The sequence below is a fragment of the Oncorhynchus gorbuscha genome, linkage group LG07, assembly GCF_021184085.1.
Source record: "Oncorhynchus gorbuscha isolate QuinsamMale2020 ecotype Even-year linkage group LG07, OgorEven_v1.0, whole genome shotgun sequence".
Taxonomy (NCBI): domain Eukaryota; kingdom Metazoa; phylum Chordata; class Actinopteri; order Salmoniformes; family Salmonidae; genus Oncorhynchus; species Oncorhynchus gorbuscha.
The window spans coordinates 50530241-50674419 of NC_060179.1; the positions used below are offsets into that span (position 1 = coordinate 50530241).

The window sequence follows — 144179 nt, forward strand, 5'->3', positions numbered from 1 at the left end:
CTAGAGCAGTGATGTTTTGGGGCTGTTGCTGGGCAACACGGACTTTCAACTCCCTCCAAAGATTTTCTATGGGGTTGAGATCTGGAGACTGGCTAGGCCACTCCAGGACCTTGAAATGCTTCTTACGAAGCCACTCTTTCGTTGCCCGGGCTGTGTGTTTGGGATCATTGTAGTGCTGAAAGACCCAGCCATGTTTCATCTTCAATGCCCTTGCTGATTGAAGGAGGTTTTCACTCAAAATCTCACGATACATGGCCCCATTCATTCTTTCCTTTACACGGTCGCCCTGGTCCCTTTGCAGAAAAACAACCCCAAAGCATGATGTTTCCATCCCCATTCTTCACAGTAGGTATGCTGGTCTGGATGCCACTCAGTTGAGTTTTTACCAAAAAGTTATATTTTGGTTTTATCTGACCATGTGACATTCTCCTAGTCTTCTTCTGGATCATCCAAATGCTCTCTAGCAAACTTCAGACGGGCCTGGACATGTCCTGGCGTAAGCAGGGGGACACGTCTGGCACTGCAGGATTTGAGTCCCTGGTGGCATAGTGTGTTACTGATGCTAGGCTTTGTTACTTTGGTCCCAGCTCTCTGCAGGTCATTCACTAGATCCCCCCATGTGGTTCTGGGATTTTTCACCGTTCTTGTGATTATTTTGACCCCCCAGGGTGAGATCTTGCGTGGAGCCCCAGATCGAGGGAGATTATCAGTGGTCGTGTGTGTCTTCCATTTCCTAATAATTGCTCCCACAGTTGATTTCTTCAAACCAAGCTGCTTACCTATTGCAGATTCAGTCTTCCCAGCCTGGTGCAGGTCTACAATTTTGTTTCTGGTGTCCTTTGACAGCTCTTTGGTCTTGGCCATAGTGGAGTTTGGAGTGTGACTGTTTGAGGTTGTGGACAGGTGTTTTTTATACTGATAACAAGTTCAAACAGGTGCCATTAATACAGGTAACGAGTGGAGGACAGAGGAGCCTCTTAAAGAAGAAGTTACAGGTCTGTGAGAGCCAGAAATCTTGCTTGTTTGTTATTGACCAAATACTTATTTTCCACCATAATTTGCAAATAAATTCATTAAAAATCCTACAATGTGATTTTCTGGATGTTTTTTCTCGTTTTGTCTGTCATAGTTGAAGTGTACCTATGATGAAAATTACGTGGGAGAACTTGCACAATTGGTGGCTGACTAAATACTTTTTTGCCCCACTGTATGTACATATAGGTAACGTGACTAGGCAACAGGGTAGATAATAGAGAGTAGCAGAAGCATATGTGGTGAGTGTGGAGGTGTTTAAGTGTGTGTGTGTGTGTGTGTGTGTGTGTGTGTGTGTGTGTGTGTGTGTGTGTGTGTGTGTGTGTGTGTGTGTGTGTGTGTGCGTGCGTGCGTGCGTGCGTGCGTGCGTGCGTGCGTGCGTGTGTGCGTGTGTGTGTGTGTGCATAGAGTCAAAATAATTAGTGCACATGGACTCACGAGTCACATACAAATGAATAGGACAGGTGAATAGTCTATATGAAAACGAACAGTGTTGTGACCATAAAATCACATAATGTTTCACAGGCATTATGCTATTCATATGATGTTGACATAAACCATAGTAGCCTTTGTTGTTATGGTAGATTGTGTCCCATCGTACCCAAACCCACAGGACAAGCAATGCCTTTCAACCGGTATTATTGGAATAGAACCTTAAGCTATAGCAGGTTTAAATTAAAAGATGACTGTGGAATACATTCTTATCTGTCAGTCTATGTGAATCACTCAGGAAGTGGATAGGCCACTTGTGGTTATATAAAGTACTTGATATTCATCACCAGGAATAAACGGTAAGGACAGAACATTACACTCTAAATATAATGTCCACTTGAAATAAAGGGAGCCTAATGAATCATGTTTGACTTTACTGTAAGTGGCGTGGGTTGTGTGTGATTGAACTACTTCATTTCAACTCGCCTGACACAGTAAGGTGTGAGTTCAAGTAGGCAACTGGCTGGGAAGTGCAACCATCCAGTTTTTCTTCACCTTTACATAACTGTCTATAGAAGACGTAGATATACACTTAGTATACAAAACATCAAGAACACCTGCACTTGCCATGACATAGACTGATTAAGTGAATCCAGGTGAAAGCCATGATCCCTTATTGATGTCACTTGTTAAATCCACTTCAATCAGTGTAGATGAACGGGAGGAGACTGGTTGAAGAAGGATTTTTAAGCCTTGAGACAATTGATTGTGTATGTGTGCCACTGAGAGGGTGAATGGACAAAACAAAATATTCAGGTGAACAGGGTAGGTGCCAGGCGCCCTAGTTTGTGTCATGAACTGCAACACTGCTGAGGGTTTTCCACGCTCAACAGTTTCCCAATGTGTGGTCGAGAATGGTCCAACACCCAAAGGACATCCAGCCAACGTGACACAACTGTGGAAAGCATTGGAGTCAACATGGGCCAGCATCCCTGTGGAACGCTTTGAACATCTTGTAGTTGGAGATGCCATATACCCCGATGAATTGAGGCTGTTCTGAGGGCAAAATGGTGGGGTGCAACTCAATATTTGGAAGGTATTCCAAATGTTTGATAGACTCAGTGTATTGTGATCACCAAACATGTGCATTTTTGCACATGTGAATACTTTTTGCATCACTGACTACTGTACACCACAAAAACAACCCACTGTACTTTAAACGCACAAACGCTCCCACCAGTAGTAGCGATGCTTCCCTGCTCCGCAAGATGCGCGAACTAAACACCATATTGTGCTTACCTTCCGTTATTGGTGTGAACCGTGCGCCATATAGGGTAAGGTAGAGCGAGCCAGCGAGCGAGAGAGAGCTGTCAAGTCTGTTTAGATTTCTGCATAAGCACTGTTTGAACTGGCAGGATATTCATTCACCAATGGTAATTGCGCTCAACGGACAAGGAAAGCTATACACTCGCATGTGCACTTATCATTTAAAACGACGCGGATATGTCTACAGTCATGATTTTTACGCACCGGTGAAGCGTATTTTTTTTCATATCATAGATTATTCAAAAGAACAAAGGATATTGTCAGATCAGTGAACACCATATTTATAGCCTAGTTATTGCACAAGTAATTATATACAACAGGCGGGAATTCCGTTAAAAGTCAAATATGTCCAGGAAAAAGGCAGTGAAAGGCAAGGGAAGCTCCAAAAGCCCGACTGCATCTCCGAACAAGAGCAAAGACAGCGGGAAAAGTGGTAAAGGGGTCGGAGCCGGGGCTCCATCCAACGGATTGGTATATCCGAGCCGCCCCTCACTCAGCAACAGTAGGGAGTTTTATGATATCACTTTTAAGGTAAGACTTTTTACGCACACATATTGTCAATATTCTCCCATCTCCAGTTGGCCACATCAGTCACTCAAATAGGCTACTTCAACGTTGATGTGCCACTCAGGGTACAGTGACAGACAGTGTGACTCGAGCCTTTTGGCGCCCCTAAGCGATATTTGGTTCTTAATATTTGGTTTGGTTTTAACATCCTACAAACCAGCTTGTAAAACATAAAATGAAAGAAAATTAAACACATCAACACGGTCAAAAAGTGGCATGATGTAATTGGGAGTTCCACTCTGATGCACGCTCCAAAACATATATAAAAGCGCGGCATCGCCAATTCATAGTGTTGAATTCGGAAGTTTACATACACTTAGGTTGGAGTCATTTATTAAAACTTGTTTTTCAACCACTCCACAAATTTCTTGACAACAAGCTATAGTTTTGGCAAGTTGGGTAGGCTGTCATTGTAAATAGGAATTTGTTCTTAACTGACTTGGCTAGTTAAATACATGTTAAATAAAATATAAAAAAATGTAACTTCCAACTTCAACTGTAAATCCATCAGACATGGACAACTGCATCAACTTGTTTGATAAACTGCTACAGAAGGCCGGACAGGCCATTGATAAGGAGGCCGGCCGACCCCTAGAGAGCCTTGCTGATACCATGGGCTCGTGGGGCCGTCCTGGAGAAGAAGAAGAGAAAGAGGAAGAAGAGCTCAGGACCTGTGGATTTTAGCTCAGAGTCCACTGCCGCCTGCACTGGACCCAGCGCGTCTCCAGAGACCTCTGGGATAGGCCTGATTCCAGAGATCTGGCAGATGATTAAGGACCTGCTGAAGCTCACTCCAGAGACCCTCCTAAATATTGAGACCTCTACGGGCAAATTACCTGCCAGTGAAAAAACAGATCTCTTAACACCCTTCTTCAAGACATAAGTTTTATTCAATTACATTCATTTATTTTGATTACACCAGTGTCTCTCAATTATTATATATATATATATATATATATATATATATATATATATATATATATACATACAATGCATTTGGAAAGTATTCAGACATCAGTGTCAAATTTAATAAAAAACATTAATCAGCAATCTACACACAATACCCCATTATGACAAAGTGAAGACAGGTGTTAAGAAATTTGTGTTTGCAAATTTATGAAAAATTTGAAACAGAAAGTATTCAGACCGTTTGCTATGAGACTCAAAATTCAGGTCAGGTGCATCCTGTTTCCATTGATCATCCGTGAGATGTTTCTACAACTTGATTGGAGTCCACCTGTGGTAATTTCAATTGATTGGACATGATTTGGAAAGGCACACCTGTCTATATAAGGTCCCACTGTTTACGTTGCATTTCAGAGCAAAAACCAAGCCATGAGGTCAAAGGAATTGTCCGTAGAGCTTCGAGACAGGATTGTGTCGAGGCACAGATCTGAGGAAGGGTATCAAAACATTTCTACAGCATTGAAGGTCCCCAAGAACACAGTGGCCTTCATCATTCTTAAATGTAAGAAATTTGGAACCACAAAGTCTCTTCCTAGAGCTGGCTGCCCAGCCAAACGGAGCAAACGGGGGAGAAGGTCCTTGGTCCGATGGTCACTCTGACAGAGCTCTAGAGGTCCTCTGTGGAGATGGGAGAACCTTCCAGAAGGACACACATCTCTGCAGCACTCCACCAATCAGGCCTTTATGGTAGAGTGGCCAGACGGAAGCCACTCCTCAGTAAAAAGCACATGACAGCCTGCTTGGAGTTTGTAAAAAGGCACCTAAAGACTCTCAGACCATGAGAAACAAGGCTTGATGAAACCAAGATTAAACTCGTTGGCCTGAATGCCAAGCTTCACGTCTGGAGGAAACGTGGCACAGGACTTGAACTCAATCAAACATCTCTGGAGAGACCTGAAAATTGCTGTGCAGCAACTCTCCCCATCCAACCTGATAGAGCTTGAGAGGATCTGTGTGTGAAGAATGGGAGAAACTCCCCAAATACAGGTGTGCCAAGCTTGTCATGTCATTCCCCAAAAGACTCAAGGCTGTAGTCGCTGCCAAAGATGCTTCAACAAACTACTGAGTAAAGGGCCTGAATACTTATGTAAATGTGATATTTCAGATTGTTAAAAAAAAAATTTGCAAACTTTTCTTAAAACCTTTTTTTTCATATATTCAGTATATACAGTATATATATAAATACACTGCTCAAAAAAATAAAGGGAACACTTAAACAACACAATGTAACTCCAAGTCAATCACACTTCTGTGAAATCAAACTGTCCACTTAGGAAGCAACACTGACTGACAATAAATTTCACATGCTGTTGTGCAAATGGAATAGACAACAGGTGGAAATTATAGGCAATTAGCAAGACACCCCCAATAAAGGAGTGGTTCTGCAGGTGGGGACCACAGACCACTTCTCAGTTCCTATGCTTCCTGGCTGATGTTTTGGTCACTTTTGAATGCTGGCGGTGCTTTCACTCTAGTGGTAGCATGAGACGGAGTCTACAACCCACACAAGTGGCTCAGGTAGTGCAGCTCATCCAGGATGGCACATCAATGCGATCTGTGGCAAGAAGGTTTGCTGTGTCTGTCAGCGTAGTGTCCAGAGCATGGAGGCGCTACCAGAAGACAGTACATCAGGAGACGTGGAGGAGGCCGTAGGAGGGCAACAACCCAGCAACAGGACCGCTACCTCTGCCTTTGTGCAAGGAGAAGCAGGAGGAGCACTGCCAGAGCCCTGCAAAATGACCTCCAGCAGGCCACAAATGTGCATGTGTCTGCTCAAACGGTCAGAAACAGACTCCATGAGGGTGGTATGAGGGCCCGACGTCCACAGGTGGGGGTTGTGCTTACAGCCCAACACCGTGCAGGACGTTTTTCATTTGCCAGAGAACACCAAGATTGGCAAATTCGCCACTGGCGCCCTGTGCTCTTCACAGATGAAAGCAGGTTCACACTGAGCACATGTGACAGACGTGACAGTCTGGAGACGCCTTGGAGAACGTACTTCTGCCTTCAACATCCTCCAGCATGACCGGTTTGGCGGTGGGTTAGTCATGGTGTGGGGTGGCATTTCTTTGGGGGGCTGCACAGCCCTCCATGTGCTCGCCTGACTGCTATTAGGTACCGAGATGAGATCCTCAGACCCCTTGTGAGACTATATGCTGGTGCAGTTGGCCCTGGTTTCCTCCTAATGCAAGACAATGCTAGACCTCATGTGGCTGGAGTGTGTCAGCAGTTCCTGCAAGAGGAAGGCATTGATGCTATGGACTGGCTGTCATGTTTTGTCTTAGATTGTCTTGTCATTATGCTTTCCCTTCTGTTCGTTTCCCCCTGCTGGTCTTATTAGGTTCGTTCCCTTTTTCTATCCCTCTCTCTCCCCCTCCCTCTCTCTCCTCTCTCTATCGTTCCGTTCCTGCTCCCAGCTGTTCCTATTCCCCTAATCAATCATTTAGTCTTCCCACACCTGTTCCCTATTCTTTTCCCTGATTAGAGTCCCTATTTCTCTCCTTGTTTTCCGTTCCTGCCCTGTCGGATCCTTGTCTATTGTTCACCGTGCTGTGTCTATGTATTGCCCTGTCGTGTCGTGTTTCCCTCAGATGCTGCGTGGTGAGCAGGTGTCTGAGTCTGCTACGTTCAAGTGCCTTCCCGAGGCAACCTGCAGTTCTTGATCAAGTCTCCAGTCTGTTCTCGTCATTACGAGTAGTATTATGCCTTTTGTTTGTAAAGTAACTTTACTGGATTAAAAACTCTGTTTTCGCCAAGTCGCTTTTGGGTCCTCATTCACCTGCATAACAGAAGGATCCGACCAAGGAATGGACCCAGCGACTACAGATGCTCGTAACACTGCCGTCGAGATCCAAGGAGCCATGCTCGGCAGACACGAGCAGGAATTGTCTGCTGCTCGCCATGCCGTGGAGAACCTGGCCGCTCAGGTTTCCGACCTCTCTGGACAGTTCCAGAGTCTTCGTCTCGTGCCACCTGTTACTTCCTGGCCTGCCGAGCCTCCGGAACCTAGGGTTAATAACCCACCTTGCTACTCCGGGCAGCCCACGGAGTGCCGCTCCTTTCTCACCCAGTGTGATATTGTGTTCTCTCTCCAACCCAACACATACTCTAGCGAGAGAGCTCGGGTTGCTTACGTCATTTCACTCCTTACTGGCCGGGCTCGAGAGTGGGGCACAGCTATCTGGGAGGCAAGGGCTGATTGTTCTAACAATTACCAGAACTTTAAAGAGGAGATGATTCGGGTTTTTGACCGTTCAGTTTTTGGTAGGGAGGCTTCTAGGGCCCTGGCTTCCCTATGCCAAGGTGATCGATCCATAACGGATTACTCTATAGAGTTTCGCACTCTTGCTGCCTCTAGTGACTGGAACGAGCCGGCGCTGCTCGCTCGTTTTCTGGAGGGACTCCACGCAGTGGTCAAAGATGAGATTCTCTCTCGGGAGGTTCCTTCCAGTGTGGACTCTTTGATTGCTCTCGCCATCCGCATAGAACGACGGGTAGATCTTCGTCACCAAGCTCGTGGAAGAGAGCTCGCGTCAACGGTGTTTCCCTGCTCCGCATCGCAACCATCTCCCTCCTCTGGCTCAGAGACTGAGCCCATGCAGCTGGGAGGTATTCGCATCTCGACCAAGGAGAGGGAACGGAGGATCACCAACCGCCTGTGCCTCTATTGCGGATTTGATGGACATTTTGTCAATTCATGTCCAGTAAAGGCCAGAGCTCATCAGTAAGCGGAGGGCTACTGGTGAGCGCTACTACTCAGGTCTCTTCATCTAGATCCTGTACTACTATGTCGGTCCATCTACGCTGGACCGGTTCGGGTGCTACATGCAGTGCCTTGATTGACTCTGGGGCTGAGGGTTGTTTCATGGACGAAGCATGGGCTCGGAAACATGACATTCCTTTCAGACAGTTAGACAAGCCTACGCCCATGTTTGCCTTAGATGGTAGTCATCTTCCCAGTATCAGATTTGAGACACTACCTTTAACTCTCACAGTATCTGGTAACCACAGTGAGACTATTTCTTTTTTGATTTTTCGTTCACCTTTTACACCTGTTGTTTTGGGTCATCCCTGGCTAGTATGTCATAATCCTTCTATTAATTGGTCTAGTAATTCTATCCTATCCTGGAACGTTTCTTGTCATGTGAAGTGTTTAATGTCTGCCATCCCTCCCATTTCTTCTGTCCCCACTTCTCAGGAGGAACCTGGCAATTTGACAGGAGTGCCGGAGGAATATCATGATCTGCGCACGGTCTTCAGTCGGTCCCGAGCCAACTCCCTTCCTCCTCACCGGTCGTATGATTGTAGTATTGATCTCCTTCCGGGGACCACTCCTCCTCGGGGTAGACTATACTCTCTGTCGGCTCCCGAACGTAAGGCTCTCGAGGATTATTTATCTGTGTCTCTTGACGCCGGTACCATAGTGCCTTCTTCCTCTCCGGCCGGGGCGGGGTTCTTTTTGTTAAGAAGAAGGACGGTACTCTGCGCCCCTGCGTGGATTATCGAGGGCTGAATGACATAACGGTTAAGAATCGTTATCCGCTTCCCCTTATGTCATCAGCCTTCGAGATTCTGCAGGGAGCCAGGTGCTTTACTAAGTTGGACCTTCGTAACGCTTACCATCTCGTGCGCATCAGAGAGGGGGACGAGTGGAAAACGGCGTTTAACACTCCGTTAGGGCATTTTGAGTACCGGGTTCTGCCGTTTGGTCTCGCCAATGCGCCAGCTGTTTTTCAGGCATTAGTTAATGATGTTCTGAGAGACATGCTGAACATCTTTGTTTTTGTCTATCTTGACGATATCCTGATTTTTTCACCGTCACTCGAGATTCATGTTCAGCACGTTCGACGTGTTCTACAGCGCCTTTTAGAGAATTGTCTCTACGTAAAGGCTGAGAAGTGCTCTTTTCATGTCTCCTCCGTTACTTTTCTCGGTTCCGTTATTTCCGCTGAAGGAATTCAGATGGATTCCGCTAAGGTCCAAGCTGTCAGTGATTGGCCCGTTCCAAGGTCACGTGTCGAGTTGCAGCGCTTTTTAGGTTTCGCTAATTTCTATCGGCGTTTCATTCGTAATTTCGGTCAAGTTGCTGCCCCTCTCACAGCTCTTACTTCTGTCAAGACGTGTTTTAAGTGGTCCGGTTCCGCCCAGGGAGCTTTTGATCTTCTAAAAGAACGTTTTACGTCCGCTCCTATCCTCGTTACTCCTGACGTCACTAGACAATTCATTGTCGAGGTTGACGCTTCAGAGGTAGGCGTGGGAGCCATTCTATCCCAGCGCTTCCAGTCTGACGATAAGGTTCATCCTTGCGCTTATTTTTCTCATCGCCTGTCGCCATCTGAGCGCAACTATGATGTGGGTAACCGTGAACTGCTCGCCATCCGCTTAGCCCTAGGCGAATGGCGACAGTGGTTGGAGGGGGCGACCGTTCCTTTTGTCGTTTGGACAGACCATAAGAACCTTGAGTACATCCGTTCTGCCAAACGACTTAATGCCCGTCAAGCTCGTTGGGCGTTGTTTTTCGCTCGTTTCGAGTTTGTGATTTCTTACCGTCCGGGTAGCAAAAACACCAAGCCTGATGCCTTATCCCGTCTGTTTAGTTCTTCTGTGGCTTCTACTGATCCCGAGGGGATTCTTCCTTATGGGCGTGTTGTCGGGTTGACAGTCTGGGGAATTGAAAGACAGGTTAAGCAAGCACTCACGCACACTGCGTCGCCGCGCGCTTGTCCTAGTAACCTCCTTTTCGTTCCTGTTTCCACTCGTCTGGCTGTTCTTCAGTGGGCTCACTCTGCCAAGTTAGCTGGTCATCCCGGTGTTCGAGGCACTCTTGCGTCTATTCGCCAGCGCTTTTGGTGGCCGACTCAGGAGCGTGACACGCGCCGTTTCGTGGCTGCTTGTTCGGACTGCGCGCAGACTAAGTCGGGTAACTCTCCTCCTGCCGGTCGTCTCAGACCGCTCCCCATTCCTTCTCGACCATGGTCTCACATCGCCCTAGACTTCATTACCGGTCTGCCTTTGTCTGCGGGGAAGACTGTGATTCTTACGGTTGTCGATAGGTTCTCTAAGGCGGCACATTTCATTCCCCTCGCTAAACTTCCTTCCGCTAAGGAGACGGCACAAATCATTATCGAGAATGTGTTCAGAATTCATGGCCTCCCGTTAGACGCCATTTCAGACAGAGGCCCGCAATTCACGTCACAGTTTTGGAGGGAGTTCTGTCGTTTGATTGGTGCGTCCGTCAGTCTCTCTTCCGGGTTTCATCCCCAGTCTAACGGTCAAGCAGAGAGGGCCAATCAGACGATTGGTCGCATACTACGCAGCCTTTCTTTCAGAAACCCTGCGTCTTGGGCAGAACAGCTCCCCTGGGCAGAATACGCTCACAACTCGCTTCCTTCGTCTGCTACCGGGTTATCTCCGTTTCAGAGTAGTCTGGGTTACCAGCCTCCTCTGTTCTCATCCCAGCTTGCCGAGTCCAGCGTTCCCTCCGCTCAAGCGTTTGTCCAACGTTGTGAGCGCACCTGGAGGAGGGTGAGGTCTGCACTTTGCCGTTACAGGGCACAGACTGTGAGAGCCGCCAATAAACGCAGGATTAAGAGTCCAAGGTATTGTTGCGGCCAGAGAGTGTGGCTTTCCACTCGCAACCTTCCTCTTACGACAGCTTCTCGTAAGTTGACTCCGCGGTTCATTGGTCCGTTCCGTGTCTCCCAGGTCGTCAATCCTGTCGCTGTGCGACTGCTTCTTCCGCGACATCTTCGTCGCGTCCATCCTGTCTTCCATGTCTCCTGTGTCAAGCCCTTTCTTCGCACCCCGTTCGTCTTCCCTCCCCCCTCCCGTCCTTGTCGAGAGCGCACCTATTTACAAGGTACGTAAGATCATGGACATGCGTTCTCGGGGACGGGGTCACCAATACTTAGTGGATTGGGAGGGTTACGGTCCTGAGGAGAGGAGTTGGGTTCCGTCTCGGGACGTGCTGGACCGTTCACTTATTGATGATTTCCTCCGTTGCCGCCAGGATTCCTCTCGAGTGCGCCAGGAGGCGCTCGGTGAGTGGGGGGGTACTGTCATGTTTTGTCTTAGATTGTCTTGTCATTATGCTTTCCCTTCTGTTCGTTTCCCCCTGCTGGTCTTATTAGGTTCGTTCCCTTTTTCTATCCCTCTCTCTCCCCCTCCCTCTCTCTCCTCTCTCTATCGTTCCGTTCCTGCTCCCAGCTGTTCCTATTCCCCTAATCAATCATTTAGTCTTCCCACACCTGTTCCCTATTCTTTTCCCTGATTAGAGTCCCTATTTCTCTCCTTGTTTTCCGTTCCTGCCCTGTCGGATCCTTGTCTATTGTTCACCGTGCTGTGTCTATGTATTGCCCTGTCGTGTCGTGTTTCCCTCAGATGCTGCGTGGTGAGCAGGTGTCTGAGTCTGCTACGTTCAAGTGCCTTCCCGAGGCAACCTGCAGTTCTTGATCAAGTCTCCAGTCTGTTCTCGTCATTACGAGTAGTATTATGCCTTTTGTTTGTAAAGTAACTTTACTGGATTAAAAACTCTGTTTTCGCCAAGTCGCTTTTGGGTCCTCATTCACCTGCATAACACTGGCCCGCCCGTTCCCCAGACCTGAATCCAATTGAGCACATCTGGGACATCATGTCTTGCTCCATCCACCAACGCCACGTTGCACCACAGACTGTCCAGGAGTTGGCGGATGCTTTAGTCCAGGTCTGGGAGGAGATCCCTCAGGAGACCATCTGCCACCTCATCAGGAGCATGCCCAGGCGTTGTAGGGAGGTCATACAGGCACGTGGAGGCAACACACACTACCGAGCCTCATTTTGACTTGTTTTAAGGACATTACATCAAAGTTGGATCAGCCTGTAGTGTGGTTCTCCACTTTAATTTTGAGTGTGACTCCAAATCCAGACCTTCATGGGTTGATACATTTGATTTCCATGGATACTTTTTGTGTGATTTTGTTGTCAGCACATTCAACTATGTAAAGAAAAAAGTATTTAATAAGAATATTTCATTTATTCAAATCTAGGATGTGTTATTTTAGTGTTCCCTTTATTTTTTTAGCAGTGTATATATATATATATATATATATATATGGTTGTTATGGTATTATTTGAATATAAAAGCAAACATTCTGACCAGCATCAATATCATCAAAAGGTTCAAGTAAAGACCTCCCGGGTTAGCTGTGCTAGCTGTGCCACCAGAGACTCTGGGTTCGCGCCCAGGCTCTGTCAGAGCCGGCCTCGACCGGGAGGTCCGTGGGGCGACGCACAATTGGCCTAGCGTCATCCGGATTAGGGAGGTTTTGGTTGGTAGGGATATCCTTCTTTTTATTTTTAAGGTTAAAATAAATCAAGACATTTTAGAACCAAGGCACATGACATTTGCCTAATGATTGTTATGGATGTTTTGTTACATTACACTGCATAATGAACTGGCATTAACAACTGTATTGTCAACTCCTGGGCCACAGCTGTGTCAACAAGGATATGGGAGACAAGCGTGTGCCACTGCCAAAGCAGCACTCAAACATGCACAATGGGACAAGAACAAACACTGACATGCTACGCAGGGCACCACACCATCCCACCCCACACCACATAAGGGATTATGAGCCTGGCATCGGAAAGTACGTCTCATCAATCATTTATACACTCAGATTACTGTAGTAGCTGAACGTGAGTGTTGCCTCTGTATCATGCCTGCGTTGTGCTCATGCCATCTGGTTGTGTGTGTGTGTGGGGGGTGAGGGGTGGAGGGGGGGGGGTGGTGTATGTGGAAAAGTGTCATTTCCAAGGATGCATAGGATCTGGTGTGCATATCTAGGCCAAACCTTTATTTCTCATTATAAACTGGGTGGTTCGAGCAATGAATGCCAATTGGCTGACAAGCATGATATATTAGTATGCCATGGGTATATGGTCTGATATATTATTTTTACTGCTCTAATTATGTTGGTAAACAGTTTTTAATTGCAATAAGGTACCTCTGGGATTTGTGGTATATGACCAATGGCTAAGGGGGGCAGTGTAGCCTAGTGGTTAGAGTGTTGGACTAGTAACCGAAAGGTTGCAAGTTCAAATCCCCAAGCTGACAAGGTACAAATCTGTCATTCTGCCCCTGAACAGGCAGTTAACCCACTGTTCCTAGGCCATCATTGAAAATAAGAATTTGTTCTTAACTGACTTAGACCTAGTTAAATAAAGGTATAAGCCGTGTTGAGTTGTGCATAAAAATAGCCCTTAACAGTGGGATATTGGCCATATACCACACCTCCTTGGGCCTTATTGCTTAAACCTAAACTTACTCTAAAATCAATTCTCAAGTTCTATAGCCTCCACAGCTAAACTGCACTGTGATACTATAATAACCAACTTGAGAACACTGGAAAATTAGCCTAGTATTGCCCCATGCCCCCTCTTCAGTTCCGGTGCCCCCTGTTCTTCCCAGATCGCTCCCATAGGATGCAGACTTCAGTCTTTCTTTTGATGTGAGAGTGAGTGCTTCTCTCAGATGCCAGCTTGTTTACTCTGTAGCTGTGTATTTTTATGTGAACTGAACTCCTGAATTCATTTGTCCCTCTGAGCTGTTTGAGCACAGTCTGAGCTACACTTCCCACGCATATGCAAACAGGCACGCACACGCACACGCACACGCACACGCACACACACACACACACACACACACACACACACACACACACACACACACACACACACACACACACACACACACACACACACACACACACACACACACACACACCCTTCCGAGTCTCCCCTTTATCGTTGATCCTCCTATTCTGGTCTCCCATGGCCTTGACTTACAGTGTTTAATAGAGTGAGTTTGCCACACTAAGAGGGAAAGAAGTCTGAGGTAGACAGTGATTCGTGTCAGATATGGAGGTCTGAAGGCAGGTTAGGTGATTTCTCAGACAGACACAGACTCATTACCCAGACTTAGACAAATCACCTCACTGTGTGTCGTAAAGCTACATGGTGTGGTGATCATTGACCTTCACTACTGAGCACAATGCCATTGGGATTCAGAGGAGATGGAGGTGCTCAGCAGATGGAGATGTATCCGCCGTTTTCTCGGGTCTGTCTTTCGCTTTGTCTCTTTGTCTCCATCCGTCGGTTTCTGTCTCTCTCTCTCTCTCTCTCTCTCTCGTTGTCTCTGTCTCTGTCCGTCTCTCTGTCTCTGTCTGTCTCCATCTCTCTCTTGCTCAAGCGCTCTCTCGCTCTCACTCTGGGTGTACAGGCTGTGTACAAGCCCGACAATGTGGATAATCTTTCAAGGGACCATGAGAACATAAAATGAAGTCATTTGTGTCTCTCTACAGGTGATGCTGGTGGGAGACTCAGGTGTAGGGAAGACTTGCCTGCTGGTTCGCTTCAAGGACGGAGCTTTCTTGGCCGGCAGCTTTATTTCTACTGTGGGCATTGACTTCAGGGTGAGTAGACACCACACTCACACTCTCACTTGCACACACACACCACACCACACATACACGGGATTGATTATTTGAAGAATGCGGAATATGTCCATTGAGAAATCCTGCAGGAACCAAGTAAAGTGCAAAGACTTCAAATGTATAAAAGGATATTCTGGAATTGAAAAGTGGGTTTTTCCTTTTTTAAGATTTCACGAGATCCAATAGCATTTCAGATATTGATTCAAGGCTTCAATATTCTTTAGGTTCAGGACTCCATTGTCATACGTGTTATAGATATATTTCCTTTTGACATTTCCTTTTCTGGTTTACTATTCCATTTACACTAAAATATCTTGGCTCGAAACTGCTGAAAGATCGGAGTGATCGATCAACTGAGAGACAATTAAGGTGTTTATCACTGTCCCTCTGCCATATGAAGACACAGTTTTACCTTTCCACGGCAATAGTATTTAGTCAATTTTGGCTAGATTCAAATCAAAGTTGTCCTTCACATGATCCTTCATTATTTCTAGGATGTGGATGCCAAGCATGTCCACCGGGAAGAAGATGCTAGTCAAGTTCTGTTAACGGGGTTAGTGTAACGGATGTGAAACGTCTAGCTTAGTTAGCGGTGTGCGCTAAATAGCGTTTCAATCGGTTACGTCACTTGCTCTGAGACCTTGAAGTAGTAGTTCCCCTTGCTCTGCAAGGGCCGCGACTTTTGTGGAGCGATGGGTAACGATGCTTCGTGGGTGACTGTTGTCGATGTGTGCAGAAGGTCCCTGGTTCGCGCCCAGGTATGGGCGAGGGGACGGTTTAAAATGATACTGTTACATTAGCGGTTCCTCAAACGGAAAAAAATGATACTCAAATATTGTACTTGCTCCTGTAATGTCTGGTTGGGTGATAATAAATTAAGCCTTTCAAAGGAATGCGGTTTGATGACACTTTTCTTACGATGATTCCCTTGGTTCAACCTAAGAAAAAAAATATTGTACACTTTTCCCATTTTCCCATCCAAGCTGTCCTTGATCTGTGAAAAAAAACATGAATCCTTTCTGCATAAAGGCTCTCAAGCTCATGTTGTCTACTCGGAGGTTCTACTAATGCATTTACATTTGTTTATTCAATTAATTTATCTTTAATTAATACATTTTCCCTCCTAAGATGTTTATTTTTTTCCATGATGACCACTTGGGGCTGTAACTACGTTATGAGGACACCAAGATGGTAATGTTTTCATAAAAAAATAAAACGTATATAGATTTTGTACACAATAAAGAAACAAAATTATGGGTCAACATCTAAATATTGCTCCCAGCGTTGATCAAAGATCAGAATGCTTATATTCTTGATCGGACAGAGCTCCAATCGCACCTGCCTCTTTGCGAATGAGTGGAATTATGAACAGTGATTTGTTCGTTATGTTCACCTGCGTCCTCAGGATTTTTAGCAGCACATTCACCACTCTCTCAAACAGCTAACTCCGCCCTCTCACGGCACGTGAAACAAACTACCCCAGTTCGGAGTCGACTCAAAGTAGGCGTCGACTCAAAGTGTTTGTAGATTTGACTGAGATGAAGGAACCTACAGCAGCCAAGGTGATAATGGCTGGAGTCATTTTTGCTTGTCTTTGCTGTTCTCCAAATTGCATTTTAAATGTTTGTAATTGTATAGAAATTCAGTAAATGAGCTTCAACTTTCAAAAAATGTCCTGAGGGACACTTACCCCTTACGGACCTCACCAAAATTCAAAACCTGGTTACAGCCCTGGTGACCATTGCTTATGGACACTAATACCCTTTTCCATCCAAACTGTACCGCCAGTTCCACCCCTGGGGTTTGTATGTTTTCCCATTTGCTGAAACTACACTGAACAAAAATATAAACACAAAATGCAACAATTTCAAAGATTTGACTAAATTGCACTTACTACAAGGAAATCAGTCAATTGAAATACATTCATGAAGTCCTAATCAATGGATTTCACATAACTGGGAATATAGATATATATCTGTTGGTCACAGAAAACTTTTAAAAAGTAGCGGTGTGGCTCAGAAAACCAGTCAGTCTGGTGTGACCACCATTTGCCTCAAGCAGCGTGACACATCTCCTTCGCATAGGGTTGATCAGGCTGTTGATTGTGGCCTGTGGAATGTTGTCCCACTCTTCTTCAATGGCTATGCGAAGTTGCTGGATATTGGTGGGAACTGGAACACGCTGCCATACGTCGATCCAGAGCATCCCAAACATGCTCAATGGGTGACATGTCTGGTGAGTATGCAGGCCATGGCAGAACTGGGACACTTTCTGGGACACTTTCAGCTTTCAGGAATTGTGTAAAGATCCTTGCGACATGGGGCTATGTATTATCATGCTGAAACATGGCACAACAATGGGCCTCAGGATCTCGTCACAACTGCCCAGTACAGTTGAAACCTGTGATGGTTTCATGGGACCAACACTTTATATGTTGCGTTTATATTTTTGATCAGTATAGTTAAGACATCCTACCTTACTAAAGCCAACTTGTACAGAAGCAGCAACTGAACCTGTTTAAAGCCCGGACAGTTCAGTTCGGTACTTATTACAAGTGGAAAGAGGTCAGTGAGACAGAAGCACAAAGGATCAGTGGTGGAAAAAGTACTCAAATATCATACTTGAGTAAAAGTAAAGAATAGTAGAAAATTACTCAAAGTGAAAGTCACCCAGTAAAATACTACTCGAGTAAAAGTCTAAAAGTATTTGGTTTTAAATATACTTATAGTATCAAAAGTAAATGTAATTGCAAAAATATACTTCAGTATACAAAAGTAAAAGAGAAAGTATAAATCCATTTTATTTACACATAGCCAGGGGCACACTCCAACACAGACACTAATTTATAAACAAAGCGTTTGTGTTTACTGGGTCCGCCAGATCAGAGTCAGTAGGGATGACCAGGGATGTTCTCTTGACAAGCGCGTGAACTGGACCATTTTCCTGTCAAAATGTAATGAGTATTTTTGGGTGTCAGGGAAAATGTATGGAGTAAAAAGTACATTATTTTCTTTAGGAATGTGGTGAAGTAAAAGTAAAAGTAGTCAAAAAAGATAAATAGTAAAGTACAGATACCCCAAAAAACTACTAAGTCTTTTTACTTAAGTACTTTACACCACTGCAAATGATACACACACAGTGACGGAGAGAACAAAAACACTTCTCCTCAATATATCTGTTTATTAACTTTCTCTCCTCCTGTTCCTCCTTCATTTGTTTGGCTTCTTGATGAAACATAATGAGTAAAGTGAATGACTCACAGACAGTTTCAAGTGTGGATGCCCTTGATAACACTCATACACTATATTTATTCTGTGTTTGCACAGCGAGCACACCGATGCCATTAGGATATGAGGAAGGTGGCATGGGCGGCTGGTTGAATTGATTTATCTCTCCCTTCATTGGCAGAGGGAGTCCTGGGTTTATTTTTAATATCAGTCGTTGTCGGTATGTCTCAGGAGTGTGCTTGCTCATGTGTGGGAGCTATTAAACTGGAGTTTACCATTCAGTTTCCTTCCTTCTCCTCTGAGGGAAGGAGAGGGAGAGGGAGAGGGAGAGATCGATGTGTGTTTGTGTTGGGGGCTGAAATGTGTTTCAAACAGTATGTTAGAGAGTGAAGAGAAAGAGTGAATGGGAGAAAGAGGGTGGGATAATGATTGGCAGTAAAACGATTAGACAAAGTGCTAAAAGGCAAAACAATGCACTATATTAGGAGATCGAGAGAGAGAGAGAGAGAGAGAGAGAGAGAGAGAGAGAGAGAGAGAGAGAGAGAGAGAGAGAGAGAGAGAGAGAGAGAGAGAGAGAGAGAGAGAGAGAGAGAGAGAGAGAGAGAGAGAGGCCAATGTTGCTCAGATGTGGGGTTTGGAGTGGCCCTCTTTCAGCTGCCCGTTCTGAGCAGATGTCTTTTCGCTCTATCTCTCTCTATCTCCTCTCTACCTCCCCTCTCTCCCAGCCCCCTAGCCTCTAGTGCTGTATCGCCCAGCAGCAGCAGTACATCAGCTAATCATTAAAGGAGCGGTGCAGTCAGCGAGGAGGCCAGCAGAGCCACAACACCTCTTCCGTGTGTTGTGTAGTGTGACAGGACTCACTGACCAGTGACCACACAGGGACATGGTTAATTGCAATGTGGCAATCTGAGGTGATGTGTGCACAATTAGACCACGCTCTTAACTTGCTCTGCTGGGAGGAGAGGTGGAGATGGAGATGGGAAAAGGATTGAAAATAAATCGCTCATTTTCAAGTGTGTTCTTTTCTCTGAAGAATAGGGTGCTGTTGAATCATTGCCGTCTCAATAAATACGAAAGCACACTCCTAATGATACTGTAGAACTGAAATATTTATTCAAAGATGCATTTAATGATTTATTCATGGTTTTATCATTAAACCCTCCTAGCCTGGAGGTTGGAAAACATGGAGAAGTTTTTTTAAGGAAAAATTTGACTTTTATTGAGGCCATAACAGTTCCTCAAACATATGTCCTTTCAGCAAAGACTTCAACATATAGGCTGTTATCTACAGAAAAGGATGGTGGTTATTGGTAGTTCAAGGCTGTCGTTTATTTTGTGTTTGCTATTTTCTAACGAAGCCTGTGCTATAATTAAGCAATAAGGCATGAGGAGGTGTGGTATATGGTCAATATACCACATCTAAGGGCTTCTCTTAGCACGACGCAACGCGGAGTGCCTGGACACAGTCCTTAGCCGTGGTATATTGGTCCTATATCACAAACTCCCAAGGTGCCTTATTTTTTCATTATAAACTGGTTACCAATGTAATTAGAGCTATAAAAAAAATAATGTTTTGTCATACCCGTGGTATACGGTCTGATATGCCACGGCTTTCAGTCAATCAGCATTCAGAGCTCGAACAACCTAGTTTATAAATGGGTTTAATACATATTGTAAAAGTGCAGCACATTCATACAAGTCTCAGGACATAAAAATGTCAGCCAAGAAAATACATGGCTGTAGTAAACAGGATATAATACTAATAAGCTAGTTGATGCTGTGTTTGCATGTTGGAATATTCATGCTCGCCTTTCACACACATGCACGTCCAAGAAGGTGGAAATTGTACACACACTATACATGACAAAGTATGTGGACATCCCTTCAAATTAGGGGGTTCTGCTATTTCAGCCACACCCGCTACTGACAGGTGTATGAAACCGAGCATAGAGCCATGCAATCTCCATAGACAAACATTGGCAGTAGAATGGCCTTACTGAAGAGCTCAGTGACTTTCAACAACAGCTCAGCCGCGTAGTGGTTGGCCACACAAGCACACAGAACGGGACCGCCGAGTGCTGAAGCGCTTAAGCGCGAAAAAAACGTCTGTGCTCGTTTGCAACACCCACTACCGAGTTCCAAACTGCCTCTGAAAGCAACATTAGCATAATAACTGTTCGTCGGGAGCTTCATGAAATGGGTTTCAAGGGACGAGCAGCCGCACACAAAGATCACCATACGCATTGCCAAGCTTTGGCTGGAGTGGTGTAAAGCTCACTGCCATTGGTCTCCTGAGTGGCGCAGCAGTCTAAGGTACTGCATCTCAGTGCTAGAGGCGACACTACAGACCCTGGTTCGATCCCAGGCTGTATCACAACCGGCTGTGATTGGGAGTCCCATAGGGCTCAATTGACCCAGCGTCGTCCAGGTTAGGGTTTTGCTGGCGTAGGCTGTCATTGTAAATAAGAATTTGCTCTTAACTGACTTGCCTAGTTAAATAAATAAAGATAAAATAAAAATGTAAAATTAGACTCTGGAGCAGTGCGTTCTCTGGTGTGATGAATCACGCTTCACAATCTGGCAGTCCGACAGATGAATCTGGGTTTGGCGGATGCAAGGAAAACGCTACCTGTCCGAATGTATAGTGGCAACTGTAGAGTTTGGTGGAGGAGGAATAATGGTCTGGGGCTGTTTTTCATGGTTCGGGCTAGGCCCCTTATATCCAGGAAAGGGAATTCTTAATGCTACAGTATACAATTACATTCTAGATGATTCTGTGCTTCCAATTGTCGTTCTGCGCCTGAACAAGGCAGTTAACCCACTGTTCCTAGGCCTCCATTGAAAATAAGAATTTGTTCTTAACTGACTAGTTAAATAAAGGTTTTTTAAAAATATGTAGTGAATGTTTATGTCTGGTCGTCACAAAAACAAATGCAAATGATCTGTAACCAATTCTATAAAACGTGCCCAAAGGTGGGGATTTAATCTCACTCCTTTAGAAAATGTTGATTTCTGTAATCAATTCAGGTTTGATTTACATGAATTTATCCTCCTCAACAAAGAGTCTGTGAATTATAATAGATTCCTGTGGGATGCCATGAAAGGGTTCATTAGAAACAATCAGTGGCAACCCGTCATTCAGGGAAGGTAGGGCAGAGCCCCATATTTTTCCTGTTTTGCATGTTATTATGGCATTAATACGTGTCACATATCAATTTGCAAACAATGTAAAACTATATTTTTTAAATCATTGAGTTAATAAAGCCGCATAATACGAATATGGTCTTTTTTTTTATTTATTGAGTAAGGCAGCTCCAAAATGCAAGTGTTTCAGCCTCGCTCAGTGCTTTCTGTGGTGGTGGGGCAGCCAGCAGAAAATACAGAGTCTAAGGGTTGGTAATGATCTATAGTTGCGCTGTGATTGGGTAATGTTCTCTAGTTGCGCCGGGATTGGCTAGGTATTCTGTCACACATGGGGACACTACGTCATCGCTAAATCTAAGGGTAGAGCTCAAAAATTCAAGCCCCTTGGGAGCTGCCATATGGTTACATTAGAAGTGCCAATCCAAGAAGGCTCAAGGTCATTGGCCACAGATAAAATGACATCAAATAACATTATATCTATAGTAGCTTTGATTTGACTGATCATGTCAACATTATACTTTCAAAATCTTAGCTAGCAAGCTAGCAGTCATCATCATGAATCAAGCCGACAATCTATTGGCAAATGATTTTTAGTCCTTGTCATAAGAATGGAAACAATGAATAGAAATTTTAAATAAAATGTATCGGTTCTCATGGTCCATTGGACATAAACATTACACAAAACATTGGAAATCGCAAATTCAACAATGAGTGGTTTGAAATAAATGAGTGGCTAACTGCACGCATGGCAAAGCAATCACTAGCCAGCTATTCAGTGGAGTGGCTGTGTGGTCCCAAGTCTGGCTTTAAGGGTCTCTTTTCCAAGCTTAAAATGATAAACCTTCAACATTGGCCATGCTGTCAAATAACTGTTAACAGAAACTGGGAAATCTGACTTCAGTGAGTTCAGGACAACTGGGAACTTGGGGAAAAACAAACTACGAATGGGAAAATACGTTTTGTAAGTCAGAATTGTAAGTTGGGAACTCAGGCTTCTTTTTAGAGCTACGACCTGACGATCACTGACGTCATCATGATTTTACCTCGTTTTTTCCCGGTGTTCCCAGTTGTCTTGAAAGCACCATAAATCCAGATAATGCCAGACTTTGGTGATAAAGTTTGATGACAAAATTTGCCCACGAAGGACAGCCGCACCACCTTCCTGTTCAAGTGAGCATAGCACAACAAGGTGAGTCCAGAAATGTCTTTTTTAAATTATTTTATTTCACTTTTATTTAACCAGGTAGGCTAGTTGCGAACAAGTTCTCATTTGCAACTGCGACCTGGCCAAAATAAAGCATAGCAGTGTGAACAGACAACACAGAGTTACACATGGAGTAAACAATTAACAAGTCAATAACACAGTAGAAAAAAATGGGCAGTCTATATACAATGTGTGCAAAAGGCATGAGGAGGTAGGTGAATAATACAATTTTGCAGATTAACACTGGAGTGATAAATGATCAGATGGTCATGTACAGGTAGAGATATTGGTGTGCAAAAGAGCAGAAAAGTAAATAAATAAAAAACAGTATAAAAACAGTATGGGAATGAGGTAGGTGAAAATGGGTGGGCTATTTACCAATAGACTATGTACAGCTGCAGCGATCGGTTAGCTGCTCGGATAGCTGATGTTTGAAGTTGGTGAGGGAGATAAAAGTCTCCAACTTCAGCGATTTTTGCAGTTCGTTCCAGTCACAGGCAGCAGAGTACTGGAACGAAAGGCGGCCAAATAAGGTGTTGGCTTTAGGGATGATCAGTGAGATACACCTGCTGGAGCGCGTGCTACGGATGGGTGTTGCCATCGTGACCAGTGAACTGAGATAAGGCGGAGCTTTACCTAGCATGGACTTGTAGATGACCTGGAGCCAGTGGGCCTTGGTCGACGAATATGTAGTGAGGGCCAGCCGACTAGAGCATACAAGTCGCAGTGGTGGGTGGTATAAGGTGCTTTAGTGACAAAACGGATGGCACTGTGATAGACTGCATCCAGTTTGCTGAGTAGAGTGTTGGAAGCCATTTTGTAGATGACATCGCCGAAGTCGAGGATCGGTAGGATAGTCAGTTTTACTAGGGTAAGCTTGGCGGCGTGAGTGAAGGAGGCTTTGTTGCGGAATAGAAAGCCGACTCTTGATTTGATTTTTGATTGGAGATGTTTGATGTGAGTCTGGAAGGAGAGTTTGCAGTCTAGCCAGACACCTAGGTACTTATAGATGTCCACATATTCAAGGTCGGAACCATCCGGGGTGGTGATGCTAGTCGGGCATGCGGGTGCAGGCAGCGATCGGTTGAAAAGCATGCATTTGGTTTTACTCGCGTTTAAGAGCAGTTGGAGGCCACGGAAGGAGTGCTGTATGGCATTGAAGCTCGTTTGGAGGTCAGATAGCACAGTGTCCAATGACGGGCCAAAAGTATATAGAATGGTGTCGTCTGCGTAGAGGTGGATCAGGGAATCGCCCGCAGCAAGAGCAACATCATTGATATATACAGAGAAACGAGTCGGCCCGAGAATTGAACCCTGTGGCACCCCCATAGACTGCCAGAGGACCGGACAGCATGCCCTCCGATTTGACACACTGAACTCTGTCTGCAAAGTAATTGTATTCTGCTGCCTAAATGATGTAATATGCCAGGGGGATATGTATACTGTATACTGTAGCTAAGGAAGTAATACTTAGTGAATGTTGTGTAGTTAGCTGTTAGTAGCCCATGTGCCTCACCCTAATAATTTGGTCTATTTTCCCCTCTTAATTTTGCCTACTGTTCTGACTTGGTGGTACACATGTAGCCTGTTTTAGAGACATGTAATCATGGAATATTGTAAGCGCTTTCATTGTCTGCTTATATGCCCCCTTTATTTATCCTGCAGTTCTGACTTGGTGTAGAGTACATTTCAAAAGTGCTGAACAAATAGTTATATTGACTACGTCCTAGGTCGCTCATGAATGTCTTAATCGAAATTACGGATTGCATCTTATCTGCTTGTCGTCCCCTTATTCCATAGTTTGTACATCCCAATTGTCAGTAGAAACCACATTTGTTTAAGCAAGTCAACCATATCAGCTACACTACCGGTCAAAAGTTTTAGAACACCTACTCATTCAACGGTTTTTATTTCAACTATTTTCTACATTGTAGAATAATAGTGAAGACAGATTCTTCAGTCTTGATGACAGCTTTGCACACACTTGGCATTCTCTCAACCAGCTTCATGAGGTAGTCACCTGGAATGCATTTTAATTAACAGGTGTGCCTTCTTAATAGTTAATTTGTGGAATATCTTCCCTCCTCACAAAACCATCAAGCGCTATGATGAAATTAAATAAAGAAAAATCATTGAATGAGTAGGTTTTGTAGAACTTTTGACCGGTAGTGTATGTTTTTTTAAAGGCAGTAAATGGGGTAGAATGAACTGTTTCGCTGCCAGACAAGTGTCCGTTGATAGCCAGGTGTAGTAGTGGTAAGGTGTTGGGACTGCTGTTGGGACTCTGCTGTTGGGACAGCTTTATGTAGGCCCGAACCGTTTTTGGGCACCGTTTGTCACCGTTATAGTGCAGTTAATGTTTTATTTAGTGTTGTGTTGTGGCTTTGCTGGCATGCATCCCCCCCAAATTCTGGGGGGGTTTGCCCCACCAAGATTTACATGCTAAAATCACCACTGGAAGCAATACAATAGCAATAGCATCAACAACAACAAAAATGACCCTAACTTGAGTTAATTTCTCAATAACTCGTCAACAGCAAAACAGTTTCTCTGCCGAGAAGGAGAGAGAATTATTGATAATCAAATCTGAGTTCAATTCCTTACTCTGATTAAAAGCGGAATTTTGAATTCATAGAGTCCGACAAACTGATTATCTGGACGGTCATAGGCCTAGCTTCCTCTTAGCTAGTAAATTACGCAATAATGCAATATTACGCAATAATGATAGTCTTGCTGACATTGTTTCTATTCGTTCTGACGATGGTGCTCTTTTGCGTGATTCAACATCAATCAATTTACAATTTAAACATTACAATGAAAGGTTATACAGTTCTGAAGTACAATGAAAGGTTATACAGTTCTGAAGTACAATGAAAGGTTATACAGTTCTGAAGTACAAAATACCTCAGGCAGCATGAGACCCTTTTTTGAGGGCTTGAATCTACAGCAACTCTCCTCCTATGATGCACAGATGACCTATAACCTATAATGCTCAATGAACTGCATGATGATGCATTGGAAGATATGAACCAAGGTAAATCCCCAGGATGGGATGGCATCCCACGGGAGTTTGAATTCTCTGTTACATAAAAAAGGTAAAGACCCAACTCTCTGCTCAAGTCATTGGCCTCTCTACCTCATTATAACAGTGACATGAAATTGCCAAGATTCTAGGAAAACGTCTTGAAAACATTTTTACCCAAACTAGTTCATCCTGATCAAACAGGTTTTGTCGAACATAGATTGGCGACAGACAATCGGAGACGTCTCCTACATATCGTACACATTACACCCATGTTGACACCAATGCTTCCCACAGTTGTGTCAAGTTGGCTGGATGACCTTTGGGTGGTGGACCATTCTTTATACACACAGGAAACTGTTGAGCGTGAAAAACCCAACAGCGTTGACGTTCTTGACACACTCAAACTGGTGCGCCTGGCACCTACTACCGGACCCTGTTCAAAGGCACATACATCTTTTGTCTTGCCCATTCATCCTCTGAATAAAACCAAATGCACAATCCGTGTCTCAATTTTCTCAAGGCTTAAAAAGTATTCTTTAACCAGTCTCCTCTCATTCACCTACACTGATTGAAATGGATTTAACAAGTGACATGAATAACTTTCACCTGGATTCACTTGGTCAGTCTTTGTCATGGAAAGAGCAGAAGTTCCTAATGTTTTGTACACTCAGTGCAGTTGTCCTTGTCACTTTGGTTTTTGCTTGGTCAACATGGTCTTTGCTTGAATCTAACATGAGACCGAATGTCCCTAGTTCACGTTGCATGTGCCCTTTTCTCTTGACACAGTATTGAATTGTTCCGTCCCTGGTGGTGCAGCATGTGTCAGCTTAGCCTTGTGTTAATGCTAACGCCAAACCAGTGTGGCCTTTTCTCTTATCGGCCAGACAAGCAGAGAGGACACAATTAAAGGTCCAGGAACAGAGGAGCGACCGCCCGAGCAACATGGCTTATAGTCAGCCTTATCTTTATTAGGCTTCTGCTACGGCAGTAACTGTCTGTCTGTCTGTCTGTCTGTCTGTCTGTCTGTCTGTCTGTCTGTCTGTCTGTCTGTCTGTCTGTCTGTCTGTCTGTCTGTCTGTCTGTCTGTCTGTCTGTCTGTCTGTCTGTCTGTCTGTCTGTCTGTCTGTCTGTCTGTCTGTCTGTCTGTCTGTCTGTCTGTCTGTCTGTCTGTCTGTCTGTCTGTCTGTCTGTGTCTGTCTGTCTGTCTGTCTGAGTTACCTCAGTGTGAATACGGACAGACTGTTCATTCTGCAGATGCATTGTTCCGTATCAGATCTGTGTGTGTTGTCTTGCCAACTCTTTTGAGAGAGCTGAGAGCTGTAAACAATATAATTGCAGACACATAGCTACAGACTCGACTTGATTATGCATTCTCAAACAAAGGCTACTAATTTTCTACACCCTGAGGGTTTGTCAACGTTCATTTCACATAGAAATAGGTGAGCCGTTTGCAAGCTTCACGCGTGTGGGGAAGCTTCGGAAAGCCTGAGATGTGTGAGTAAAACACATTCCCAGGTCACAATAGGGAAAACGCCAGAACCTGCAGATTACCAAGACCAAGGTTTCACTATGTTTGCATAAGCATTCATTACTATTCAACTTTCCCCCTTTCCATATGTTTATTTCTTCTGATCTGCTCTGCTCCTGTTTTGGGGTGTGCTAATGTATTCCTGTAGCACACCCAGAACCGAGTTTCGGAAACCCTGCTACACAATGCCTGTGCATTACAGGTTAATTATAATAAAGGAATAGTTTAACAAACCCTGTTATATAGGACTATAGGACAGGCCAAGGAGAGGTGACTCAATGGGCTGTGATGACACACACACCTGAAGCCGCGGAGGCTGTTGTTAGGTCCGCGTTACCTTGACAACGGCTCTACTTGTCCTATTTGTTATGCACAGTGAGGTGTACTGCCATAGAAATGGAATCCATTGAATGATATTTCGATGTGTACTACACTTTGTTGCTTGGCTAGCTGGCTGGTCCTCCTGTGTGGCGAGATGTCAATTGTTACCTGTGATTGGAGCTACATTCGCCTGCATAAGAAACCTTTTATTTTCCTCGTGTTTCTCCCAAGATGCTTGCAGCTTATGCAGCAGCTTGTGCTATGTCAGAGCACGGGAGAGATAACGATTGTTAAATCCAATTCCAGTCCAAATCTCTTAAATTACCAGGTAAATACCAGACTGAAAGAGGGCTGTCATATTAAGCCTTACCAATCTCTGTTGGGCAGGATGTGCCATCCTAAAGGGATAACAGTATAGGGGAGACATCTGGATGAGAAGCATGGCGTGTAAAGCTTAGATCTGTGGGGTGAGGTGCGTCGCCCCTCCCTAGGGTCCAGGAATGCTCCGGTCAGGGTCTTTGTGGGGTGGTTAGTATGCAGGTTGGCACGGTAGAAAGACATCGCCACCTGGCACATGCTCTGTTCAAAGGAAAGCTTTTCGAAAAGCACACGTCAGGTCACAAGCCACTTCTCGCCATAAGGCAGGTGATGTGTCTCTGGGAGTACAATGTCCCCGGGGGAGGATGGTTGAACCGGAGGAGGAAGGACATGTTTAATAAGTTCTTTTGACCCATTTTGTTGCCAAAACGTGTTTTAATTGGCGTCAACAAGGCCAGTCAGTGAGTCCTAGTGACTCAAAGTGATCAGCTTAGTGTGTGGGTGAGGAAACATGACAGTTAAGAGTGTGTCAAGCACTCTGAATCACGTGAAAATGTGACTCAGACACAGCCTGCCTGGCACAGCATGGCGTCGGGTCCCGAACACTTCTGGGAGAAGTGGCATTTCTATATCCCCATGTTGTTGCCCTGAAGTCATACAGAGTGTTTGCTACCTCCTGCCCCCGATGTGTCACCCATTCAACGGCCTCAAACAAGCCCCCTTGCCACCTGAGGATGCCGCTAGGAGTGTTTGGTCCCCAGCAGGTTGCCATACGCTCCATCTCCCATCTCTGTTTGTAGAGTCAGGTGAGTGTGTTGTCCTGGGTGGATATGATGAGCTGAGGCTAAACACTGGCCGTGTCCGAAAATCCATATTTGCGTCCTAAATATTAGGCCATTTGAGTATGCAAAAATAAAATATGTATAGTATGTGAATTTAGTATTAGTATAGTATGTGAATCTAGTATTCTTTAAATGCCAGGATGTTATACTCATTTTTGTTCATCTAGAAGAATTTGAGGTGCACTTTCCCGCACTGCATTGGAAGAGGTGGTATGTGAGTGATAGGCCCTAGTTCTCTTCAAGTAGCCAAACAACAAAACACTGCATTGGAAGAGGTGGGATGTGAGTGATAGGCCCTAGTTCTCTTCAAGTAGCCAAACAACAAAACACTGCATTGGAAGAGGTGGGATGTGAGTGATAGGCCCTAGTTCTCTTCAAGTAGCCAAACAACAAAACACTACATTGGAAGACGTGGGATGCGAGTGATAGGCCCTAGTTCTCTTCAAGTAGCCAAACAACAAAACACTGCATTGGAAGAGGTGGGATGTGAGTGATAGGCCCTAGTTCTCTTCAAGTAGCCAAACAACAAAACACTGCATTGGAAAAGGTGGGATGTGAGTGATAGGCCCTAGTTCTCTTCAAGTAGCCAAACAACAAAACACTGCATTGGAAGAGGTGGGATGTGAGTGATAGGCCCTAGTTCTCTTCAAGTAGCCAAACAACAAAACACTACATTGGAAGAGGTGGGATGTGAGTGATAGGCCCTAGTTCTCTTCAAGTAGCCAAACAACAAAACACTACATTGGAAGAGGTGGGATGTGAGTGATAGGCCCTAGTTCTCTTCAAGTAGCCAAACAACAAAACAAGGTTACTTATTTGGGAAGTTTTTGAAATGTATTTTTACCCAAAGTGGATTTCTGTTTTCTCATTGAAAAGTGTTTCTTATTCTCTTGGCCTTTGTCGGAGCTTTTGAGCTAAACACTAAACCATCTTTTGATTTCTGAATGTGTCGGTACCAGGGGACCAATGTGGGACCAATGTGGCTGCGTTATTGTTGTCATGTTAATCAGGCCTTTTGATTAGAAGATATGGATTTATTTTTTATTTTTGTAGGCTAGGCTACCTATTTTATGATTTAATTTATGGATCAAGCCTTAGTCGTCATTCTCATCTCATTCCCAATGATCAGTGCTTTAGATTATTATGTTGCTGTCCAGCGGGTCTGAATTTGTGACGCAACCCACTGTCCACGTTATTCTGTTCAATAGCATTTTGATTTTAAAAGTTTTGGTGTGTGTACTAGGCAATTTTCAAAAATGTACACAGTGGGGAGAACAAGTATTTGATACACTGCCGAATATGCAAGTTTTCCTACTTACAATGCATGTAGAGGTCTGTCATTTTTTATCATAGGTACACTTCAACTGTGAGAGACGGAATCTAAAGCAAAAATCCAGAAAATCACATTGTATGATTTTTAAGTAATTAATTTACATTTTATTGCATGACAAAGGTATTTGATCACCTACCAACCAGTGAGAATTGCAGCTCTCACAGACCTGTTAGTTTTTCTTTAAGAAGCCCTCCTGTTCTCCACTCATTACCTGTATTAACTGCAGCTGTTTGAACTCGTTACCTGTATAAAAAACACCTGTCCCACACTCAATCAAACAGACTCCAAACTCTCCACAATGGCCAAGACCAGAGAGCTGTGTAAGGACATTAGGGTTAAATTGTAGACCTGCACAAGGCTGGGATGGGCTACAGGACAATATGCAAGCAGCTTGGTGAGAAGGCAACAACTGTTGGCGCAATTATTCGAAAATGGAAGAAGTTCAAGGTGACGATCAATCACCCTCGGTCTGGGGCTCCATGCAAGATCTCACCTTGTGGGGCATCAATGATCATGAGGAAGGTGAGGGAGCCCAGAACTACACGGCAGGACCTGGTCAATGATCTGAAGAGAGCTGGGACCACAGTCTCAAAGAAAACCATTTGTAACACACTACGCCGTCATGGATTTAAATCCTGCAGCGCACACAAGGTCCCCCTGCTCAAGCCAGCACATGTCCGGGCCTGTCTGAAGTTTGCCAATGACCATCTGGATGATCCAGAGGAGGAATGGGAGAAGGCCATGTGGTCTGATGAGACAAACATAGAGCTTTTTGGTCTGAACTCCACTCTCCGTGTTTGGAGGAAGAAGAAGGATGAGTACAACCCAGAGAACACCATCCCAACCATGAAGCATGGAGGTGGAAACATCATTCTTTGGGGATGCTTTTCTTCAAAGGGGACAGGACGACTGCACCATATTGAGGGGAGGATGGATGGGGCCATGTATCGCGAGTTCTTGGCCAACAACCTCCTTCCCTCAGTAAGAGCATTGAAGATGGGTTGTGGCTGGGTCTTCCAGCATGACAACGACCCGAAACACACAGCCAGGGCAACTAAGGAGTGGCTACGTAAGAAGCATCTCAAGGTCCTGGAGTGGCCTTGCCAGTCTCCAGACCTGAACCCAATAGATAATCTTTGGAGGGAGCTGAAAGTCCGTATTGCCCAGCGACAGCCCCGAAACCTGAAGGATCTGGAGAAGGTCTGTATGGAGGAGTGGGCCAAAATCCCTGCTGCAGTGTGTGCAAACCTGGTCAAGAACTACAGGAAACATATGATCTCTGTAATTGCAAACAAAGGTTTCTGTACCAAATATTACGTTGTGCTTTTCTGATGTATCAAATACTTATGTCATGCAATAAAATGCAAATTAGTTACTTAAAAATCATACAATGTGATTTTCTGGATTTTTGTTTTAGATTCCGTCTCTCACAGTTGAAGTGTACCTATGATAAAAATGACAGACCTCTACATGCTTTGTAAGTAGGAAAACCTGCAAAATCGGCAGTGTATCAAATACTTGTTCTCCCCACTGTATATGTTACAGCACTTTGGTTATACTAATAATTATATTGAAATGGAACCAAATGATCTGTTTGTCCTTTTTAAATAGGATAGATGGGCTATATGGTCTACTACGGTATAGGTTCAATGTAATAGTCTGCCTATAACTAGCCTGAGTAGGCCTATAACTCCATTCCTATTCTATTCAGAGTTTAGAGAAATTAATCGAATTGGAAACGAGCTATTGTCAGGCTGGTTGATGTGATGCATGTCTGTTGAATGTGGAAAAATCCACCTGCACTCGGCTCTGCCCCACCTACTATTTACCAAACAGTACATGCTAAATAGTATGTGACGATGCTGAGTACATAGTATGCAGTTTAAGTATGTAGTACGCTGGTATGGATATTCGGACATGGCCCGCTGTGAATGTACATGAGACTTCATTAGGCCTTTATTACCAATGAAGAGGGCTCAGGGGTAGGGCCTGGCTGCCTCAGACAGGTGTACGAACTACATGGAGGAAGAAGGTGTAAGAACTGTCCAAGAGTTGCTAAATCGGTCTGAATATCTGGTCTGAAATTCATGTTCATCTGAATGCGGCTAGGTCGAAATGACGAGGACAGCTCAGGCTGCCGAGGCCTGTGATGATTAGTTGATATTATAGCGTGATCATGGCTGATTAATCGTGCCTTGGAGGAGGGGAGAGAGGGCGGTCTCTGCATCTTTTTCTCTGTGAGAGGAGCAGGTCACCATGCAGCAGGCTCGTTAATTCGATCGCCTAACAAATCTTACCTGCCAACTTCACGCCGATGAAATTGCGTAGAGCAAGTGTCACTGATCTACTACAGCACAAGTAAGGTTCACACACACACACACACACACACACACACACACACACACACACACACACACACACACACACACACACACACACACACACACACACACACACACACACACACACACACACACACACACACACTACTTTTTTTCACACTTCTGATCTACTTTGGAAAAACTGAATGCATTATACCGAAAGGTTCACTGTGAAGAATCTCTCACTGGAAATCAGCAATTCTGTCTCAAACTAGACTGATAGCATGGTAAAAGTCACATCGATCAATGTTAGTGGTAATTGATGTCAAAATCCAGTAAGCTGAATAGCATACATGACAGATGAGTCTCTTCTGTGTTTCCTAATCTAGAACTACATGTCTAACTGTAAACAGCTTGGATGGAGCTGTCTCTTGTGTTACTATAACTGTAGTGATGTCTGTTTTAGGAAGCCTTTTGCCTTTTGGTAGGCCATCATTGTAAATAAGAATTTGTTTAAAAAAAAATCTGATTTGTCTAGTTAAATAAAATAAAATAAACTGGACTGTAGAGTCATTGAAATGGTTCATCTGGTAACTAAACCACCATTTTATCACATTTTAATATTCCGATGCCCTTTTCTCTCTCCCTTCAATATTTGCATTCTCCCCCATCACGTTCACCTTTTCTTTCACGTGTCCTTTATTTATACAGCTGGTCTCATTGACACAAAATCTATCCGGCAAGAGAGACCAGTTCTTCCAATCTCTTTCATTTTGATGAAGGCCCGAAGGGACAGTGACCCTTCTTGGTCATAAACAGTAATAGGTCAGCATATAATCACTGAGCCAGTGACCACTCTCATCACCATGGTGACCTCAGAGGTCACCCCAGCATAGCCCCACTGACCTTTAACCTCTGACTTTTGTCACTTCCTGGTTTTATTATCCTGTGAGGTTCGGCCATAGGCCCCTGTCTGATGAATGCATGAAGCAGGTGAAGAGGAAGAATGAGGGAAAGGATTTCTGCTCTGGAGGGGCCCATCCATTACAGTATATGTTGGTGGGTGGGCCTGGAGACTGGGGAAGCTATTGATCGGTGGTGGAACACTGTAATGTTATGGTAATATTTTCAAGGTTTTGCACTGGACAGTGGTTATTATGGGGTGTCGATCTTCTCGAGATTGTGGATGGTAATCTTGTGATGGCATGGATGCAGGTAGAACATGTTGCATTTTTCGAATGTGTGTAATTGTGTCTGCACATTTGTAGTACTCCCTCACATCCATTCCTTCCCTCCTCTCCTTCTCTTCTCTCCTCTCCTTCTCTTCTCAACTTATTCTCTCCCGTGCAGTCCAATACCAGATGGCTTTTGTCGCTGGCCTGTTGGCCCTCCTTGTCCTGGGCTAACCTGGGCCTGGTCTAGTTCATCATGATCCTGTTGTTATGCTCCGCAGCACACACAAGCACTTGGTAATTGTGCTCGAGTTTGATTTAGGATGTTGCTCTCTAGTCAGAGGTTAAATCTGTGTTTATGCATTCTGCTAGGGTTTGTTAATGGAGCATGCAGCATCTGGGGCTTGAGTGGCACTACGAGAGAATGTCAGTCCCGCTGCCATGCTCCTTAATGTAACTCACCACTACGGCGAGTGCTGTCAGAGGCCAACTGCTGCTACTGCGTCCAGCCAACACATATACGGCGAGACAGAGAGAGCAATGGAAAGAAATAGAGAAAGGGCAGGAGCAGATTAAAAGACAGGAGAGACAGACGGAGCATCACAGATAAAAGGGGCGGTCAGACCAGTGTGAAGCGAGCGAAGAAGAAGGGGAAGAATAAGCTTTTAGAGTAAGACGAGAGGCACAGAGGGAGACAAAGCCAGGATAAGTCGGGTCTTTACTGGGCTCAGGGTTTATGGACCGTGTCCATAGTGGTGCAGGATGCATAGGAGAGATTTCAGATAGATACGCTGTGCAGTTGCTGCATGGTGGATTGTACTTTATAGAATAAAAATAGTGTTTGTGTGTATGCTGTAGATGAGATGTCAGGAGTGTTCTCAATCTTCTACGACTTCATTTTCTCTCCCAGCTCGGCAACATTGAGTGCTAATACAATCAGCCCTGTCTGGCCGGTGGTAATTACCCAAAGTGTTCGTTATTTGATTATGTCTGGCTAATGCCTGCTTGAAGGCAATCTAGGTGATTTATGCAAATGACTGCACCCTATAATAGAGTTTTACAGTGTTGTAATTTCAGTGTCAGAACATGAGATATTTTACTTCAACCTCACAGCATGGGGGTTGCTTCCATGGAAAAATAATACTTAGAATTGGAAAAGAACCTTAGATCACAGCAATTTAACCACACCCTCATGGTTACACTAAATGTTGTCTGCCGTCCTCCCATCACAGACCCATTGACTTGAATAGGGATGTCCATTCTAGTGGTTGTATTTCTATGGTTTCATATCTGTTGTTCTCCGATGGACACCCTACATTTTTCTTTATCTAAGGCAATCAGCTGCAGTAGGAGAATGAGTTTGCACAAAAAAACTCTTTATGAAAGTACATTACATACTTTACTGTATATCATAAGGCCTTTCTTTGAGGGCTTAGTTGTACCCTAACACAGTGGTCTGAAACTCCTGGTTTACAGGCCACATCAAGCCTGCAAGTGACATTATGCTGGCTTGCAAATTGATGTGTAATTATTTTTGGACTGCCAGGGCAGTGATGTAGTCGATTAAGGCAGCCCCCCGCACCTCTCTGATTCAGAGGGGTTGGGTTAAATGTGGAAGACACATTTCGGGTGAATGCATTCAGTTATGCAAATGACTAAGTAACCCATTTCCCCTTTCCCAACCACTTGCAATAGGATTGTGAGTTTCCTCAACATTTGGCTATAGAACTGGACCAGCATACAGTGTTGCCTTCCAAAGGCAAACATGAATTTGTAATTCGACTCAACACATTTTTATACATTCAGCTCACTGTGAGCAAAGTTTGTTGAGTGAACAAACATTCACACTTTAGCTACATTTCTTGTCCTTCTGAAGTCCATCCAACTCACAGAATAACGCTGATTATGCTACAGTGGAAATGCTGGTATTCATCTATACCTCACATCATCCAAATCTGTAAGTATTCAATTGGTGAGGAGTTTTGGCGAAAGGTAGTCCTCAGGAATTCGTACATATTCATAGGAGTGTTGGTCGGGAGTGTGTATGGAGTTTGATTGACAGCTGGCTCTATGTAGCTGGATGTGTATGAAGGGCCTCATGATTAATATTTATTAGAATCCACCTGGCACTGTGTTGAGGGTTTGGTAGTTTATGCCAGTGCTTTGATGTATGTATGTATGTATGTGTGTGTGTGTGTGTGTGTGTGTGTGTGTGTGTGTGTGTGTGTGCGTGCGTGCGTGCGTGTGTTTGCATGTGTTTGCGTGTTTGCGTGTAATAATCAATTCACAGGCATCAATAAACACCCCTAGTCCAAAAAAACAAAATCCTATCAGATTTTGGTACCTATCCTGTAGGATTAGGATACAATCATATAGGAGTCCATTGGGACTGGTTCCAAAATCGGAGAAGATTTTCTTTTGGGTTCTAACGTGATAACGTTGTAGCAGTTGTGGCACAAACCCACAAAGTCATGGGACCAATATTGACATTTTTCCCTCTGTAACGATCTGGGTGTAGTGGGTGCGAAGTCAGGCGCAGGAAACAGAGAGTTCAGGGTAGTGCTCTTTAATGCACAAATGGCGAACATAAGCCATAAGCACGAAACACTGGGCGCTTACAAAAACAAATGCCCCAAAAACGGGGACTAAAACAGTCCAGCAAAACCCACGAACAGGGAAAAAACACGTTCACCTCAAACGTGCACAAATGTCACACAAACAATCCCCCAAAAAAGCAGGTGGGCCACCAGGCTAATAAAGCCCAACTAATCACCAGAATACATAACAGGTGTAACCAATAAACAGACAAGGAGGGGGGAGGAAAAAAAAACAGTGGCAGTTAGTAGGCCGGCGACGACGACCGCCAAGTGCCACCCGAACGGGAAGGGGAACCACCTTCGGTAGGAGTCGTGACGCCCTCATCATGTCCAAAGCTCAACAAATACACCTATAGATGTTTTGAACATTATATGCAAAAAATGTTAATATCGGTCCCATGACTTAAACGGGTTTTGTGCCACAAATGCTAAAACGTTAGCATGTTAAAACCAAAGAATGGATTGCTGTCATACTGTCATGTTTGTCATTTATTATCATGTCTTGTCCCTGTGCTCCCCATTCTGTTCGTTTCCCTCTGCTGGTCTTATTGGGTTCTTTCCCTCTTTCTATCCCTCTCTCTCCCCCTCCCCCTCTCACTCTCTCGCTCTCTCTTCTCTCTATCGTTCCGTTCCTGCTCCCAGCTGTTCCTATTCCCCTAATCATCATTTAGTCTTCCCACACCTGTTCCCGATCCTTTCCCCTGATTAGAGTCCCTATTTATTCCTTTGTGTTCCGTTCCTGTCCCGTCGGTTCCTTGTTTAGTATTCACCATGCTGTGATTGCGTTTCGCCCTGTCCTGTCGTGTTTTTGCTGTGATTGTGTATCGCCCTGTCCTGTCGTGTTTTTTTGCCTTCATCAGATGCTGCGTGTGAGCAGGTGTCTCTGTCTACTACGGCCTGCGCCTACCCGAAGCGACCTGCAGTCTGTGGCCGCTTCTCCAGTTATTCCCCTCTACAGACTAGAGGATTTCTGTTATTCCCTGTTTGGACTTAAATAAACTCTGTTTCTGTTAAGTCGCTTTTGGGTCCTCTTTCACCTGCATGACAGAAGGAACCGACCAAGGAATGGACCCAGCGACTTCAGACGCTCGTTACACTGCCGTCGAGATCCAAGGAGCCATGCTCGGCAGACACGAGCAGGAATTGTCTGCTGCTCGCCATGCCGTGGAGAACCTGGCCGCTCAGGTTTCCGACCTCTCTGGACAGTTCCAGAGTCTACGTCTCGTGCCACCTGTTACTTCCTGGCCTGCCGAGCCTCCAGAACCTAGGGTTAATAACCCACCTTGCTACTCCGGGCAGCCCACTGAGTGCCGCTCCTTTCTCACGCAGTGTGAGATTGTGTTCTCTCTCCAACCCAACACATACTCTAGAGAGAGAGCTCGGGTTGCTTACGTCATTTCACTCCTTACTGGCCGGGCTCGAGAATGGGGCACAGCTATCTGGGAGGCAAGGGCTGATTGCTCTAACAAGTTCCAGAACTTTAAAGAGGAGATGATTCGGGTTTTTGACCGTTCAGTTTTTGGTAGGGAGGCTTCTAGGGCCCTGGCTTCCTTATGCCAAGGTGAACGGTCCATAACGGATTATTCTATTGAGATTCGCACTCTTGCTGCCTCTAGTGAGTGGAACGAGCCGGCGCTGCTCGCTCGTTTTCTGGAGGGACTCCACGCAGTGGTTAAGGATGAGATTCTCTCCCGGGAGGTTCCTTCAGATGTGGACTCTTTGATTGCTCTCGCCATCCGCATAGAACGACGGGTAGATCTTCGTCACCGGGCTCGTGGAAGAGAGCTCGCATCAACGGTGTTTCCCTGCTCCGCATCGCAACCATCTCCCTCCTCTGGCTCAGAGTCTGAGCCCATGCAGCTGGGAGGGATTCGCATCTCGACTAAGGAGAGGGAACGGAGGATCACCAACCGCCTGTGCCTCTATTGCGGAGTTGCTGGACATTTTGTTAATTCATGTCCAGTAAAAGCCAGAGCTCATCTGTAAGCGGAGGGCTACAGGTGAGCGCAACTACTCAAGTCTCTCCATCAAAATCCTGTACTACTTTGTCGGTCCATCTACGCTGGACCGGTTCGGGTGCTACATGTAGTGCCTTGATAGACTCTGGGGCTGAGGGTTGTTTCATGGACGAAGCATGGGTTCGGAAACATGACATTCCTTTCAGAGAGTTAGATAAGCCTACGCCCATGTTCGCCTTAGATGGTAGTCATCTTCCCAGTATCAGATTTGAGACACTACCTTTAACCCTCACAGTATCTGGTAACCACAGTGAGACTATTTCTTTTTTGATTTTTCGTTCACCGTTTACACCTGTTGTTTTGGGTCATCCCTGGCTAGTATGTCATAATCCTTCTATTAATTGGTCTAGTAATTCTATCCTATCCTGGAACGTTTCTTGTCATGTGAAGTGTTTAATGTCTGCCATCCCTCCCGTTTCTTCTGTCCCTACTTCTCAGGAGGAACCTGGCGATTTGACAGGAGTGCCGGAGGAATATCATGATCTGCGCACGGTCTTCAGTCGGTCCCGAGCCAACTCCCTTCCTCCTCACCGGTCGTATGATTGTAGTATTGATCTCCTTCCGGGGACCACTCCTCCTCGAGGTAGACTATACTCTCTGTCGGCTCCCGAACGTAAGGCTCTCGAGGATTATTTGTCTGTGTCTCTTGACGCCGGTACCATAGTGCCTTCTTCTTCTCCGGCCGGGGCGGGGTTCTTTTTGTTAAGAAGAAGGACGGTACTCTGCGCCCTGCGTGGATTATCGAGGGCTGAATGACATAACGGTTAAGAATCGTTATCCGCTTCCCCTTATGTCATCAGCCTTCGAGATTCTGCAGGGAGCCAGGTGCTTTACTAAGTTGGACCTTCGTAACGCTTACCATCTCGTGCGCATCAGAGAGGGGGACGAGTGGAAAACGGCGTTTAACACTCCGTTAGGGCATTTTGAGTACCGGGTTCTGCCGTTCGGTCTCGCCAATGCGCCAGCTGTTTTTCAGGCATTAGTTAATGATGTTCTGAGAGACATGCTGAACATTTTTGTTTTTGTCTATCTTGACGATATCCTGATTTTTTCTCCGTCACTCGAGATTCATGTTCAGCACGTTCGACGTGTTCTACAGCGCCTTTTAGAGAATTGTCTCTACGTAAAGGCTGAGAAGTGCTCTTTTCATGTCTCCTCCGTTACTTTTCTCGGTTCCGTTATTTCCGCTGAAGGCATTCAGATGGATTCCGCTAAGGTCCAAGCTGTCAGTGATTGGCCCGTTCCAAGGTCACGTGTCGAGTTGCAGCGCTTTTAGGTTTCGCTAATTTCTATCGGCGTTTCATTCGTAATTTCGGTCAAGTTGCTGCCCCTCTCACAGCTCTTACTTCTGTCAAGACGTGTTTTAAGTGGTCCGGTTCCGCCCAGGGAGCTTTTGATCTTCTAAAAGAACGTTTACGTCCGCTCCTATCCTCGTTACTCCTGACGTCACTAGACAATTCATTGTCGAGGTTGACGCTTCAGAGGTAGGCGTGGGAGCCATTCTATCCCAGCGCTTCCAGTCTGACGATAAGGTTCATCCTTGCGCTTATTTTTCTCATCGCCTGTCGCCATCTGAGCGCAACTATGATGTGGGTAACCGTGAACTGCTCGCCATCCGCTTAGCCCTAGGCGAATGGCGACAGTGGTTGGAGGGGGCGACCGTTCCTTTTGTCGTTTGGACAGACCATAAGAACCTTGAGTACATCCGTTCTGCCAAACGACTTAATGCCCGTCAAGCTCGTTGGGCGTTGTTTTTCGCTCGTTTCGAGTTTGTGATTTCTTACCGTCCGGGTAGCAAGAACACCAAGCCTGATGCCTTATCCCGTCTGTTTAGTTCTTCTGTGGCTTCTACTGATCCCGAGGGGATTCTTCCTTATGGGCGTGTTGTCGGGTTAACAGTCTGGGGAATTGAAAGACAGGTTAAGCAAGCACTCACGCACACTGCGTCGCCGCGCGCTTGTCCTAGTAACCTCCTTTTCGTTCCTGTTTCCACTCGTCTGGCTGTTCTTCAGTGGGCTCACTCTGCCAAGTTAGCTGGTCATCCCGGTGTTCGAGGCACTCTTGCGTCTATTCGCCAGCGCTTTTGGTGGCCGACTCAGGAGCGTGACACGCGCCGTTTCGTGGCTGCTTGTTCGGACTGCGCGCAGACTAAGTCGGGTAACTCTCCTCCTGCCGGTCGTCTCAGACCGCTCCCCATTCCTTCTCGACCATGGTCTCACATTGCCTTAGACTTCATTACCGGTCTGCCTTTGTCTGCGGGGAAGACTGTGATTCTGACGGTTGTCGATAGGTTCTCTAAGGCGGCACATTTCATTCCCCTCGCTAAACTTCCTTCCGCTAAGGAGACGGCACAAATCATTATTGAGAATGTATTCAGAATTCATGGCCTCCCGTTAGACGCCGTTTCAGACAGAGGCCCGCAATTCACGTCACAGTTTTGGAGGGAGTTCTGTCGTTTGATTGGTGCGTCCGTCAGTCTCTCTTCCGGGTTTCATCCCCAGTCTAACGGTCAAGCAGAGAGGGCCAATCAGACGATTGGTCGCATACTACGCAGCCTTTCTTTCAGAAACCCTGCGTCTTGGGCAGAACAGCTCCCCTGGGCAGAATACGCTCACAATTCGCTTCCTTCGTCTGCTACCGGGTTATCTCCGTTTCAGAGTAGTCTGGGTTACCAGCCTCCTCTGTTCTCATCCCAGCTTGCCGAGTCCAGCGTTCCCTCCGCTCAAGCGTTTGTCCAACGTTGTGAGCGCACCTGGAGGAGGGTGAGGTCTGCACTTTGCCGTTACAGGGCACAGACGGTGAGAGCCGCCAATAAACGCAGGATTAAGAGTCCAAGGTATTGTTGCGGCCAGAGAGTGTGGCTTTCCACTCGCAACCTTCCTCTTACGACAGCTTCTCGTAAGTTGACTCCGCGGTTCATTGGTCCGTTCCGTGTCTCCCAGGTCGTCAATCCTGTCGCTGTGCGACTGCTTCTTCCGCGACATCTTCGTCGCGTCCATCCTGTCTTCCATGTCTCCTGTGTTAAGCCCTTTCTTCGCACCCCCGTTCGTCTTCCCTCCCCCTCCCGTCCTTGTCGAGAGCGCACCTATTTACAAGGTACATAAGATCATGGACATGCGTTCTCGGGGACGGGGTCACCAATACTTAGTGGATTGGGAGGGTTACGGTCCTGAGGAGAGGAGTTGGGTTCCGTCTCGGGACGTGCTGGACCGTTCACTCATCGATGATTTCCTCCGTTGCCGCCAGGATTCCTCCTCGAGTGCGCCAGGAGGCGCTCGGTGAGTGGGGGGTACTGTCATGTTTGTCATTTATTATCATGTCTTGTCCCTGTGCTCCCCATTCTGTTCGTTTCCCTCTGCTGCTCTTATTGGGTTCTTTCCCTCTTTCTATCCCTCTCTCTCCCCCTCCCCTCTCACTCTCTCGCTCTCTCTTCTCTCTATCGTTCCGTTCCTGCTCCCAGCTGTTCCTATTCCCCTAATCATCATTTAGTCTTCCCACACCTGTTCCCGATCCTTTCCCCTGATTAGAGTCCCTATTTATTCCTTTGTGTTCCGTTCCTGTCCCGTCGGTTCCTTGTTTAGTATTCACCATGCTGTGATTGCGTTTCGCCCTGTCCTGTCGTGTTTTTGCTGTGATTGTGTATCGCCCTGTCCTGTCGTGTTTTTTGCCTTCATCAGATGCTGCGTGTGAGCAGGTGTCTCTGTCTACTACGGCCTGCGCCTACCCGAAGCGACCTGCAGTCTGTGGCCGCTTCTCCAGTTATTCCCCTCTACAGACTAGAGGATTTCTGTTATTCCCTGTTTGGACTTAAATAAACTCTGTTTCTGTTAAGTCGCTTTTGGGTCCTCTTTCACCTGCATGACACATACCTTGTCCATAGACTGCTTACAGAGTAAGGAAACCAATATGTCGTTTTGTCATTTGGTTGAACTATCCCTTTAATGGTGTTGTATTGTACTGGAACAAATGACAACAAACTATATTTTAATGGGTTAATCTAAAAATAATGCTCTAAAAATCCTACAAAACCAACAGTGCCTTCGGAATGTATTCAGACCTCCCTTGATAAGGTATTTCAGTTTTTATTTTTAATAAATGTGCCGATAATTCTAAAAACCTGTTTTCGCTTTGTCATAATGGCGTGTAGACTGATGATGGAAAAAATGTTTTTAATCAATTTTGAATCAGGCTGTAACTTAACAAAATGTGGAAAAAGTCAAGGGGTCTGAATACTTCCCGAATGTATTGTTTGGGGTCCAATATGATTACTTTTGAAAAAAGTAGTCCAAAAGGATTCCAATAGGATTCTGATACATTTTACACCAAATCCTATAGGGTTGTGAGAATCCTATAGGATCCAATAGGATTACTTTTGATTTCCAATCGGAAAAAAGTAGTCCAATAGCATTCCGATAGGAATCTGACAGAGGTGAAGAAAAAAAACTATAGGATTCTATTGGAAAAATCACTAATCCGATCAGATATTTTGACTTGGGACAACAGGTGCTCTCACACACAACGGAGGAATGCAGACCCATCCGACTGTCAGGATACACATGCATTGTGGGATGCTGCCAGGGACAGAAGTCTCACTGAATTTGAGACAAATAACAGCGCCACAATCTCCATCACTAATACTAATGACAGCAGCGAGAGAGAAAAAGAAGAGTGTGATAGAATGAGAGTGAGAGAATAAGAAGAGTGTGATAGAATGAGAGTGAGAGAATAAGAAGAGTGTGATAGAATGAGAGTGAGAGAATAAGAAGAGTGTGATAGAATGAGAGTGAGAGAATAAGAAGAGTGTGATAGAATGAGAGTGAGAGAATAAGAAGAGTGTGATAGAATGAGAGTGAGAGAATAAGAAGAGTGTGATAGAATGAGAGTGAGAGAATAAGAAGAGTGTGATAGAATGAGAGTGAGAGAATAAGTGATGAGAGAGAATGGCAGAGGGAGAGAGAGAACGAGAGAGGGAGAGAGAGAATGGCAGAGGGAGAGAGAGAATGGCAGAGGGAGAGAGAGAACGAGAGAGAGAGAAAGAGAGAGAGCAAGAAAGAGTGGGAACGACACAGCGCGATAAGATTAAAGAAGATAGGTCCTGGACTCCACATTACTTCAAAATGAGAGAGAGAGAGAGAGAGAGAGAGAGAGAGAGAGAGAGAGAGAGAGAGAGAGAGAGAGAGAGAGAGAGAGAGAGAGAGAGAGAGAGAGAGAGAGAGAGAGAGAGAGAGAGAGAGAGAGAGAGAGAGAGAGAGCAAGATCAAGGAGAGAGAATGCATGAGGTATGAGACGAGTCTTGGTTCAGGTTTGATAAAATAAGAGCTTCTTCCTCCTTGCAAGGAAGGAAAGAAATTGGTCTCCCACTTCTTAGAAGCTGTTCCTTAATTTCCTTCAGTTTGTGAGGGATGCCACCTGCTTTCATAATGTCACCAGGCTGATAAATATGCATTGGGTGGAAGAGGATGAATATGTAACAGGGTTGGGGAAAGGAGAGGTCCCCCTATCTGTGTCTCATCTGCCTAGGAGACCATGTGTAACTAGGCTGGGTGTGACAGGTAGATTTTAGACGACACATACATGCACACACACACACACGCGCGCCCGCCCATGCTAAAAACACACATGCCACACACACACACACACACACACACACACACACACACACACACACACACACACACACACACACACACACACACACACACACACACACACACACACACACACACACACACACACACACACACACACACACACACACATTATTTTCTATCCCGCTGTGGTCTCGAAGGACTATTGATTATAATATAGTCTGTGAATATACAGCGTGCTGTACGACTTTATTAACATGGGACCCGTGTTCGGTCCAGTGTGTGTGTGAATCACCAGTATGACACGCGCCTTCCCACTCTCCCACTCTGTCTGAAGCCCTCTGTTACCCTCGGATGGTCTGGGTCCACGGCACGGTCATCGTTCATCAGGCTTCAAGTCATACTACTCTAATCTAGGGTAGTCATGTGCAATAACCAATATTATTGTGATACGTCGATATGAAGCGTGTAACATGAACTACACCGTCACAAGTGGCGTTTTCTGTCACGAACCTCCACGAACCAAACTTTAAATGCCACTGTCAAACAGAGAGGCAGCGTTAGTGCAGTCCTCATTCTGGCCTAGCTTCTTTGAAGAAAAACATGTGCATTTCATTTCACTCGCAGATAGTGCGGAGCTTGATCTCCTGGGCGTGCCATCCTATTGCGTGTCATCCTTGGGAAAAATACTGGAGCTTATGTTAATTGTTTTCTATTTATACGGAGCAAATGCACGTTGCATATGGCAATTCTACTGCGTCAAAGCACCCTGTTCCATGCAATATGTATGAAATGCATTGGCAATGAGGAGTGGTAGTGTTGGCAGGCTTTATGTATCTAATTGCGTGTGTTTGTAATGGCAAGAAGAGGGAGTGTGATTGTTGTTTGACTTTAGAATGTTATGCTGACATAGCTCTCTCTCTCTCTCTTCCCCCCTCTCTCCCCTGGCTCTGGTTCGAATGATGCTTCGATATAGTTCTCTCTCTCTGCTCGGCCAGCTAGCCACAGCCAGGGATTTCGTTTTTTGACAGAGGCTGCAAAGGCCTTGTGTCAAAACCAAAAAGAAACGTTGTTTCCTGTTGATTTACAGTTAACCTTCAAACTGCAAATTGACAGCGTGGCTAACAATCATTCACAGCTAGCGTCAGCTAATGCTCCAAAGAGTCTCATTAGCAGTAATACAGTCATATCCCCATAGAGACAGTTTAACAGCAGAGCAGTAACATCAACACCAGGCCACTGAGGTGTAGTAACTGTCGGTCTATCTGTCTTTCTGTCTGCCTCCACTCTAAACCATAGAGGTGCAAGTCGGGACCAAATAAGGTTCTCAAGAGTGATGCCATAGGACAGGAATCATCAACTAGATCCAGCCGGGGGCTGATTGTTTCTTTAGTGGATGGTCAGAGTGCCGGAACATAATGACAAATCATTTGTAGACTGCCAATTGAACGCGCGAATCCCAAACAGGTATATAATATTTTACTAAAACATAATCATTTTCAAACCTGGCTTACATTTGTATATGAACACGTCTCTCTATTATGCGTGTGTAAGGGTTCTCGTCCTCCTCTTCTGAGGAGGAGTAGCGAGATGGATCGGAGGACCAATGCGCAGCGTGGTAAGTGTCCATAATGTTTTTTAATAAAGACAATAGAACACTCGAACAAAACAACAAAAGTTGCCGTGAATATACAAAACCTGAAAACAGTACAGTCTGGACCAAACACTCACACGGAAAACAAACACCCACAACCCAAAAGTGAAACCCAGGCTACCTAAGTATGATTCTCAATCAGGGACAACAATTGACAGCTGCCTCTGATTGAGAACCATACTAGGCCGAACACAGAAACCAACATAGAAAAACAAACAGACTGCCCACCCAACTCACGCCCTGACCAGACTAAAACAAAGATATAATAACAGAACTAAGGTCAGAACGTGACAGCGTGAAAATACTTGGGAACAGATTTCTCAAATTAAAATAACTTTTGAGTGGATTTCCTGGTGTTTTTGCAGTCTTTTATGTAAACCCCCACCATAGGGGAACCGTTGTAGGGTCACTGAAGAAACATAAATGGGATGGTCCTTTGAAGAGCCATACAAAAAGCTAATACCAGAAATGTTTTGGCCCTCCAGGACCGGAAGTAAATAGCGCTAATTTGCATATTTCCCAGTGCCTTTCGAGTATCAATAACACCCATGACTGTGCTTACTAGTGACAGAGAGATGGTTGTTAGATTCATTTTCAGTCCTGTGGTCTTCACCAAGCGAGAGCATATGTGAATTTGTTGTCATTGAAGTTTTATTCATTAAGATAATACAATACATATTTCACAAAGCCTTCTTTTGAGGGAATAGTTCTACCCTAATACAGTGGCCTAAAACACATAGATTACAGGCCACATCAGACCTGCAAATCACATAATCTAACATTTAGAATGTTTTATTCACCCACATTCAGAATGACTGCCAGGGTTGGGAAGATTAAGATATGTGACTACCTTAAATATCTAAAGTGGAACAACCATTTCAGTTATGGGTGCAATAAGTCCAAGTAACAGATTGGAATAGTTTAGAAAAATGTATGTTATTTATACCGAAGAAAAATATAAAACGCAACATGTAAAGTGTTGGTCCTGTGTTTCATGTGCTGAAATAAAATAGAGAAATCTTCCATACCTACAAAGAGCTTCTTTCTCTAAAATGTTGTCCACAAATTTGTTTACATCGCTGTTAGTGAGCAGTTCTCCTTTGCCAAGATAATCCATCCACCTAATAGGTGTGGCATATCAAGAAGCTGATTAAAGAGCATGATCATTACACAGGTGCACCTTGTGCTGAAGACAAAAAACTCCACTCTAAAATATGCAGTTTTGTCACACAACACAACACAGATGTCTCACATTTTGAGGGTGCTGACTGCAGGAATGTGCACCAGAGATTTTGCCAGAGAATGAAAACTTAATTTCTCTACCATAAGCCATAAGCCACCTCCAATGTCGTTTTAGAGAATTTGGCAGTACATCCAACCAGCTTCACAAACGCATGCCATGTGTAACCAAGCCAGCCTAGGACCTCCTCCATTTACATTTACATTACATTTACATTTAAGTCATTTAGCAGACGCTCTTATCCAGAGCGACTTACAAATTGGTGCATTCACCTTATGACATCCAGTGGAACAACCACTTTACAATAGTGCATCTAAATATTTTAAGGGGGGGGGGGGGGTGAGAAGGATTACTTTATCCTATCCTAGGTATTCCTTAAAGAGGTGGGGTTTCAGGTGTCTCCGGAAGGTGGTGATTGACTCCGCTGTCCTGGCGTCGTGAGGGAGTTTGTTCCACCATTGGGGAGCCAGAGCAGCGAACAGTTTTGACTGAGCTGAGCGGGAACTGTACTTCCTCAGTGGTAGGGAGGCGAGCAGGCCAGAGGTGGATGAACGCAGTGCCCTTATTTGGGTGTAGGGCCTGATCAGAGCCTGGAGGTGCTGAGGTGCCGTTCCCCTCACAGCTCCGTAGGCAAGCACCATGGTCTTGTAGCGGATGCGAGCTTCAACTGGAAGCCAGTGGAGAGAGCGGAGGAGCGGGGTGACGTGAGAGAACTTGGGAAGGTTGAACACTAGACGGGCTGCGGCGTTCTGGATGAGTTGTAGGGGTTTAATGGCACAGGCAGGGAGCCCAGCCAACAGCGAGTTGCAGTAATCCAGACGGGAGATGACAAGTGCCTGGATTAGGACCTGCGCCGCTTCCTGTGTGAGGCAGGGTCGTACTATTTACATCTGCGGAATGGTCTGAGACCAGCCACCGGGACAGCTGATGAAACTGTGGGTTTTCGCAACCAAAGGATTTCTGCGCAAATTGTCAGAAACCATCTCAGGGACGCTCATCTGCTTGCTCGTCGTCCTCACCAGGGTCTTGACATGACTGGGGGTTCAGCATCGTAATTGCCTTAAGTGGGCAAATGCTCACCTTTGATGGCCACAGGCATGCTGGAGAAGTGTGCTCTTCACGGTTGAATCCCAGTTTGAACTGTACTGGTCAGATGGCAGACAGCATGTATGGTGTCGTGTGGTTATGCGGATTGCTGATGTCAGAGTGCACCATGGACAACAAACACAATTACATTTTATCGATGGCAATTTGAATGCACAGAGATACTGTGACAAGATGCCCATTGTAGTGCCATTTACCTGCTGCCATTGCTTCATGTTTCCGCATGATAATGTACGGCCCCATGTCGCAAGTATCTGTACACAATTCCTGGAGGCTGAAAATGTCCCAGTTCTTCCATGGCCTGCATACTCACCAGACATGTCACCCATTGAGCACGTTTGGGATGCTCTGGATCGACGTGTACGACAGCTGTGTTCAAGTTCCCGCCAATATCCAGCAACTTCACACAGCCATTGAAGAGGACTGGGACAACATTCCACAGGCCACAACAAACAGCCTGTTCAACTCTATCCGTAGATGTGTCGCGCTGCATGAGGCAAATGGTGGCCATACCAGATACTGACTGGTTTTCTGATCCATTTCTGATCCATCCCAAAAAATGTTTACGAATCTGTGACAAACAGAAGCATATCTGTATTCCCCGTCATGTGAAATCTATAGATCAGGGCCTACTGAATTTATTTCAATTGAATGATTTCCTTATATGACCTGGAACTCCGTTGCGTGTTGCATTTCTATTTTTGTTCAGTGTATATTTGAGTAGCATTAGATGAATTAATGGTTGGTGCAACGTTAGACAGTCTCGTGTTCCAACGTTGTTTCAGTAGCATGGCTCGTTCCTGTTCACACCCATTTGAAGAGCGGAAACACAGTCATTGAAGGAATGAATCTGAGCCTAACACTTATCACCTGTGGAATGCGGGGCTTCCGGCGAGGCACGGATTTCATGTCGCGAGAGCGCGACTCCCCATAGTATGTTCGACTGAAGTTGACTTATTGGACACTGTAACCTGCCCCATGCTGGGCTACCCAAGTTCTAAAGACACCATGTGCTTGATAGTCTGGTAGCCTTGACTGTGACCCTCAATGCCCTTGCATGCATATACATGTGTACGCGCCCTTGCATGCATTTACATGTGTACGCGCCCTTGCATGCATTTACATGTGTACGCGCCCTTGCATGCATATACATGTGTACGCGCCCTTGCATGCATATGCTTGCAATTTACATTTGAGTCATTTAACAGACACTCTTATCCAGAGCGACTTACAGGAGCAATTAGGGTTAAGTGCCTTGATCAAGGGCACATCAACAGATTTTTCACCTAGTCAGCTCGGGGATTCAAACCTTTCGGTTATTGGGCCAACCTCTTAAACGCTAGGCTACCTGCCGCATGCTGATGTGTGTGTGTGTTAGTTTTAGCAGCTGTGTTGGCGGAAACTGCTTAGCCATGGGTGAGAGCTAAGGTGATGGAACACTGTGTAACAACCAGGCAGCAATGAGACATAATTACCCAGCCAGTACAGTTATACAGTACTGATAGCAGCAATCACAGTCAACCTAGTGGGGACACACTTACAAACGCTGAACATGTAAATCACACTAAATCAAGTGTACAGATTCTTCACTTCATCATGTATTGTCTCCAAGCAACCATCTTCATACTGTGCTATAACAACATCACTTTTGTTAAACAATCATTCAAATGTCTTCCTTCTTTGTCATGTTTTGCCAATAGCACCACCTAAAAATCCAGAGACATTATTTTCTGTTTTTCTGTTTGAAAACCAATTATTTTTCTGTCCTTTGTCTTTCAGAATAAAGTGTTGAACATTGATGCGCTGAAGGTCAAGCTGCAGGTAAGACAAATTGCTTTTGGGATTTTATAGTTTTTTAAAATCGTTTTTCATTTTAATGTAATTATTGAATCGTGTGTGTGTGTCTTTCTCTGTGTCTTTCTGTTTGTTTGTGTGTGTGTGCATACGTGCGTACGTACATGCATGTGTTTGCTTGTCTGTCCGCACTGTAACGGAAAACTGTAGTATATATGGTAATTTTGGTTATTATCAACAGGAAAATACTCTGAAATGTTTTACGGTCTATGCTGTAAATTATGGTGCATTGTGGGAAACTGTTGAGGGTGGTGAAAGAAGAATTGCTGTATTTTGAATGGTACCTTTTGACCATAAGTGGGTTTGTTTCTGGCTTATGAACATATTTTGAGGCGTGCCTTGTAAGAGGCTGTACTTGTGGTAACCGTAAGTGAGAATGCTGTACACATTTAACTTGTTTGTGGTTATTGAGCCCCATCAATTTAAAATGTGTAGGGGTCAGATTGGAGTAACAGCAAGTCTTAAACATGAAATGGTTGAGCATTTAGCCTTGTCCTTTTGGTCTGTTTTTCACTGTAGTTGCTGCCAGTTTGGAAGCCTTTGTTAAGGCCTCTAGAAGTGCAAGTGATATAAATGACCAAATATTCATTAATATGCTGTAATTTGTAGACACTTGTTGTAATTTGTAGACACAGCCAACCTGCTTCCATCAATTCCTTGTAAATACAGTAAAGTACAGTGGAAAAAAAAAACTTCCTCATTCATCCATTCATTCAGATAACAGTAGCAATAACTTTTTTTATGGTATAAATCAGTCAATTTTACGGTATTGTACTGTGTCATTGCACAGTACTTGCTTTGATACCATATTTATAGTACAGTAGGTGCACTGTAATATGAAATACAACATTTTTCTTGCAACTGAGCTGACTGTGTGTTGCTGTCAAATTCACAGCAACCCCTTTTCATTTTGTATTTATTTTACCGTTATTTTACCAGGTAAGTTGACTGAGAACATGTTCTCATTTACAGCAACGGCCTGGGGAATAGTTACAGGGGAGAGGAGGGGGAATAAATGAGCCAATTGTAAACAGTCGGTATGTCTGTATCTGTTTGGGTGTATGTCTCTCTCTGTGCTTGTGTGTGTGTGTGTGTGTGCTTGTGTGTGTGTGTGTGCTTGTGCGTGTGTGTGTGTGTGTGTGTGTGAGTATGCCAGATATATGTCAGAGATAGCCAATAAATCAAATCAAATCTAATTTTATTTGTCACATACACATGGTTAGCAGATGTTAATGCGAGTGTAGCAAAATGCTTGTGCTTCTTGTTCCGACAATGCAGTAATAACCAACGAGTAATCTAACCTAACAATTCCACAACTACTAACTTATACACACAAGTATAAAGGGATAAAGAATATGTACATAAAGATATATGAATGAGTGATGGTACAGAATGGCATAGGCAAGATGCAGTAGAAGGTATCGAGTACAGTATATACATATGAGATGAGTAATGTAGGGTATGTAAACATAAAAGTGGCATAGTTTAAAGTGGCTAGTGATACATGTATTACATAAAGATGGCAAGATGCAGTAGATGATATAGAGTACAGTATATACATATGAGATGAGTAATATAGGGTATGTAAACATTATATTAAGTGGCATTAAGTGGCACTCCGTTGTCCCACCGTTGACTTCACTCCTCTCTATGTAAACACGCTGCAGATGTCTCCATCCCCAGACAGTCAGAGATAGGATGACATCAGATCAAATTAGGCTTTAATGAAGTCCATTGTTTATCTCTATCAGGTGATTATCCTCACTGTGGCTCCCTATTTAGTGCACTACTTTTATGGCCTATAGGGTTTTGGTTAAAAGTAGCGCATTATAAAGGAAATATGGTGCCATTTGGGACACAGCCCGGAGACTATCTGGCGATACAGTACTACACTGTCCATTGTCATTATTTAAGCAATAAGGCACGGGGGAGGGGGTATATGGCCAATATACGACGGCTAAGGGCTGTTCTTATGCAGATGCAACACGGAGTGCCTGGATACAGCCCTTAGCCCTTGGATATTGGCCATATTGCTGTTATAAGCTGGTTACCAATATAATTAGTGATTTATCCCACGGCTGTCAGCCAATCAGCATCCAGGGCTCGAACCACCCAGTTTATTATCAGTTTTATACCATGGCATTGTTGCATGCTCGTTTCTAATTGTCTGAAGGGCATTCTAGAGCATTCAGATAATTTGGCAACTACCCAGTTTCCTTGGTTTGGTTACCAAAGCAACTACCCAGTCAACACGGTGGGTTCGGGCCTATTCCGTTTGAGACTCGGGGGACTCGGCATCGACTCGGACTCAGAGGGGCTTCATATGGGCCGAGCTCTTCCCGAGTTCGGCATAATCATATTACTCTGGGTTCCGGCTAATGGTGCTCGGGCCGAATCCATTTCAACATATCTGTCCCGATTAACTCTTTCAGAAGCAGGGCCATATGAGGTTTTTATTCGTCAGGTGAATAATAATTAATGAAGTAATTTCACCTAGAATTTGCTCGGGTCACTTGCAAGCTACATTTAGGCCCATTAGGCTATGAGATGGAGAAGGACCCTAGAGAATCTATGCTTTAAATTAATGTTTTTTTTAAATCCATACTCACACTAATTCTATTAATTTCTGTCCTTCGGCCAATCCTGGCTTAATATAATGGCATTAAGCGATTTTTAGGCATATGCTGTTGGCCACGTTAATTATAGGACGATTTGGGATACATGATCCATGACAGACAAGCACATCTCAGTGTCATAGGCTATAGCCTATTTTTCTATGGTAGACCTCTCTGTCAACGTTGATACATCCTGACAAAATACACCATATGTGTAGCCTAATGTCATTTTCTGGACCTTGTAAACTGTCGAGAATGAACCCATAACTGATCCAAGTGCTTGTATAATCTGGGTTTTATTTTTCAGCATGAAACACAATAGGATGTTGAGCGTTTATACAAATTAGCATTTTACAGCCTAGACAATATTTATGTACTAACAATAAGACATTCATCATTGCACTGTGTTGTTGTAGCCTAGGAGGTAGATCATTTTATTTTCTAATAACGAAGGCCTAATGATATCAATATTGTAGCGTGCCAGTTGACCGCGGAGCACAGCCTATATCTTCCATTTGATAATCTGCTACCTAGGCTGAAGGAGTGATGCAGCCTACAACCATGCATGTTGACTATTTGCAGTAGCCTATTAAACTGTTACACATGTAATCTGTATCCTATTAAAATAGCTAAATCAATAACGCCCATGACAGTCAATGGAAAAAATAATGGCGCTCATAACGTCATGGGTGGGTTCAATTCAGACCACGAACTGAAAATGAATGCATGCATACTATCGCTTTGGATAACAGCATCTGCTTAATGTCACATTTATTATTTTTGCACACCTCATATTTGTGAGACATTGAACATTTCCCTGCATGGAACTTTTGACTGTAGCTATGGGCTGTCTGCGCATTCTGAGAAGACACAAGAACATAAAACAGTGTATCTAAAACGGGTAAGTTATGATTTTTGCTAAACCTGAACATAGACGAAGTTGAATTAAAGACCTCACATCACCAAGTAACCAATGGGCTACTATTTCCTGTCTTTTAAATTTTTAAATTTTTACAAATCTCTGATTGGAATTTTCAACATAGCATATAGCAGCATACATGTATCATCAATTGCCAACATCAATGCTTCCTGAAGTATCCTTCATAGGGATTTAGCATTACCTCTAAAGGAACCAAAAACACACGATTCCGCAGTGGTGGCCTCTGCTGCTCGAACTGTCTGCCTTGCATTTTGAGCTGGCCTTGGCCCGACTTTCCAACGGTTGTTGTGAGAGTCAGTCAGTTGGTTAGCAGTCGAGGCCAGCCGGAGAAGATACCAAACAGTTCAAAATAGGTCATTGTAGCTATTGAATTTGTAGTACTGTATTGCGTCGCTGTCTCTAATTAGTTTGTGATTGTAGCTAGCTTAAATTTTGGACTGTTCATGGTTGTTTCTCCATTAACGTTTCTCCATTAAAGTCAGCTAACATCAATGTTTGCTAGCTATCTTAGCTAACTGTTAGAGCAGAGGTAGCTAGCTAAGTCAATACATTTAGGGTCTAGCCTATGTGATGTTAGGTAGCTAGCTAATAGCTAACTGAGGTAGCTAGTGATTTTGTTTGTAAAACATTGGTAGTCTAGCTAAGACTAGGCAAGAAAGCACCCGGTTAACATAGCTAGTTATCTAAGAGTCAGTTAGCTACGCTAGCTAGCTATGTCCAGTGAGTCACAAAGTTCTAGCTAGTGGTCGAACGCTAGTGGTCTTCTTTCATTGGAAAGCAAATCTATAAAAAAAAACAAGAACATAAACTATAAGTAAAATGGAAAACAACATTCTATAGGTTGAATGATTTGTTTCCAGCTGATCTCATTCTTCACTTGTACCCCATGCGCCAAATACTCAAAATGTGAATCTAAAGGCTGGCACCCTGAGCCTGAGCTGGTGTGGCTGGATAGAAAAGGAGTCAATCTCAAATATGAAAACTGTTCAAAAGGTGTGTATACCTTTGCTAGGCACTGAATACCCATTGATTCTTGAATAAAATAAGTTATACATTCATAGTTTAACTTTTCTTCCCTATCAGAACCAAACACAGGCCTGTTTAACCTCTACAGGTTTAGTGGGACGGTTGAGCTAACGTAGGCTAATGCGATTAGCATGAGGTTGTATGTAAAAATAACATTTCCCAGGACATAGACATACCTGATATTGCCAGAAAGCTTACATTCGTGTTATTAATCTAAATGCACTGTCCAATTTATCACAGTGAAAGAATACCATGCTATTGTTTGAGGAGAGTGCACAGTTATGAACTTGAAAAGTTATTAATAAATCAATTAGCCACATTTGGGCAGTCTTGATACAAAAATTTGAACAGAAATGCAATGGTTCATCTGAAATGTTGCACATACACTGCTGCCATTAGTGGCCAACATCGAAATTGTGCCTGGAATAATACATTATGGCCTTTCTCTTGCATTTCAGAGATGATGGTACAAAAAAATACAAAATATTTTTTTTTTATATTATCTTTTACCAGATCTACTGTTTTATATTCTCCTACATGAATGTCACATTTCCACAAACTTCAAAGTGTTTCCTTTCAAATTATATCAAGAATATACATATCCTTGCATCATGTCCTGAGCTACAGGCAGTTAGATTTGGGTATGTCATTTTAGGCCAGTCCTTGCATCCATAGCTCCTATCTGTTTTTGGTCAATGCTATCCGGGATCCTTGAGCCGTCCCTAACCTAAACCATAGCCCTAAACTTAACCATTACTCTAACCTTACACATAACCAAATCCCTTACCTAACCTTACCTTAAATGGGGTAGGAACATCCAAAGGATGCTGAATAGCAAGGAACATATGATTATCATTTGAGAGCTGTAACTATGAGTACTGGGCAGGGGACACAAGTTAAGAAAGACTGGTGTGAGAGACAGACAGTGGCCTGACCATAGAATCAGGAATTAGAATACTATTATGACATAGATCACAGCACATTTTTATTTTCCCAAGGGAAATTGATCCGAGGTCTTTGCGGCCCGTGGCCCGCCAATTGCCCATCCCTGACATAGAGTCCTGCAATTATGTGCATTGGCCCCTCTTCTCACAAGGAGCAAATTTGCCTCAAGGACCCACAAGGTCTGCCAAGATGGACTTTCCGCCATTTTGCATTTTTGAAAAGCCCTTATATTATATCTCCTCCGGAAGCACAGGGCCGATTTGGATGAAAGTTGATATATGGCATCTATGGACTAAGGTCTTTCAACGCAATATTTTCCAGACTAGTATGTCGAACAACTGACCAATCAACATTTATGTGGGTGTGGTCTGGCACATAAATGCATATAAATCAGACACGGATATTTGTATTGTAACCAAACTTGGTACACATGTTCCAAACCATGTCAAGCACATTCAGATAGACCACATGGTGGGCACATATTTATATCTATTGATCTATTTGACTCAGTGTTGAAATTGAAAACCTCTGTGATTATTGTGTTGTGTTGATGTGCTTCCCATTTGAGGTCTGGATTGTGAATCCTAGGATTTTCTTGTGGTGTCAAAATCGGACTAATTGTTGTAACTATTTCTTTAGCTATTTCTTTGTTTTTTTCGTGATTCAAATGTGCTGTTGGGAGAAACACTTTCGCTTCCAAGGCTACAGATGGAAAGATGGAGAAATTCGTCATGAGGTGGCTGCAGCTTGCAAAGGAGAGGACCAAACACAGCAAGGAAAGGGGGGTTAGACCCAGAGAGACACAGAAATATTTACATACACTCATACATAAACTTTGTAAGTGATAAACACTGACGCTTTGTACATTATCTGGAAATATTGAACGACTTGGTCCTGCCCGAGTTTATTAGTTCCAGATCATTTGGAGAGCGGACACGTTTATCCCGCTTATTCCACGGTTGCCAAAGAAAGCAAGCACACATTTACTGGTAAAAATGACATGTTTTCAAGTAAAATTCATACTATTTCATCCTTCCACTAAACCCGGTTGTTAGTTCTATCGGTTAGGTTACTAGAGAAGCGGACTTGTTGTTCATTCTATTTGTTTGATTGCTGTGCAGGCAGGCAATGTTCTTATCCCTTACTTGCTAGCTAGCCAACTATGGCTAACACAGTCGCTCGCGTCAACGCTGCAGATTGATGTTATTCTAAGTACCTGCAATTTCATTTGTTTAAGCTGTTTTCTAGTGACATTTATATGGATACATCCATGACACTGTATATACGTAGTGCCTGTTGAGGGATGACACCCACACAAAGTAAATTTCATTTATTTTAATAAAAGTTTTAATATCAGAAAATGTATTTTTTTCCATGTTTATGTTATCCGTAGTTTGGTTGATAGCTGCAATATTACTGGCGACATTTAATATGGTATTACTACCTAAATTTAATATAAATACATTTTTAGTGGTGGGGGGGGGTGGAATCGAGTGGATCTTGCCCTAAAATGGCAGCTTTGGTTTAGTTCAGGCTGACAGATCTGGGCCGAATGACTCTGGCCTGGTCTGCACCGTCATTAATTTCGGACTCGGGCCGGATTCGGCTGCCAGACCCCTGGCCAGCAGTTTTTGATCTGTTATGCCGGAATCAGGCCAGATGTGGGCCAGACGTTTGTGCTACCTGGGTACTGTCCTAGCTAGTAAACTTGTTAGTCAGTGGATGTTGAACACATTTCTACCTGCAAATGAACACATTTCTAGAGGTAAATTATAGCCAAGGTATAAAAGGGATAATCAACTTGGGGCTCTATGTTCCCTGGAAAAAAATGCAACTCTGCGGAAGGTGAGGAACACATCTCCCGCGTTGTTCATTGTTTTCCAGAGAATGCATTGTCTCTCATTGATGATCCCTTACCTTTTTGTCAGCCAAAGATTGATATCAGTATTGTGTAATCTGTGATCATAATGCGGCTATAGGAACCGATAGTGTCCATTACTAAGTTCAGACAACAATCACACTTGAATAACTTCTATTCAGAGTGTTTGCGTAGTTCTTTGAAAGTAGAAAAAGTAATCATGATGCACTGGACATGACAGCAATTGCTCAATACTTTTTGTGCTGGATGTGTTGGCTGTCTTTTATGTAACACGTTGTCTATATGAAAATTGACAGAACCTTTGGCACAGCGTTCAGATGAGACAGGGATAGGTATATTATGTTATGTGTGTGTGTATGTGTGTGCGCTTGTTTGTTCACTCGTGTGTGTGTGTGTGTTTGCATGTGTGTGTTCACTCCACAGGAGGTAGGTGACACTTAAAAATTGGGGAGGATGGGCTTGTGATAATGGCTGGAGTGGAATGGTATCAATACATAAAACATACCATTCCATTCACTCCGTTCAATACATGAATATGTGCTGTCCTTCCCTTAGCAGCCTCTACTGGTTCACTGTGTGTATATACTTGTGTGTGTATATACTTGCGTGTCTGCATGTCTATGTTTGTGTGTTTGTGTGTGCATATGTGTGTCCATGCCTGTGTAACCACTGTACACTACATGACCAAAAGCATGTGGACACCTGCTCGTTGAACATCTCATTCCAAAATCATGGGCATTAATATGGAGTTGGTCCCCCATTTGCTGCTGTAACAGCCTCCACTCTTCTGGGAAGGCTTTCCACTAGTTGTTGGAACATTGCTGCTGGACTTACTTCCATTCAGCCACGAGAGCATTAGTAAGGTCAGGTACTGATGTTGGGCGATTAGGCCTGGCTCGCAGCCGGAGTACCAATTCATCCCAAAGGTGTTCGATGGGGTTGAGGTAAGGGCTCTGTGCAGGCCAGTCATGTTCTTCCACACCGATCTTGACAAACCATTTCTGAATGGACCTCGCTTTGTGCACGACGGCATTGCCATGCTGAAACAGGAAAGGGCCTTCCCCAAACCATTTCCACAAAGTTGGAAGCACAGAATTGTCTAGAATGTCATTATATGCTGTAGCATTAATATTTCCCTTCACTGGAACTAAGGGGCCTAGCCCAAACCATAAAAAACAGCTATGGACCATTATTCCTCCACCACCAAACTTTACAGTTGGCACTATGCATTGGGGCAGTTAGCATTCTCCTGGCATCCATCAAACTCAGATTTGTCCGTTGGAATGCCAGATGGTGAAGTTTGATTCATCACTCCAGATAACGTATTTACTCTGTTCCAAAATCCAATCAGGTTGAGCTTCACACCACTCCAGCTGAAGCTTGACATTGCGCATGGTGATCTTAGGCTTGTGTGCTGCTGCTCAGCCATAGAAACCCATTTCATGATGCTCCCAAAGAAAAGTTATTGTGCTGACATTGCTTCCAGAGGCAGGTTGGAACTCGGTAGTGAGCGTTGCAACCCGAGGACAGATGATTTCTACGCAGTGCGCACTTCAGCACTCAGCGGTTCCGTTCTGTGAGGTTGTGTGGCCTACCTCTTTGCGGCTGAGCCGTTGTTGCTTCTAGATGTTTCCACTTCACAATAACAACACTTACAGTTGACTGGGGCAGCTGTAGCAGGGCAGAAATTTGCCATACTTGACTTGTTGGTGCCACGTTGAAAGTCACTGAGCTCTTCAGTAAGGCCATTCTACTGCAAATGTTTGTCTATGGAGATTGCATGGTGGTGTGCTCGATTTTATACACCTGTCAGCAACGGGTGTGAAATAGCCGAATCCACTCATTTGAAGGGGTGTCCACATACTTTAGTCTATATAGTGTATGTATGTTTGTCAGCTCCCTTGCCTCTCTTCCTCGTTACATTATTATTCATGCCCTCAGCCTGTCTCTCATCAGTCAGATAGATAGACTGATGGTGTGTGAGAGAAAGAGCATGCCAAGGAAGGAGCAGCGGTTAACACTGATGAGGCCTGGGCCAGAGAGGAGGGAGGAGGGTTAGGACACCGGCTCTACATCCACTGTCTGTCAACCATCTCTCCATTTCTCACTCTACTGTAACTCAACCAGACAGGCAGAAGCCCTTTTCATGATGGGCAGAGTGCGTGATGTTGCCATTGACTATAATCCAAAGTGGATTATAGTCATTGTGACTATGAATAGACTACAGAAACATTTTCACAGAGAGGAAAATACATTTAATCTACATGATTCATATCCTCGGTTTTGACCAGTTCATTAATTGAGCTGCTGTAGGCCCATTGATGAGTAAGAACAGTCTTTATAGAGTGGGATAATGATGATGTCATATGTCTTCCTCTTCAGATCTGGGACACTGCTGGGCAAGAAAGGTTCCGCAGCGTCACACACGCCTACTACCGTGATGCTCATGGTAAGCTGTGTGTGTGTGTGTTTAAAAAGAACCATACAATATCCTGGCTGCCATCTCCTCCTCCGTTGGTAGACATTGCCTGATGGTTGTTCATCAAGCTGTGTGTGACTTATATTTAAGTGTGTGTGTGTTTGCGTGTGTGTGTGTGTATGTGTTTGTGTATGAGGATTTATATTGCTCTGGTTCTCCTCTGCGTGTGTCCTGGGCACCGCAGGATAGAAGCTAACCCTTGGGTGGGCTGATTAGCCTGCCTCTCACACAGCGGGAGACAGAACACTATAGTTGTCTGTGTGTCTGTGTGTGCATGCAGGTGTGCTATTTCGGGAGCAGGTCCGTCAGGCCCAGACAGATGTGATGCTGTAGGCCGTCCTGATCAGGTGTGGGAGAATGCACACAAACAGGCAGATGCACAGTGATAGAGGAAATCACAGTTAATCATGCCACACCGGGCTTACACAGACAGACAGACAGACAGACACACATACATAAATAAACGACTAATCTATAAGCAGATTGCTGACAGTTTCTCCTCTGCCTGCTGTGAGGCCTGCTGATGTGGAGGTGGTGAGCTGGGCTCCACTCTGTTACACCACTGTAATGAGACTCAGACATGCCTTGTTTTCAAGCTGGAGGGGAGAAGAGTTCAGTTTGGGAAATTGGTGCGCTCATTAGTCATGTCAAGGATCAATGAAGTAAACATGCGACTACTTGAGAAGAGGCTTGATTGTGTGAGGATAAATGAAGTAAACATTCTCCTATTTGAGAAGAGGCTTGATTGTTGTGTCTATACAGTTAAGCTGTGTTGTATTGGTAGTCAAGTGTATTGCAGATCTAGAGAAGAAGTAGATTGTAAAAAGTGTGTAGGTTTGTGTGTGTCAGTGATTTCCCTATATTCAGTTAGTGACGGAATTGCTTTCTTTGTACTGCATATGTTTCTTCTGAGACATGCATTGAAATGGATAGAGTGAGATGATGACAATTAAGCTCTTCTTATTATTATTCATAGTCATATGAACTCATGGAGGCCATTTGCATGTCTCTGCATGCAGTTTGAAGGAAGTTGCTGACTGGCGTTAATGCAATAACAGGAAGTCTATAGGAATGCTAGTTTGCTCGCAAAACTACCTTCGACTTCATTCAAACTGCACGCAGAGGGGGGGGGGGGTCTTCCAACCAAGTGGCTTGACCATTGAAATTAATAGATTATTTTAAATGTGTTGATTTGGAAATCACCCCTTTACCAATATGGAGGTTATTATAGGCATATTCTGTCTATCACCAACTCCAAGATTATTTATAGACATCATAGACACACATTGGCATGTTTAATTTAACAGTACATTTTGTCTTGGCCCCTTAAGTTAGTAACAGCTCTTTAAAAAACAGGTAGACAGCCTGTAAGTACCTTTCTGTTTGTGATTTTAAAATTCTGACAAGTGAGCAATGTTAAATATAAATATTGAAGAAAAGTCAGGGAAGGAGCAGGACGTGACAATTTATTTTGGCAGTTTCATTTGCCCTGATTACTCGTGCTAGGAGACCTGCTGTTAGTCTCCGTTTGTCAGTGCTTGCTGAGGAATACAACTTTTATCATTGCACTTCAGAGTGGCACTGGAGGAATAGAGTGGTCTGTGAGCAAGGTGTGAATTACGGCTTGCAGATACCTGCTTGTGTCACTAATGTCAGCCAAACTGTGGCAGTGGGGCCTGATGTGGGGCTTGATGGAAGGCTTGGCACACACAGGGATAGAGAATAAAAAAGTAACAGGAAGAGAGGATTGTCATGGAACAAAGAAACATAGTTCAGCATTGTTGTTCATTTTATTCAGCCCACCATTAGAGTTGTTTTTCTTCTCAGACAAATGAGTGATGTTTTCAATAAAATACAAATCAAGAATAAAGAACAAAGGAGTGAGTGATTGATAGAGATAAAGAGATAAAATGGAATGGGCTGATTTGGAGTATCACAGTTTGGAGTTCTCTCAGCACTGTCTGTGCAGTTTGGAGTGCCCTCAGCACTGTCGGTGCAGTTTGGAGTGTCCTCAACACTGTAGGTGCAGTTTGGACTGCTCTCAGCACTGTCGGTGCAGTTTGGAGTGCTCTCAGCACTGTCGGTGCAGTTTGGAGTGCTCTCAGCACTGTCGGTGCAGTTTGGAGTGCTCTCAGCACTGTCGGGTCAGTTTGGAGTGCTCTCAGCACTGTCGGTGCAGTTTGGAGTGCTCTCAGCACTGTCGGTGCAGTTTGGAGTGCTCTCAGCACTGTCGGTGCAGTTTGGAGTGCTCTCAGCACTGTCGGTGCAGTTTGGAGTGCTCTCAGCACTGTCGGTGCAGTTTGGAGTGCTCTCAGCACTGCCGGTTCAGTTTGGAGTGCTCTCAGCACTGTCAGTGCAGTTTTCAGCAGTCTAAGCACTGTCAGTGCCCTCCTCCTCACCTCCTCTGGCTTGTTTTCTCATTCTCTCCATCATCTTTAGTTGCTCCACTCCTCTCCTCCCTAATGGCTGCTGATGCATCCTGCTCAACAGCAGCCCCGGGATAAATATCTCATATCTCAGGGGGACCAGGTGCAAGGGAGGAGGAGAGAGAGGCAGATTGAGGAGAGGGAAACAGGGGAAGCAGAGAGAAATGGCGTTGAGAGATGGAAGAAGGAGAGAGAAACAGAGGGAGGAGGAGTTGAGAGATGGAGGAGAGAGAAATTGAAGGGGGAATAGATAAAAACAGGAAGGACAGGGAAATACATGGAGGGAAAGGAAGAACGAGATTGAGATGGAGGGAGGGAGGAGAGAAATTTAGGAAAATAAAAACAAAGCACGACGGGAATTACTTAGTGGGTGACAGGTGGAACATTGAGAGTGTAATCCATCAAACTCATCTCTACAGGCTGCATATTAATTAAGAGTCTAAGTAACATAATAAAAGAATCCCCGTAAAATCGGCCAGTTTAAGCTAGAGAGATCAGCATCTGCGGTGGAAGTCGGCTGAGCTACAGCAATGTTTGTCAGACCATGCGATGTCCCAAAAATCGGCCTTCTCACGAAAATCTCTGTAGCATCCTACAAACTAATATGACCACTCTATGGAAAGATGAGACTCTTATGAACACGATGCTCTATGACCCCCACAAGTGTCACGGGATTCATCCGAAGTCGGTACAGCTGAACTTCTGTCTGTAGCGTCCGGACCGTTTGGGATACACACTAATAGGACCCCACTTTGGAAAGGAGAGACTCTCACGAAAAGATGATGTTTTGCTCTACGACCCCCACAAGTTAACCAGGTAGGCTAGTTGAGAGCAAGTTCTCATTTGCAACTGCGACCTGGCCAAGATAAAGCATAGCAGTGTGAACAGACAACACAGAGTTACACATGGAGTAAACAATTAACAAGTCAATAACACAGTAGAAAAAAAAGAGAGTCTATATACATTGTGTGCAAAAGGCATGAGGAGGTAGGTGAATAATTACAATTCTGCAGATTAACACTGGAGTGATAAATGATCAGATGGTCATGTACAGGTAGAGATATTGGTGTGCAAAAGAGCAGAAAAGTAAATAAATATAAACAGTATGGGGAAGAGTTAGGTAAAATTGGGTGGGCTATTTGAGTAGAGTGTTGGAAGAAATTTTGTAGATGACATCGCCGAAGTCGAGGATCGGAAGGATGGTCAGTTTTACTAGGGTAAGTTTGGCGGCGTGAGTGAAGGAGGCTTTGTTGCGGAATAGAAAGCCGACTCTAGATTTGATTTTCGATTGAAGATGTTTGATATGAGTCTGGAAGGAGAGTTTACAGTCTAGCCAGACACCTAGGTACTTATAGATGTCCACATATTCTAGATCGGAACCATCCAGGGTGGTGATGCTAGTCGGGAGTGCGGGTGCAGGCAGCGAACGGTTGAAAAGCATGCATTTGGTTTTACTAGCGTTTAAGAGCAGTTGGAGGCCACGGAAGGAGTGTTGTATGGCATTGAAGCTCGTTTGGAGGTTAGATAGCACAGTGTCCAAGGACGGGTCAGAAGTATACAGAATGGTGTCGTCTGCGTAGAGGTGGATCAGGGAATCGCCCGCAGCAAGAGCAACATCATTGATATATACAGAGAAAAGAGTCTGCCCGAGAATTGAACCCTGTGGCACCCCCATAGAGACTGCCAGAGGACAGGACAGCATGCCCTCGGATTTGACACACTGAACTCTGTCTGCAAAGTAGTTGGTGAACCAGGCACGGCAGTCATCAGAAAAACCGAGGCTACTGAGTATGCCGATAAGAATATGGTGATTGACAGAGTCGAAAGCCTTGGCAAGGTCGATGAAGACGGCTGCACAGTACTGTCTTTTATCGATGGCGGTTATGATATCGTTTAGTACCTTGAGCGTGGCTGAGGTGCACCCGTGACCGGCTCGGAAACCAGATTGCACAGCGGAGAAGGTACGGTGGGATTCGAGATGGTCAGTGCCCTGTTTGTTGACTTGGCTTTCGAAGACCTAAAGAAGACCTAAAGAAGACCTAAAGGCAGGGCAGGGTGGATATAGGTCTGTAATAGTTTGGGTCCAGGGTGTCTCCCCCCTTGAAGAGGGGGATGACTGCGGCAGCTTTCCAATCCTTGGGGATCTCAGACGATATGAAAGAGAGGTTGAACAGGCTGGTAATAGGGGTTGCGACTATGGCGGTGGATAGTTTCAGAAATAGAGGGTCCAGATTGTCAAGCCCAGCTGATTTGTATGGTTCCAGGTTTTGCAGCTCTTGCAGAACATCTGCAAGGGGGGGGGGCTGTTGGCCAAGGTTGGAGTAGCCAAGAGGAAGGCATGGCCAGCCGTTGAGAAATGCTTGTTGAAGTTTTCGATAATCATGGATTTATCGGTGGTGACCGTGTTACCGAGCCTCAGTGCAGTGGGCAGCTGGGAGGAGGTGCTCTTGTTCTTCATGGACTTCACATTGTCCCAGAACTTTTTGGAGTTAGAGCTACAGGATGCAAATTTCTACTTGAAGAAGCTGGCCTTTGCTTTCCTGACTGACTCCGTGTATTGGTTCCTGACTTCCCTGAACAGTTGCATATCGCAGGGAATATTCGATGCTATTGCAGTCCGCCACAGGATGTTTTTGTGCTGGTCGAGGGCAGTCAGTTCTGGAGTGAACCAAGGGCTATATCTGTTCTTAGTTCTGCATTTTTTGAACGGAGCATGCTTATCTAAAATGGTGAGGAAGTTACTTTTAAAGAATGACCAGGCATCCTCAACTGACAGGATGAGGTCAATGTTCTTCCATGATACCCGGGCCAGGTCGAATAGAAAGGCCTGCTCACAGAAGTGTTTTAGGGAGCGTTTGACAGTGATGAGGGGTGGTCGTTTGACTGCGGATCCGTAGCGGATGCAGGCAATGAGGCAGTGATCGCTGAGATCCTGGTTGAAGACAGCGGAGGTGTATTTGGAGGGCCAGTTGGTCAGGATGACGTCTATAAGGGTGCCCTTGTTTGTTTGTTGTACCTGGTGGGTTCCTTGATGATTTGTGTGAGATTGAGGGCATCTAGCTTAGATTGTAGGACTGCCGGGGTGTTAAGCATATCCCAGTTTAGGTCACCTAACAGAACAAACTCTGAAGCTAGATGGGGGGCAATCAATTCTCAAATGGTGTCCAGGGCACAGCTGGGAGCTGAGGGGGGTCGGTAGCAGGCGGCAACAGCGAGAGACTTATTTCTGGAGATAATAATTGTTTTAATTAGTGGTTCGAACTGTTCGGGTATGGCCCGGGAAAGTATGACATTACTTTGCAGGCTCTCTCTGCAGTAGACTGCAACTCCTCCCCCTTTGGCAGTTCTATCTTGACGGAAAATGTTATAGTTCGGTTGGTGGCCTTCCTGAGCCAGGATTCAGACACGGCAAGGACATCAGGGTTAGCAGAGTGTGCTAAAGCAGTGAGTAAAACAAACTTAGGGAGGAGGCTTCTGATGTTGACTTGCATGAAACCAAGGCTTTTTCGATCACAGAAGTCAACAAATGAGGGTGCTTTTTCACTCTGTTTCTCGCTCTCTTATTCTCTCTCTCACTGTCTTTCTTACATTCTCTCTCATTTTCTCTCTCTCAAATTGAGAATTTTTATCACTAGCCTACAAACAATACCCCATAATATCAACATGGAATTATGTTTGACAAGCTGAAATGTCTTTAGTCAATAAGTATTCAACCCCTTTGTAAAGTCAAGCCTAAATAACTTCAGGAGTAAAAATGTGATTAGCAAGTCTCATAATAAGTTACTCTGTGTGCAATAATAGTGTTTAACAAAAATGTGGCAAAGCAATTAACTTTTTGTCCTAAATACAAAGTGTTATGTTTGGGGCAATTACTGAGTACCACTCTCCATATTTTTAAGCATGGTGGTGACTGCAACATGTTATGGGTATGCTTGTATTTGTTAAGGACTTGGGAGTTTTTCAGAATAAAACAATTTACGAATGGAGCTTAGCACAGGCAAAATTCTAGAGGAAAACCTGGTTTGTCTGCTTTCCACCAGACACTGTGACATAAAATCACCTTTCAGATGGACAATAACCTAAAACACAAGTACAAATATACACTGGAGTTGCTTACCGAGAAGACAGTGAATAATCCTGAGTGACCGAGTTAGATTTTCCAGTAGATTCAAGTCGAAAATGTATATCAAGACCTGAAAATAGTTGTCTAGCAATGATCAACAACCAATTCGACAGAGCTTGAAGAATGTGGAAAATAATAAATGGGAAAATGTTAAACAATCCAAGTGTGGAAAGCTCAGAGACTTATCCAGAAAGACTCACAGCTGTAATTGCTTCCAAAGGTACTTCTATAATGTATTGACTAGAGGGTTGAATACTAGATGGGTGAGAAAGATCATCTATTAAATCCATTTTTAATTCAGGCTGTAACACAACAAACATTTTGTGGAATAAGTCAGCGGTGTGAATACTTCCTGAAGGTACTGTACATATTGAAGTGATGGAATATCCCATGCATTTTAAGGTGCACATTTCTAATGCACATTATACTTTCTATGTAATTTTTTAGTCTGATTTGATTAACAATCCAAAATAACTGGTAACAGTTATCACAATGTTTCCATTATGAAATGATGAGGATGAGGATTAACTGTTGATATACTGTACATGTGGGTGGTTGTGACTTAGCACTTTTCAGATATAGATCCAGACAGACAGACAGACAGACAGACAGACAGACAGACAGACAGACAGACAGACAGACAGACAGACAGACAGACAGACAGACAGACAGACAGACAGACAGACAGACAGACAGACAGACAGACAGACAGACAGACAGACAGACAGACAGACAGACAGACAGACAGACAGACAGACAGACAGACAGACAGACAGACAGACAGACAGACAGACAGACAGACAGACAGACAGACAGACAGACAGACAGACAGACAGACAGACAGACAGACAGACAGACAGACAGACAGACAGACAGACAGACAGAAGGCAGCATTCTCTGCCTGTTTCACTGTCTGTTTTCTGGATCCTGGCATCCATTCACACACCCTTTATCACTGTCACCGAGCCCTAGTCCCCCTTAAGCAACAGATAAATGGGCAAACAGCTGTCACTGTCAAGCGCATAGCATCCGTCTATTCTCAATGGCTAGCAGCTGTCAGGTGTTTTACACTGGGTTGATGCATTGGGCTACATGATGTTTGTCTGATGGTTTTTTCCTTTGACGTTTTAATGGTTATACGGTGTTGTATGTGGGTATTTTAGATTAGCTGTGTGTGTTGTACAAAGGATAACAATTTGAACACCACCTGCCATTGTTGGCCATTTCCTTAATGCATCTTGAGTCACTCCCTTTGAAAAATGACCATTATTTAAATATATTGAGTTCCAAGTCTCAGACGCCAGTGACTGGGAACCCCTGGGAGCATCAATTTCTCTCTCTCTCTCTCTCTCTCTCTCTCTCTCTCTCTCTCTCTCTCTCTCTCTCTCTCTCTCTCTCTCTCTCTCTCTCTCTCTCTCTCTCTCTCTCTCTCTCTCTCTCTCTCTCTCTCTCTCTCTCTCTCTCTCTCTCTCTCTCTCTCTCTCTCTCTCTCTCTCTCTCTCTCTCTCTCTCTCTCTCTCTCTCTCTCTCTCTCTCTCTCTCTCTCTCTCTCTCTCTCTCTCTCTCTCTCTCTCTCTCTCTCTCTCTCTCTCTCTCTCTCTCTCTCCAGTCAGTCCATGTTTCTAGCCGTATGTCCATGTTGTGCTTGGTTTCCCTTGCCTGATGCTGTTTTCCGCTACAATTCTGACTCTGGTCCCTGTCTCCAGTCCGACTTCTCGTCAGTCTTGCTACTCTGTCCTGGATTCCCCACTCTACGCTCCCTTGGATTCCCCACTCTACGCTCCCTTGGATTCCCTTCCGGACCTGCTTACACTGTCCCCACACCTCTCACTCCAGCCTCCGTACCTGGTTTCCAGCAACCCGCCCGAGCTCAATCTTCCCCCGTGTTTCAAAAAATTACCTTGGTTATCTCATCTCACCACTTAGAGTACATTTTGTCACTCTAATTGTTTATATTCTTCCCTTCCCCCTGCCTTGTCTGTGCCCCAGTCTATTCCAGAACCCCCGGGCCTGTCATCAGTTCCTCCAGTGTGTCACAATCTAATTCCTGTGTTCAGCAAGCACCACACCCTGTCTCTGCCGCCTTATCGGCCGTACGACTGCGCTATTGACCTCCAACCTGGAGCTCTCCTCCCCTGTAGCCAGTTGTATAACCTCTCTGGCCCCAAGCAAGAGGCTATGGAGGGGTACATCCAGGATTCCAAGGCTGCAGGAAATGTCAGGCCTTCTTTCTCTCTGGTAGGGGCTGGGTTTTTTTTGTCACTGAGGCCGTGCATAGATTTCCGTGGACTGAATAGTATCACTGTTAGGAACAAGTATCCTTTTCCACTCATCAGTCCTGCTTTTGCCCCCCTCCATGGTGCCACGGTGTTCACTAAACCTCCGGAATGCCTTTCACATTGTCCGCATCAGAGGGGGACGAGTGGAAAACAGCGTTCAATACACAACTTGGACTATTTGGAGTATTTGGTCATGCAGTTTGGTCGCACTAACACCCCTGTTGTTTTCCAGAGCCTGGTTAATGACATTCTTAGGGATGTGATAGGACGCTCCGTTTTTGTCTACGTGGATGACATTCATTGTTTCTAAGGACCCTGAGGCTCACCAGCAACACGTTTGCCAATGGCTGTTGGAGAATAAGCTTTTTGTTATGGCAGAGAAATGTGAGTTTCATGTTTCCTCTGTGTCCTTCCTGGGATACATAATTGCACAAGGACAGTCACGGATGGACCCTTCCAAGGTCAGGGCAATCAGTGGCCTGTGCCCTCGAATCTGAAGCAACTACTGCATTTCCTGGGGTTTGCCAGGTTTTACACACGTTTCATCCGTGACTACAGCTGTTTGGCAGCCACTCTCACCACCATCTCCACTCCGTTCCACTGGTCCCGAGGCAGAGGCAGCGTTCCGGGAACTCAAGCACCACTTCACTTCCGTTCTGATCCTCACCCAGCCAGACCCAGAACTCCAGTTTGTTGTTGAGGTGGACGCCTCCGACACCGGGGTAGGTGCTGTTCTGTCTCAACGTTCCTCCTCTGATCAGAAGCACCACCCATGTGCTTTCTTGTTCCACAAGCTCTCACCTGCAGAAATGAATTTCGACATAGGTAGGCGGGAACTTCTGGCTGTGAAGCTGACTCTTGAGGAGTGGCGTCACTGGTTGGAGTGCTCGGTTCTCTCCTTCATTGTGTGGACGGACCACAGAAACCTGTCCTACATCCAGATGGCCAAACGTCTGAACTCCCGGTAGGCCAGGTGGGCATTGTTCTTTGGAAGATTCAACTTCACACTCACTTATCGCCCCGGATCTAAGAATACCAAGCCTGATGCCCACTCCCGTCAGTTCGCCGCAGACAACACAGGTTCCGAGCCAGAAACTATTATGCCATCCACCTGCATCGTTACCGCTGTCTCCTGGGAGATCAAGTCCCGTATTCGGCAAGCTCAGTAGAACCAGCCTGACCCAGGTAATGGTCCTAGAAAGGCTCTGCTTGTTCCAAATTCAGTTCGCTCTGAAGTTCTTCAGTAACCCCATTCTACTCACCTCACCTCTCACCGTGGCATGAACCAGACAGTCGCCTTCCTGCGTCAGCGCTTTTGGTGGCCCACCATGGAGAGAGACATCCTAGAGTTCGTCTCAGCCTGGTCTGTGCCCGGAAAAAAACCTCCATCAAACCCACTTCCGGTTTGCTTCACCCTCTTCTCATACCCAGTCGCCCCTGGTCACACATAGCTCTGGACTTTGTTATTGGCCTTCCCCCATCTAACGGTAACTCAGTCATCCTCACCATTATCGACAGATTGTCCAAAGCGGCTCACTTCATTCCCCTCTCCAAGCTTCCATCCTCCAGGGAGACTGCGGACTTGCTGGTATCCCATATGTTTCGGCTGCATGGCATTCTCACTGACATCGTTCCAGACAGGGGACTCCAATTTACATCCCAGGTATGGAGATCCTTCTGTTCACCACTTGGTATTAAAGTTAGTCTTTCATCTGGATATCAACCCCAGAACAATGGCCAGACCAAACGGGCCAACCCAGAGCTGGAGACTGCCCTACGCTGTGTGACTTCGGCTCTCTTATTAGGATCCACCCAACCTTCCATGTGTCCATGATTTTAAACCTGTCTGCTCCAGTCCCGTCTCCTCCTGCAGCAACTCGTCCACCCCCTCGGCTCGTCAATGACCATCCTGCCTATATACCGTCCAGTGGCTTTTGGATGTGGGGGGGCTACTGTCACATCTGCTCCTGCCATGCTCTCTCGTATTCATCCGGTGTTGCCTTGACCTTCCGCCACTCCCCCAGTGCTCGCTCCCTCTCCCTGTGTGTGTGGGCGGAGACAGGTGTGCTGGAGTCAGAGCAGATCCCCACCAGCTGCAACCTGTTCCATAATCAAGACCTCTACAAATACTCAGTCCTGCCACTTCCACACTGCCAGATCATAATCTCTGCTCAGTCAGTCTTCTAGCCATTTGTTCATGTTGTGCCTGTTTTCCCTTGCCTGACGCTGGTTTCCTCTCCGCTACAGTTCTGCCCGCTCTGACTCTGGTCCCTGTCTCCAGTCCGACTTCTCGTTAGTCCTGCTACTCTGTCCTGGATTCTACTCTCTTCGTTTCCCCTCCGAACCTGCTTACCCTGTCTCCACACCTCTCGCTCCAGCCTCCGCACCTGGTTTCCAGCAACCCGCTCGGGCTTCACCTGGCCTGCACTCAAACCCCCCGTGTTTCAATAAATACCTTGGTTACCTCGTCTGAGTCTGCTCTTGGGCTCTTGGGCTCTTGTGTTCCGCTTCTTGCGACACAAAGACAAATAGTTTTGCATTGTTTATTTTATTCAGCCCTCCATTAGAGGTGTCCTTCTTCTCAGAGAGGGTGAAGGAGAGGAGAGGAAAGGAGGTGTGTTTTTTCTTCTCTCATTCGTCTGTTAGAGGCCGATAAAGATGGCTGCATTCAGACCTGTTCTGTTCAAGGTTGTATACACCAGTAGACAGAACATCTCTCTCTCTTTCTCTCCTCTTTCTCCTGTGTAAATAATCCTTGCAGTGTTATCAGTGAGAGAAGAGAGCAGGCGACAGCTCCATTCTACCCAGCCATGCGGTAATTACAGCATATTATACACCCTTCAGAGACCCCCCCCCTCAAAAAAAAGTGTGAAATGACAAAGGGAAGTGCGGAGCATGAGGTTGGAGAAGGGGTTTGGATCAAAAAGCTCAGTCCCTGTGGAGTTATTTCCCGTACACCCTTGTGTGAGGTATACTTTCTAGCACCAAATGTTATGTACAGGCTGCCATGTCACTGTTACATGAGCTAAGAGGACAATATTATTTTTCTAAATTTGTATGTACTGTATTGACTTCAAAAAGGTGGAAATGTCATGATTGTTATGTATTGATGAATATGGTTATATCACTGTGGTACCTGCCATCTGGGCTGTGAATATAGCAAGCTCACTGTGGTCTAAGCATGATCATTCTGTCTCGGCTGATTATGTGATTATATTCATAATTTCCAACCTCAGATGGAAGTTCTACACTATTCTATTTCCTGTTTTCGTTTCATGACATCACACCAGATATTAGAGGTCAATTTAAAAAGTCCACAAATACATGTTTCCATTTGAGTTTTTTTTCTTCTCTTTCCTCTTTCCTTATCATAGTGATCCTAGTGGAATCCATAGATAGCCTGTTGATATGCTCTATGTCTGTGTCCTCTCCACAGCTCTCCTCTTGCTCTACGACGTCACTAACAAGGCCTCCTTTGACAACATCAAGGTAAGACTCAGTCCTGTGTCAGTCCTGTCTGCGGGGCTCATCAACTTTTAACACTATATAAAGGCTTTTCTTTTCTTCATCTTTCCATCTCCTTCCCCCCACCTCCATATATCTGGCATAGTCTAACCAGTGTCATCCCGCCATTCTCTTCACTTCCTTCATTTCTCTTTCATTGACATCTATGTCCACTTTCTCCCTCCGTTTCTCCATTACTGTCTAACCTACTCCATCCCTTCCCCCTCCCTCCATTTCTGCCTCATCCTACCACCACACGGTGTCTTTCTCCCTCTATTTCTTTCCATTTGTTTGATTTGCGGTGACTTGATAAGCTGTTACAGTAAGTTGTGTAGAATAACATTATAATAGCTCTGTCTTGTTTTGTAATATACCATTGTGAAATAGAGCTCATGGTGAGGTCAGAGATGGTTCTGATGATTATAATGGTGATGGTGATGGTGATGATGGTGGGAGTGTGTAGGTGTAAATCCCAGCTAGTTATTTTCCAAAATGGTGAAACAGATCAGCTGTGCCACAAAATGGTGCCATCCCTCGGATTTTACAGGCTGCTCTCCAACGAGACTGTGAATTTGAGGTCATTTCGACTCCATTTGATGTAAACCTCATCTTTTCACCCCTTCAGTCTTCTCCACAGGCGTATTACTGTCTTTTGATGAACATTAAAGGACAAGAAGTCTTGGCGACAGGGGGTTTAAACGTGGGCTATTTAAATGGCATGTCGTCATCAAAGAGAGAGGCTATGTTGCGTAGCTGCAGACCCGCCTGTTCCCACTGCTGTAACTGCAGCTGGTTCTCCTATCATTAATACATGGTAGAACAGGAGGTACGTACTGTAGAGGTCCCTAGGGAAGCAGAGACAGCGTGGATACTCTCACTTACTTTCACTTATTTTGATCAACAGCACAGTTGCTCTTACTCATGTAAGGGACAGTTAGAAAATTACTGTGGGGGGGGGTGTAACTTCGTTTTTTGCTTTGGGGAGTGTTGTGTGGAGTTTTATTGGGCACATGGGAGCGTAGTGCATTGTTCCCTGGTTTACATTAGCTATTTTGCAGGTTTTCCTATATATACTGGACAAAAATATAATTGCAAAGTATAAAGTGTACCATTTTCTATGTGCCTCCCATATCAAGGGGTTTTGATACTTTCTTTAAACACTAGACTATGTACCCACATGGGTTGCCGCTGTCGGCTCATATTCGTCACACTTGCACCTTTGATATTCCCTCTCCAAAGACCATTAAACAACATGTTTCGTTGCCCATGATGAGGCTTTTTATCAGCTATTGACCTCACAATAAGCCAGATTCGATTTCCATGATGGCTTTGTGGTGCTGAAATGGGATGTGTCAGCCGTGGCACAATCAATCGGGAGGTGGACAGCGCATGGTGTTGAAATTAGGCTAATTCGAGTAATTCATTTCAACAGTCTTCATTTGAATTTATAACGAAATAAGAGCAAGAAGGCTTTGTGTTGTAGCATCTCTTCCTATCACCTCCTTCCAAAGACGGCGCCGACAGACATGGCAACTCTGCTTCAAGCTCCTAAGCAACTTTGCAGTATTTCTTTGTGTCTGTGTTATATCTAAAATTATTAGCCCACAATGTAAAACAATTTGAAATACTCGTCACTTTAATGTTTACATACTGTTTTACTCATCTCATATGGCCAGTACCAGTCAAACACCTACTCATTCAAGGGCTTTTCTTTACTATTTTCTACATTGTAGAATAATAGTGAAGACATATGGAATCATGTAGTAACCAAAAAAGTGTTAAACAAATACAAATATATTATGTATTTTAGATCCTTCAAAGTAGCCACCCTTTGCTCTGATGACAGCTTTGCACACTCTTGGCATTCTCTCAACCAGCTTCACCTGGAATGCTTTTCCAACAGTCTTGAAAGAGTTCCCACATATGCAGAGCACTTGTTGGCTGCTTTTCATTCACTCTGCGGTGCAACTTATTCCAATTCATATGTGTTATTTCATAGTTTTGATGCCTTCACTATTAGTAAAAAATAAAGAAAAACCCTTGAATGAGTAGGTGTGTCCAAACTTTTGACTGGTACTGTATATATATTTTTAATCTTTTCACTGTAAACTCCCTCCTCTTTCTCATTCATATACGGTATCTCAGTACCATATTTATGTTTATTACCCATGTGTTCGTGCAGATCACAGTATGATAAATCAACTATTCCCATTTGAGTTTGATGGACCCCTGCCTGCTTATGTTTCCCATGCATAATGCACACATGACAGCCCGTCTACATCCACAACATAGAGTTTCACCCTCATACTGGAGTATATATAGTACATGACAGCATTATCATTTTAAACAGGTGCTGTTTAGCTCTTCAGAGGCAGGTGCATTGAGGGAGACAAGGGGTGGGAGCAGGGGCGGACTAATTGATTTTAGGGCCCCAAGCAGATGCCAGTCTTGTGTATGTATGTACTTGTGTATGGCCAAGTGTGTGGGAGTAAGAGAGGAACGAGTAGACATCCCATTGTGTCACATGCAAGGTGAAAACATTTCTGAGAGCACCACCGAATGCACTTAGTGAGGAACAAACCATGTAGTTTATCACACTATAATTCTATTGCTAAAATGACCTTACATCTGTAGGGGAACTATGACCAGAATGATCACCGACCTGTTTTGAAGTCAACCTGGACTATTCAAATTAGTTTTCGCTTTGGACTTTAAACATTTTGTTCATCATGATTGTGTATTATGAATACAATTGAACTAAAACTATAAACTATTGGGGCTATATTTGAACAAACCTAATGCAATGGTAAATATAGGTTTGGGGTTGTGTCAGAAATATTTGTGCTATTTTCAAAACTGGAAATATGGGTGCAGTGTCACGCCATGGCCATAGAGAGGCTTTTTATTCTCTATTTTGGTTAGGCCAGGGTGTGACTAGGGTGGGCATTCTATGCCCTTTTTTCTATGTTTTGTATTTCTATGTCTTGGCCTGGTATGGTTCTCAATCAGGGACAGCTTTCTATCGTTGTCTCTGATTGAGAACCATACTTAGGTACCATTTTCACCCACCTGTTTTGTGGGAAGTTAACTTTGACTTTGTTCAGGGCACATAGCCCAAAACTTCACGGTTTGGTTTTGTTCTTTGTTTTGTCGGCATCATTTTTAATAAAGAGAAAATGTACGCTTACCATGCTGCATCTTGGTCCAGTCCTTTCGCGCCACTGCAGTAGCTGGCGGTGGCGCGAAAGGTCTGGGTTGTAGGTGTGTTGAAGCTTGATCACTCACTGGTCAATTAGAACGTGCTCCATGGCTAAATATGTGGTTGCTTTAAGTTGCGCATTTATAGTCTTTTATGTATTGCGTTGTCATCACCTCCAATTCGAATGTTCGTCCGGACTGGGACCCTCGTTGCGGGCCCCGGACAGGGGACCGTCGCTGGAGGCTCCGGACTTGAGACAGACGCTGGAGACTCCGGACTGTGGACCGTCGCTGGAGACTCCGGACTTTAGGCCGTCGCTGGAGGCTCAGGACCGGAGACCGTCGCTGGAGGCTCAGGACCGGAGACCGTCGCTGGAGGTTCCGGACCGGAGACCGTCGCTGGAGGTTCCGGACTGGAGACCGTCGCTGGAGGTTCCGGACTGGAGACCGTCGCTGGAGGTTCCGGACTGGAGACCGTCGATGGAGGTTTCGTGCCATGACTCCTCACTGGAGGCTTCGTGCCATGACTCCTCACTGGAGGCTTTGTGCCATGACTCCTCACTGGAGGCTTCTTGCCATGGATCATCACTGGAGGCTTCGTGCCATGACTCCTCACTGGAGGCTTCGTGCCATGACTCCTCACTGGAGGCTTCGTGCCATGACTCCTCACTGGAGGCTTTGTGCCATGACTCCTCACTGGAGGCTTCGTGCCATGAATCATCACTGGAGGCTTCGTGCCATGGATCATCACTGGAGTGGAGAGACACACAGGAGGCCTGGCTCTGGCTCTGAGCAGGCACAGGACTCACCAGGCTGGAGAGACATACAGGAGGCTTTGTCCTTGGCAGAGGCACCGGATACACTGGGCCGTTGAGGCGCACTGGAGGTCCAGATACTCTTAGAATCTATGCCAAGGTGCTTTGAAGCTATTCAAGTCCAAATGAAATTGTATTTGTCACATGCGCCGAATACAATGGGTGTAGACTTAATTAACCATGAAATGCTTGCTTAATAAAAAGAAAAATAGGAATAAAATACAGAAGAGGGGATTTCTACAGTGCATTCGGAAATTATTCAGACCCCTTGACTTTTTCTACATTTTGTACGTTACAGCCTTATTATAAAATTGATTCAATTGTTTTTTTCCCTCATCAATCTACACACAATACCCCATATAATGACAAAGCAAAAACAGTTAAAAAATGAAATAATCACATTTACATAAGTATTCAGACCCTTTACTCAGTACTTTGCTGAAGCACCTTTGGCAGCGATTACAGCCTAAAGTCTTCTTGGGTATGACGCTACAAGCTTGGCACATCTGTATTTGGGGAGTTTCTCCCATTCCTCTCTGCAGATCCTCTCAAGCTCTGTTGGACCTTATATAGACAGTTGTGTGCCTTTCCAAATCATGTCCAATCAATTTAATTTACCACAGGTGGACTCAATCACGTTGTAGAAACATCTCAATGATGATCAATGAAAACAGGATGTACCGGAGCTCAAATTCGAGTCTCATAGCAAAGGGCCTGATTTACTTATGTAAATAAGATATTTCCGTTTATAATTTTTAATATATTTGCCAAAATGTATAAAAACCTGTTATCACTTGGTCATTATGGGGTACTTAGTGTAGTTTGCAGATCATTTTTTTGGATACATTTTTGAAAAGGGCTGTAACATAACAAAATGTGGGAAAAGTCAAGGAATATTAATACTTCCCAAAGGGACTGTATACAAAGTAGTCTAGTGAGTGTGCATAGAGTCAGTGCAAGATAGAATCAGTGCATTAATGAACTAATTAACAGTCTTATGGCTTGGGAGTACAAGCTGTCTTAAACCCTGTTGGTCCGAGAGTTGATGCTCTGGCACAGTTTTCCGGACTGTAGCAGAGTGAACATTCTATGGTTTGGATGGCTGAAGTCTTTGACCATTTTTCAGGCCTTCCTCTGACGCCGCCTGATATAGAGGTCATGGATGGCAGGGAGTTTGGCCCCAGTGATATACTGGACTGTCCGTACCACCCTCTGTAGCGCTTTGTGGTGCATTTGCTGTACCAAGTGGTGATGCAGCCAGTCGAGATGCTCTCGACGGTGCAGCTGTGGAAATGTTTGAGGATCAGTGGGCCCATGCCAAATTCTTTCAGCCTGCTGAGGGGGAAGAGGCGCTGTTGTACCCTCTTCACATCTGTGCGGGTGGGTGTGGACCAAGTTAAGTTCTTAGTGATGTGGATGCCAAGGAACGACCCTCTCCACTACAGCCACGTCGATGTGGATGGGAGTATGCTCTCCCTTCTTTGTCCTGTAGTCCACGATCAGCACTTTGGTCTTACTGACGCCGAGGAAGAGGTTATTGTCATGGCATCACGCTGCAAAGTCTCTGACCTCCTCCCTGTAGGCCGTTGGTGATCAGGCCTAGCACCGTTGTGTCGTCAGCAAACTTGATTATGGGTGTGTTGGTGTCGTGTGCGGAAATGCAGTCATGAGTAAACAGGGAGTACAGGAGGAGGGGGACTAAGCACACACCCTTGAGGGGCCCCCATGTTGAGGGTCCGCACGGCGGAGGTGTTGTTGCCTATCCTCACCACCTGGGGACGTCCCGTCAGGAAGTCCAGGATCTAGTTAGAGAGGGAGGTGTTCAATCCCATGTTCTCCAGCTTGGTGATTAGCCTGGAGGCGACTATGGTGTTGAACACTGAGCTGTCGTCTCTGAACAGAATTCTCACATAGTTATTTCTCATCTTGTCCAGGTGGGACATGTGCATCTGTTGGGGCGGTATGCAAATGTTTGGGTCCAGGTTGTCTGGCCCAATGGCCTATTAAGACACTTTATGTTGGTGTCTCCTTTATTTTGGCAGTTACCTGAACATGCTGCAAGCATGATCTTTGTGTTTGACCCTATTCACAACATTATATCCTTGCGGTGATGCTCAAGCTTAGGTGGTTTGTCTGGTAGCATCCATTCCTTTTTTCTTTTCAAGCACTCTACTCTGCAAGACCATCCCTCCATTCTTCCATCCCGCTCTCATTCTCTCTATCTCTGTTTTCCGTAGAGATGTGGAGGGCCTTGAGTGCTCTGTTAGTTTGAATGGAGAGGTTTGAAGAGAAGCCTTGGAGAGATTGTCGGGAGATGGGAGACTAGCTTGAACTGGTTCCCACCCATGCAATTTCATGATAGGTTTAATAGAGCTACAGGTCGGTTCAATAGAGATACACATTATTTTACACTCAAAATGAAGAGGGGAAAGGAGAAGGACTGGGGTATAAGGAAGAGGAATAGAGAGAGAAGATGACAGAGAGAAACAAACAGACTGTTGAAGACAGATTTAGAATTAGGTGTAAATCATTTCTGAGTTCATAGTTCTTTTTCAGATGTTGATGTGATACCTGTGCCCTGTGGCGTGTGTAGTCTGAGACTGAGACGGAGACTGAGGGCAATAGTGTGGAAGTCTAGCCCAACAGACTGATTTGAGACCAATTCCCAGCTGAGCTTGCTATTGGCTGCTGGGTAATTTGTTGCCTCTGCTCCTTCTCTTTCAGGCTGATTGACGATTGTAACAATGCACACACACACACACACAAATTAAACACACACACACACACACACACAGCTTGCTCCTATTCCAATCAATGATTCTGTATTTATTTCTGTCTAGCAACATTAGTAGGCAGAAATGGTCCACAGAGCAGCAGGATGAAAAGTTTATTGTTAAAATTTGATCATTACTGACTGCACAGGTGGGAGTCATCCTGACAAAGGTACATGTCATTAATCTCATAAAATACCATATTGGAGCATAATTTATTTTCATCTAATATTTTTTCAATCTCCAGTTTAGCTGCTCTCTCCCTCAATACAAATACCACAGATACAGTATACCAGTCTGATATCAACCGTCTCCCCCGTTGGACCTTTATGTAGTTCAGAGCTGAGGTTCAATCTTCTCCACTGGATCTCACCATTGTTCTCTTTCTTTCTCTCTCTGTCTCAATCATTCTTTGCTTTTCTCTCTCTTCCACTCTCTCCACCCTATCTTCGTTAAACCCGTATTCTGCCCATCCCTTTTCAACAACACGTATCAAGGTATGGCCAGAGTGAGAGCACCATGGCACTCTGTTGCAGTTCTGAGTTCAGATAGTTCAGATATCTCTATATGCGGTGACCTTTGTGCTGGCTTACAGACTATGCTGCAATCGAACAAAATGGTGCCTCACTCATAATCTGTGAATAACTATACACAGCCATCTATTGTTCATTTTGAAATGAATACAAGACATGAAAGCATCCGCAGCCACTAACATTACATGCTCACCCGTTACATAGTCACCATTCTCAGTTGAAAGCAATGTTAAACCAATGACACAGAGGTTGTAAAGTTGAGCGTGACACCTTTATATATTTTTTGTATATATATTTTTATACTGTCTTGCCTCATATCATCAGCCCTGCAGATGCTGCTCACTCTGCTGTGATCCACGTTCACACACATGCACGCACACACACGCACACACACGCACGCACACACACACACGCACGCACACACACGCACGCACACACACGCACGCACACACACGCACGCACACACACGCACACACACACTGCTTTCCAGGTTTGGTGAGTAACGGACTACATGTAACTGACAACAAAGAAACTGATTACAAAATAACTGTAACTGTAGTCCGTTATGTTACCAGCAAAAATATTGTAATCAGATACTTCTGAAAAACTGGATGATTACTTCTAGGATTATTTTTAAATTCAGAAAGGATGTATGTGATTAAAAAAAAATTGTACACCTTTGTTTTCTCAATGATATTCAAATCAGCATTGAAAAAAAGTTGACACTTAAGTTTGTTCAGCCTGAGCGAGTCTGATCACAAGTCAGAGACCACTATGATGACACACCAAATGCGTTTGATGGATCGCGGGAAAAAGAGCAGGAATAAGCTTTTGTAGGCTACTGTCCAAGCTATGTCTTCCAATGGTGTGACTGATGTCGCTATCCACACATTATCCAATTTGAATAAATGCTTGGAGGTAAGGATGACAGCAGTGGTGTAGCCTACGGGTAATAAGGATATCACCTACATAGCGTGTTGATGTGAATCACACTGCTGCTCTCTCATTGACCTATTTGCACCTTACAGGTAAAACAATTATGCTAATCTATATTTCCAAGTCCTTTTATTAAAGATCATGAGGTATTAAATGAATTGGAATGACTGTAAATGTGACAGACTTCAGTTTTTAATGTAAAGATATAGCCTAAATGTATTATTATCTGTAGTAAAATGCAATGGGTTAGAAGAAGCCTACACAACCATCACATAATGTAAAATGCAACATCCATATATGGCCAGCTGTGTAAACTCTTAACATTGATTTATCCTACAATAGATGTCTTTCAATTTGTAATACTCATTTTTGTCTCCTTGTAATGCCTCTTAAGGGGAAAGTAATCTAAAGGTAACTGAAAGTAATTAGACTACTTTACTGAGTTTGGGTAATCCAAAAGTTACGTTACTGATTACAATTTTGGACTGGTAACTAGTAACTGTAACGGATTACATTTGGAAAGTAACCTACCTAACCCTGCTGCATGCACATCATCATCATCATCATTCACATGGTTCTTATTAAAATGTAAGGCTGAGCCAGGCACTGAAACCAAAGAAACAGAACAGTGGCTCATAACAAGCTGGGTATCAAGGTGGCTTACCTGCTCGTAGACAGTGTGAGTATTGGAGAGACCGAGGGGGGCAGTACCCAAAGGCATAGATAGGCTTTAGTGTGGTAGCCTATGTGGGAACATAGGTAGTGCTTAGTGTGGTATACACTTGCTGTATTGCTCTGTAAGGATATCTTTTACTTTACATTAGAAAGTTGAAAAAGACACCAGCAACTCATTATGCCTAAAGTACCCTAAGTAGCAGGGAATGTTTTAGGTGATAAGCTATACAGTCTCAGCATACATGTAGACTATGGCGGAATCTCAAACCGAACACTTGGACCCTAAGCCCTTTATTGAGTGGACACTTGCTGATGTCTGCAAGTCTTTCGACCAAAATGAGCATTGAGACGATGCCCTCTCGACAGTTTGTTGTAGACTGCCTGCTGCTTCCCTGACAAACACAAGGATGTAATTTAATAAGCCAGCTAAGGATTTGGGGCACTGCCCGGATAAACAGAGTTTAGCTTGTCACTTATTTATAATAGTTTAACAGCTGCTGATGAAGTTGTAGACGTTCTCCTGCAGTCCGTCCGTAGGCTAATTCAGCATGTTTCCAAAGCACCAATCGCTACATTGTAACATTGTGGTACATCTGAGCAGACAGCACAGCAGTGTAGAACATGCAGTTGCTACTTCATTAAAACTTGTGATATTTACTGTTACTACAGTAGCTAAGCTAACTAACGTTAGCTAGCAAGCTTATTGAAGGAACATTGCATTTGGCGTTCCACTAACTGGTTAGCTTCTCTTTTGTTTAATATAATAATATATAATAATATAAATAATATAATAATAATAATATAATAATATAATATATATGCCATTTAGCAGACGCTTTTATCCAAAGCGACTTACAGTCATGTGTGCATACATTCTACATATGGGTGGTCCCGGGGATCGAACCCACTACCCTGGCGTTACAAGCGCCATGCTCTACCAACTGAGCTACAGAAGGACCACAAACCTAGGCTTGTTTCATATGAAGTGGCTGAGACGTAATAGCCCGGTGTCCCATTGTGGCATAGCCACTAGCCTCCGCGTAAAAACAAAATAGCAAAACCATCCGCAGTGGAAGACCAGCCCGAATGCGCACCTCACCAGAATTCCCAACCAACGCGGCTCCGGTACATGTCCTCTATTCATTTGAATGTGTTGATAGTTAGATAAATTGTTTGAGCTATGCTGAGAATTTGAAAAGTATAAAAGCCAATGGTCCAATATTCTAGAACACTGCTACACATACACATTTTTATGATAGATGCTTTAGAGCTAGCTAGCGAGCTAATGTAATGGACATATCTTTGTGTACATTATCAAACGTCAGAAATACAGCTCCTACAAACTTCTACAGATGCACAATCGAGAGCATCCTGGCGGGCTGTATCACCGCCTGGTACGGCAACTGCTCCGCCCCGAAACCGTAAGGCTCTCCAGAGGGTAGTGAGGTCTGCAGAACGCATCACCGGGGGCAAACTACCTGCCCTCCAGGACACCTACACCACCCGATGTTACAGGAAGGCCATAAAGATCATCAAGGACAACAACCACCCGAGACACTGCCTGTTCACCCCGCTATCATCCAGAAGGCGAGGTCAGTACAGGTGCATCAAAGCTGGGACCGAGAGACTGAAAAACAGCTTCTATCTCAAGGCCATCAGACTGTTAAACAGCCACCACTAACATTGAGTGGCTGCTGCCAACACACTGACACTGACACTGACACTGACTCAACTCCAGCCACTTTAATAATGATAATTGATGGGAAATGATGTAAAATATATCACTAGCCACTTTAAACAATGCTACCTAATATAATGTTTACATACCCTACATTATTCATCTCATATGTATACGTATCTACTGCATCTTGCCTATGCCGCCCTGTACCATCACTCATTCATATATTTTTATGTACATATTCTTTATCCCCTTACACTTGTGTTTATAAGACAGTAGTTTTGGAATTGTTAGTTAGATTACTTGTTGGTTATTACTGCATTGTCGGAACTAGAAGCACAAGCATTTCGCTACACTCGCATTAACATCTGCTAACCATGTGTATGTGACAAATAAAATTTGATTTGATTTGATTTTCCTTCAAGCACTAAACTCCTTAGCTAGAGGTAAAATTGTGCGAGTAAGTCCTTCTCTGCAAAACCTACACAATAATTACAGATTTCTTGATTTATGTTGATGAAATCAGAAATGTTTTTGAGAGCAAAGTGTTGTTGTTGGTACATTAGGTAACATGCTGAGATTCATGGGAAGAAGCTGCCAAGGGCACAGGATGCCCACTCAATAAAGAAGCTTTCGAAGGGCACCGGCAAACTCGCGTTTGAAATTGACTCAATTGACTCATAAAGGCGCATATCAAGTAATCGAGTGCTCGAAGTGCTCAAAGTGCTCGGTTTGAGATCTACTACTTTGCATACCAATACTGAACCAATACACAGAGAACATAATGGGAGATATTCATGTAGCTCAAACAGAAGAGACAGAAAGAAGACAAGAAAAATTGATCTCTGCTGGGATCATTGTTCTCTTTTAATTTCTTAAGTAGTCTGAGCATTGGTTATTGATACTGCTGTCATATAAACTGTCATATTTAAACCCGTGTAAATTATCATAGAATGAAGGAGTTATTTATGAAGTACTGCTGTTGAGTCTAGTGCTGGTGTGTGTGTGTGTGTGTGTGTGTGTGTGTGTGTGTGTGTGTGTGTGTGTGTGTGTGTGTGTGTGTGTGTGTGTGTGTGTGTGTGTGTGTGTGTGTGTGTGTGTGTGTGTGTGTGTGTGTGTGTGTGTGTGTGTGTGTGTGTGTGTGTGTGTGTGTTAGGCTCAGTGCAGCACAGCTCTGCACAGGTTGTGGTGTTGGTTGTTGATTGACAGAGAGGTGGGGATTATATTCTCTCTATAGTCCTTTACAGGGGTAGGCTGGGAATAAACCATTTGTGACCACTACACAGCACTCTTGACACTCTATTCACTTTCCACTTTCTCTTTCTCGCCTCTCACTTTTTTACACACCCTTCTAACATAACCTTTTCTCTATGTCATCTCTTTGCCCCTTTCACATTCTCTCCCTCTCTTTCCTCTTGGCCTCCCTCTCGTTACCTGTCTACTTTGTTCGACCGATCCTATCCTATCAAGGCCACATTTAAAACCTAGGCTTTAGTTTTTCTCTTTTGGACAAGGCTAACATCATCATTGCTGTTTGTCTGCAATTAGATATATTCATTTTATTTTCCAGTCTTCTCCTGATCAGAAAGCGTTAGGAAGGCAGCTTGAAAAGACCAGAATATGTCACTTTAATATAGATAAGATGAGAGCTACGAGTCTAAGGAACAAGAAGTTACTCTGTTTGCTAAAGTAATTAGTTATTTGGGGTTTTTGTATTGGCATATGCACACACACACACCCACAACACACGCGAACACACACAAGCATGTGCACACACACGTAACGTCATTTTTTTGCAGGCTAACTTTCAGCACCTTCAAACCCAACGCAATCAGAGACAGAGGGTGTTATGACTTCTCCCTCTCTGCTCATCCTCCTCTGCCTCTAGTTTCATAATTCTATCTACAAGATGAAACGCCTCTTCCTCTGGAGGGAGTCTGATGATCACTTCATTTCCCACATTTCCTAGCTTGATTCTATTCTCTGTATCAGGCACAGACTGAAATCTTTGATCTAACGTTGAATAAGAATCCTGAAAAGTAATTGGAAGGTATAAGTCTGGTGAATTAAAGCAGAGGTTCCAAATCTTCTCTGTTTTGTTGCCCACTTAAAGCCATCTCAAATTGTTTTGTGAGCTCCCAAATAGACAAAAAGCATGCGTCTGCCCAGCAAACCAAAATTGGTTCTGTGAAAGTTTGCGGAACATTTGTTTGGTCTCAGCTGCACAATCGAGAGCATCCTGGCGGGCTGTATCACCGCCTGGTACAGCAACTGCTCCGCCCCGAAGCAAAAACTGTCCAGTCGTGCTGATTGATTATATAATGTTTGTATAAAGCATCTCCCTGATCTTGCAAGAATGTTCCTAGATCAGATTTAAACGGTTCATTAAAGATTCCCGGAATGTTTCATTAGGTTGTGGGAACAGTCTGGTGTGAACATTGTGTGCACATCACAAAAGATATGCTCCCAAAACACAAAAACTGTCCATTTGTGCGGATGATTCTACAATGTTTCTTTGAGGGTTACAAGAACATTCCCAGAACACATTTGATCTGGTCTTTAACCCTTTGACAAGTAGGAGCACACGGTGTGATCATTCTAGAGTGGTCCTTGCAACGTACCCTCAATCCGGTGTGATTAATGTTTAAAACACTTCATTAGAACGTCTTGTTACGATTGACACAATAGTCAGCGTTTGAGCTGGCCGCACTGTTCTTTCACAGAAACATTTTTCACAAACACATTCTTTACAACTTTGTCCTCAATGTAATCAGTAAGCAGTTTATTTTTGGATGCAATGTTCAGACATTGACAGAAGTCTCATCCAAATTGGAAAATGTAGGCTACATTAGTCCTAGCGCTAACTGAGGAAAGAGTGAGCTAACACAAGCGTACATATTTATCTCTCGGCTCACAGAATCCATAATATGAATTAGCTAATAGCAATTGTTATATACAGTTCATCACATCACAGGTGTGCACACCAGTGATCTAAATAATTGAGTAAAATACTTTCTAAAAGTGGGTAGAGTTTTTGCCCACTGCCATGTTTGTTTTTCTGCATCAACCAAAGATAAGAGGTGACAAGATGAGTTGGGTCTGTTTGCAGTATGTATGTTGAAGGGGGTGTGTTGTCTACCATCATTCACTTCCTGAGGATTACTTGAAAGACGAGTGAACCCCCCTTTCACCTTGTCTCATCACTACAACTCAAGTACAGGCTCGGGAGAGACGAAGGTCGAAAGCAATGCGTCCTCCGAAACACAACCCAACCAAGCCACACTGCTTCTTAACACAGCGCGCCTCCAACCTGGAAGCCAGTCGCACTAATGTGTCGGAGGAAACACCATGCACCTGGCTACCTTGGTTAGTGCGCACTGTGCCCGGTCTGCCACAGGACGCTGGTGCACACGTTGAGACAAGGATAGCCCTACCGGCCAAACTCTCCCTAACCCAGATGACGCTAGGCCAATTGTGCGTCGCCACGCGGATCGCCCGGTCGCGGCCGGCTGCAACACAAACCCAGGGTCGGCTGCAACGCGGCCTCCTGGGCGCAAACCCAGGGTCTCTGGTGGCACAGCTAGGCCTGCGATGCAGTGCCCTAGACCACTGCGCCACCCGGGAGGCCCCTCACACAAACCATTTTCTGATAGTGATTTATTGTGCCAGGATACTCATGATTTGTCACAGCAGATGGTGTATTTACATTTCTACCATTGTGGCTTGATGGAGTAGGCCTATAACAGCTCTCTCTAGTGGTCCTGACAGGGACAACAGTTGCTGACAACTGTAGCATTGTAGCTAAGCCTAACCCTGATAAAATAATTTATATGTTTAAAGATAATGATTCAATAATTCCACTCTGAAAACATATAATTGTATGAAATGTATTAGAATCACAAAACTGTAATCTGATGATGTGTGTAGTTTTAGTCAGAATTAGAACAAGGACCTTTTGTAAGCAGGGTGCAAGTGGGAAACAAATGATAAGAGGAGCTATCGACAGACAAGTTGTACTACTGTGTTCAGGACATTCTGTCTCCACCTGTGGAGGGGAGAAACTGTTAGGCTTGCAGAAAATTATGAAACATGTTGCAGATTAGACAATGTATCTGTGTAGTGGAAAAACACTGACTGTCGGAGCAAGGCGTAGTTTAAGATCTGAACTTGTTTGTGTGTGTTATAAAGAGTGTTTGCATTCTTGACTTTAGAACGTTCTCTGAATAAACTGTACTAACCTTTTGTTTTCGTTTTATAAATAAAATGCTTGAACGAATGAATGCTATATATTGAACTGACAATTGAAAGAACTCTTTGGAGATTATGGGGCAATTATCAGACCAAATGTGAGGACACAACAGTTTACCTGATACAAGACTAAAGTTATAAATTTATCAATATCAGACCTGATTTGCCATAACAAAAAATGCATGAACCCCCTACAAATATGTACATTTATTATAATCCACATAATAATCAAATAAACCTTATAATAGGTAATGATTTATATACAGTACAAGTCAAAAGTTTGGACCCACCTACTTCAAGGGTTTTTCTTTATTTTTACTATTTTCTAGGTTCTAGAATAATAGTGAAGACATCAGAAGTATAATATAACAAATAGGGAATTTAAAAAAAGTGTTAAACAAATCAAATCAAAATATATTATATTTTTGAGTTTCAAAGTAGCCACCCTTGGCATTCTCTCAACCAGCTTCACCTGGAATATTTTTCCAAAAGTCTTGAAGGAGTTCCCACATATGCTGAGCCCTTGTTGGCTGCTTTTCCTTCACTCTGCGGTCCAACTCATCCCAACCACGTCAATTGGGTTGAGGTCGGGTGATTGTAGAAGCCAGGTCATCTGATTCTGCATTCCATCACCCTACTTCTTGATCAAATAGCCCTTACACAGCCTGAAGGTGTGTTGGGTCATTGTCCTGTTGAAAAACAAATGATAGTCCCACTAAGCGCAAACCAGATGGGATGGCGTATCGCTGCAGAATGCTGTGGTAGCCTTGCTGGTTAAATTTTCCTTGAATTCTAAATAAATAACAGACATTGTCACCAGCAAAGCACCCCCACACTATCACACCTCCTCCTCCATGCTTCACAGTGGGAACCACACTGCGGTTGTTATCAAAAATCTAAAATTTGGACTCATCAGACCAAAGGACAGATTTCCAGCGGCCTAATATCCATTGCTCGTGTTTCTTGGCCCAAGCAAGTCTCTTCTTCTTATTGGTGTCCTTTAGTAGTGGTTTCTTTGCAGCAATTCAACCACAATGGGCATGCAATCATGCGATCTCCTCTGAACAGTTGATGTTGAGATGTGTCTGTTACTTTTATTTGGGCTGCAATCTGAGGTGCAGTTAACTCTGCAGCAAAGGTCACTCTGAGTCTTCCTTTACTGGGGTGGTCCTCATGATAGCACGTGATGGTTTTTGCGACTTTTGAAAACTTTTTGAAAACTTTCAAAGTTCTTCAAATGTTCCGGATTGACTGACCTTCATGTCTTAGAGTAATGATGGACTGTCTTTTCTCTTTATTTGAGCTGTTCTTGCCATAATATGGACTTGGTCTTTTACCAAATAGGGCTATCTTCTGTATACCACCTCTACCTTGTCACAACACAACTGATTGGCTCAAACACATTAAGAAGGGAATAAATTCCACAAATGAACTTTTAAACAGGCATACTTTTAATACCTGAAATGCATTCAAGGTGACTACCACATGAAGCTGGTTGAGAGAGTTCCAAGCGTGTGCAAAGCTGTCATCAAGGCACAGGGTGGCTACTTTGAAGAATCTGTGTTCCCTATGTGTTATTTCCTAGTCTTCATATCTTCACTATTATTTTACAATGTAGAAAATAAAGAAATTTGTAGGTGTGTCCAAACTTTTGACTGGTACTGTATTTCCAAAAGAAAGAAAGATCTTTATATTTTCGCTAATAAAATAATGATACAAAAGACTTTCAAAATGCAGATGGTTATTTCAACTCAACATCTCAGCTACATTTTAGTTGCACTTCCCCCCAGCTCCACGACCACGGGTAAAACCTTGCTCAGATGGTCAATGTATTTGTTGCATTGTTGTATCGTCAGTTTCTCAAGCCAAAACCTCTTGATGGCCTTCACCAGTTAATCTTCATAAATTCAGGGCTTTGTCCGATTGTCCGTTCGTAAATTCAGAGTGGATTGCTCTCAGAGTAGGGTTGATCTGAGCGTTCTGATATCACAACGGCAGTCAAGCACCTAAGCTACCTGGCTAACGTTGGTGAGCTTGCTTACTACTTCCAAACACAAATGAGATGAGAGAACCTCACTCTGACCATTTTACTCCTTCTAACAGAGCAGGTTAGGCTGTTGTCATGGTATCCAGAGTGTTGGTGACTGTAACTTTGCCACTGGCAACAATTTAACAATGCTTTACTGACAGCGGACACATTCAATGGGTGTGGAGCGTTCATAAATGCATCAGTTATTTTGCGCTCTGGCACACTTAGATAAGAGTGCTCTGAAAAAGGAGTACAGTAGATAGCTAGAGAGAATTAACCAGCTATGCCCATTGAGAATGCACAACGACTATACCACTGAGCTAAGCTAAGAATGCCATATAGTTAATATACTGGCAAGGGCGATGTATTTGTAGCCAACTAACGTTAGGTAGCTAGCTAACATACCGGTACATACTGTAATGATATGCTGTGGTTCATAAGGATAGCGTAGCTAACAAATTGTCAGCTAACGTACCTTGTTTGAAAAGCCATTACTTTATTACATTGCTCAATATTTTCTCAATATTTGTCATAATTAGTTACAGCAATGAAATTGTATCCGCTCTCATCGGACTTCGGCTGCGTATTTTCCGCCATTTTTCTGGAAATCTGAAAATGTTGTGGAGACACGCCCATTTTTGGAAGATTTGTATTATGGGCCCTATAAGCACTGAAATAGTGTGCACTGCTTGTATACTTTGTATTTTGGCGAATTTAGTACGACATCTTTTGGCATACTTTCAAAGTTCTTGAAATATTCCGGATTGACTGACCTTCATGTCTTAAATGAGTGCTTATTTGAGCTGTTCTTGCCACAATATGGACACGGTCTATTACCAAATAGGGCTGTATACCACCCCATACCCCTCTTCTATATAACACTCTACCTTGTCACAACACAACGGATTGGCTCAAACGCATTAATAAGGAAATAAATTCCACAAATGAACTTTTAACATGGCACACCTGTTAAATGAAATGTATTCCAGTTGACTTCCTCATGAAGCTGATTGAGAGAATACCAAGAGTGTGCAAAGCTGTCATCAAGGCAAAGGGTGGCTACTTTGAAGAATCGCAATATATAAAATATGTTCTGATTTGTTTAACACTTTTTTGGTTACTACATGATTCCATATTTGTTAATTCATAGTTTTGATGTCTTCACTATTATTCTACAATGTAGAAAATAGTAAATATAAAGAAACACCCTGGAATGGGTAAGTGTGGGATAGCCTTATTTGGTAAAAGACCAGAACAGCTCAAATAAGCAAAGAGAAATGACAGTCCATCATTACTTTAAGCCGTGAAGGTCAGTCAATATGGAAAATGTCAAGAACTTTGAAAGCTTCTTCAAGTGCAGTTGCAAAAACCATGAAGCGCTATGATGAAACTGTCTCTCATGAGGACCGCCACAGGAATGGAACACCCGGAGTTACCTCTGCCGCAGAGGATAAGTTCATTAGATTTACCAGCCTCAGAAATTGCAGGCCAAATAAATGCTTCATAAAGTTCAAGCAACAGAAACATCTCAACTGTTCAGAGGAGACTGCATGAATCAGACCTTCATAGTCGAATTGCTGCAAAGAAACCACTACTAAAGGACACTGAAAATAGTAGAAATAAAGTAAAATCCTTGAATGAGTATATGTTCTAAAACTTGTGACCAGTAGTGTATATATTTCTTATATATCTCAGACACAATCTTCCTTTAGATTAAATTGTTATATCTGTTTTTCCATGTATAAATCTGTTATTTATGGATTTCTATGGGCTAATAGAAGTAAGGCCAAATTCAATGTTTCATCAAATAATAATTAGAATATTTTTTTATACAAAAAGGTGTTCCTAAAATTCTAAATCAAATAGGTAAATAATCCTTGTTGTGATCATCTTAAAACAATTCTGTATATTAGCTTAGTATGAAAAAAATTATAAAATGAACATCAAAAGAATTATTGAAATCTTTTTAGGATTTTAATGTCTTAATGTTCGAGAAAACCCTAACAATAACTTAATAGGAATCTTAGCTAATGTTCTGGGAATGTTCCTTGTTTGCTCGGTGGTGTCACGCCTTGGCCATTGTATTTTGTGTTGTTGTTATATGTTTGGGTAGGCCACGGTGTGACATGGGTTTATATGTTGTTTTCGTATTGGGGTTTGTAGTATTTGGGATCGCGGCTAATTAGGGGTGTTGTATAGGCTTGGCTGCCTGAGGCGATTCTCAATCAGAGTCAGGTGATCCTCGTTGTCTCTGATTGGGAACCGTATTTTGGGAGCCATAGTTTCGCTTTGTATTTCGTGGGTGTTTGTTCCTGTCTCTGTGTTGTAGTCACCAGATAGGCTGTAATTAGTTTCACGTTCCGTTCTGTTGTTTTTGTAGTTAGTCTCAGTTATTTCATGTACCGCGTTCTTTCATTAAAGTCATGAGTAACCAACACGCTGCATTTCGGTCCAACTCTCTTCTTTCAACAGACGAACGCCGTTACAGGTGGCCACAAACCAGTCCTAAGCCTTGGCACAGAAGGCAATGGGCCCTTGCTAAACATTAGTTAACTGTAGTTTAAATAACCATGGCTTGGTAGGCTTTTGCATGAGACAAAACATTTCAGAAATATTTGTCTCTGGATCTAGTGCCTTACGCCAGTTTGAAAAGAGGAAATAGAAACTTGTAGAGGAGAGTAACTCAAGCTTGGAGGATAGTGCTGTGTGTGTGTGTGTGTCTGTGTGGGTTTTTGTGTGTATTTCTTTCTTATCATATGTGACCCGATTCTGGAAACTAGGCGTATGTCGCAAGTCAGAAATATTTTTTCATCAAAATGCGTTTTTTTGGCAGAAATGCCTTCTCGAAAATGTGAACTGTCATGTGCCTTAATAACAAACTTGTATGCCATCTGTAAATCTGAATAAAATTGTTAAATTACGAGCCTTAAATTACGAGCCTTAAGCCACAGAAAAAGTCAAGCAACCTTCCCACTAGCCATGATTGACTGAAATAATGAGTGGGCTGGACATGCCGAGAGAGGAGTTCGGATTGGTCTGCCATATAGAAGGCTTCTGTCTATTTGAGCTCATCAGTCTGTGTTGGTAATCCTGTCAAATGCAGCTTTAAAAAATGTTTATTGTGTAGTGGAGCTGCATAAGTGTTGCTCTCCACTTTCTGGAAGATCAAGTTTTGAAATCAGTGCAATTAGAATATGATAGCTAAAGAGATGGAGAAAACACCTGTCTCCGGATTACATCTTCAAACTAAGGGCAACCGTGGTATGGCATTCCTAACAGGGCATCATGCATGATGATGTATACAGGTAAGATAGTCTAGTGTTAGCTAGCTACATTTTCAGAAATGACACGTTTTTAATTTTGACAAAAAGTGGTTTCAATTCAAGCTAAAGTGTACTGTTAGCTAGCTAGCTAACATTAGCTGGCTGGCTCCCTAGCTGACGTTATTATTTGTTTCCCAGTGCCATTTGCTTTTCTAGTTAATGCCTAATTTTAGCTAGCTAACATTGAACCTGGTTGGTTACTTCCTAGCACTGTGGCACTTAGGTTCATTGTCATTTAACTAGCTAACGTTAGCTGTCTGTCTCGTTAGCTAACGTTACGTGACGTGTGTACAATGCCCGTTGAATATGGCTGTTGTCAGTAAACGTCTGCAAAAAAACGTAATGAAATTGTTGCCAGCAAAACTGGTTAGGTCGTTTTCATGTTGTCTAGATTTGAACAAATCATCGGCCAGAGCGTCAAGTGTGCTCTCCGAGAGCGAAACGAGATGGGTGGGGTTAAAGCTTAAGAGGGTGTGAACGATGCTGAATGGGTGTAGACAAAGAAGAGCTCTTCACCAGATACCGAAACATTCAAAGGCCATTTTCTCAAATGTGAGTTCACGAGTTGATCAACTTTCAAAGCAGAATTACTTTCCCATTGTTTCTCAAATGCAATGTATGATATACCATTTTGTAGCTCTGAGTCTCTTTTATCCAATGTAAAAAACACAATTTCAAATTTTGCTACATAAGACCAAATCCAGGTGGTGAGTCACGTATGTATAGCATGTGTTAGAGGTACTGTGTGGCCTAATCCCTCTACTCACCTGCCTACAGCACATATTCCAGCACCTGGTACATTCTCTCTCTAAAGCATCTTTGATATATTATTCTGGTTTGTCTGACACATCAGCATTTTTCTTCCTGGGGGGAAGAAGCCTAGATTCAATTTTATTTTGCTTTTGGCAAATACGTTTTTTTTTGTATCAGACTTGTACAGTACTCATACAAAAAAAAAAACATTTGCATTTGAATTGTGTCTATGCTTATTCATACTTCTCTTCCATTATACTCTGCTCTCCCCAGAACTATGCTCTGCTCTCCCCAGCTTTGAGCCTCTGCGTTCAGCTGGGGTTTTTGGAGAATCACCACCTCCATTCAGTTGATACAATGGGCCTGATTGCAGCTGCAGTCGCAGCCGTGTTCACCGGGTCCACTGGGCTGATGGAGAACCGGTCCTGACTGGAGAGAAAGAGAGAGAGGCGGAGAGATAGTTCACCCCTACAGTACTCAACTTCACTGTGCTTTTTGGCTGATTGTCAAGATAATGTGCCTATTCTGTATTTTTCTCTATGTTGCTTTAGTAACTCTCTCTCTCTCTCTCTCTCGTTCTCTCTCTCTCGATTGTGCTCTCTATTACTGACACACCCAAGCACACTCACACACAGTTGTTGCCCAGAACTATAGAACTATCTTTCGAGATCATATTGAGATCACATTGATTCCTGGTTCCTTGCAGATTTCACCAGCATATCACTGCATATGTTCTTTTTAACGCACTGTGCAAGGATATCAGTGCAACCAACCAAGAGCCCTCGATTTCAGTAGACTAATCTCGGTTAACTGCAGAACTAAAGTCTTGCGTAGTTGGTCAGCTGTTCGATGATGTTCTGGGTCCATACGTGTTAAGAGAAGGGATGAAGAGATGCTTGAACACAGAGTGAAACCGGAACGAGGAGCTCCACCCTCTGTCTTTGCAAGTTACTGGCCGAATTTCCCCTCCCCTTCAGAAATTTGAAAGATGCTAACACCTGCAAAATCATAGTTTGTCCAAATAACCAGTGATGAAAAAACCCAAACACCGGAACGACTGTTGCTCGTTATCTCACATTCCTTCCTGACAGATTTTACTGTACCAGTTCTGTTTTCAAAGATCTGTTTACGAGAGTTTATCACTCTTCAGTCCATATCCCCATTGATTGAGTATTGAGGAGCTTTTAGTGCTTTCCAGTTTATTTACTACCCATAACATATTCATGCACTATACATAAAGAGTACAGTATATCAGTTGGATATGTGATGTCTCACACTTGCCCCCCATCCCCCCCTTTAAACTTCTGACATTATTCCAGTCACCTTCCTCTCATTGAAATTCAGATCACAGTTTGGAGCTCTTGTGTTTTGTGACATCTTCAGGGAGATGAGCTTTTGAGTTTGCAAGAGCATCCTAGTATGTCTGCAGAAATTTTGCAGTTGCACACACACAGAGTCTATCTATCCAAATGTCCGAGTTATCATCAATGAAAGTACACACACACATACGTTCCATCACTCTTTGGCGGTAAGTTAACTGCAGAAACGTAAGGCTTGTCAGGTAGGACTCCTTTCTCATACAGCATATAGTATACACATAGTGCAACAATAGCAACTAACCGGGATAATTTAGCGAAATGATGTATTTAAGATATTTGTTTCCTTACCTCGAAATCGTTCTATGGACACGGAGAAACTGCCACTTTAAACTTTGCTTTAGATAAACTGGACACTAAATAAATCATATGGATATAGCTAATGTCGGGGAACTATCCCTTTAATCTTTGGTGTGCAAGTTGTAGTTGAAATTCGGCAGTCCTACTTTAACAGTATCCAGGTTATGGTTGGATGGCTGTTTTCAGGGCAGTACTGTATCAGACGTGGGCATAATTGAAGAGTGTTTTGGGTGGTAATATATGTGCAGCTTGTTTAATATCATTTTGTAGTACCAGAACAAATCGAGAACCCAGGTGTTTAGAATAAGGAATGCAACTGTAATAGGGATAAGCATTTTCATATACAGTATGTGGGCGCGTGTATACGTGCGTGCTTGTTATAACATTTCTGCGTGCACATGTCTGGCTCCAGCTGAGAGAGAGGAGGAGCTGGCCTTCTCCATCCATTCTTGGTCTCCTTATCACAGTGATAGGACAGTGACTATCAAGGAGCAAGATGAAAGTCAAACATACTTTGAAATCCATTTTTTGTTTGATTTTAGTTTGTTACTTTCTGTTAATTAAAGCTGCACGCGCACATGCACGCACACACACACACACGCACGCACGCACACATGGACACGGCCACACACACACACACTTAGCTGACATACTACGATAGCTTTGGGCACAATCTCTAAACACACGCAGTTTAGCAACCCTCCCTCCCTGCACTGAGCACTCTGCCGCAGCTCTACAGTCAGGCCTAATGGACAGGAATTACCATACTGACAATATGTCTCATTATTTTGTGGGTTAATGGAAAACACTAATGTAGGCCAGAACTCTGTCATTAAATAAGCAGAGACAGAGAGAAACTGCTATCATTAGCAGGAGTTTACACATGGAGCTATGCTCTAACAGCCAGAGAAGGACACATCACAGCAGGACAAATGTCTAGCTCATGTGTTCACTCTTTTCTCTCCTCTTCTTTTCTCTTCTGTTGTCATCTTATCTCCTCTCCCTTTCCTCTCCTCTCCCTCTCCTAACTCTCATTAGGGTTCTATTCAGCCTCCTGCCATCAAAGACAATTATAGGAACAATGTGCCAGTACGTGTCCCATGAGCTTCTGCTTTCAGGTGTACCTGAGACTCCCAATCAGATTGTAGGAAGACCAGGAGCGTTTAGTCCTGAGGAACAAGAGATGAGTGGAGCTGCTTAGAGGAGAGAGACAAGAGTAGGAGAGAGCAAGAGTAAATAGAGAGAGAGAGAGAGAGAGAGAGAGAGAGAGAGAGAGAGAGAGAGAGAGAGAGAGAGAGCGCAAGAGGAAGTAAATAGATATAGAGAGAAATAAATAAAGAGAGAGGAGATGGAGTGGACCATCCTAATGCACAGATAATGAAATGATGGAGAGGGAGGGGTGTGAACAGAGGGACTCATAGAAAGAGTAATGACAGTGTGTTTGGCTGGTTCCTTCATGAAATCTATCATGGTTCCCCAGAGACATCAACCTCTATTTAACCAGAAGAGCTAACAGGGAGGCCAGGGACCACTAACCTGTAATTAAAATAAGACAGATTGCGGGAGAGAACAAAGGAAGATGGAAGTAGTGCACTACTCAAACTGAGAACATGGGTGACAACAAAGTGTTCTTTGTTTTGCGGTTGTGTGGATGTTGCATTGAAGCTCAGGACTGTTTGTCTGCTCATTAAAACTCTATTTTTTCTGTTTCTTTGTGTTATTGATTCCCCTGAGATTCCAGGTGATGAACACCATCTAACAATACAGTATGTTTCATTAGCATTGTCAGGAATGGGTTGTACTCCACACTCTTCTATCATTTCCGTCTTCCAACTTCTTGTACTTCCTTGACTGATCGTTGTTCATCTTCCTTTTCAACGTATTATCTTGCATGGTTCCTTAGATTCTCTTCCACCAGGTTCACTTTCCCATTCTCAGGTTCTAACCTTTTTGTTTGTGTCCCTTTCTCCTCCCTCTCCCGCTTGCTCTCTCTGCCCACTCTCTCTCCCTCCATCGCTCCTTCCCTCTCTCCAGGCATGGCTGACAGAGATCCATGAGTATGCTCAGCAGGACGTGGTGCTAATGCTGCTGGGCAACAAGGTCAGTCCTCCCACTGGAAGTACAGAATTATGGATGGATAATCATTGCATTACTATGAATTGAGAGAAAGAAAGAGGTCGATAGAGAAGGATGGATGGATAATGAGTGCATTACTATGAATTGAGAGAAAGAAAGAAGCAGATATATTTGTGTCACTGCATGCAGAAATTTAAAGAGAGGACTCTCCTAGTGTAAGTAGAGGATGAAAGAGAGAATAGATGAAAGAAGATAATGTTTTCAGGAGCCTTTTGTGATGTCTTAAAGGCTGATGTGGCACACGAGAGAGTGGTGAAGAGAGAGGAGGGAGAGAAACTGGCCAAGGTGAGCTGTTATTTAACAAATAAATACACAAACTCAAAATCACACACACAGTGTTGACCCTTTTGATGTCCAGGTTTCCATCTATTTTAGTCAGCACAGACACATGAATCCCCACTAAAACAGTCCGGGTGTGTCTTGATCTCTCTCATTAGGTATTCATAGGAGAACCTTCTGCCATTATTGCTTGGAGTCTCTGAAGTGTTCGCTAACTCAATTTTCAACATCAGTCCGCTCTGATGAGTTCCCAGGCTTGAAACAGTAAATGACTGGTACATGGTTGTAAGGGAGATGGACGTCCGATGCCCTTGTTGTTGTCAGGCGGTGTAATAATAACGATATACAAAATTCCCGACAAAACTCCTATATTTCTCTCACACACACACACACACACACGCATGCACACCAGGTACCTTGTACACTAAAACTTAGAGGACTCTCGCTCTCCACTGTGCAGGTGTTTGGGGTGCCCTTCATGGAAACCAGTGCTAAGTCTGGCCTGAATGTGGAGCTGGCATTCACTGCTGTTGCCAAGTGAGTAGGATGTTTACCAGTGCTGCGTTCCTTAGAGATGACATGTCAATCATTGCCTTTCTTGTTTTGTCATGCATGCGATTAGGAAGTAAATTCACAAAATCAAGATAGCCTACGCAGTAAATATGCTATGTGAGATTTAATCTTTCGATGTCTCCGGCCTCTTGTCTTTCTCTCAGAGAGCTGAAGCACAGGTCGACGAAGGAGCCTGACGATCCAAAGTTTCAGCTTCAGGATTATGTCAACAAGGAGATGAAAAGCGCTGGCTGCTGCCACTCATAAACCTGTCTTCTGTGTGTGTGTGTGTGTGTGTGTGTGTGTGTGTGTGTGTGTGGGGGGGGGTTATCTGGTGTTTGTGTGTGTGTGGGGGGGGGGGGTCTGGTGTGTGTGTGTCTACCAGTATGTCTTCTGACTTGTGTTTCTGTGTCATTTTCCTCATGCATGTTGGTGCAAGTGCACTGTATTTATGAATATGTGTATGTGTGATACATTTAAGTTTTAACAGTGGTGGGCGTGTATGTATGTTGTATGAGTGAATTCATTTTGCATTGTCTTCTGCCCCCTACTGTATGATAAAAGGGTGACGACACAAGTTCAGTGCATAGATACTGTAAGAATCACAGTCTGTCATTCAATCATTTTTGTGAAACTCCTTCAGTAAAGAGCACTAAGCATAGTAGACATCAAACATCAACTTATCAAAGTACACCCACTATATTAAGGTTATCGACAGAGTACCTCTGCATCATCTTCCACCTCCTCAGATTATTTCTCTTCCTGGTGATATTTTATGTTCTCATCAGGGCCGAGGACACAATGTCGCTTATGCCTGGAGCCGGCCCTGTTCTTCATCCAAGTCATCCCCCACCCAACTGCAGCTCTCTCCTCACCCACCTCTTCTTGCATCTGTGAATGTATCCAAAATCCATTTGTAGCCTCTTCACTCTCTTCTCGTTGTCATTCCTCGTTTGGGATTCATCATTCATCATCCACTTGAGTCATTTTGTGCAATATTACTAAGAATGTATGGGGTGTATATATTTGAAATGAAATGTATAATCTGGAGCTTTATAGTTTGCATTACTTGTAAATGGTTGTCTTGTTGACGCCGAATTGAAAATGGAGTCAAGTGATGTAGAAAATCCGGAGATAGTAAAGTAGCAGAAATAGAAACTGTGGGCTGCTTATGCAATTGAAATGTGCATTGAAGCACTATAATATCAATATGGACTGCCGTAACACTTTACGAATGGGGTTTGTTCAAATGTTTGAATGCTGTTGTATGTGTTTCTGTTGTACAGGTTGTCTAACATGTTATATTGATATTCTAGAGGCAAAACCTCTGTCCTGTATTTTAATACAGTATTGTTCTGTATACCTATTTTATTTCAGAAATGCCATGATTTATCACTGTCTTTCTTGTCGGGACCGTTGTATTTTGAGAAGTTTCACTCTGCAAATCTGACCTTTGTATCAATTTACAGCACTTTTTAGTTCACTAGATTCATAATTCTGGGTGTATAAATAGAAATGTATGTATTTGCCTAACGTAAATGATATCGAGTTTCATACTGGTTTTTGTTCATATTTAACTGAAATACTATAATGCTTGACGAAAGAATATTGACGCAATATTGAATTAGGATGTACGGATTTGACAGCAAATCATTAAATGTTTTGATTATAGATAAGAGTGTAAACCTACTGTACTTCTGTAGTCCACTCAGATACAGTAAGTCATATTTTTTATGTAACTTCAATATTCACAATAAAGTTTAAGATGCACAGTAGTGAATGATATGTTCTTGATTTTCTCAGACTCTAGATTAGAGTCCAATAGAAGCATGACTCCACAGCCTCACCATATGGTCACGTCAGGTCAGTGCAAGTCAGTGTATGGCAGTTTTGCCCCTATCAAGCAAGAGTTAAAGATGCACACCAAAATTATTGACAAGGGGTATACTATATGGTACACAGTCAATTTGTGGGGGTACAGGTTAGTTGAGGTAATTTAGGTAATATGTGAGGTGACTATGCCCCTATGGGGCGGCAGGGTAGCCTAGTGGTTAGAGCATTGGACTAGTAACTGAAAGGTTGCAAGTTCAAATCCCTGGGCTCCCAAGGTACAAATCTGTCATTCTGCCCCTGAACAGGCAGTTAAACCCACTGTTCCTAGGCTGTCATTAAAAATAAGAATTTGTTCTTAACTGACTTGCCTAGTTAAATAAAGGTTAAAAATAAATAGATCATGAATAATAAACAGCAAGTAGCAGCAGTGTAAAACAAGGGGGTGAGGTCAATGCAAATATTCCAAGTAGTTGTTCAGTGGTCTTATGGAATAGGCATTGTCGTGCCCTCTTTACGACTGTCTTGGTGTGTTAGGACCATGATAGTTTGTTGGTGATGTGGACACCAAGGAACTTGAAGCTCTCAACCTGCTCCACTACAACCCCGTCGATGAGAATTGGGGCGTGCTCGGCCCTCCTTTTCCTGTAGTGGGAGAGGTTGTTATCCTGGCATACTGAAATGATTGACAAGGGGCATAGCATAAACTTGGAAAATGAATAGAGAATAGAGAAAGTTGTATACTATATATTACTCACAGAGTAATAGGTTGCGCAACTTTCATCAGACTTTTTCTTATCACTACAAAACATCGCAACACACCTCCTGTTGCTGGATGTTTTACTTTGAAAACAGGGTGGAATCCTTATGGAGTTGGACTATTGGGATACCTGGCTTGTGACCCAATATAGCAGTGTTGTCCATATGGGATGTAACTATTGGTACTACAAGGCAAAGTGTTACCCAACTATACATTCTGCTCTATGTATTTCTGTCAAAAAAACAAACAACTGATTCACTGGAAAAACACAACCTCTGTTCATACCTCTTTCTCTGTTATCTATCAGCAGTCATATTTTCAGTCAGCAAAGATGCTTAAATTAAGATAAGATTTAGAAGAAGTGAGAGTTGAGCTTAACCTGAAATAAAACTTACTGTTGCATCCTTTTTCTGTTGGTGCAGTCAAAGTCCAACCAGTTCTCCTTTGTTTTTGTGTGTGTGTGTGTGTGTGTGTGTGTGTGTGTGTGTGTGTGTGTGTGTGTGTGTGTGTGTGTGTGTGTGTGTGTGTGTGTGTGTGTGTGTGTGTGTGTGTGTGTGTGTGTGTGTGTGTGTGTGTGATCAACTCTGGTCTTTTGGATTTCCAATAAAATGACCAACCTACTGTATCTGTATACATCAGATATTTGAAGTCCTCTGGAAGGATGAGGCTCATCAGTGTCACCCTGTTTGGAATTTTGGCTTTTCGGATAAACTGAGTTTCTGGTTGGAAGAGTGAGAAATGCGTGAAGACTTATGGAGGAAGGTTGCCTACAGATATTGTTATGGTGGTAACGTTACAGTAAGCAGCTTGGATGTCGACAATATGACACTTCATCTCGCCCTGTTACTCACTTCCATCCAGACTCTGTGAGTCGATATGAGAGAAGACTCGGTTCTGCATCCCAATGATTTCTCCAAATTCCACAAACTTGTTGAGTGCAGCATCTCAGGTCAACCGGCAGAGATTCTTCCAGGTGCTTTCGGAGAGCTTTTAGAACTTCAGAAGATGTACTTTTTTTGCTGAAACATTTTTTTTTAGGCATAGATAGGCTAGGTCTACTGACTAAAATCTGGGTTTATGATTGTAATTCAACTTTCCCATGGTTTGGTTAGCTAGATGTAGGTAGCCTACAGCCTTCAGTAGCCTAGGATTTAGCAGCTTGCTTAGTTAAAATTGACAGACAAATGTATATAACATGAATAGCGAGGCTATTTCGAGGTAAGAAGTGCTTCTGTTTGCCCAATACCCTGCTGGAATCAGCTACTAAGGATGGGTCATAATTTCAATCACATGCTAATAGAGATATTAACTATAGGTCTATGTGTGTCAACATAAACCAGTGTTTTTTTTAACCTGTAGCCCAATCTGACAGACTGTTACCTTCAATCTAATTAATTCTAATAACAGCTGATCGGCAATTGTGATAGAACTGTGACCATTATCACAATTGAAAACTTCCAATTTCATTAACTATACATGGCCATTAAACTTGTTAGGGCAGTGGTCCCGTGGTGGGAACATATATCAGCGGAAATTTCAAGTACGCCACGTATAGTTTTTGATAAAACTCAAACTTTCATTAAAATGCACATACAATATACTGAATTAAAGCTACACTCGTTGTGAATCTAGTTACCGAGTCAGATTTTGTCAAATGCTTTTCGGCGAAAGCATGAGAAGCTATTATCTGATAGCATGTATCCCCCAAATACTGCACCGTCACCTAACGACAGATTTTGCGATAGCCGGGGGCTACTCAGAACGCAGAAATAAAATATAAAACATTCATTACCTTTGACGAGCTTCTTTCTTGGCACTCATAGATGTCCCATAAACATCATTTTGGGTCTTTTTTCGATTAAATCGGTCCATATATAGCCTAGATATCGATCTATGAACACTGTGTGAACAACAGAATAAAAAATAGCGTTTTATAACGTAACGTCATTTTTTAAAATTAAAAAAGTCGACGATAAACTTTCACAAAACACTTCGAAATACTTTTGTAATGCAACTTTAGGTATTAGTACACGTTAATAAGTGATACAATTGATCACGAGGCGATGTCAATTTTATAGGTGTCCTTATTGAAATTACTGTCCTGAGAAATCTCAACCAAAACATCCGGTCGGCGACCGGAGGGAATCGGTTCCCTTGATTCGGTTTGACCAAGAAACAAAGCCCAGGCAAATGACAAGACAACGTGTGGAAGCTGTAGGTACTGCAACCTCAGCCCTATTTAATCCGGTTCACCTATAACAATTCCTGGAAGTCACGCATGGATATTGTTTTCCATTTTCAGTGATCAGATTTTCCTGCACCTTTCGATGAAACGCACGTTCTGTTATAGTCACAGCCGTGATTTAACCAGTTTTAGAAACGTCTGAGTTTTCTATCCACACATACTAATCATATGCATATACTATATTCCTGGCATGAATAGCAGGGCGCTGAAATGTTGCGCGATTTTTAACAAAAAGCTGCGAAAAGCTGCTTGAATTCTCAACTTCCCTAATTGCATAATAACACAAGGCCACAAAACAAACTGAAGTTATATGCTATTTATTAAATCAGTTTGCTAGCTTCAAGAAGTCTACGCAAGCGGCACAAATTGATTTGCAATGACTCCAGTGATATCATCATTTCAGCATATTACATTTTGTTATATCAAACAGTAGGCTACAGTAGCTACTTAATGGCCAACATATATATCATTCTCCACATTTAATGTTTGTTTTATTAGGGACTTTTCCCTATAACAGAAGCACACGAGGGGGTTCATTAACTTCCATTTTAAAAATCCACCAGCGCAGCGCTCGAGTCCCAAGAACTGTGCATGCATAAAACCTTTTGCTTGATATGGTTGTCCATAAGCAAAGTTGACATTAGAATGCAGTTTAAACCACCTCCGATTTTATCTAATGGGCTCTGGAGCGGCTAAAGTCGTTTTCCCGTGCCTGCCTTTTTTCTTGATGCGCATCAGTTCTAGCGTGTTAATATGTTTTATTGAAAAAGTGTTGGAAATAGGTGCCGATTCCGGTTTGAGTTATCTGGCCCAAATGTATGACTTGGGGCTCGGGCAATTCCGGTGATAATTATACGACCCAAATGTATTACTTGGGATTCGGGCCGATTGGGGCTACTCTCTGGCAGGACATTTCATTATTTATTTTTTCCATATTTTCTCATTATTTCTGTAATTAATACAACTAACATTTAAATGAAATTCTTTAAGAGTCCCGTGTAGTATTTCCATCGCACTGTGGCGGGCCAGGCACATGCATGCTGACACAGTCACCAGGTATACGGAGTTTCCTCTGACAATATTTTTATTTGGGGTAGATGGGTATAATTTGTATGCATAAAATGTATTATAGTAATATTTAAAATTAACTTTGTATACATTCTGGTAAAATGCTGGCAAAGTTGGCTGAATTCCGGTAGACGTAAACGGCCCAATGTACGGCCCAATGTACTTGGGTCGATTCTGGGCAGTCATTCATTTTGATTCCGGGCCGAGTCAGATACCCGATTCCGGGCCGATTCAATCAGTTCCGGCCCCCCGGAAGAGGGACACTTCTGGGACGATTCCTCATTGCTAGATGGGGGATGACTTAGTGATGATGTGTGAAATTGTCAATAAACTCTCAACCTCTTATGTTGTGCTAACTACAGATCATATCAACTTCCCAATGTTTGCCATTAAAACTTGCATGACACTTCAAATAATGCACATTGAGAACAATCCTTGGAACGGTTTGATGCATATGTTACATACCTCGGACTGAGACATGGTCAGTTGATAATAAACAGGGTTAAATGATGAAAAGGAGAAACGTTAGTAGTGTTCACTCGTAGGCATTCTCCAAGATTTATGAAACTATTACTCTCTTTTGTTGTTTTGTTGATGTCAAAATCAATTATACATTACAACTCGATTGTAGTATTAAATCTTCATATTCCATTTTCCAGTATAAAAAAAGATCTCATGTTAAAAAAAAGCACAATACATCTACACATTGACATTATATATAACTCACTGTACTATCAGTGTCAATTTCGAAAAAGCTATAAATTACTGGAGGCCTGTGCTAAACAATGCTACAACCATTGCATTATAAACCATTAACATTAAAGCTAACATTAATTTGAACCAACTAGCCTAGAGCTAGCTGGCGCTTAGCCACGTAAAATTTGGTTAACATAAAGCTTTGCGAACTTTTAAGCTCTATTTTTGTACAAACATTAACACTTTAACACACTTTATCCTGACATCACATATGTCCATATATTACCTAAACTAAACTGAGCCTTCATTCATAGAAATTAATACAAATAGGATCAAAAACATTGGTGAAAAAAAGTACAAAAAGTTAGGACAAAATCTTAATCCCTTCTCTTACATGTAAACCATTAGCAACCTAGCCAACCTCCATTCCTTTCACTTGCCTTCAAACATCACCAAACTCATGGACTATGTAGTTAACCTTGCTATCTCAATATTTTGAGAGTCACATTGAACTTTTACACATTACATACCTAAATTAACAGGGGGAAATGATGAGACGGAGAAACATTAGTAGTGTTCAGTAGTAGACATTCTCCAAGATTGAAGAAAAAACCTCCAAGACCTCATGATCCCATTAAAGCTCCCCATTGGTGTCACAGCTCCCCATAGCGGCAGTAAACATCTAGACTATTTTCAATGCAAATACCTGAATGATACAAGGGATGGCTCCATAAAATATCAAACAAAATAAAACATACAAAATATGACCATTACATGCCTCCCGAGTGGTGCAGCGGTCTAAGGCACTGCATCCCAGTGCTGAGGTACCATTACATGCCTCCCGAGTGGTGCAGCGGTCTAAGGCACTGCATCCCAGTGCTGAGGTGCCACTACATCCTTGGGTTTGATCCCATGCCCTGTCACAGTCTGCTCTGCTGCTTGCGCACAATTGTTCCATGGGTTGGCGCACAATTATTCCAGCAGGTTAGGGGAGGATTTGGACGGGGCATTGCCTTGGTTCATTGTGTTGTAGCAACTCATTGTGGCGGGCCGTGTCAGTTGGAAGGTGTTTCCTCCGACACATTGGTGCATTGAGCTATGTGTCAAGAAGCAGTGCGGCTTGGCAAGACATGTTTTGGAGGACGCATGGCTCTCGACCTTTGCCTCTGAATATTGTAACTACCAATTGGATATCATTTTTTTTACATGACCATGCATTTTTGTGTGTTACAAATCTGTGCTTCAACCATCCACATATTCTTTGCAAATGTAGCGTATTTAGCATCATATCTCAGGGGGATGCATAACTCTGAATCAGCTCTCATTACTGGAGGCGATAGTGCACTAAACCCAGGCTTGGGCCTGCATCTCTACGGCAAGACAGTGTCTTTGTAGGACTGTGACAGACCTTTCTGCGAGGCTGTCATTGAGTTAACTGCGAGGACAGTGTGGATCCTGTGCGGGTCCATCTTTGCTGGGAGCACCACAGCAACTGGTGCTCATTGGAGAATAAGATAGCCACTGAATGGCTTTTTTATTTTATTTTTTCATTTTACCCAAACAAGAACAAAAAAACAGAATTCCACAAGAGAGTCCACCGGGATCAACAAGAGTTCACAGAGTACTAGGGCTGGGTGCTAACATACAAACACAGAGCAAAGAACTGAGTAAAACAAAGGGTTTAAATACAATCAGGGGAAACGAGGCACAGGTGCAAATAATAATGGGGATCAAGGGAAAAGAAAAGGTCAAAAGGCACAATGGGGGCATCTAGTGACCAAAAACCGGAACAACCCTGGCCAAATCCTGACAGAATCCCCCCCCTAGGAACGGCTCCTGACGTTCCTACCAGCTCTCTCAGGGTGGAGAGCCCTGAACTGATGAATGAGGTCAGGGTCCAGTATGTCTTTGGCAGGAACCCAGGAGCGCTCCTCGGGACCGTAGCCTTCCCAGTCCACCAGATACTGCCAGGACCGCTGCACCCGGCGGGAATCCAGTATCCGATGGACGGTATAAGCCGGCTGGCCTCCAATGACACGAGGCGGAGGGGGAGGTCTGTCTGCCGGGACAAGGGGAGAAAAAACAACAGGTTTTAATAAGGAAATGTGAAACGTGGGATTAATCTTAAGGAATCTGGGTAAGTTTAGGCGATAAGAAACAGGGTTAATTCTCCTGGCAACCTTAAAGGGACCGATGTATTTTTGGGACAGCTTGCGAGACTCCACCCGTAGTGGTAAGTCTCTTGTGGAGAGCCAGACTCTCTGGCCGGGGCGCAGGGTAGGCCCGGGACGGCGACGTCTGTTGGCTTGTTGTTGGTACCTCTGTGAGGAACGCATAAGATTAAGACGGGTCTTCCTCCACATAAGCCGACAGCGTCTGACGAACTTCAAGGCTGAAGGCACTCTGACTTCTGCCTCCTGGTCCGGGAACAATGGAGGGGCATAGCCAAACTGACACTCGTGCGGAGACATACCAGTGGAGGAGGAGCGCAAGGTGTTGTGCGCATATTCGGCCCAAACAATGAAGGACAACCATGTGGACGGGTTGTTACGAGTCATAGATCGGAGGGTGGTTTCCAGCTCTTGATTAATCCTCTCTGTTTGGCCGTTGGACTCCGGATGGTACCCTGAAGATAGACTGGCAGAAGCCCCCATGAGTTGGCAGAAGGCCTTCCAAAACCTAGAGGCGAACTGGGGACCTCTGTCAGAAACCATATCTTGAGGAATGCCGAAGACTCGGAACACATGATTAATTACCAACTCAGCCGTTTCCTTGGCAGAAGGTAACTTAGTCAGAAGGACGAACCTGGCCGCCTTTGAAAACCTGTCGATTATGACTAGGATAGTAGTATTGCCATGGGATGGAGGAAGGCCAGTAATAAAGTCCAATGAGATATGGGACCAGGGTCTGTGGGGAACAGGTAAAGGGTGAAGGAGTCCTTGCGGGCGGAGGTGAGAAGATTTGCCCTGGCAGCACACGGGGCAGGCATTGACGAAAGTGGCAACGTCTTCTATTATGGTAGGCCACCAGAACTTGGCTGGATGAACTCCAAGGTGCGACCTGAGTCCTCACTGCCTTGGGGACAAACAACCGATTGGCAGGACCTCCTTTCGGGTCCGGTTCAATAGCTTGAGCTCGTCTCACGGTATCCTCAACTTGCCACGAGATCGGAGCCACGATCTTAGCAGCAGGAAGGACAGGCATGTCCGAGTCATCTCGAATGGCAGGAGCGTAGACTCGGGACAGGGCATCCTGTTTGAGATTCTTCGACCCGGGCCGATAGGTGAGGATAAACTGGAATCGATTGAAGAAAAGAGACCATCTAGCTTGTTCAACCGCTTCGCCTGCTGGATATACTCCAGATTTTTGTGGTCCGTAAGCACTTGAAACAGGTGAGAAGCCCCCTCGAGCCAGTGTCTCCATTCCTTCAATGCCATCTTAACCTCTAGGAGTTCACGATCCCCCACATCGTAGTTCCTCTCAGCCGGGGTAAGCCGGTGTGAGAAGAAAGCGCACGGATGAAGCTTCTTGTCTTCACCCCTCTGAGACAGGACAGCTCCAACACCAACCTCTGAGGCGTCTACCTCCACCACAAACGGTTCATCCGTAGTCGGTAGTATCAGGATGGGAGCAGAGAGGACGCGCTGCTTGAGTCCTTGGAAGGCCGTCTCAGCTTCTCTTCCCCACAAAAACCGTGCATTGCCACCCTTGGTTAAAGCTGAGAGAGGGGCTGCCACCAAGCTGAAGTTCTTGATGAACTTGCGGTAAAAGTTAGTGAAGCCCAGGAAACGCTGAACTTCCTTAACGGATTTGGGGGTGGGCCAATCCGCTGCCGCCCCTACCTTCCTGGGGTCCATTTGGACTCGACCAGGTTCCACTACAAATCCCAGGAATTGTACTCGGGATGAATGGAATTCACATTTTTCTGGCTTAACGTACAGATGGCTGTCTAGGAGGCGTTTGAGTACTTGTCTGAAATGCTTTGTGTGTTCTTGAAGAGAGCTCGAAAAGATGAGGATGTCATCCAAGTAAACGAACACAAATATCTTAAGCATATCTCTAAGCACATCGTTTATGAGCGCTTGGAACACCGCTGGGGCGTTGGTCAGGCCGAAGGGCATCACCAAGTATTCATAGTGACCAGTAGGCGTGTTGAAAGCGGTCTTCCACTCGTCACCAGGTCTGATCCGCACAAGATGGTATGCGTTACGCAGGTCAAGCTTAGTGAAAACAACTGCTTCCTGGAGCAGCTCGAAGGCTGTGGCCATAAGGGGTAGCGGGTAACGGTTACGGATGGTTATGGCATTGAGTCCCCGGTAGTCGATGCAAGGACGTAATCCACCATCTTTCTTGGCCACAAAGACAAACCCTGCTCCCGCCGGGGAGGTGGATGGACGCATGAGGCCTGCTTCCAGAGCGTCCTTGATGTAGGTATCCATAGCAGCTTGTTCGGGTGGAGATAGGGAAAAGATCGACCCCTGGGGGGGCAAGTGCCCGGAAAAAGTTCGATGGGGCAATCATAAGGTCTATGGGGTGGTAGCATGGTGGCCCTCTGTTTGCTAAATACCAGTTTGAGGTCATGGTAACACTCGGGAACTCGGGTCAGGTCGATGGATTCTAAAGACTCGGGAGTAGAACTCGGAGAATTCGGGAAAATACAAGTAGCTTGGCACGTAGGACCCCACTGCTTGATAGTGCCCACAGACCAGTCGATGTGAGGGTTATGGCTGTGAAGCCAGGGGTATACAAGGACGAGAGGGAACTCGGAACAGGAGATCAAATGAAAGTTCATCAATTCCTGGTGTTGTGAAACTGAAAGTCGCAAGGAGGTAGTGACATGAGTGACAAGTCCAGATCCCAAAGGGCTTCCATCCAATGTAGTAACCCTCATGGGGTCACTTAGAGGTTCAGAGGGAACGCCATTCTCCTTCGCCCAGACACCATCCATGAAGTTACCTGCGGCTCCAGAGTCTACCAAGGCTTGAAGGTGAAGCTTGTGGTTGTCCCAGGAAAGGATGACTGGAATGAGCAGACGGGAGTTGGACGGAATGTTTCCCGTTACAGTTCCCCCCCGGTCTGTACAGGACAGAGCGTTTCCCTGGAGCCCGGGACACGTGGAACGGAAATGGCCCGGTTTGCCGCAATATAGACAGCGTCGCTCCCTCATCCGGCGGTCTCTCTCAGCCTGGGAGATGTGTCCAATCTGCATGAGTTCCGGTGGAGCCAGCGAGGATAAAGGTGGGGACTCGGAGCTGGGAATGATAGGGGCTAGAGGTCTACGGTTGAGTTCTCTCTCTCAGACGCTGGTCAATGCGTGAGGCCAACTTGATCAGGGACTCTAGTTTGTCCGGTGGTTCCCGAGTGGCCAGTTCATCTTGGATAGTGTCGGAAAGGCCTTTCAGAAAGCACACCGTGAGCGCCTCGTTGTTCCAGCCACTCGCTGCTGCCACCGTGCGGAACTGGATGGCATAGTCCGTCACGCTGCGCCGACCTTGGTGGAGAGTCAGGAGCTGTTTGGCTGAGTCAGGACCACTGCTTGGGCCTTGAAACACTCGTTTGAATTCCTCAGCAAAGGCAGAGTAGCTGGCACAGCAGGAACTATCGGCATCCCACACAGCAGTAGCCCAGGCCAGGGCTTTTTCCGACAGCAGGGTGATGATATATGCGATCTTATATGCGGTCCTGACTCAGTCGGTGGGGAACGACGAGGGTTGCAGCTCGAAGGAGAGAGAACATTGGGTGAGAAACCCTTTACAAGCACTTGGATCACCTGAGAACCGTTGGGGAGGTGGAAGACGAGGTTCAGCCAGAGAGTTAACTGCCATGGGTACGTGAATCTGAGGTACTGGGACGGGAACTGTTGCCGGGGTAAGTCGATCAGATATCTGCTTTATGGAAGTCAGCATCTCCGACAGAAGATGAGAATGTCTAACCATTAAGGCCTCTTGCTGAACCAGGGCGGCTTCGTGGCGTTGGACAGTCTCCTGGTGGTGGGACAGCATGGCAACAAGGTCCTGGGAACTGGCTGCCTCTGGGTTCATTTCTGGCTCTGTGTTTCTGTCAGGACCCGGTTACGAACCCGGGTCTCCGGAGTGAGAAACAGTCACTAAACCAACTGAGCCACGAATAGTCAGCAGTACTTGAGACGGTGTATTTAATGAAGTAAAAAGTGAAGTTCTTCAGGAATACATGTAACTCCACAACCTCAAAAGGAATTCCACAAGAACAAAGGTAATCCTCCAAGACAAAAAGGTAAATCCACAAGGTGGAAGGTATAGCACAAAAAGCCTCAAAAGATACTTAAAAACAAACAAACAAGAACAAAAAAACAGAATTCCACAAGAGAGTCCACCGGGATCAACAAGAGTTCACAGAGTACTAGGGCTGGGTGCTAACATACAAACACAGAGCAAAGAACTGAGTAAAACAAAGGGTTTAAATACAATCAGGGGTAACGATTGGGGTAAAGAAAAGGTCAAAAGGCACAATGGGGGCATCTAGTGACCAAAAACCGGAACAACCCTGGCCAAATCCTGACACCCAGTAAGTTGACTGAGAACGCATTCTCATTTACAGCAAGGCGGAGGAATAGTTACAGGGAAGAAAGAGCCAATTGGAAGCTGGCCATGATGGTATGTGGGCCAAATTGAAAATTTAACCAGGACACCAGGATTAACACCCCTACTCTTACGATAAGTGCCATGGGATCTTCAATGACCACAGAGAGTCAGGACAGCCATTTGACATCCCATCCGGAAGACATCACCCTACACAGGTCAATGTCACCAATCATTGCCCTAGGGCAGTGGGATATCTATTTTTTAGAGTACCTCCTTCTGGCCATACAACACCACTTCCAGCAGCATCTGGTCTCCCATCCAGGGACCAACCCTGTTTAGCTTCAGATAGAAGCCAGCATTGGGAAGCAGTGGGAAGCACGGTGGTACATTGCTACGTTGCTTTGCTCCTCTACCTGTGGGTTGAGCAAAGGGACATCCTCATCCTGTTCTTCTTGGACTACATGGTATTTCCTGTACAAAAAGCAGGCAAAGGGACAAACATGAGTGTCAAACGTATAGAACATTTTGGAAAATGTTTTCAATCTTTACTCAAATCGTCCTGTATGCCATTATCCTATGTTAATGTCTCCTTAAAATGTCTCTTATTAAATACTTAGAGATGAGTTTCGAATGATGATACATTTTTGTTGGTGACACTTTTAACTTGCCCTTCTGGCGGCCTACAGATGCATCATAATATATCATGACAAGTATATTAGAGTGCATAAGATTGATAATGTCGCCAGAGGGGAAGGCTGCCATTTTACGGGCTCATAACCAACTGTGCTATATATTTAAAAAAATATTGCGTTGTTTGTAACACATTTTGTACATAATGTTGTTGCTACCGTCTCTTATGGCCGAAAAGATCTGCTGGGCACCAGAACAGTGATTACTCACCTAGAACTGGACAGAGATTTTTTTTCTTTAATGAGTCCGACACGAAGGATATTCTGCTTTGTCAAGACAAGGCCCAAATCCCTGTCATCAGCGTGAAGAAAAGATGGAGGAAAAGCGGAAGGAGCCTTGTAACAATTTGCAGATAAGTAGGTAAACCATTCCTACCCTCCGCATTATTGGCCAACATGCAATCATTGGAAAACAAACTGGACGATCTACGATTAAGACTATCCTACAAACTAGACATTAAAAACTGTAATATCTTATGTTTCACAGAGACGTGGCTGAACGACGACACTGATAATATAGAGCTGGCTGGCTTCTCCATGCATCGGCAGGACAGAGCAGCTTCATCTGGTAAGACGGGGGGGGGGGTCTATTTGTCAGTAACTGCTGGTGTGCGATGTCCAATATTAAAGAAGTCTCGTGGTGTTAATCACCTGAGGTAGAATACCTCATGATAAGCTGTAGACCACACATTCTACCAAGAGTGTTCTTGTCTATATTATTCGTAGCTGTCTATTTACCACCACAAACCGATGCTGGCACTAAGACCGCACTCGATGAACAGTATGAGGCCATGAGCAAACAAGAAAATTGACGACGTCGTCCCCACATTGCCAAGTGGAGTGGTTTCAAGTTACTTGTTGTCCACATCACCAGCAAACTATCATGGTCCAAACACACCAAGACAGTTGTAAAGAGGGCACGACAACAACTTTTCCCCCTCTGGAGACTGAAAAGATTTGGCATGTGTCCCCAGATCCTCAAAATGTTCTATAGCTGCACCATCGGGAACATCCTGACCGGTTGCATCCCCACCTGGTATGGCAATTGCTCGCCATTTGACAGTAAGGCGCTACAGAGGGTAGTGCGTACGGCCCAGGACATCACCGGGGCTAAATTGTCTGACATTCAGGACCAAAGATTCCAGTCACCCAAGTCATAGACTGTTCTCTCTGTACCAGAGCGCCAAGTCTAGGACCAAAATGCTCATTAACAGCTTCATCCAGTTTATTCTCCAATGACTGCACTTTGACCAATAGGACGGATGGCAGAGGCGAGTTACCCACTCGTCAACAAATTCTCACAAGGCACCCGGACTTGCATCCACTGTATCGGTCTCTTGTCTTCATGAGAATGTCTGGGTTTGAGCCTGGTCAGGTATCTGGAGTAAATCCTTCGTGTTTGACCCGTTAAAGAAAAAAAATCTTTATCCAGTTTGAGTTAAGTAATCGCTGTTCTTTTTCAGTTATAAGAGATGGTGGCAGAAACCTTATGTACAAAATAAGTTACAAACAATGTGAAAAAACACACAAAATAGCACAATTGGTTAGGAGCCCGTAAAACGGCAGCCATCTCCTCCGGCGCCATTTGTAATGAATAGAGAAAGACCTATCCTCTTTATATCTCGCAGTGATTTCTAAAACACTGGTTCCACAATAAATCACTGCTAGTAATATTTAAGGTGTAACTTTCTTTAGACTTTTTCTTATCAATACAAATCATCGCAATGAGTCTCCTGTGGCTGTTTGCTATACTGTGAAAGAAAACTGTGTGGAATTCTTGTGGAGGCTACCTGCCTTGTGACCTAATTTAGCCCTGTTGTAGGTACGGGATGCAACTATTGGTATTCTAATGTAAAGTGTTACCCAACTATTTGTGTGGTAGCCTAGGGAAACCCTTCACATCGCCAAATTACAACTTTGAGATGTTTGTATAGTTATGTAAACTATAAACTGTCCCAAAAACAGATAATAGCTGAGATATCTTTATCAGAACCCAAGTTCTGAGCTTTTAAAATTGACTTCTGATGAAAAGTTAAAATTGAAAAAATGGATTTCAAAGAATCCATTACGTTTTTGAGAGAAATATGCCAACAGTTCATTTGATTATTTCAAGAGGATGTCACTACATATATATATATTTTTTTTTTAACGGCAACTGCCGGTATTGTTTGTGTTAAATGTGGTCTTAAGTAGCAAAATACGATTTTTTTACATTTTTTACATTGGATAAAAGTAGAGACTCAGAGCTACAAAATTATACATATATATCATACACTCCATTTGAGGAACAATGGGAAAGTAATTCTGCTTTGAAAGTAATTCACTTTTGAGAAATTCACCTTGTAATGTTTTGGTATCGAGTGCAGAGCTCTTTGTCAATACCGTCAGCAATACAGTCAGCATTGCTCACACCCTCTTAAGCTTTAGTCCCACCCATCTCGTTTCGCTCTCGGTGCGCACTTTGATTTGTTTACCTCTGGATAACACAAAAATAGCCTAACCAGCTCTGCTGGCAACAATTTCATTATTCATTACGTTTACTGACACCGGCCATATTCAACAGGTGTGTACACACATCACGTAACGTTACCTAACGAGCCAGCCAGCTAATGTTAGCTAGTTAAACAACAATGAACAAAGTGCCAACAATGAACAAAGTGCCAACAATGTCTAACATTAGGCTCTAACTAGAAAAGCAAACAGCTCTAGGAAACTAATAATAACGTCCACTAGGAATCCAGCCAGCTAATGTTAGCTAGCTAGCTAACAGTACACTTTAGCTTAATACATATAGCTAGCTAGCTAGGTAAACAATGAACCTAGCTAGGTAAACAATGTTTAAGATCACACACTTCACGTAACGTTAGCTAACGAGCCAGCCAGCTAACGTTAGCTAGTTAAACAACAATCAACAAAGTGCCAACAATGCCACAGAGCGGGGAGCTAACCAACCAGGTCCAATGTTAGCTAGCTAATATCATTTCCTGAACTTTCATGTGCTCATAATTTAACATTTGTATTCGTATTTACAGATGGCATACAAGTTTCTTATTAAGGCCCACGAAAGTTCACATGTTCGAGAAGGCATTTCTGCCAAAAAAAAAACGCATTTTAATAAAAAATGTTTTTTTTTACGTTCAAACGGCACTCTTGTGAAGTCGTGACATGCGACAAACGCATAGTTTCCTGAATCAGGTCACAAATAATCATTACTAGAATGAATTATTATACTGTACAATAGTAGATACAGTGCCTTGCAAAAGTATTCATCCCCCTTGGTGTTTATCCTATTTTGTTGCATTACAAACCTTAATTTAAATAGATTTTATATTTGGATTTCATGTAATGGACATACACAAAATAGTCAAAATTGATGGAGTGAAATGAAAAAGAATACTTTCTCAGAAAATTCTAATTGCTACGAAGTCCCTAAATAAGATCTGGTGCAACCAATTACCTTCAGTAGTCACATAATTAGTTAAATAATGTCCACCTGTGTGCAACCTAAGTGTCACATGATCTGTCACATGATCTCAGTATATATACACCTGTTCTGATAGGCCCCAGACTCTGCAACACCACTAAGCAAGGGGCACCACCAAGAAAGCGGCACCATGAAGACCAAGGAGCTCTCCAAACCTGTCAGGGACAAAGTTGTAGAGAAGTACAGATCAGGGATGGGTTATAAAAACAATATCCAAAACTTTGAACATCCCACGGAGCACCATTAATCCATTATAAAGAGGGGGCCACCCTCCAAAACTCAAAACCAGGCAAGGAGGGCATTAATCAGAGAGGCAACACAGAGACCAAAGATAAGCCTGAAGGAGCTGCAAAGCTCCACAGTGGAGATTGGAGTATCTGTCCATAGGACCACTTTAAGCCGTACACTCCACAGAGCTGGGCTTTACCGAAAAGTGGCCAGAAAAATAAATAAAAATAATAAAAAATAAGCAAACTCATTTGGTGTTCACCAAAAGGCATTTGGGAGACTCCCCAAACTCATAGCAGAAGGTACTCTGGTCAGATGAGACTAAAATTGAGATTTTTGGCCATCAAGGAAAACGCTATATCTGCCGCAAACCCAACACCTCTCATCACCCTGAGAACACCATCCCCATAGTGAAGCATCGTGGTGGCAGCATCATTTATTGTTTTTATTTACTTTGCTCTTTTGCACACCACTATTTCTACTTCCACATCATCATCTGCACATCTATCACTCCAGTGTTAATTTGCTAAATTGCAATTACTTCGTTACTATGGCCCATTTATTGCCTTACCTCCTTATGCCATTTGCACACACTGTATATAGATTTTTACTATTGTGCTTTTGACTATACATTTGTTTATTCCATGTGTAACACTGTGTTGTTTGTGTCGCACTGTTTTGCTTTATCTTGGCCAGGTCGCAGTTGTAAATGAGAACTTGTTCTCAACTGTCCTACCTGGTTAAATAAAGGTGAAATGAAAAAAATAAAAATGCTTTGGAGAGGTTTTTCCATCGGCAGGGACTGGGAAACTGGTCAGTTGAAGGAATGATGGATGGAACTAAATACATGGAAATTCTTGAGGGAAAGTGAGTGAGTGAGCCAGGCTCCCCTGCCTCAGCTGGCTGCAAAAGGGTTTTCTAACGATCAATTTGCCTTTATGCTAATACAACGTGCCATTGGAACACACTGATAATGGGCCTCTGTACGCCTATGTAGATTTTCCATGAAAAATCAGCTACAATGTTATGCAGGTGAATGAGGACCCAAAAGCGACTTGGCGAAAACAGAGTCTTTAATCCAGTTTAAGGAAATAGCAATACTCCTAGACAAATCGGAGCGGAAAATAAAGCATAAAAAACAATTCCACTCGTAATCACGAGAACTGACTGGAGACTCGATAATAAACTGCAGGTTGCCTCGGGAAGGCACTTGACCGTAGCAGACTCAGACACCTGCTCACCACGCAGCATCTGAGGGAAACACGACACGACAGGGCGATACAAAGACACAGCACGGTGAACAATATACAAGGATCCGACAGGACAGAAACGGAAAACAAGGGGAGAAATAGGGACTCTAATCAGGGGAAAAGATGGGGAACAGGTGTGGGAAGACTAAATGATTGATTAGGGGAATAGGAACAGCTGGGAGCAGGAACGGAACGATAGAGAGAAGAGAGAGAGGGAGGGAGAGAGAAAAAGGGGAACGAACCTAAAAAGACCAGCAGGGGAAAACGAACAGAAGGAAAAGCAAAATGACAAGACAATATAAGACAAAACATGACAGTACCCCCCACTCACCGAGCGCCTCCTGGCGCACTCGAGAGGAATCCTGGCGGCAACGGAGGAAATCATCAATCAGTGAACGGTCCAGCACGTCCCGAGACGGAACCCAACTCCTCTCCTCAGGACCGTAACCCTCCCAATCCACTAAGTATTGGTGACCCCGTCCCCGAGAACGCATGTCCATGATCCTACGTACCTTGTAAATAGGTGCGCTCTCGACAAGGACGGGAGGGGGAGGGAAGACGAACGGGGGTGCGAAGAAAGGGCTTGACACAGGAGACATGGAAGACAGGATGGACGCGACGAAGATGTCGCGGAAGAAGCAGTCGCACAGCGACAGGATTGACGACCTGGGAGACACGGAACGGACCAATGAACCGCGGAGTCAACTTACGAGAAGCTGTCGTAAGAGGAAGTTTGCGAGTGGAAAGCCACACTCTCTGGCCGCAACAATACCTTGGACTCTTAATCCTACGTTTATTGGCGGCTCTCACAGTCTGTGCCCTGTAACGGCAAAGTGCAGACCTCACCCTCCTCCAGGTGCGCTCACAACGTTGGACAAACGCTTGAGCGGAGGGAACGCTGGACTCGGCAAGCTGGGATGAGAACAGAGGAGGCTGGTAACCCAGACTACTCTGAAACGGAGATAACCCGGTAGCAGACGAAGGAAGCGAGTTGTGAGCGTATTCTGCCCAGGGGAGCTGTTCTGCCCAAGACGCAGGGTTTCTGAAAGAAAGGCTGCGTAGTATGCGACCAATCGTCTGATTGGCCCTCTCTGCTTGACCGTTAGACTGGGGATGAAACCCGGAAGAGAGACTGACGGACGCACCAATCAAACGACAGAACTCCCTCCAAAACTGTGACGTGAATTGCGGACCTCTGTCTGAAACGGCGTCTAACGGGAGGCCATGAATTCTGAACACATTCTCGATGATGATTTGTGCCGTCTCCTTAGCGGAAGGAAGTTTAGCGAGAGGAATGAAATGTGCCGCCTTAGAGAACCTATCGACAACCGTAAGAATCACAGTCTTCCCCGCAGACAAAGGCAGACCGGTAATGAAGTCTAGGGCGATGTGAGACCATGGTCGAGAAGGAATGGGGAGCGGTCTGAGACGACCGGCAGGAGGAGAGTTACCTGACTTAGTCTGCGCGCAGTCCGAACAAGCAGCCACGAAACGGCGCGTGTCACGCTCCTGAGTCGGCCACCAAAAGCGCTGGCGAATAGAAGCAAGAGTGCCTCGAACACCGGGATGACCAGCTAACTTGGCAGAGTGAGCCCACTGAAGAACAGCCAGACGAGTGGAAACAGGAACGAAAAGAAGGTTACTAGGACAAGCGCGCGGCGACGCAGTGTGCGTGAGTGCTTGCTTAACCTGTCTTTCAATTCCCCAGACTGTCAACCCGACAACACGCCCATAAGGAAGAATCCCCTCGGGATCAGTAGAAGCCACAGAAGAGCTAAAAAGACGGGATAAGGCATCAGGCTTGGTGTTCTTGCTACCCAGACGGTAAGAAATCACAAACTCGAAACGAGCGAAAAATAACGCCCAACGAGCTTGACGAGCATTAAGTCGTTTGGCAGAACGGATGTACTCAAGGTTCTTATGGTCTGTCCAAACGACAAAAGGAACGGTCGCCCCCTCCAACCACTGTCGCCATTCGCCTAGGGCTAAGCGGATGGCGAGCAGTTCGCGGTTACCCACATCATAGTTGCGTTCAGATGGCGACAGGCGATGAGAAAAATAAGCGCAAGGATGAACCTTATCGTCAGACTGGAAGCGCTGGGATAGAATGGCTCCCACGCCTACCTCTGAAGCGTCAACCTCGACAATGAATTGTCTAGTGACGTCAGGAGTAACGAGGATAGGAGCGGACGTAAAACGTTCTTTTAGAAGATCAAAAGCTCCCTGGGCGGAACCGGACCACTTAAAACACGTCTTGACAGAAGTAAGAGCTGTGAGAGGGGCAGCAACTTGACCGAAATTACGAATGAAACGCCGATAGAAATTAGCGAAACCTAGAAAGCGCTGCAACTCGACACGTGACCTTGGAACGGGCCACTCACTGACAGCTTGGACCTTAGCGGAATCCATCAATGCCTTCAGCGGAAATAACGGAACCGAGAAAAGTAACGGAGGAGACATGAAAAGAGCACTTCTCAGCCTTCACGTAGAGACAATTCTCTAAAAGGCGCTGGAGAACACGTCGAACGTGCTGAACATGAATCTCGAGTGACGGTGAAAAAATCAGGATATCGTCAAGGTAGACAAAAACAAAGATGTTCAGCATGTCTCTCAGAACATCATTAACTAATGCCTGAAAAACAGCTGGCGCATTGGCGAGACCAAACGGCAGAACCCGGTACTCAAAATGCCCTAACGGAGTGTTAAACGCCGTTTTCCACTCGTCCCCCTCTCTGATGCGCACGAGATGGTAAGCGTTACGAAGGTCCAACTTAGTAAAGCACCTGGCTCCCTGCAGAATCTCGAAGGCTGATGACATAAGGGGAAGCGGATAACGATTCTTAACCGTTATGTCATTCAGCCCTCGATAATCCACGCAGGGGCACAGAGTACCGTCCTTTTTCTTAACAAAAAAAAACCCCGCCCCGGCCGGAGAGGAAGAAGGCACTATGGTACCGGCGTCAAGAGACACAGACAAATAATCCTCGAGAGCCTTACGTTCGGGAGCCGACAGAGTATAGTCTACCCCGAGGAGGAGTGGTCCCCGGAAGGAGATCAATACTACAATCATACGACCGGTGAGGAGGAAGGGAGTTGGCTCGGGACCGACTGAAGACCGTGCGCAGATCATGATATTCCTCCGGCACTCCTGTCAAATCGCCAGGTTCCTCCTGAGAAGTGGGGACAGAAGAAATGGGAGGAATGGCAGACATTAAACACTTCACATGACAAGAAACGTTCCAGGATAGGATAGAATTACTAGACCAATTAATAGAAGGATTATGACATACTAGCCAGGGATGACCCAAAACAGGTGTAAAAGGTGAACGAAAAATCAAAAAAGAAATAGTCTCACTGTGGTTACCAGATACTGTGAGGGTTAAAGGTAGTGTCTCAAATCTGATACTGGGAAGATGACTACCATCTAAGGCGAACATGGGCGTAGGCTTGTCTAACTGTCTGAAAGGAATGTCATGTTTCCAAGCCCATGCTTCGTCCATGAAACAACCCTCAGCCCCAGAGTCTATCAAGGCACTGCATGTAGCACCCGAACCGGTCCAGCGTAGATGGACCGACATAGTAGTACAGGATCTAGATGGAGAGACCTGAGTAGTAGCGCTCACCAGTAGCCCTCCGCTTACTGATGAGCTCTGGCTTTTACTGGACATGAATTGACAAAATGTCCATCAAATCCGCAATAGATGCACAGGCGGTTGGTGATCCTCCGTTCCCTCTCCTTAGTCGAGATGCGAATACCTCCCAGCTGCATGGGCTCAGTCTCTGAGCCAGAGGAGGGAGATGGTTGCGATGCGGAGCAGGGAAACACCGTTGACGCGAGCTCTCTTCCACGAGCTTGGTGACGAAGATCTACCCGTCGTTCTATGCGGATGGCGAGAGCAATCAAAGAGTCCACACTGGAAGGAACCTCCCGGGAGAGAATCTCATCTTTAACCACTGCGTGGAGTCCCTCCAGAAAACGAGCGAGCAGCGCCGGCTCGTTCCAGTCACTAGAGGCAGCAAGAGTGCGAAACTCTATAGAGTAATCCGTTATGGATCGATCACCTTGGCATAGGGAAGCCAGGGCCCTAGAAGCCTCCCTACCAAAAACTGAACGGCCAAAAACCCGAATCATCTCCTCTTTTAAAGTTCTGGTAATTGTTTGAACCCGGCCAGTAAGGAGTGAAATGACGTAAGCAACCCGAGCTCTCTCTCTAGAGTATGTGTTGGGTTGGAGAGAGAACACAATATCACACTGGGTGAGAAAGGAGCGGCACTCCTTGGGCTGCCCGGAGTAGCAAGGTGGGTTATTAACCCTAGGTTCCGGAGGCTCGGCAGACCAGGAAGTAACAGGTGGCACGAGACGAAGACTCTGGAACTGTCCAGAGAGGTCGGAAACCTGAGCGGCCAGGTTCTCCATGGCATGACGAGCAGCAGACAATTCCTGCTCGTGTCTGCCGAGCATGGCTCCTTGGATCTCGACGGCAGTGTTACGAGCGTCTGTAGTCGCTGGGTCCATTCTTTGGTCGGATCCTTCTGTTATGCAGGTGAATGAGGACCCAAAAGCGACTTGGCGAAAACAGAGTCTTTAATCCAGTTTAAGGAAATAGCAATACTCCTAGACAAATCGGAGCGGAAAATAAAGCATAAAAAACAATTCCACTCGTAATCACGAGAACTGACTGGAGACTCGATAATAAACTGCAGGTTGCCTCGGGAAGGCACTTGACCGTAGCAGACTCAGACACCTGCTCACCACGCAGCATCTGAGGGAAACACGACACGACAGGGCGATACAAAGACACAGCACGGTGAACAATATACAAGGATCCGACAGGACAGAAACGGAAAACAAGGGGAGAAATAGGGACTCTAATCAGGGGAAAAGATAGGGAACAGGTGTGGGAAGACTAAATGATTGATTAGGGGAATAGGAACAGCTGGGAGCAGGAACGGAACGATAGAGAGAAGAGAGAGAGGGAGGGAGAGAGAAAAAGGGGAACGAACCTAAAAAGACCAGCAGGGGGAAAACGAACAGAAGGAAAAGCAAAATGACAAGACAATATAAGACAAAACATGACATACAATAGTCATTTACAACATTAACAATATCTCCACTGTATTTCTGATCAATTTTATGTTATTTTAATAGACAACAAATGTGCTTTTCTTTCAAAAAAGGACATTTCTAAGTGACCCCAAATTTTTGAATGGTAATGTATTTCTGTCAAATTACATTCTGTTCACCTTTAAATATAAACAGATTCACTTGAAAACCAAACCTGCAGTTCATGCCTCTTTCTCAGTTATCTATCAGCAGTCACATGTTCACTTAGCAGAAGAAAATAAAGAATAGAAGATTTAGAAGAAGTGAGAGTTGAGATTAATCTAAAATACATCTTACTGTGGCATCCCTTTGTGTTGGTGCGGACAAAGTCTAACCAGTTTTCCTGTGTGTCTGTGTGTGCATGTGTGTTGGGGGGTGCAAGTGTGCGGTGAAGTTTCTAGTGAAGTGTCCTTCCTGTCAACATTGGTATGGAGACATTTAAAGTCTGTGGCGAATATCCCAGCTGTCACACTGAGCTGCAACTCCCGTAGCAGTGTATGTAGCTTAATCTTGGAAAAAATGTGCTATACCGTCAGACAGTCCAGAAACCAGCTCAACTATCATTGGATTTGTTGGACTTACCACACAATTTGCAGTCTAGCTGGATACAGTGGATATTTGTAGTCCTCTGGAAGGATGAGGCTCATCATTGTCACTCAGTTTGGAGTCGTGGCTCTTTGGATCATCTGTGTCTCCAGTTGGACTAGTGAGAAATGCGTGATGAGTGATGGTTTTACAAATCTGTGGAGAGGCGATGATTGTCACAATGGTAACCTTACAGTGAGCTGCATGGACGTCGACAATGTGCCACTTCACCTAGCCATTTTCCCCATTTCCATCCAGACCCTGTGTGTCAAGATGAGGAACAAATCCATTCTGCATCCCAACGATTTCTCCAGATTCGACAAACTGGTTGAGCTTGGCATCTCAGGTCAACCGGCAGAGATTCTTCCAGGTGCTTTCAGGGGGCTATTTGTACTTCAGATACCGAGTCTTACTTGCTCTTTAAACGTATCCATTTATTCAAATACATTCAAGGACTTACATAATCTTAAACAATTAAGAATAATTTCATGTTCGTTTTCTGTAATAGCACTAGATGCATTTGCTGGTATGAAACAATTGACCACTCTTACGATAATACAGCTTGAACATAATTTGTTGTCAGATATAAAGAGCTTGGCAGGGGTTTTATGTAGAATAGTTAATAACACATCTTCACTGACATCGCTGGTCCTGTGGGCTGAAATTGCCACTCTGAGTAACCCAAAGTGTATCGTGTCTAACGGTACTGCTTATGAGACCCCAAGTTTCTATGGTCTTCAAGATATTTTATTGAATTTCCCTGATCTAAAGACCATAGGTAAAGGTGTGTTTGAAGGTTTTAAAAACATTTCATTTCTTAACATGCCTCTAAATAATGTACTGCAGATGCAACTACTGCAGTCTGGTGTCAGCAAAGTGGAATCATTTCAATTCTTGCAGGAGGATAGTGACTTAGAGTCGATGTGTGAAATTGTCTATCAACTCTCAACTTCGTATGTTTCAATAACTACAGATCATGTCAACTTGTCAATTTCTGCCATTCAAAATTGCATGACACTTCGAGAAATGCACCTTTTTAGAAGCCTTATTTCACAAAGATGTATTGATCTGAGCTTTATTCATGGCTTGAGGAATCTCCAGGTTTTGACTGTTCATCAATTTTCCTTGAACAATACAAGATTTACATCCCTTTGCAAAACTCAACCTAGTCCAATCTTGTGGTTAATAAAAATGTCATTGTATTTTAGTAATATTTTTAGCATACAACGTAGACAGTTCTTTTGCATGAAAAACCTGGAAGAACTTAACTTGAAATATAATCAAATCTCCACCATCGACAACTTTGCCTTTCTGGGATTGCAGAAGTTAAAGGTTTTAAATCTAGGTCATAACCAGTTATCTGAAATCAAATCATTTAATTTCTTTGATCTGCACTGCTTAGAGTACCTCAATCTGGAGGCAAATCCATTGGTGCACATTGAGGCATTATCTTTTGCTCACCTTAGTTCAATACAGAATGTGTCTCTGGGAGACCTGAACTTCCCTCCAGAATCCAAGATTGAGCTGAATCTGACATGTGTATTTGGCAGCATACCTCGGGGGCTGACATACCTCTACATCAGCTCTGGCAGAAGGCCCATGACTCTTATTATTGGCAGCGATGGTGCCCCAAACCCAGGCTTGGACCTGCATGTCCACGGCGAGACAGTGTCTTTTCAAGACTGTGAGAGGCCATTCTTTAGGGCTGTCGTTGAGCTAACTGCAAGGACAGAGTGGATCCTTTGTGGGTCCATCTTTGCTGGGAGCTACTTCAAGTTACTTCAATGCTTCAAGCTGGAATCAATGCTCTCAACTTTATTTGTGGATCTAACTAGCCTGAATACACTTGTGCACTTGAGGGATTTGCAACTTATAGGAGTAGACCTCAATCGGCAGACTGGTCTTGCGATCATGTTTCACAATTTGACCAGACTGGAGACTCTGATGCTCCTTGGCTGCAGGATCGACTACCTGGAAAAGGACCTGAGCAAAGACTTAGTCATTGAGAGAATTACGTTTGGTTATTAACAATGAGCTTACAATCATGGAAGAATTCCCTGAGCCCCTGAAAAGCCTAAAGTATCTGCTTATACAAGATCTACTTTTACAATGCAGTTGCAACAATGCTTGGTTTGATAACTGGGCGAAGCGGAATCGACAAGTTCAGGTCATGTTTTGGGATTCTACATTGGGAATGAAGGAAATAAATTGCGTAGGTGAGCATGGCACTCAGAACTTCCTCAAATACTCCCAAATCCATTGTTCAATGGACATAGGATTCATTTTGTTTGTTTCTAACACCCTGGGTCTCCTGCTCTTCATGCTGGTGGTGCTGCTACATCACCTGGCTGGCCAGTATCTGCTGGCTCTATTTTACATCACTCGCGGCTGGTTGGAAGAGGCCGTGTTTCGGAACAACAAGAGACGCTACAGGTACGACGCCTTTGTCTCTTACAGTGGGAAAGATGAGCGCTGGGTGGTGGAGGAGCTTCTGCCCAACATGGAACAACGAGGTCCCCCTTTCCTGCGCCTGTGTCTGCACAGTAGAGACTTCCAGCTGGGGAAGGACATTGTGGACAACATCACAGATTCTCTCTACAGCAGCCGCCGGACTGTATGCTTGGTCAGCCGCGACTACCTCCGCAGCAGCTGGTGCTCTTTGGAGATTAAGCTAGCCACTGACCGGCTGCGGGTGGAGCAAAGGGACATCCTCATCCTGGTCTTCTTGGAAGACATCTCTCCTCACCAGCTGTCTGCCCACCATAGGCTGGCCAGACTGGTGAAGACCAGGACCTACCTGGACTGGCCAAAAGAGCCAGAACAATACCAAGATTTTTGGGACCGACTTTGGGCTACACTGGCGCCAAAACATGGCCAGTGACTTGAATACATTTAAAAACTAAAGTCCAAGTTTTCTGAATGGATTGTAACTTAGCTAGGGAAATTGATAATGTATCTCCTGTACAAAAAGACAAAAAGAGCTAAACATGAGTTGTCAAACTTTTTTCAAATCTTTGCTTGAATCATTATTCTGTATGTCGTTATCCTATGTTAATGTCTGCTTCAAATTACTCTAACTAAATACTTTCAGATGAGTTTCCAGTGGTTATTGTTTTGTTGGTAACACTTTGAACCTGCCATTTTACATATTAATGGCAGAGTAGAGATGCATCATAAGCCATCATGACACATTTCTTAAGTGCATCTCAATTGTCCAAAGGAGCTTCCTCTACTCAGCTTCTCTCTTTAATCTGCTATGATCTGAAAACTATTTTAGGTAAGCGTGGGGATTCGAAGAGGAAGCGACTTTAGACAATTGAGATACTTCTAAACTAGATAAGACTTCCTGTGTGTTCTTGTGCTACAGTGCCCCCTGAAGTTATGTCACTGCCATACACTTCCTTTAGACTGACAGAGATCCTTCCACTGTGTTACTGCGAGTTGAGGGGTCTGTGACACATACAGGGAAATTGTTTGTGGGTCATGTCCAACCTGCCCAATCAACCCAATTTGCAACAGCAGCCCCATGACCAGCCCCTTGACCCATGTCAATGGAGATACTGTAAGAGGGAGAGGAAGAGGGAAGTAGTGAGAGAGGGTCACCCTGTTATGAGTAGGTCACCTCGACACCGTGCTAGCCTGGCTCAGAACTTGTATCTATAGATGTAATTGCTATTGGGATTTTAACCACACACACAGCACACTTCAATATCTTTGACATACCTTTCACGTACATGCCCTTTCCTTTAACATTTTGAGTCTCACCTAGAAGACACTATTACCTACATAAACTTACAGTAAAATTGCCCATAAAAAGTGTCAACTACATTTAGTTTCCTGGGGAAAAACAAGGATGCATGCATAAACACGGACGCATGCAAGCGCACACAGACACACACACACGAAGGCCTGGCGGGCTGAAGAAGCTGAGAGCCCTTTAGCTAAGAACTATATTCACTGAGCTTGTCTGATGCTTTAAGCACACAATTTGATTAAATAATTAAGACACATGGCTAGTGGGAGTCCGACCAGCAATTGATTTGATTGTGCTGGGCCAGGCTCAGATTTGCTGCACTGTGTTAAAAAAAGACAGCAAGTGACTGTCACCTGGTGTCTCTCTCTCCTCCAAAGACCTGTTCTCACGGGACTAGTATTACTTTACAATGTTGGTAAAAAATTATTACTCCAGAATGTCCGCTATTCCAGAGGACGCCCTCCAGCAAAACTAGAATAGTCCAAGTAAGCAAAATTACGTTAAATACATCTACAATACGTATATTTCAGACATTGAAGTTAGGATCAATTTAGGTTCTGAATGAAATGTGAAAAGGTATTTTCCGTATGCTTAAAATATATTTTCCACAATGCTGAAAAGGCATCTTTTCCCGACTTTGATAAATATGTATTTTCCAGACCAAAAACCATCTTCTATGGATATGGAAATCAAGGCCAGCCCGGAACTGCACCAAAAAAAAAGACATCCAAAAAGCATTGGTCAGTCTTTGCTTACTGAGTTGTAGCCTACAGTGTTGCCTGTAATTGCATTTTATGAATGGACCTCTATGTGGTAAGACTACCATTTCTAAAACACCAAGACGTCCAGACCAGCGACTCCTGTGGCGTGCCAGGCGCAGTGCGCGCTAACCACGGTTGCCAGGTGCACGGTGTTTCCCTGAGCACATATGGGAGTTAGGGAGAAAAAGGGGTAAAAAAAATAATAATCAGGCCATTGCATTGGCTTTATTAGTCCTTTTTAAAATTGTATTTATTTATTTATTTAACCTTTATTTAACCATTAAAATCTCTTTGACAAATAATCTAGTAAAAACCATTGAATTCACAAGAGTTTAAAACAGCAAATTAAAAACGTTGACAGGTCAGGGAATCAGCCTCAAAATCCTTCATCAGTGATTTAAAAACACCAATCGGGACAAGTTCTTCCAGTTTAAAAGTATTTTGTAAGGTGTTCCAAGAAGATGGTGCAGAGTACATAAAAGCCCTTTTACCAAATTCAGTTCGGACATTTGGAACAGTTAGCAGGATAAAGTCCAGCGAACGAAGAGAGTACCCACCACATTTCTGAACAATAAAAATGCACAAATAAAAAAGTTAGTAAACCCAAAATGGCTTTGTAAATAAAAGTATACCAGTGACTGAGCCTACGAGTGACGAGAGAAGACCAGCCAACCCTGGTATACAAAGTGCAGTGGTGCGTAAGGGTTTTGCAGTTTAAATAGCCTAACCTAAATGGTGCTCAATCAAATAGAAAATGATGTCAACAAAGTAACATATCCTAAAAACAGGACAGGTCAAATTATAATGGACATTCCTGTGACTAATCAATTTGGTTATTTAAGCACTGAACACCAGCTACCCAACTTTATCAGGAGTTATTGCGACCCAATTTGCAATGTGTTTACACAGCAGGAAATGCAAAGGTTTTTTTTTTCTCGCAATGATCAGTTTGTCAAAACAAATTGACATATACAATCATGAAACCACTGATTATGACAATGGGTGAAACTCCTAATGTCACGCCCTGGCCATAGAGAGGTTTTTATTCTCTATTTTGGTTAGGCCAGGGTGTGACTCGGGTGGGCATTCTATGTTCACTTTCTATGTTTTTGATTTCTGTGTTTGGCCAGGTGTGGTTCACTATCAGAGGCAGCTGTCTATCGTTGTCTCTGATTGAGAACCATACTTAGGTAGCCTTTTCCCACCTGTGTGGTGTGGGTAGTTATTTTCTGTTTAGTGGGTGTTGCACCTGACGGAGCTGTTTCGGTTGTGCGTTTGTTGTTTTGTATTTAGTGTTCAGTTCTATTTAATAAATGATGAACACGTACCACGTTGCGCTTTGGTCCTCACCTTCTTCCACCAACAGTCGTTACACCTAGACAACAGTTGTGATTGTCCATTCCATAATGTCCATTATAACTTGAACTGTCCTGTTTTTAGGATACTTTACTTTGTTAACATTTTCTATTTGACTGAGCACCATTTAGGTTAGGCTATTTGATCGGAAGTTAAATATTTTGTGCCCCTGCCTTTGACAAAGTGGGCACTGCTTATCAAAGGGTGGCATCAGCGCTCGCCTAAAAACCCCATATGCACCTGGTTGAGAGAAATTGTAATTGTTTTTGGACAGAATTCTGTGAGGTTTTTATGTGTTATGAGGTGTGTCTTGGCCAGTTTATCTCAGAAAATTCTGCCCTCGTCAATCATAATCACATCAATCAATTGGTTATAACAAACCTTGAACACCGCAACACTTGACAGCAAAATGGATGCAGAGGACGTGACAAACTCGAAACGGGAATATTCACACGTTTCTCAGAAGGTAAAGGGAAAGTCAGATGTGTGGGAAAAATGTGACTAGTTGTGGAAAATACTGGAGATCAAGAAAAATAAAGTAAGTAGCAAGCGCTGTGTGTGTCAAACAGGTGCTGTATAGATTACAATACATTTTTTCTGACTGTTTGGAACAATGTAAACAACACTAAAATATAAGCTTACCAGAGAGTCTGCTGTAACGTTTTCTTTTGTTAAGCCTTTATTACAGCAAAGACTAAACAGTCGCATTCATTCCTGAATGCAATTTCCGAAATGGAATGGTTTATTTATCATTTAAGCTAATTATTCAAGGCAAGCTGGGATAAAAAATATATATACATTCAATTAAAAGATAGGACAAAACACACATCACGACAAAAGAGACAACACAACACTACATAAAGAGAGACCTTAGACGACAATATTGCATAGCAGCAGCACATGACATCACAGCATGGTAGCAACACAACATGGCAAATGACTCGTATGCCGTGTGATGACATGAACGAATGAATGATTGATTGATTGATAGAGTAGCCTATAGAAGTATTGAAATGTAGGCCTAACTAAGTTACGGTATTAAGACTAAACTAATCAAATAAAATTTTATTGGTCACAAACACATGATTAGCGAATGTAGCGAAATGCTTGTGCTTCTAGTTCTGACAGTAATATCTAACAAGTCATCTAACAACTACCTAATACATACACATCTAAAGGGGTGAATGGAAATATGTACAGTACATATAAATATATGGATGAGCGATATATATAACCATTTTCTTTGCTACTGCTCAACTAAAGAAATCTTTGTCGACCAACAGCCCATCAACTAAATCGATCAGTCGACTAAATGTGGTCATCCCTATTTTACCTAATCTATCTGTTGCTCTTTAATTAATAGGGATGGCAGGAAATAGGACTGTGGACAAGATGAATAGACAGTAAGCAGAACCAAGGTGATCCTGTCTGATGAACCTAAACATTAAAACGCATGGAAAGGGAGTATCCTGACCCATCAGAGAGGTTAAGGTCGTGGGGAACAGGAAGTTGATATTTACATTTATTGTGAAGCTGAATACCGTTTTCTGCAAGTGTGGTCAGATGTCTGGGTGTCAGGATAGTTGTCTTTTTTAAGTGTTTGTAATCAGCAGGTTGTCTAAGATTAAACTATTTTCTGACTCTTAAAGCCCACAATGTATTTTGTCAAATGCTGCATGGGCCCTTTTTGGTCCTCTTGACAGATTTATTAGATGATATAGACTAACTTGTATGCCCTGTGTTCTCTGGAATATAGAGAGGAAGCACACAGGTCAGAAGTGTAATGACTGTGTAATACATTTGTAATAACGGATTATTACTTACCTCTGTAATGGAATGCTTTTGGTTCTGAGACAATATCATTTTGAGTTGTATTAAAGCTATAACATGAATAATTTGATGTCAGAGGCATATTGTCTCTTCAGCTACCTTTGAATTGAGAGTGCATGTTGGGTGTAGTGTCTCAACTGAACAGTTGAGGGCAGGCTTGTACCTTACAGTAGTTTCTCATGGGAAACCAATTCCACTTCAAATGGGGTGGAATGTCCCTTACAAAAATGTACCATGGTAGCTAGTACATTTTTTTTAATCATGTTTTTTCAGTCACTACCATGGCAGGAAAAACCATGGTACTGGTGCAAATACCATGATATTTTTCTTCATTGTACTACTATGGCAGGAAAATACCATTGTATTTGCACCAGTACCATGGTATTTTCCTGCCAACGTAGCATTTTTTCCATTGTACTAGCTACCATGGTAGACAAATTAACCTTGGCAGTACAGTGAAATAAATACCATGGTTTTGTATTACCAGCACTAGTTAAACATGAAAGCATGGTAGTTGTTTATGTATTAATGTATCCCACCATTTTTCAGGTGAAGTGATGAAAAACTTAGTAATTTATGAGACTCACATTATGCAACATTGACTACTCGCTCTGCAATGGCAAAGTGTATGCCTAATACATTCTTAAACCCCATTTAGGTCATAGTGAAAAACCACAACACATGGGGTAGTAGTGTAGTGTACCCTCTTAAACCTTGGGACCTGAATAAGGTGAATAGAGTCTGAGAAGAATGAAGAGTCTGAAACCTTGAATATTTTAAATAGTTTGTTGAAGAGAGAAGCACCAGAAACTCAGTTTTCAGTTGGTTCTTTCTCATTCAACTGAAGTGGCTACTCGTATACAATTCTAAATAGCTAACATACAACAAAAAACACCTGTTAAAAGGTACTAATTATCATCTTATCTCAAATATACATTTTCGTAATGTAATTCTAAACATATTCCTAAAAACAGCAAGTTACAATGTTTCCCTTTGTTTACACCGTGTGAAGTTTGTTGGTCCCGTCGATGACTACAAAAGGCTAGCTTGACTGGAGCTAACTTTAGGTGAAGTTAGGTTCTATGCTAACAGGCTTTTATACATTAATTAAACTATCAAAACATCATCAAAAATAACAACAATTATCTCCATAATCAAATCAATTTGTATTAGTCACATGCGCCGAATACAACAGGGTAACGGCTTTCTTCCGTTGAAGGAGAGTCGGACCACAATGCAGCGTGGTTAGTTCGATACATCTTTAATAAAGGAAAAAACATGAACAATACAAAAACAACAAACGGAAAGCGAAAACCTACACAGCCTATCTGGTGAATAAACTAACACAGAGATAGGAACAATCACCCACGAAACACTCACAGAATATGGCTGCCTAAATATGGTTCCCAATCAGAGACAATGATAATCACCTGACTCTGATTGAGAACCGCCTCAGGCAGCCATAGACTACGTAGACACCCCACATATCCCCTAAGACAAAAACACACCACAATAACCCATGTCACACACTGGCCTGACCAAATAAATAAAGAAAACACAAAATACTAAGACCAAGGCGTGACAGAACCCCCCCCTAAGGTGTGGACTCCCGGACGCACATCAAAACCATAGGGAGGGTCCGGGTGGGCATCTGTCCATGGTGGCGGCTCCGGCTCGGGACGTGGACCCCACTCCATAAATGTCTTAGTTCCTCCCCCTCGCGTCCTGGGATAGTCCACCCTCGCCGCCGACCATGGCCTAGTAGTCCTCACCCAGAACCCCACTGGACTGAGGGGCAGCTCGTGACTGAGGCAGCTCGGGACTGAGGGGAAGCTCGGGACTGAGGGGAAGCTCGGGACTGAGGGGAAGCTCGGGACTGAGGGGAAGCTCGGGACTGAGGGGAAGCTCGGGACTGAGGGGAAGCTCGGGACTGAGGGGAAGCTCGGAACTGAGAGGAAGCCCAGTACTGAGAGGAAGCCCAGTACTGAGAGGAAGCCCAGTACTGAGAGGAAGCTCAGGCAGGTAGTTGGCTCTGGCAGATCCTGGCTAGCTGGTGGTTCTGGCAGATCCTGGCTGACTGGCGGATCCTGGTTGACTGGGGGATCCTGGCTGACTGGCGGATCTAGCTGCTCTGGCAGCTCCATGCAGACTGGCAGCTCTGGCAGCTCCATGCAGACTGGCAGCTCTGGCTGCTCCATGCAGACTGGCAGCTCTGGCTGCTCCATGCAGACTGGCAGCTCTGGCTGCTCCATGCAGACTGGCTGCTCCATGCAGACTGGCAGCTCTGGCTGCTCCATGCAGACTGGCAGTTCTGGCTTCTCCATGCAGATTAGCAGCTCTGGCTGCGCTGAACAGGCGGGAGACTCCAGCAGCGCTGTAGAGGAGGAAAGCTCTGGCTGCGCTGAACAGGCGGGAGACTCCGGCAGCGCAGGAGAGGAGAAAGGCTCCGACAGCGCTGAACAGGCGGGAAGCTCCGGCAACGCAGGAGAGGAGAAAGGCTCTGGCAGCACTAAACAGGCGGGAGACTCCGACAGCGCTAAACAGGCGGGAGCCTCCGACAGCACTGGAGAGGAGAAAGGCTCTGGCAGCGCTGAACAGGCGAGGCGCACTGAAGGCCTGGTGCGTGGTGCTGGCACTGGTGGTACTGGGCCGAGGACACGCACAGGAAGCCTGGTGCGGGGAGCTGCCACCGGAGGACTGGTGTGTAAAGGTGGCACAGGATGGACCGGACCGTGAAGGCGTGCTGGGGAGCCTGAGAGCAGGACTGGCACAGGACGTGCAAGGTTAGGTAGGTACACAGGAGGCCTAGTGCGTGAGGCTGGCACAATTTTCACCAGCCGACTAACACGCACCTCAGGACGAGTATGGAGCGCTGACCCAGGTGCCATTAAATCCCCGACACGCTCCGTCGGGCGAATATCGTATTTAAAGCACCAAACTAGCAACTCCCTCATAACTCTCTTCTCCACTTTCCTTCACAGTCTCTGCTTCACTCACCTCCAACACCGGCTCTGGTTCTGGTCTCCTCGTTGGCTCCTCACGATAAACAGGGGGAGTTGGCTCAGGTCTGAACCCTGACTCTGCCACTCTCCCTGAGCCCCCAATAAATTTATGGGGCTGACTTTCGGGCTTCCATCCGCGTCGCCGTGCTGCCTCTTCATACCAGCACCTCTCCGCTTTCGTCGCCTCCAGTTCTTCTTTGGGACGGCGATATTCTCGAAGGCTGTGCCCAGGGTCCTTTTCCGTCCAATATCTCTTCCCAAGTCCAGAAGTCCTTTGATCGCTGCTCCTCACGCTGTTGCCTGTTACCACGCCACTTGGTCCGGGTGTGGTGGGCGATTCTGTAACGGCTTTCTTCCGTTGAAGGAGAGTCAGACCAAAATGCAGCGTGGTTAGTTCGATACATCTTTAATAAAGGAAAAAAACACCAAACGGAAAGCGAAAACCTACACAGCCTATCTGGTGAATAAACTAACACAGAGACAGGAACAATCACCCACAAAACACTCACAGAATATGGCTGCCTAAATATGGTTCCCAATCAGAGACAACGATAATCACCTGACTCTGATTGAGAACCGCCTCAGGCAGCCATAGACTACGTAGACACCCCACAAAACCCCTAAGACAAAAACTGACCAAATAAATAAAGAAAACACATAATACTAAGACCAAGGCGTGACAAACAGGTGTAGTAGACCTTATAGTGAAATGCTTACTTACGAGCCCCAAACCAACAATGCAGTTAAAAAAATACGAATAAGAATAAGAATAAGAAAGTAACAAGTAATTAAAGAGCAGCAATAAAATAACAATAGTGAGACGATATACAGGGGGGTACCGGTACAGAGTCAATGTGCGGGGGGACTGGGCTTCCAGGGACGACATTTCAATAGTTGAGGTAATATGTACATGTAGGTAGAGTTATTAAAGTGACTTTGCATAGATGACAACAGAGAGTAGCAGCTGTGTAAATAGAGGGGGGTGGGGGCAATGCAGAGAGTCTGGGTGGCCATTTTATTAGATGTTCATTAGTCTTATGGCTTGGGGGTGGAAGCTGTTTAGAAGCCTCTTGGACCCAGACTTGGCGCTCCGGTACCGCTTGTCGTGACTAGGGTGGCTGGAGTCTTTTACCATTTTTAGGGCCTTCCTCTGACACCTTCCTGAAGCTTGGCACCAGTGATGTACTGGGTCGTACGCAGTACCCTCTTTAACACCTTCCAGTCAGATGCTGAGCTGTTGCCATACCAGGCGATAATGCAACCGGTCAAGGTGCTCTTGATGGTGCAGCTGTGGGACCCATGCCAAATCTTTTCAGTGACCTGAGGGGGAAAGGTGTTGTCGTGCCCTCTTCATGACTGTCTTGGTGTGTTTGGACCATGATAGTTTGTCGGTGATGTGGACACCAAGGAAATTGAAGCTCTCAACCTATTCCACGACAGCCTCGTAGATGTTAAAGGGGACCTGTTCGGTCATCCTTTTCCCATGATCAGCTCCTTTGTCTTGCTCACATTGAGAGAGAGTTTGTTGTCCTGGCACCACACTGCAAGGTCTCTGACCTCCTCCCTATAGGCTGTCTCATCGTTGTCGGTGATCAGCCCTACCTCTGTCGTGTCGTCAGCAAACTTAATGATGGTGTTGGAGTTGTGCTTGGCCATGCAGTCGTCGGTGAACAGGGAGCGCAGGAAGGGACTAAGCACACACCCTTGAGGGGCTCCAGTGTTGAGGATCAGCTTGGCAGATGTGTTGTTGCCTACCCTTACCACCGGCCCGTCAGGAAGTCCAGGATCCAGTTGCAGAGGGAGGTGCTTAGTCCCAGGGTCCTTAGCTTAGCGATGAGCTTTGTGGGCTCTATGGTGTTGAACGCTGAGCTGTAGTCAATGAACAGCATTCTCACATAGGTGTTCCTTTTTTCCGTTGGGAAAGGGCAATGTGGAGTGCAATTGAGATTGCATCATTTGTGGATCTGTTGGGGCAGTATGCGATTTGTAGTGGGTCTTGGGTTTCCAACAGGATGGTGTTGATGTGAGCCATAACCAGCCTTTCAGAGCACTTCATGGCTTCCGACTTGAGTGTTACGGGGCGGTAATCATTTAGGTTACCTTTGCTATCTTGGGCACAGGGACTATCTATGGTGGTCTGTTTGAAACATGTAGGTATTACAGACTCGGCCAGGGAGAGGTTGAAAATGTCAATGAAGTCACTTGCTAGTTGGTCCGCGCATGCTTTGAGTACACGTCCTGGTAGTCCGTCTGGCCCTGTGGCTTTGCGAATGTTTAAAGGTCTTGCTCATATCAGCTACGGAGAGCGTGACCCCACACAATCGTCCGGAACAGCTGGTGCTCTCATGCATGCTTCAGTGTATCTTGCCTCAATGCGAGCATAAAAGGCATTTAGCTTGTCTGGTATTCTCGCATCACTGGGCAGCTCACGGCTGTGTTTCCCTTTGTAGTAGTTTATAGTAATAGTTTTCAAGCCCTGCCACATCCGACGGGCGTCAGAGCCGGTGTTGTAGGATTCAATCTTTGTCCTGTATTGATGGTTCGTCTGAGGGCATAGCGGGATTTCTTATAAGCGTCCGGATTAGTGTTCTGCTCCTTGAAAGCGGAATCTCTAGCCTTGTGCTCAGTGCAGATGTTGCCTGTAATCCATGGCTTCTGGTTTTGAAATGTACGTACGGTCACTGTGGGGACGACGTCGTTGATGCACTTATTGATGAAGCCGTTGACTGAGATGGTATACTCCTAAATGCCATTGGATGAATCCCAGAACATTTTCCAATCTGTGCTAGCAAACCAGTTCTGTAGCATAGCATCCGCATTCCTGCTTTAGTTTTTACTTGGAAGCAGGAATCAGGAGGATAGAATTATGGTCAGGTTTGCCAAATGAAGGGCGAGGGAAAGATGTGGAGTGGAGTAAAGGTGGTCTAGAGTTATTTTCTCAATGGGTTGCACATGTGACATGCTGGTAGAAATGAGGTAAAATGGATTTAAGTTTCCCTGCATTACTGGCCACTAGGAGCGCCACTTCAGGATGAGCATTTTATTTTAAGTTTGCTTATGGTGTTATACAGCTTGTTGAGTGCGGTCGTAGTGCCAGCATTGGTTTGTGGTGGTAAATAGACGGCTGAGAATAATATAGATGTGAACTCTCTTGGTAGATAGTGTGGTCTACAGCTTATCATGAGGTATTCTACCTCAGGCAAACAATACATCGAGACTTATTTAATATTAGACATCGCGCACCAGCAGTTATTTCCAAACAGACACACACCCCCCTGGCCCTCTTACCAGACGTAGCTGCTCTGTCCAGCTCTATATAATCTGTGTCGTCATTCAGCAAAGTCTCGATGAAGCATAAGATATTACAGTTCTGTCCCATTGACAGGATATTATTAATCATAAATCATCCAGTGGGTTTTCGAATGATTGCATGTTGGCCAATAATACAGAGGGTAGTGATGGTTTACTCACTCTCTTACGAATTCTCACAAGGCACCTAGACTTCCACCCTTGTATTTCCGTCTTTTCTTCACACAAATGACGGGGATGAGGGCCTGGTCTCCGGAAAGCAGTATATCCTTCGCATTGGACTCATTAAAGAATAAATATTCATCCAGTTCAAGGTGAGTAATCGCTGTTCTGATGTCCAGAAGCTCTGTTCGGTCATAAGAGACGGTAGCGTCAACATTATGTACAAAATGAGTTGCAAAAACAAAACAAAATAGTACAGTTTCGTAGGAGCCAGTAAAACGTCAACCATCCCCTCCGCCGCCATTATTTACATGAATCATTATTCTATGATTCCGATCTATACCATGATATAAATGATGTAATACCATGGTAATATTTAGGTACAATGGCAGTACCATGGTAGTACCATCATACTTCAAGGCTAAAACCATGGTGTATTTCCATGATTCAGACTATACCATGGTGTAAGTGAAAGTACCATAGTACCATGGTATGAATGAAAGTACTATAGTAGGACCATGGTACATTTTGTAAGGGGGGCTTCCACTCTAACTAATGTTTTGAGGAGTTGATAGAGAGAAGAAAATGTGAGTGAGAACGCAGCTAGAGAGAAATGAGGATGAAAAAAATTGAAATACTTTTCTGTCCAGGCTGTATGTTTCTGTCACTGTATGATATCTCTAACCGAGCCTAAAGTACGTCCCCCTCACGTATATGGATGTGTCCTTGGTTTAAACAGGTCTGGCCTTGTGGCTAGTCTTTGTTTTGGGTAATATTTATGTTGGGTGTGTTTAAGTGCGTTCATGTGTGTGTGTGCATGCATAGGCATACAGCCAGGTTAATTGAGATCTAAGGTGATATTCAATGTTTGTTCAGGTCCCCAGGATGTCGTGAGATGCCTTCAAACCCGCCACTATGGGTAGTGGTGAGCGTTATTACCATCAAGTAGGCTTGTGGCTTGCTAGGGCATTGTGGATGTGGATGCGGGGGTATGTATAAACCGCAAGCATCTGGTTTGACGGTCGTGTGTTTAATCCCACTGCTACCCACTGGGCACAAACTTGTTGAAGCAATGTTGTTTCAGCGTAATTCGTCAACGTATTGTGACGCCGAATCTGTTTGAAACACATTCGGATTTGCAAAAAGTCATCAACCAGTACTGTTTTCATATAATTTGTTGCCACACTATTGAAAAAGGTGTCTTGTCAACCCGTTTGCGACGTTGTCTGACAACTGCTCCCGATTGACCGGATTGCCTTATTAGCAATGGAGACCCGTCATTCAGGCCAGGTGGGGCAGAGCCTGTTTTGAGCCAAACATTTTTTACTTTGGCATTAATACGTGCAAACAACGTAACAAAATAGATAAATCATTAAGTTAATAAAGCTGCATACAAACATGGTCTCTTGTTTGAGCCTAGCTTTCTATGCTTTCTATGGTGGTGGGGCAGCCAGTGGAAAATACAGAGCTTAGGTGATGGTAATGTTCTCTAGTTGCACCATGATTAGCTCAGTGTTCTGTCACTCGCGGGGACACTACGTCACCACCAAGTCTAAGGGTAGACCTCAAATTCAAGACACCTATGTGCTGCCATAGAGTTACATTAGAAGTGCCCACCCAAGAAGGCTCAAGGTCCTTGGCCACAGATAAAATTACGTCAAATCTACATTAGCTTTGATTGGACTGATCATGTCAACATCATACTTTCATAATCTTAGCTAGCAGTCGTCATCATGAATCAAGTCGACAATCTACTAGCAAATCCTTTTTAATCCTTGTCTTATGAAGACAAATAATGAAGAGAAATGATAGATAAAATGTAATAATATAATAATAATATATGCCATTTAGCAGACGCTTTTATCCAAAGCGACTTACAGTCATGTGTGCATACATTCTACGATAACAACATTAGACCATTAGACCATAACAACATTAGACCATAACAACATTAGACCATTAGACCATAACAGCATTAGACCATTAGATCATAACAACATTAGATCATAACAACATTAGATCATAACAACATTAGACCATTAGACCATAACAACATTAGACCATAACAACATTAGACCATAACAACATTAGACCATAACAACATTAGATCATAACAACATTAGATCATAACAACATTAGATCATAACAACATTAGACCATTAGATCATAACAACATTAGATCATAACAACATTAGATCATAACAATGTAAAATGTATCGGTGCTCATCGGCCATTGGCCATAAACATTACACAACATGTTGGAAATAGCATTTAATAATGAGTGGTTTTTTGAAGGAACACGGAATTGTAAGTCGGGAACTCGGGCCTCTTTCTAAAGCTTCAACCTGAAGATCACTGACGTCATCACGATTTGACCTTGTTTTTTTCAGAGTTCCCAGTTGTGCTGAAAGCACCATAAATCCAGAGAATGCCAAACTTTGTCAAAATTTCCCCGCCCACGAAGAACAGCCGTGCCACCTTCCTGTTTTAAATGAGCACAGCATCACACAGAGTCCAAAAATATATTGTATGTTTCTGGATAAATGATGTAATATGCCAGGGAGATATGTATACTGTAGCTAAAAAAGTAATTAATGCCCTGAATGACGGGTCGCCACTGAACCTACAGTATAAATGCAAATGTGCCTTAGTTTGATTGCTTGGACTACTGCAATTTAGCTATGGCTTATCGTAAACAGTGGCACAAATTCAATGAGGATGTTTTAGCTCTGGCAGAGTCTAGCGATAATGGAACATCTGACATTTCTACTGAAACTAGTGTAGATGCTAAAATGCATCAAATAGTGGATATTTTGCATGCGGAATATGTCAGTTTAAAGGCTGTTGAAATGGAAGAGATGTTTTCCACTCTGAGGGTTCACATCCAGAGAGAAATTATGGTGAATTCAATAACTTGACCTACATTGCAAGCCATCAGGTACACTACATGACCAAAAGTATGTGGAGACCTACTCGTCGAACATCTTATTCCAAAACCATGGGCATTAATATGGAGTCGGTCCACCTTTTGTTGCTATAACAGCCTCCACTCTTCTGGGAAGGCTTTCCACTAGATGTTGGAACATTGCCGCGGGGACATGCTTCCTTTCAGCCACAAGCATTTTTAAAGTCGGGCACTGATGCTGGCCGAGTAGGCCTGGCTAGCAGTCAATGTTCAAATTCATCCATAAAGTGTTCAATGGGGTTGAGGTCAGGGCTTTATGCAGGCCAGTCAAGTTATTTCACACCGATCTCAACAAACTATTTCTGTATGGACCTCACTTTGTACACGGGGGCATTGTCATGTTGAAACAGGAAAGGGCCATCTTCAAACTGTTGTCACAAAGTTGGAAGCACAGAATCGTCTAGAATGTCATTGTATGCTGTAGAGTTAAGATTTCCCTTCACTGGAACTAAGGGGCCTAGCCCAAACCATAAACAGCCCCAGACCATTATTCCTCCTCCACCAAACTTCACAGTTGGTACTCTGCATTCGGGCAGGTAGTGTTCTCCTGGCATCCGTCAAATCCAGATTCATCCATCAGACGGTGGAGCGTGATTCGTCACCCCAGAAAACGCGTTTCCACTGCTCCAGAGTCCAATGGCGGCAAGCTTTACACCACTCCAGCAGATGCTTGGCATTGCGCATGGTGATCTTTGGCTTGTGTGCAGCTGCTCGGCCATGAAACTAATTTCATGAATCTCCAGACGAGCAGTTGTTGTGCTGACGTTACTTCAAGAGGCAGTTTGGAACTTGGTAATGTATGTTCCAACCGAGGACAGGCGATTTTCTTCCCATCGTCTACGTTACACTCAGGCTCTTATTCTTATTTGAGAAGCCTTCATCACAGTGGCAACTACTTCTAAACAAAAACCAACCCACTACATGGATTGGTTACAATCCCTGTTGAATTCACTGTGTGTTTTGATCAGATCAGATCACAATGTGTTCTTAACCTCACTCCAATATTCAAAAATAGTTGATTATTAGTCGAGTATAGTTTTCAAACTAAAAGGTTGACATCTCATCAACGTCTCAACCAAATATGATCAACATTTCCACGTTGAAATGACGTGGTGAGCGCTGTGGGTAGGCACTTCCCTTCACTGTCCAGAATAAATCCCTAATCACAACCGTTGATCATGATGCTCAAATACGGTATCAAAGGGAAAATGCCCAAGTAACCTTTGATGCCTTTAGCAGTGGCCTTTATCCCATTTGTGGGGGAACAGCTGTGATAAGTACTAGACTTTTCAGTTGGCTTTGACTACTCATCTGTTAAGACTGGAGTTTGAGATTTTGTAGGTGCTGAGACTCGAAAATGGTGTTGGATGTTCCATGATCATTCTTATTATGTTGATTTGATTTCCACTGTGTATATAAACTATCCCTCTTCAATCCAACCTCTGTATATTCACTCAGACGCAGTACGTCCTCCACAAATCGGTGGGAGCATAAAATTGAAATATGTGTGTCTGGTTCTTTGTATGCCTGTGAGAAGAATATGTCTACTGTATGTGGGTGTGGTGCATTACGTGTGTGTGTGAGGGTGAGAGAACAGTAGGTCTGTCTCAGTTTTTTACGTACTTTGTCTGAAGGGGAGGCAGGATTTATCTTAATGGGCCTGTGGGGCTGCTGGTCCTTCCATTTCCATAACACACACACACACACACACACACACACACACACACACACACACACACACACACACACACACACACACACACACACACACACACACACACACACACACACACACACACACACACACACACACACTGCTCTTCCATACAGTAGATGGGGAAACTACGTGTTTGTGTTTTCATACGCTCACACCACTTGAGAGAGAGTGCAACAGAGGCAGAAGACAGCTGAGAAAGATACAGATATATACATACACGACTTATACACACACTCTGTACACAGGTAAACACCCTATCCAAGCAGTGTTTCATCAGCATCATTTCCTCTGTGTTCCCAATGTTTACAGTCAGGCCTTTTCCAATGGCAACCGGGAGAAAGGAAAATAGGACAAAGCCACTGTTTGCTTTTCCACTCAAACCTAATTGCCAAATTCACAAATTCCCAAAGAAAACATGGAATCATCCGCTGAACACATCCACACACATTTAATCTCCTCTAGTTATCATTTGTCTATTTTGTATTTGCTTACTTTTGTGTTTTGTTTCCATTACATAAGTTGCTTTTTCTGCTGTCACACCCTGATCTGTTTCACCGGTCTTTGTGCTTGTCTCCACCCATCACCCCCATTATCCCCAGTGTACTTATACCGGTGATCTCTGTTTGTCTGTTGCCAATTTGTTTTGTTTTGTCAAGCCTACCAGTGGTTTTCCCATGCTCCTGTCTGTCTCTAGTTCCTGTTTTCTAGCTTCCCCGGTTTTTGACCATTCTGTACCATGTTATTCCACCCTTGATTACGGACCTCATCCTGCCTGCCGTTCTGTACCTTTCGGACTCTGCTCTGGATTACTGACCTCTGCCAGCCCTTGACCTGTCATTGGCCTGCCTCCCTTGTTTTTGTAATAAACCTTTATTACTTCGAAACTGTCTGCATCTGGGTCTTCTCCTGAGCTTTGACATCTGCTTTGTGGGGAGCCTAAACTGTCATCCGCCACGTAGTCAAAGTAATTAAGCCATACTTCCCTTTTCCATCTCTGGCCTGTAAGAATGTTATAGAGCAGCCCCGAGCAGTGTTAATTTTGCACAAAATGAATGACAACAGTCTAAAACAGGATGAGACCACCTCGACTTGTCCAATAAGAAACACTCCATTTTGTTTTCTGTTTTTAAGTGTTTTGCGACAGAGTGCCCTGAAGAACACATCCCAGCCAATGTGAAGAAGACTCGGGATGTGAAGGTCTTCATGAAAGTAAACTATGGGTCAAAGAAACATATGAAGGGACCACATACGGTACGTATTTGGTAATCAGACATGGACAGATAAAATAGCATAACACTGAATTGTGATGTCTTTATATTTAATACTCTGTTTCACCGGACTGGTGTTTTATAACACATAGTACACGCCGGTGACTGGAGAGTCAGAAATGTGGGTCTCTCTTTTTACCTGACACGTATTCCTATGTATCCCTCTCTCTGTTATATGTGAAAATGGGATTGTATTATACATTCTATTTTAGTGTTTAATCCAAATGAGGACTAAAATAAATCTCTCTCTCTCTCACTCTCTCTCTCTCTCTCCATTATTATGACATTGTTTCCCTCCTCTCTGACCAATTTGTTGTTGTGCCCTGTGTTCTTTTTAATATAAGATGACATTGTGTGTGAGTGTTAGAAAAGGTATGCACACATTCAATAGGGACTAGCAGCGGCTAGGAGGAAATGTGAGTCAAAGGATGAGTGTCAGGCTTGAAAGCTAGAAAAAAAGGAGGCCACATATGCATCAGTCATCTAAATTATTCCTCACAAAATGATTTATGTAAATGACAAAGTAATTGGAAGTTCACTCCAATCAAAACGGAAAAATGCAAATGGCAACACCTTGACTGCAGAAGGTGGACCTACTGACCCTCTGCATAGAGATGGATTGAATGAGACAAAAGGAGAGAGCGAAAGATGAGGGTTTAACGAGTGAAAGACTTGACCCGGGATCACCTGATTGATTTTGTCAGCTGATGGGGTCATGGGATACATCATTTAGTCCCATTTACCCTGTAATTGTGATTGCGTGTGTATGTATGCGTTTGTGCATGCATGCTTTGTAATCATGCATGTGTGTGCACGTGTGTGATTACTTTTATGCATGCAAGTGTGTGTGTGTGCTGATCTCTTAAGGTAAGAAGGTCAGGATGGGTGATGGCTAGGCCAAGATAGATTTGTTCTCAGAAACAAAGGATGTCCCCAGCCGGTGAATTTCCACAGTAATGACACATTCATCCCAGTGAGCACAAGACGTTGGAAAGTTGTCAATGTCTTTTCAAGTCTTTTGCTCATAGGGATTTATCATGAGGACAAAACCTCATCACAAACTCTCTATTGGGTTATGACTAGTGCTGGGTGCGACCAGAAAATAGTATTTTCAAGACAACGATTCCGCATTTGTGGATATTCCATTCACAGTAAATGCTGCATATGTTGGCTCAATCGGAAATTGCACGCAATTGCATTGAAACCCGGCCTTAGACACTCAAAACACTGGAGTAGGTGACATATCACTAGAAATGTATTTCCTGAATAGATTTATTTGAATATTCATGTCACGTATTCATCTGTCTTTTTCATTTGTCTTACCGGGCTCCCTTAATGTTTCAATGGCAGGATTGTCAATTCAGAGCATGATGTGCCATCAGGATAAATGTTTTATCCCCAGAGCTTACAAGTACTTCTGGTCAATGGTAGACCTATTACTATGAGCCCTCCTCCCCTCAGCATCCTCCACTGCTGTCAACAGACTGTGGGATGCAACGACTAAGAAGGAACTTTGTTCCAGTGTCCTGATTTTCCGTCACTGATCATTTGGACAAATCACGAGTTCACAGGCGCTCGCATCTTTCAGATTTCGGAAGGGGAGGGGACATGTGACCCATAGACTTGCCCGAAACTGGTTGAGAGATTCTGTTTAGGGGGGTGGAGACTTCGCTACTCCAAAGATTGTCTAGTGACCGCTCTAACAATGGAAATACAATTCCTCAAAGATGGAAGGCAGAGGGGAGGAGGCAAGATCAGGTTGGACCATTCTAGCCAATGAGAGGTCAGATACACGTGTGAACAACAGGCCTTAGAGATCGATAGAGGTCTCGTCTTTGTATCTGTGCTATTATAGTATCTGTGACAGCATGGACAATTTTAAAGTAGTCCATTTTCGTCTTCTTCATTAGCAGATTGCTCCCAACTCATTGGAATCCCCCCCAATTGACCACTTTAAAATGGCGAAAGCCCTCAATGTCCATGCTAAAACAGGTTATATCCATGGGTGAATCATCTATCTCTATGATCACATGCACGATGCTGTCGTGAAGTCATTTATTTCAAATGACACGTGTGTCCACTTACGTCAGTGTATAACAACCTAACCAGTACAAAATGTATATTCTATCAAATAAGCCTCACGATGTCACGGCTTCTATAAGTAGTGGGTGGAGGAGTAAGGCGCAGAGAGCAGGGTAGTTCAAAAGATGTCTTTATTTTCCCCCAAAAAACAGAGAGACGGTCACGCCACAAACAAGGGTGCGTAAAGACCCAGTCCAAACAAACAGGACGAAACTGTTCGGAAAAATGAATACCACTAAATAATCACACACCATAAACAGAAAAACAAGCCCACACAAAAGCCGGCGGGCCGACTGGGTTTTAATAACCCACAACCAAAACCTAAACACGAAACAGGTGCAACTAATCAGACACTAAATGAAACAGAAAAG

The 144179-nt window shown here is 44.0% G+C and overlaps 2 protein-coding genes across 3 annotated transcripts; both read left to right on the forward strand.

The window, feature by feature from the left end:
- Positions 1-2817: 2817 nt before the first annotated feature.
- Positions 2818-97416, forward strand: LOC124039251 (ras-related protein Rab-26-like). Of its 2 annotated transcripts, none has more exons than XM_046355171.1 (9): positions 2818-3321; positions 14664-14774; positions 49211-49252; positions 59073-59139; positions 71434-71486; positions 96171-96236; positions 96501-96557; positions 97012-97088; positions 97268-97416. In XM_046355171.1, exons 1-9 carry the CDS (start codon positions 3136-3138, stop codon positions 97368-97370), a joined length of 762 nt encoding a protein of 253 aa, XP_046211127.1. In that variant the 5' UTR covers positions 2818-3135; the 3' UTR covers positions 97371-97416. The 2 variants fall into 2 exon arrangements, with proteins under 2 accessions (XP_046211127.1, XP_046211128.1); XM_046355172.1 differs by lacking the exon at positions 2818-3321 and adding an exon at positions 14383-14419.
- A 25350-nt stretch (positions 97417-122766) lies between these two features.
- LOC124039253 (toll-like receptor 9) lies at positions 122767-123763 on the forward strand. Its single transcript, XM_046355173.1, has one exon. The coding sequence runs from the start codon at positions 122794-122796 to the stop codon at positions 123628-123630; it is 837 nt and encodes a 278-aa protein (XP_046211129.1). The 5' UTR covers positions 122767-122793; the 3' UTR covers positions 123631-123763.
- Positions 123764-144179: the final 20416 nt, after the last annotated feature.

What these genes read in the sequence shown, in the direction of transcription:
- LOC124039251 (XM_046355171.1), top strand. Translation starts at nt 3,136, where the DNA reads ATGTCCAGGAAAAAGGCAGTGAAAGGCAAGGGAAGCTCCAAAAGCCCG. An exon ending in CGCTGAAGGTCAAGCTGCAG is followed by an intron (nt 49,253 to 59,072) that starts GTAAGACAAATT and finishes CTTCCTCTTCAG; the next exon opens with ATCTGGGACACTGCTGGGCA. An exon ending in AGGGAGAGAAACTGGCCAAG is followed by an intron (nt 96,558 to 97,011) that starts GTGAGCTGTTAT and finishes TCCACTGTGCAG; the next exon opens with GTGTTTGGGGTGCCCTTCAT.
- LOC124039253 (XM_046355173.1), top strand. Translation starts at nt 122,794, where the DNA reads ATGTCATTGTATTTTAGTAATATTTTTAGCATACAACGTAGACAGTTC.